This window comes from Macaca nemestrina, chromosome 7 (genome assembly GCF_043159975.1).
Source record: "Macaca nemestrina isolate mMacNem1 chromosome 7, mMacNem.hap1, whole genome shotgun sequence".
NCBI lineage: Eukaryota > Metazoa > Chordata > Mammalia > Primates > Cercopithecidae > Macaca > Macaca nemestrina.
The window spans coordinates 128,962,451-129,093,365 of NC_092131.1; the positions used below are offsets into that span (position 1 = coordinate 128,962,451).

The 130,915-nt window shown below is 44.9% G+C and overlaps 2 protein-coding genes and 2 pseudogenes across 16 annotated transcripts; 2 read left to right on the plus strand and 2 right to left on the minus strand.

Moving 5' to 3' along the window:
* Positions 1–7,811: 7,811 nt before the first annotated feature.
* LOC105463789 (Bardet-Biedl syndrome 4) lies at positions 7,812–68,165 on the minus strand. Of its 3 annotated transcripts, none has more exons than XM_011711094.3 (16): positions 68,040–68,165; positions 59,327–59,378; positions 43,829–43,908; positions 38,588–38,651; positions 35,528–35,639; positions 34,077–34,149; positions 22,586–22,639; positions 20,796–20,923; positions 17,376–17,430; positions 15,695–15,763; positions 14,247–14,399; positions 13,979–14,150; positions 11,076–11,145; positions 10,298–10,439; positions 9,304–9,505; positions 7,812–8,790 (listed from the first exon to the last, which is right to left on the minus strand). In XM_011711094.3, exons 1-16 carry the CDS (start codon positions 68,163–68,165, stop codon positions 8,681–8,683), a joined length of 1,662 nt encoding a protein of 553 aa, XP_011709396.2. In that variant the 3' UTR covers positions 7,812–8,680. The 3 variants fall into 3 exon arrangements, with proteins under 3 accessions (XP_011709396.2, XP_070957208.1, XP_070957207.1); XM_071101107.1 differs by lacking the exon at positions 68,040–68,165 and adding an exon at positions 67,558–67,712; XM_071101106.1 differs by lacking the exon at positions 68,040–68,165 and adding an exon at positions 67,247–67,602.
* Positions 39,025–40,504, plus strand: LOC105463788 (histone-binding protein RBBP4 pseudogene; annotated as a pseudogene).
* Positions 68,166–77,836: 9,671 nt separating the features above from the next.
* LOC139355323 (putative HIG1 domain family member 2B) lies at positions 77,837–78,154 on the plus strand (annotated as a pseudogene).
* Positions 78,155–80,171: 2,017 nt separating this feature from the next.
* Positions 80,172–117,538, minus strand: LOC139355399 (golgin subfamily A member 6C-like). 13 transcript variants are annotated; one of them, XM_071101084.1, is made up of 24 exons: positions 108,337–109,494; positions 107,781–107,895; positions 107,361–107,428; positions 102,281–107,258; positions 99,717–99,887; positions 99,100–99,200; positions 97,914–98,084; positions 91,243–91,362; positions 89,241–89,321; positions 88,038–88,076; positions 87,722–87,772; positions 87,540–87,621; positions 87,337–87,443; positions 86,199–86,285; positions 85,984–86,091; positions 85,704–85,791; positions 84,763–85,295; positions 84,408–84,488; positions 83,019–83,094; positions 82,497–82,588; positions 82,156–82,258; positions 81,973–82,073; positions 81,728–81,881; positions 80,172–81,641 (listed from the first exon to the last, which is right to left on the minus strand). In XM_071101084.1, the coding sequence occupies exons 5-24, from the start codon at positions 99,763–99,765 to the stop codon at positions 81,427–81,429; spliced, it is 2,439 nt and encodes an 812-aa protein (XP_070957185.1). In that variant the 5' UTR covers positions 99,766–99,887; positions 102,281–107,258; positions 107,361–107,428; positions 107,781–107,895; positions 108,337–109,494; the 3' UTR covers positions 80,172–81,426. The 13 variants fall into 13 exon arrangements, with proteins under 13 accessions (XP_070957185.1, XP_070957186.1, XP_070957184.1 ...); XM_071101085.1 differs by lacking the exons at positions 107,781–107,895; positions 108,337–109,494 and having other exon boundaries at positions 99,100–99,197; positions 107,361–107,609; XM_071101083.1 differs by lacking the exons at positions 107,781–107,895; positions 108,337–109,494 and having other exon boundaries at positions 107,361–107,609.
* Between the last annotated feature and the right edge of the window lie 13,377 nt (positions 117,539–130,915).

Here is a 130,915-nt window from a genome sequence, read left to right on the forward strand (position 1 = left end):
CCAGCTTTGCTGCCTCCTTGCAGTTAGATCTCAGACTGCTGTGCTAGCAATGAGGGAGGCTCTGTGGGTGTGGGACCCTTCAGGCCAGGTGTGGGATATAATCTCCTGGTGTGCTGTTTGCTAAGACCCTTGGTAGAGCACAGTATTAGGGTGGGAGTTACCTGATTTTCCAGGTGTTGTGTGTCTCAGTTTCCCTTGGCTAGGAAAAGGAATTGCCTTCCCCCTCATGCTTCCCAGGTGAGGCGATGCCTCACCCTGCTTCAGCTCTTGCTGGTCGGGCTGCACCCGCTGACCAGCACCAACTGTCCGACATGCCCCAGTAAGATGAACCTGGTACCTCAGTTGAAAATGCAGAAATCACCCATCTTCTGTGTCACTCATGCTGGGAGCTGGATGCTGGAGCTGTTCCTATTCGGCCATCTTGGGTGCCCCCCCATCTTGTTTCTTTTTAGAATTGAGTAGTAGTCTTTTGTCTGGATGTACCACAGTTTATTCATTTATTCACCTTGAAGGACATTTTGGTTGCCTCCAGGTTTTGGCAACTGTGAATAAAGCTGCTGTCAACATCCATGTGCAGGTTTTTGTGTGTACATACATTTCTAACTCCTTTGGGTAAATAGGAGTGTGACTGCTGAGTTCTAACATTAAAAGTATGTTTAGTTTTGTAAGAAGCTGCCAAACTGTCTTCCAAAGTGGTTTTACTATTTTGCATTCACAACATCAATGAATAACAGTTCATTGCTCAATATCCTCACCAGCATCTGGTGGTGTCAGTGTTCTGGATTTGGACATTCTAATAGGTATGTAGTGGTATCTCTTTTTAATTTGCATTTCTCTGATGACATATGGAGCACTTTAAAATATGTTTATTTGCCATCTGTGTGTATTTTTGGTGAGGTGAGGGGTTTTGGCCCATTTTCTAATCAGGTGGTTGTTTTGCTTTTGAGTCAGTTTTGCTGTTGCCCAGACTAGAGTGTAGTGGTGCGATCTCCGCTCACTGCAACCTCTGCCTCCCAGGTTCCAGCGATTCTTCTGCCTCAGCCTCCCAAGTAGCTGGGATTACAGGCACACACCACCATGCCTGGCTAGTTTTTGTATTTTTAGTAGAGATGTGGTTTCACCATGTTGGCCAGGCTGGTCTCCAACTCCTGACCTCAAGTGATCCGCCCGCCTCAGCCTCCCAAAGTGCTGGACTGCAGATGTGAGCCATTGCATCCAGCCTCAGGTTGTATTCTTAATGTAGAGTTTTTGAAGTTATTTGTATATTTTATGTAACAGTCCTTTATCAGTTAAGTCACATGATGGGTTTTGTATGTGTGTGTTTTAAGACAGGCTCTTGTTCCATCATCCAGGCTAAAGTGCAGTGACATGATCACAGATCATGACTCAGTGCAGCCTCAAATTCTTAGGCTCAAGTGATCATCCTGCCTTAGCCTCTCAAGTAACTAGGACCACAGGATGCACCACCACACCCAGCTAATTTTTCTTTTAAAGTTTTTTTGTAGGGATGGGGTCTCACCATGTTGCCTGGGCTGGTTTTGAACTCCTGGCTTCAAGTGATTCTTCTGCCTCCACCCCTCAAAGTGCTGGGAATACAGGTGTGAGCCACCAGGCCTGGCTATGCTGGCTTTTTAAAAATTTATTTTTTCCTAGCTTGAGCAACAAAGTGAGACCCTCATCTCTTAAACAGAATTAGCTGGGTATGGTGGCACATGCCTGTGGTCCCAGCTACTTGGGAGTCTGAGGCAGGAGGAACACTTGAGCCCAGGAGTTCGAGGGTGCAGTGAGCTGTTTGAACCACTGCACTCCAGCCTGGGCAATAGTGAGACCTTATCTAAAAAAAGAAAAATAAAAAAAAATGCTTATCAGCTGTGGTGGCTCATGCCTGTAATCCCAGCACTTTGGGAGGCCAAGGTGGGTGGATCACTTGAAGCCAGGAATTCGAGACCAGCCTAGCAAACATGGCAAACATGGCAACCATCCCCCCACCCCCGCCTTCCCAGAAAAAATACAGAAATTAGCTAGGCCTGGTGGCTCACACCTGTAGTCCCAGCTACTCAGGACGCTGAGGTGGGAGACTCACTTGAACCCAGAAGGCAAAACAAAGGTTGCAGTGAGCTGAGGTTGTGCCACTGCACCCTGGCCTGGGCAACAGAGCAAGATTCTATCTCAAAAAAAAATTTTGCTTTTTTTCTGTATCTACTAAAATCATATGACTTTTTCTCTTTTGTTAATGCATGTGAGTACTTTGGTTTTCAATAGTGAACCAAGCTTAGGGTCCTGGGATAACTCCAACTTGGTCATGATTTACATATTCGCCTTTTTATGTATTGCTGGATTGCTTTCCTAATATTTTGTTGAGGATTTTTGTACCTATGTTCATACAGGGTAATAGTCTATAGTTTTGTTGTTCTGTAATGTCTTTGGTCCAGTTTTGACATCATACAAACAAGTTCTTACTCCTATTTTCTGAAAATTTTTGTAAGATTGAATTTATTTTGCCCCATAAATGTTTGACAGAATTTACCAGTATAATCATCTGAGCCAGGAGTTTGCTTTCAAGGATAACTTTTGAGTTACAAAATCGGTTTCTTTAGTAGGACTTAAGATTTTACATTGCATCTTGTTTCATGTCTGCAGAATCTGTAATGTTATACCCGCTTTCATTCCTGATACTGGTAATTTGTCTTTTTCTTGATCAATTTAGCTGGGGATTTTTTTTTCTTTTTTTTTTTTTTTTTCCAAGAGAGAGGGTCTCGCTCCATCACCCAGGCTGGAGTGCAATAGCACAATCGTGGCTCATTGCAGCCTCAATCTCCAGGGCTCAAGCAATCCTCCCACCTCAGTCTCCCAACTAGCTGGGACCACAGGTATGTGACACTGTGCCCTGCTAATTTATTCTTTATTTTTTAAATTATTTTGTAGAGATGTAGGTCTCACTATGTTACCCAGGCTGGTCTCAAACTCTTGGGCTCAAGCAGTACTCCCCTTCTCAAAGTGCTGGGATTACAGGCATGAGCTACCCACTGCACTCAGCCCTTGGTGGGTATTTATCATACATTTTTTTCCCATAGAATTTGGGGCTTCTCAAATTTTTAATACTTGTTTGTTTGTTCCTTCTACTTACTTTGGGTTTTTCTCTGCTTTTTCTAGCTTAAGGTGGAAACTGATTTTCTCCTGTCTTCTGATAGAAGCATTTACAATTCTAAGTTTTCCTCTAAGCATTGCTTTTAGCTGAATCCTACACATTTTGTTTTCATTATCATTTAGTTCAAAGTATTTTTTCTTTTTTTCCCTTGATTTATGAGCTGCTGTGTGTATGTGTGTTATGTGTGTAAGAGACAAGGCCTCCCTCTGTTGTTCAGGTTGGAGTGCAGTAGTACCATCATATCTCACTGCAGCCTCAAACTCCTGGGCTCAAGCAATCCTGTTGCCTCAGCCTCCTGACTTGCTGGGGCTACAGGCATGTGTCTGGCTAATTTTTGTATTTTTAGTAGAGATAGGGTTTCACCATGTTTGCCAGGGTGGTCTCAAACTCCTGGCCTCAAGTGATCTGCCTGTCTTGGCCTCCCAAAGTGCTGGGACTGCAGGAATGAGCCACAATTTCTTTACCCACTCGTCAATTGATGGGCACTTGGGATGGTTCCATATTTTTGCAATTGCAAATTGTGCTGCTATAAACAAGTATGTGCAAGTATCTTTTTCGTATAATGACTTCTTTTCCTCTGGGTAAGATATCCAGGAGTGGTATCGCTGAATCAAGTGATAGAACTACTTTTAGTTCTTTAAGGAATCTCCACACTGTTTTCCATAGTGGTTATACTAGTTTACTTTCCCACCAACAGTATAAAAGTGTTTTCTTTTCACCACATCCATGCCAACATCTATATTTTGATTTTTTGACTATGGCCACTCTTGTGGCAGTAAGGTAGTATCACACTGTGGTTATGATTTGCATTTCCCTGATCTTTAAGCAATGTTGAACATTTTTTCACATTTGCTGGCCATTTGTATATCTTGTTTTGAGAACTGTCTGTTCATGTCCTTAGCCCGCTTTCTGATGGGATTTTTTTTTTCTTGCTGATTTGAGTTCCTTGTAGATTCTGGATATTAGTCCTTCATCAGATGTATGGATTGCAAAAATTTTCTCCTACTCTGTGGGTTGTCTGTTTACTCTGCTGATTATTTCTTTTGTTGTACAGAAGCTTTTTAGTTTAAGTCCCACCTATTTGTTTCATTTCCTTTTGGGTTGTTTAGTCATGAAGTCTTTTCCTAAGCCAATGTCGAGAAGTATTTTTTTCAATGTTCTAGAATTTTATGGCTTCAGGTCTTAGATTTAAGTCTTTGATCCATCTTGAGTTGATTTTTGTATAAGATGAGAGATGAGGATCCAGTTTCATTCTTCTACTTGTGGCTTGCCAATTATCCCAGCACCACTTGTTGAATAGGGTGTCTTTTCCCCACTTTTTTGTTTGCTTGCCGAAGATCAGTTGACTGTAAGTATTGGTTTTATTTATGGGTTCTCTCTTCTGTTCCATTGGTCTGTATGCCTGATTTTATACCAGCACCACACTGTTTTGGTGACTATGGCCTTGTAGTATAGTTCAAAGTCAGATAATGTGATGCCTCCAGATTTGTTCTTTTTACTTAGTCTTGCTTTGGCTATGTGAGTCCTTTTTTGGTTTCATATGAATTTTAAGATTGTTTTTTCTAATTCTGTGAAGAATGATTTTGGTATTTTGATGGGAACTGCACTGAATCTGTAGATTGCTTTTGGCAGTATGGTCATTTTCACAATATTGATTTTACCCATACGTGAGCATGGGATGTATTTTCCATTTGTTTGTGTCATCTACGATTTCTTTAGGCAATGTTTTGTAGTTTTCCTTGTAGAGCTCTTTTACCTCCTTGGTTCAGTATATTCCTAAGTTTTTGTTTTTGTTTTGTTTTTTTGCAGCTATTGTAAAAGGGGTTAGGTTCTTGATTTCTCAGCTTGGTTGCTGTTGGTATATAGCAGGGCTACTGATTTATGTACTTTAATTTTGTATCCTGAAACTTTGCTGAATTGATTTACCATTCTAGGAGCTTTTTGGATGAGTCTTTAAGGTTTTCTAGGTATACGATCATGTCATCAGCAAACAATGACAGTTTGACTTCCTTTTTACCGATCTGGATGCCCTTTATTTCTCTCTCTTGTCTGACTGCTCTGGCAAGGACCATGTTCAACTTTTCACAAACTATTTAGGATTCATTTTGTGTCCCACTACATAAAATATTAAAACCTTGCAACCATATATGCTTTATAGTTGTCATGTTATTTATGTATGTGCAGCCTCAGAATACACTGTAATATTTTTTCTTTGAACAGTCATATGTATTTTTTAAAAGTTAAACCAAGAGAATATATTTACCCACTTGTTTACATTTGTTGTTTGTGGAAGGACTGGTCCAACATGAGGTACTCAGCCATTATAATAATGATTTTTCCTTGAAAACAAAATAATCATTGTAGTGACACACTCCAAAGTTGTTTGCTGTCTTTGGAATGCACAGTTTTGCCCAATATTATTCAGTAAGAAGGGTACTTTTTTCTCATTGCTAGTTCATACTTCTGCTTTCTTGCCTCTCTTTTTCAGTTATCTAAAACCACATCCGTAGCTGTGATTATGTTCTTGGTTTCATTTTCCTAATTCTGTTAAAAATTCTGATGACATGAGCACCCAACCCCCATACTAGAAGTTAGAATAGTTCCTATCTCACCAGTGAATGAAAAATTGCACATTCACATGCCCAAAAGACTGACCCTGCACACCCTAGTAGAGTTTATTTTTAAAAGAAAATCTAAGCCAAATTAATGTGGAAAGCATTGCTTCTTAACTGCTATCCCTGGAAGCAAAGCACCATCTTGCCTCCAAAGAATATGGAAAAACTCAAAAGCCCTGCTCTTGCATTCTGTTTCCACCATGCTATACTTTACTTTAAAAAGACCACCTTTTTACCCTTCTCTCCCCAAATATTAAAAGTTTCTCAGATCAGAGTAATGAATACAGTTCTGTCCTCTGAAAACCTCTTCCCTCTACATCAAAGCTTTCTGAAATAAAAGTAGTCCAATATCTACTCATTCAGTCTTCGAGTCCTTAAGTTTCTATTGCCACTACTGCTTCATCAAAGATACATCACTGCTTGATTACTGATGATTAAGAGCAAGAGCTCTGCATCGAGTCCTGGATTTAAATCCTGGTCCTGCCACTTAGCTTGGAAAATTTGGTTTGTCTCTCCCAACCTCAGCTTTCTCTTCTGTAAAATGGGGATAACAGTACCTCTCTGTTGGAAGGGTTCAATGAGGCTGACCATTCCCTTCCCAAACCTTTCTTTGTTGGCTTCCCATAATACCACTACTCTCCTGGGTTTTCTCTTGTATCATATGCTGCTTTTTTGTGGGCTCTTCTGCTTCGCCCTTTAAATACTTATTTTCCTTCTTTGGTTGCCTGTCATCTTATTTATTCCTAGCTTTCCGTGGATGACTCCTTTCAAATCTATGGTTTTGATGATCCCCCAAATCTAAATTACTCCTGAATCTTAAAGAAATATTTTTCTTTTTTTGAGATGGGGTCTTGCTTTGTTTCTCAGGCTAGAGGGCAGTGGCATGATCATAGCTTACTGCCACCTCAAATTCCTAGGCTCAAGTGATCCTCTTGCCTCAGTCTCCCAAATAGCTGAAACTACAGGTGCGCACCACCATGCCTGGCTAACTTTTTAATTTTTTGTAGATATGAGATCTGAGCCATCTTGCCCAGGCTGGTCTCCAACTCCTGGGTTCAAGTGATCCTCTGGCTTTGGACTCCCAAAGTGCTAGGATTACATGTATGTGCCACCATACCTGGCCTACTCCTGAATCTTTATCTTCAAACCAGGTTTCATTCCTGAAATCCAGCTATTCAGGTGTCTGATGGATATCATCATTTGGATATCTTAAACATCTAAAACTAGGCCGGGCACGGTGGCTCACGCCTGTAATCCCAGCACTTTGGGAGGCTGAGGTGGATGGATCACGAGGTCAGGAGATCGAGACCATCCTGGCTAACACAGTGAAACCCTGTCTCCACTGAAAATACAAAAAAGCTGAGATCGCGCCACTGCACTCCAACCTGGGCGACAGAGCGAGACTCAGTCTCAAAACAAACAAAAAATCTAAAACTAGATTCCACAACCAACCCTTGACCCTAGTCCAGTATTCCTTTAGTCTCCCTGGTTATCTAAGCCCCGAAATGGGTACCCAATTCTTAACCTGCCACATCCAATCAATCCCTAATTTCTGTTGATATTAGCTCCTAAATCTCTCATATTTCTCTCCTCCTCTCCATCTCATTTTTCACTAAGACCTTTCCAGTTTCAGAAAGTAACTAGACCATTTCATTCTAATATACTAGACTCCATGCTGATGTAGAAGTGTTCTCAATTGTTCAGGGTACAAATTCAGCTTTGCCACATACTACCAGCTGAATGACAAGGGCATCACTTCTGATACTTTTTGAGATACAAGAAATGAAGGGGCTCTGGCTCAGTTAGCTGTTGCTTCAATGTCAAAACAGACCCTGTAATAAAATAACTCCAGACAGTTTGGTTTGGTAGTAGGTAAGTTTTCTATCTTTAAATTATGGTGATTAAAGGGTACTTTCAGTGCAAAATGGGGACTGGCCCTCAGTAAGCAAATTGCTGGCTTACCATGCCCGTACCAAGCAGGAACTTGGCCTTGAGGTTCCTCCTCCAATTTCAAAATAGGTTTAGACACAGATAAGGGAAGACTGTGATCACAGGTTCAAGTTTTTATTGTGATCTCGTTTTTATACCTGAATAACAATTTTCTCCAAAGGAATGATGATACATAATCTTTATTCTAAAAAGGACACATAGTGTATTGATAGCATGTGGTCAGTGGTTATCACTGACTGTCTTCAGTAACAATTACTCATCTAAGAAACTCTTCCTTTTTAAAAAAAAATCCTTGGTGCTGAGCCAGACAACCCTGGGCTGCTGCTCCTCATACTGATAGGATCTGGCTTCTAGACTGACCCCTCTCAAGAACAAAATACAGGGAGGGACTTGTTCTGGATTCCCTTTGGGCAAATGCAGCTGCAGTACTCACCAGGCTGGGCCTCAACTTACAGGACTTTTATTTTTTTTCTTTTAAATGTATACTATTAAAGTTGGATTATTCATCTAATATTTATGTTTGCCTTGAGGACTAATAAACCTCACAACCTGAGGATCACCCCAGTTAAACCAAGGCTTTGTCATCACAGGGCTACTCAACAGATGTCTTAGTTTCTTGTAAGGAAGAGGTCAGTCAGCTAGGGGAGAAAAGTCCTTTTGAAAGACAGCATCATGTACCTTGCTGACTCTCTGCTGCATACATACAGCCTCCAGCCTTGTTGCCGGTTCTTAAAGGAACTGTGCTGTCTTTTCACTTTTCCTGGTTTGTGGGGCAATAGAGGGTTTCCTACCTCAAATGCCAATACCAGGTAGGTAGAAGGATCTTAGGCTCAACTGCTGGCTCCTCGTAATCATAACACACACTCTGTTCTGTGGTGGGTGCCACTCTGCCTGTGCCATGTCACCTTTCCTAATCCAGCACATCCTCACCCAAGAAAACCCTACTTTGGGGTCATTCATTCTATTCTTATTTCTCTCTTATTTGTTCTGATGTTTCAGTTGGACTTGATTCCATGGCAGGCTCTGGCTCCAGAGGAAGAGATGGGGGCTTTGTGAACTGGGATGTTCCTCCAGCACCTAGTAACAAAATAAAAACTTGAATCCTTATGTTCCACAATTTCAGAAGAAATCATTCTTTTTTGCTATTAGAGTTCAAGAGGAAACCCCATATTTTCTGGAACCAGTGGGACTGACCCATTAGCTATGAGGGAAGACTATAACTGAGAAAGCAACAGTCAAGTTTGCCTTCAATGAGTCACTGAAAAATATTTAATTACATGTCAACTTCTGATAAAGCAGTAAAACTTAAACATTGCATAACAGGATATACTTAATAACGTATTGCTAAAATTGGAAAGACCAGTGTATTGACCATCCAACTAACTCTGAGTAGCTGTTACCTACTACATGGCTTGCCTTAGGGAAACAAGTGCCAATTTAGCCACCCTGTGGTTTTTTTCTCCCCTTGTGGCCAATACTACATTGGACATGTTATGAGTCTGAAGAGAACCTCACTGAAAGCTATAATCTCTTTGCTGACACATGTGGCTTGTACCTGCTAGGTCTTCGTAGAGCTCTGTATGGTCCTACCTGAGGGGAGTGTCCTGTATGCAGCTGCTGAAGACATTGCCTGTCCTAGAGCTTGATTAGAGCCCAGAGGCTGCTGGAAACTGGCAGGTTTGCTGGTTGAAGTGGTCCGGTGCTTTGATTTGGGATCTTTAACTGGTTTAGTCCAGACCAGTGCCTCCCCAACCTGGAGAGCAGCTCCCAACTTCTGAGCCATCTCCACCATCTTGTGTCCACAAAGGAAGTAAAAGAACGAAAAGCATGACTGTCAGAGACAACCCAACCCACTTCTTTGGTCTTCCAGCTGGGGTTTTAGCTGAAATAGTGTCTAGTTGTACTAGCAGCTGAGGCAGGAAGTACTTACAAAACAGCAAAGAATACAGATTGCCTTTAATGGATGGCACAGTGGTTCACACAGGATCTCAAAACCCAAAAATTCAAGCCTAGTGCATTACTGGCTAAACTGTGCATTTCCTACAAGAAGCGAAATAGGGCTGGGCACATGGATCACAAGGTCAAGAGATTGAGACCATCCTGGCCAACATGGTAAAACCCCGTCTCTACTAAAAATAGAAAAATTAGCTGGGCCTGGTGGCACACGCCTGTAGTCCCAGCTACATGGGAGGCTGAGGCAGAAGAATTGCTTGAACCCGGGAGACGGAGGTTGTAGTGAACAGAGATTGCGCCACTGCACTCCAGCCTGGGCAACAGAGCAAGATTCCATCTCAAAAAAAAAAAAAAAAAAGGTGAAATAGAAGGAAGCTACAGACAGACACAGACCTCAACTTTGATGAGCTGAATTAGCAATAACAACTCAGTAAGCCTGAATTTCCTTTTATTATTATTCTAGGAAAGTTCTTCTCAGGCTGTTATTAATTGATGAACTCATGCTGCTGGGAACATCAAAGCCAGAAGAGCCATGAATGTGTAATACCTTGGATTTGGATTATTTGGGCTTGATTTTTGAAAGTCTCCTGAGAGCTTACTTATGACTCTTGGGAGCTAATAAAAGACATACCTCAGAGTCAAATTCCACAGAGCTATTGTCCTTGAGTAGGTTGACTTTCTTCTCCATCTCCTGATATTGGGCCAGGGCGTTCTTCTTCTCGCCCTGGTTGTACAGCAGCACAGCATAGTTCAGGTTTACTAAAGGGTTACACCTATGGCAGACAGACAGGGATTCGATGGAGCTGGGGGCTCTGCAACCAATGGTCATTTAGAGATCCTTCTCATTACACAAAAACAAAACAAAACTGGTTAAGTAGAGATTTCTCCATTATGCAGCAAGATAGGAACATATATGCTAAGCAGACCTGTTGAGAAGAATCAAGAAATCAATCAATGGCCTAACGAGCAAAGCTGGTATTGGGACCAAGTCTGGCATGTCAGCCCTCAACAGCGACTACCTAGGCCAGGGTTGAAAAAGGGATCTCTACCCTGCTGTCTGGAAGATGCCAGTGGAGTAAATCCTGGAAGAGTCAAGTTTATCTTCAATTAAACAGCCCAGAGTCCCATCTGATATTCCAGCTAGCCCAAAGCTATCAGCAACCCAAGCCCACGGCTGGTTCGGACTTTCTCTAGCCTCCTGATTACTCAGTTTGGGACTGGAAACAATTTCTCAATTCCTGCTGAGCCAATACATACTTAGGAGACACATCCCTCCACACTAAGGTCTGCTGTGTACTAATGCCATAGAGGAACAGCTGGGCTGACTCAGGCAGCACCGATGCTATGGTACCACCTCATGGCTTTGGAGAGTCCGACACCCCCAGTACCATTCTCAACAAAGCGCATACTTATCCAGGTGGACTGCTTCTGCGTAGGCTCTCTTGGCATTCTCTATATCTTCCAGATTGGTCAGAGCCACTGCAACAAAGAAAGCATTGCAGCTGGAGAGCTCAGCTTAGAAGACAACAGGAGTATTAAAGACTGCCCCCAAATTAAACTTCACCCACTCAGCTCACGGCACCGGAGTTTACTAAGTCAGCTTCGATACCTGGTGCTATCTTCAACAATCCCTTCTACAGTCAATCGGTTGCCAGGTTCTGTGCATCCTTTTTTGCAGTTTCTTTTCTGACACTGCCCTTATTCAGGCCCAAGTAGTTTCAGGCTTTCCATTTATCCCCCAGTGTCAATGTCCCCACCTGCCTCCATTCCACTTTCCACAGTTCTGCCAGGTATCTCACTGACTTATAAATCTGACCACATTACCATCCTACTTAGGAATCCTCACTGGCTCCCTACATCTACAACTATGATCTTTACCCTTTCATTTAGCAATAAAACACTCCTCCGACTTTTTAAAATCAGTATTTCCTTGACACCTCATATGTAAAACAAAAACAGCTGCTCTGGAAGCCCTGCCCATTCCACCTCCCCACCAGCTATGCATTCACTCCTACCAAGCACCTAAAAGGAGATCTAGGAATACAGCTGGACAAACATGGCCTCTAAGATAAAGTCCTTGCACTGTATGCATGACTTCCATAATCTGACCCCAGAATATCTTTCCTGACTCATCTCCTATCATATTCTCTAACACGACCACCCACTAACAGCAAGGGACACTGCCATGGCTGCATGCCTTTGTTCACGTGGCTCCTCAGCCATTCTGTGCTATTCCATTCTAGCTTGTTGTTCAGGATCCAGTTTGAATGCCATCTCTACTTTGTAAAGTTAGCATTGCTGCTGTGCCTTACATCATGGCTGTTTACATTTCTATGTCCCATTAGAACCCAGCTATCTAAAAGAAACTATCAACACAGTAAACAGACAACCTACAAAGTGGGAGAAAATATTTGCAAACCATGCAGGCCTGATATCCAGGATCTATAAGGAACTTAAGCAAATTTACAAGAAAAACACAATCCCATTAAAGTGGGCAAAGGACATAAACAGACACTGTTCAAAAGAAGACATACATGCAGCCAACAAGCATATGAAAAAAAGCTCAGTATCACTGATTAGAGAAATGCAAATCAAAACCACAATGAGATAACCATTTCACACCAGTCAGAATGGCTATTATTAAAAACTCAAAAGGTAACATCCTGGTGAGGCTGCAGAGAAAAGGGAATGCTTATACACTGTTGATGGGAGTGTAATTAGTTCAACCATTGTGGAAAGCAGTGTGGCAATTCCCCCAAGAGCTAAAAACAGATCTACCATTCAACCCAGCAATCCCATTACTGGGTATATGCCCAAAGAAATATAAATCATTCTGCTGTAAAGACACATGCATTTGTGTGTTCAATGCAGCACTATTCACAATAGCAAAGATGTAAAATCAACCTAAATGCCCATTCTGGATAAACAAAATGTAAATGTACACCATGGAATACTACACAGTCATACAAAAGAACAAGATCATGTCCTTTGCAGCAACATAGATGGAGCTGGAGGCCATCATCCTTAGCTTAACTAATGCAGGACAGAAAACCAAATCCTGTTCTCACTGTAAGAGCTAAATGATGAGAACACATGGAAACAGAGAGGGAAACAGACACCGGAGCTTATTGGAGGAGCAGGGAGGGCCAGAAAAAAAATAACTATTGGGTATGGGGATTTCTACCCATGAAAACTATAATAAAGAATCGTGCCCACATTTACCCCTTGCTCCCTCCACCTTCTGATTGACCTGGTGCTTCCCCATGTGGCCCTGCATGGTGTGGCATGCCCTCCTTCTCAGGAATTGTAACAGACTATCTTTCCAGTGGCAGATGTCTTCTGTTGCCCATACCATATCTGAATAATAATAATAATAAAACCTATGTTGTTGTTTTTTTAAAGCAGTTATCTTTGTATTCAGGCAACCCTCAAATAACCATGACTCAATTGCTTTTGCAAGCTTTCTGAGTAAGAACCCCACAATAATAAACAAAAAGCCACTGGAAGACCACTGCCAAATGAGGACATAGAAATCTGCTTTGGGTCTTATATTTAGTAAGTAAATGTATATGGAGAAAAAATTTCCTAGGAAGACTATTTAGTCAGTACTTTAAAATTAAAATGGTTGTGCATAATTTTTAGTGTTTGATTAATTTTAACTTATTTTTATGATAATTTTAGTATTTGCATGGCATAAAATGAGTTTCAGGAAGAGAACAGCATTCTATATAACATGCTTAGAAGAGATAAGGGTTTAAACATAAGGTAGCTTGACTTAGAAGTACCACCTAGGGGCCAATTATAGTAACAACAATATTGATAATAATAGACCAATTATATAACCACAGTAAAACCAAGTTTTCAAAAATCAGTATTTCAACAAAACCAGTATTATTAATTGAGTGCTTAATCATGCAATCCTCACATCAGCCCTAGGTACATATAATAAGTAGTAGAGGCAGGACCCCACCTAGACCCCAAGCTCTTAACACTTCCTATCTGGAACTTAGTTGGACTCAATATATATAAAAATGAATTGTCAAGGCAAGAGGAAAAAATTGGTAAAAGGTGAACTAGGGATGATCTTTATTTAACCTGTTGGTCTCTGAGTGAAACTCCCCCAAGTGAGAAACAACCAAGTTCTTTTGTCATCTTTTATCTATTTCTTCAAGCTCCAGGACAGTAATCCAGATTCCTATAGGATCTCTAAGGGAATGGCTCCTATGAGACAGCCACTGATCTTCCATGATTCTAATCCATTTTTCCCTCATTACAGATGGCAGAGAGAGTTTTCCACATAAATGTTTCTTACCTGCCAAGAGCATGTAGAGCTCCCCCATCTTTGGCTGGAAGTTGATGGCTGCACTGAGAAAATGAAAAGCTGATGCATACTGCTGCATAGTCAGATGGACAAGGCCCAAATTATACAGAATCTTCCAATCGAAGGGTGCCAAGTAGTTGGCTCGTTTCAGGCAGCTGATGGCCTATGAGAGAGAAGGGGCACTCAATGAGTGGGGCAAGCTAAACAGACCAATAACCACATATATGAATGCGAACAAAGAACATGAGGGGACACTCACCGCCACATATTTCTTCTTGCCAAAGAAACACATTCCAATGTTATTCCAGAGTGGAGGACTTTCTGGAACAGCACAAGCCACAACTCTGTATTTGGTGAGGGCAACATCAAAGTCCCCGTGGGTCTGCATCATGCTGCCTGCTGCCAAGATGGCCTGAAAACATGGCACATAGAAAGTAATTCAGTCATTCCCAAAAGGCTGTAGCAGTGAGGCAGCCTTCCTGAGTCTATACTCAGCAGGCCCATCAGCACAGATGGGACTGAAAAATTTCTTCCAGGGACATAAATAATATATCCAAGCTATTGGGACAAATGTTCCTGAGGAATGCCCTTGCACCCTACACTGTGGCTCTCTCTGGCACAGCACAAAAAAAAAAAAAAAAGATAAAAGATAAAATTTTACTTGCTTTACCCATCTGTTTCCTATTTCTAGCCAGGAAAGTCAGTATTTCAGAATGAATACCAGAACCCTTTGATTAATTTTAACTTCCTTTAATCTGTTCTCTGCAGCCCGGTACACCAAGTGTTCTAGACACCTGAAATACACCTGTACGTGGCTACTTAAGGTATATTTCTTTCTACCATAGAACAGAGGGTGAGTCAGCTTTAGGCTTCGTCGGCCCAGCCCTTTCATTTCTCTAAGGAAAGGTATCAAGGTGGGAGCTGAGAGGCTAATATTACTTCCTAAATCAGAACTCTGTTTGTATCCTTCTATAAACAGCTTGTCTTGCTGCATCTCCTCAATGATACTCATCCATTTGATGCTATTCCTTCTCATTCCCCAAGTCACATCTAGACAAAAGTTGTAATATCAAATCATTAAGATTCTAGAAGTCATTTCAACATGATTATTGTTGCCTTTTAGAGACAGGGTCTCACTCTGTCACGCAGGCTGGAGTACAGTGGTGCCATCATAGCCTACTGTAGCCTCAAACTCCTGGGCTCAAGTGATCTTCCCTCTTCCAACTTCTGAGTATCTAGGACTACAGGTGTGTGCCACCATGCCTGAATAATAATTTTTTTTTGTAGAGATGGGGGTCTCACTACGTTGCCCAGCCTGGTCTTGAACTCCTGGCCTCAAGCGATCCTCCTGCCTCAGCATTCCAAAGTGCTGGGATTACAGGCATAAGCCACCATGCCCAGCAGATTTATTTTTGACAATAGTTGTGGAGGCATTGCTAATTTCCTAACACACAAGCTTTACTAGCACTATGATTCTGCTTTCTGCAGGGGTTACACGTCTATTGTAACAAATGTGCACTTTTAGAAGATAAGTAGAGCATACTTGACAATACTTTCAAATAAGAAGAACCACCTTATATTTATATTTTTTCTATTTCTCAGGTATCCAAATTTAAGAAGCTATTCCTTTGCTTTCCAGGGTCAGATCACCTCTAGGAGCAGTGGGACCATCTATCTGAAGGCCAGAGCCTTCACAGTCTGTAGTACCTTGTAGTTGGTAGGGTCATAAGTCAGTGCATTGCCAAGATGTTCAAATGCCTTCTGGTAAATGCCGAGCTTGGAAAAAAAAGCAAACAAGACAATTTACATCAGCAAGGAGATGGCAGTTAAGAGTCTGGCCAGACCAGGCGTGGTGGCTCAAGCCTATAATCCCAGCACTTTGGGAGGCTGAGGTGGGTGGATCACTTGAGGTCAGGAGTTCGAGACCAGCCTGACCAACGTGGAGAAACCCCATCTCTATTAAAAATACAAAATTACCCGGGCATGGTGACACATGCCTGTAATCCCAGCTACTCAGGAGGCTGAGGCAGGAGAATCGCTTGAACCCAGGAGGCAGAGGTTGCAGTGAGCTGAAATCATGCCATTGTACTCCAGCCTAGGCAAAAAGAGTGAAACTCCATCTCAAAAAAAAAACAAAAAACAAAAAACAAAACAAAACCCGGTGGCCAACCTCACCCAGAACAGAAATGCTCTGGCTTCTTTTTTGAGTTCTCCTGACAAAAAAGAAGAAGAAAAAAAAAAAGCAGCTACAGTTACCAGATAATAAAGAAAGAAAACTAAAATCCCCACAGTCTTGGTTTTCCTTCTATTTGTGTTCATCTGTCCCCTGATAAGGTCAAAGTATCTACTTGATAAGAACCATTTCTGCCACACTAGTACTGTTCCACATTAATGCCTCTTGGTAGGAGATGAGCTGGGTATCCTCATCTCCTGTGGAGCCTACCTCCCAAGCCAAAGCCCAGGAAGACCCAGGGTTAAGCTCCTGATTCCTTTTAGAGAAAAATGAAATAGACATAAAGGCCACCATAGAGGCAGGGCTGGAGGTAGAATCAGCTGAACAAAGAACTTGGCAAATGTGTGTATTGGGGAAGGGGGAAAAGCCCTTTGGATACCTGGGCCCTGGGTCCTCAGTCAGAGAATCAATGGAGCTAAAAGAATCCCATTCACATTCAGGAATGTGGAGGGGACAGAAAACTTCTTATTCTAGATAAAGTATACTTTGCCTTCTCTCTTTCCAGTAAGACCCTGGCTGGGAAGAAAGATCAAAAGAAATGGCTTTGCCCCAGAGCCCTAAGAAGTGCTCACTTGTATCCGTTTCTCTCCTCACAACAAAATAACAGCCTCCAAGACCAGAGTTATTTCTCATATATGCTCTTTCCTGGATGGCATAAGAATTTGAGACAGGATCTGGCTCTGTCACCCAGGCTGGAGTGCAGTGGCTCAATCTCAGCTCACTGCAACCTCTGCCTTCTGAGTTCAAGCAATCTTTCCATCGCAGCCTCCCAAGTAGCTGGGACTAGAGACGCATGCCACCATGCCTGGCTAATTTTTGTATTTTTTGTAGAGACAGGGTCTCACTGGCTGGTCTCCAACTCCTGGGCTCAATTGATCCACCAGCCTCAGCCTCCCAAAGTGCTGGTATTACAGGCATGAGACCACACCCAGCCTATATAAGAATTGTAATTGAACTAGGCTAAAATAGAATTGCTTCCAATTTAAATGCAGAAAATTAATTCCTTTAGCAAAGAGTACCAAATAGAGAGTGTGGTTCATGAACTTTATATGACCTTTAGTAAAATAAATATCAGAATGCAGGAAAACCACCATACAAACAAACCCAAAAGCATTTCTAATATCAATGCATGAATGAGTAAAGAGTTTTCATTACCTGTAAGTAGAGTAATCCTAAAGTTGTAAGAAGCTCTGTATTTTCTGGTGAGAACCTGCAACATAGAGATGCTCAGAGGGAAACAAGATGTAGATGAGAAACATGGAGACACATGCATGGTAATATGCCCTCGTGCAATACTTAACAGACCCCACTGAGCTTCTTCCTCCCCAAGGAAATACCTGAAGGCAGTTTGGGAACTGCCATCAAAAGTAGGTCATCTCAACCCTGGTGATAGGGAGAACTGCTCAGCAAGAAAAATGGGGCTTAGAATTCAGATTCCTTTCTTAGGGTAAAAGTCCTAAGAAAGAACCTATGGAATGTTCTGCATGACTGTCTCGGTCACACTGATAAAATTAAAGAACAATGCTTTATAAACCAAGTCAGTCTAGAACACACATAGTTTCACCAGTCCTTTCTTGTGGGATTTTTTTTTTCTATTCTCATTGTGCTCACAATGCCAGGCAGCATACTTTTCTATGTAATTTAGGATCCCAAGGCCCCTAATGCTGTTCTCTCCACTTAAACAAAGAGATATACCAAGTAGCCAAACTAAACCAAAGAAGGACGATACATACCAATCCTAGGAAAGAAGGTGCTACTGACCTTTGGGAGTAAACACTGATGTACGTAAAGTATTATCTGTCTGCTCAATCCCTCACTAATATTTGTCTCTGTCACAAAACCAAGGCAACACTGAGTTGAGATGATCTGACTAAAGGATCATCAGACAGTTTCAAGAGTAAAACACCAAAGGGCTATGAACAATGTCTTCTGCTTCTAAGGAATGACATAGGGCACTGGTTACCTATAGGAAGACCTGAACCAGAAGATGCAAAGCCCCAGCCAGGAGAGGCCTGAGCTGACCAAACAGAGCTTTCTCAATTCAACTGGGAATCTGCCTTTCACTTTCTGCCATAATAAACATTCGTTTTGATCACTTCCCTCCCCAAAGCCAGGTAGCTTCTGTAATTTTAGCAATATCGGCTTTCCCACTACAACATGACTACTCTCTCTTCAAAGCTGTAGGTCATGAACTATGGTCTCTATCTTCTCAGTAAGGCTTCAAATTTTAGCTGTCCATATTTCTCCCTTGGGAAATTTAGTGACTGAAGTCCTTGATCGGTTACTGGAAGAACGTTCCCCTTGGGATTTATGTATGCTAATCTCAAAGAGCCAACCCCTATAAGGCAGGAGTCAGGGATCAGTGCTACTACCTAGCACCACAGAGGCACTTAACATGTTACATGGCTCCTTACTACTTGCCCATATATATAACCTCTTGATGACAAAAGTCTCTTCTGTAGCTTAACAAACCAAGTGATTTTTCTGTTTTAGACACAAAATATGGTCAAAGAAAATTCAGAAAGCAGTGTTGTGACTCACATAATCAGGAAATTTACTACCATGGTAGAAGATAAAGATGATTAATAAATTAACAGAAATCTAAGTTTAGTTCAGAATCTAATTATTAGGAATAATAAGCCTTGAACCACAGACCAGACATTCTATTAAGTGACCAAACAAATGAGACAAAGCATTTTGCTACAGCTATTCCATTTAAAGAAACAACACAAGGCCGGGCACAGTGGCTCATGCCTGCAATCCCAGCACTATGGGAGGCCAAGGTAGGCAAATCACTTGAGGCCAGGAGTTCAAGACCAGCCCAACCAACATGGTGAAACCCTGTCTCTGCTAAAAATGCAAAAATTAGCTGGGTGTGGTGATGCGCTCCTGTAGTCCCAGCTACTCAGGAGGCTGAGGCATGAGAATCGCTTGAACCCAGGAGGCAGAGGTTGCAGTGAGCCAAGATCGCACCATTGCACTCAAGCCTGGGTGACAGAGTGAAACTGTGTTGAAATAGAGAGGAGGGCAGGGGAGGAGAGAGGAGGGAAGGGGAGGGGAGGGGAGGAGAGAGGAGGGGAGGGGAGGAGAGAGGAGAGAGGAGGGGAGGGGAGGAGAGAGGAGAGAGGAGGGGAGGGGAGGGGAGGGGAGGAGAGGGGAGGGGAGGGGAGGAGAGAGGAGGGGAGGGGAGGGGAGAGGAGGGGAGGGGAGGGGAGGGAAGGGGGAAAGAAAAAGAAAAAAGAAAGAAACAAAGAAAGAAGAGGAAAGGGAAGGAGGGAAAGGAAGAAAAGAAAAAAGAAAAGAAAAGAGAAAAGTAGGGAGGGAGGGAGAAAAAGGGGGAAGGGAAAAGGGAGAAGAGAAAAAAGGGGGAAGGGAAAAAAGGGGGAAGGGAAAAAAGGGAGAAGGGGAAGGGAAAAGGGGGAAGGGAAAAGGGGGAAGGGGAAGAGAAAAGGGGGAAGGGGAAGAGAAAAGGGGGAAGGGGAAGGGAAAAGGGCGAAGGGGAAGGGAAAAGGGGAAAGGGAAAAGGGGAAAGGGGAAAGGGGGAAGGGGGAAGGGGGAAGGGGGAAGGGAACAGGGGGAAGGGAACAGGGGGAAGGGGGGAAAAGATACCGGTCTCATGCTAATAAGGCTAAATGTTTCTTTTCTTCTTTTTTTTTTTAAATCAATCAGGAGATTTCTGTCCCTAATAATATCTCTGAAAACAGAAGACCTGTTGTTAACATATGATACCAAAATGGCAGACTGTCAGCCAACTCCTAAATCTGTTATTTCCTTCTTCTTGAGTGCATGTCTGCCCACTTCCCTTGCAAATATCTCCTAGTTTTGAACCATGGAATGTAAGCAGGAACGATGTGTGCAATTTCTGGGTCATTTAAAACTTATTACCAAGGACAGGTGCAGTGGCTCACACCTGTAATCCCAGCACTTTGGAAAAGGCTGAGGCAAGAGGAGCGCTCGATCCCAGAAGTTTAAGACCAGCCTGGGCAACTTAGCGAGGCCTTGTCAACACAAAAAAAGTTTTTTAAAAATTAGCTGGGCATGGTGGCACATGCCTGTAGTCCCAACTACTTGGGAGGCTGAGGTAGGAAGATCACTTGAGCCCAAGAGGTTGAGGCTGCAGTGAGCTGTATTCTCCACTGCACTCCAGCCTGAGTGACGGAGTAAGATCCTGTCTCAAAATATATATATATTGCCAGATGCTTATTCCATACTTAGCTTCCCATACCATCTCCTTCCACCACGGCCTGGATGTGGATGTTACATTCAGCAACAACCATGCAGGTAAAGACAACAATCTAAGGAATGGTGAGTTAATAAGGAAGAAACCTGGATCCCTGGCTGACCTTATAGAACAGAGCTGCCCAGCTAACCTAAAGCAGCAGCCATCCTTAAAGGTAAGAAAGAAACAGTCTACCTTATTGAAGCCATTGGGAGCTCTTAAACTTCAGCTTAACCTTTAACTCATACAGTAAGTAAGTAATCAAACACATTCACTCTTTTAGGCTTGGGAGTTCACATATCCACTCAATTTTTTTTTTTTAGCTTCTCATTTCTAAAGGAAACAGATACACTTACTCCACTGCTTTCTTGTAGATTTCAATGGCCTTGTCCAAGTCTCCCTCCAGCAAGTGGATCTTCCCCAGCATTATATAAGTCAGATCATGCCTATTAAGATTCAGGGCATTGTGCAACTGGTCTTGTGCCTGACAAGTTTGACAAAGTAAAGAAACCAAATCACTACCACTGAATGAACTCTACCTTTATATGGTTAATGTAAAGATAGTTTCTGCTGCATTGACATAGGAACATCACATTTCAGCAAACAGCCCCCACTACCCAAAGACCAAAACATACCGAAACTGTCCTTATTGAAAAGACAGCTGGCAACATGGGATATCTGCTTCTGGAGCCACTTGGAAGAATTTATACAAGATGATTAACCTTTCTGAATGTTTTCTGCCTGATATTCACACCTATGACTCATACTTCATAAGTCAAAAGGGCCATCATAGTACAGTGTAGAGTACTACACTAAACTAAATCCCAGCTGTAACACTGACCAAGTGCACAACCTTCCCTATGGTGGGCCCCGATTTCCCCACTAATGTGATGATAAGTGAATAAATAGATTGTTCTCATTTATTCACCCAACTGCTTGCTGTTCTAGATACTAGATATATTTGAGTTAATAAAACCAACTCCTTGCTCTGGAAGAGCTTACCTTCTCCTAGTAAACAAAAGGGCTTTGTTTAGTCATTCACTGATTCAACAAGTATTTATATAAATGCCAGGTACTGTATTTGCCTAGCCTGTTAGCTGTACAGTAAAATCTAAATATATTTCTTCTCAGCACAGATCCAACGAAAGACTAATCCTTCTTCTCCCCTGACTCAGAATAATCCTGTGAATAGAAATGTGCCTGTTTGAAATCGTCTCTGAAGAGAAAAATCTCCTAACCAAGTATATAAAACTATAGATCCATCTACAAAACCTAAGGGCCCACTAAATGTATTTTATGTACATATATTATCATCTCAGGAGAAAAGTTACAAATGCTAATATGCATATTTTTTTTCACACCAGTGTGGGATACAGGTTACACCAGTCTGCAAATTGACACAAACTAAACATTGTCAAATGGGTACTAACCAATTCAGATTCTCAGTCGTGGTGGCATTGAAGAAAGGAGAATAAAACTTCACAATCACTAACTGTGAGCTCTATGAAGGAAACTACCCAAAGCTCTCATCACTAAGTTTTAGAGCTCTCAATAGTTTTGTCTACTCCTAATGATATATACTTGTTCTTACCTGAGTATCAAATTTGAGGTAAGCTCAAATTGTCTTCTCTGATATAGGAGCCTATAGCTTAATCACAGTGAAATATAAATTCTCATCATGGAAAATAACTAAAAAAACCCTGAAAACTCAGAAATCAGATCCACTTAAAATTTAAAATTTATTTTCAATGACCCTAAAAACTAAGTTGCTGTCAGGGCATGGAGATAGCTCACATGGTCATGATTACACCTTTAAGACTTAAGGGTCCATTTTTTGATATTTATGTTTTATTAAGCATCTGTTTCTAAACTGGGAAATTTAACTGGAGGTAGAGAAAAAGAAGAAAGGAGAAAAACTGTCTTTCCCTCACATTTCTAGAACTTTCCATGTTCTTATTAAAAGCAGAAAACAACAGATGAATAAGGACAAGTGAGAAAACAGAAAAAAATGTATAAAGGTACTTTCAATTTTCAGTTCCAAAAACCTCTGCAAGCACTAGGGATAATACAAATGAGCAAGGTAACAACTTAGGGTGCAACAACAAGTGCACCCTCAGTGAAATCCATCACCACTTCTGTAAATTACCTTGTTGAACTGCTTCAGGTAAATGTAGCAAACTCCTAGGTTATGGCTGATCTCCTAGGCACATTAAAAAAAAGGAAAACAACTCAGGTGCAATTCCACAGTAAGTATTAGAGTGAAACAACAGACATCTAGAGATTGTTATTGCTCGACAAGGTTTAAACTTTAAACCATGCATTACAGTCAGCTTTTTATTAGAGTTCATACTCAAATATATTGTCAAAAATGAGTTCCTTAATATAAAAAATATAGATTATAAGAAATAAAAGCAGAATAAACAGGTGATCTTCCTGGATCTATGGGGCACCCTGGGGCACATACCGAGGCCATCCCCATACCTTTTATCTCTAAGAGTTGCCCATCACCCATACCCTTGGCTCCTCCTTCTCCGAAGAGACTACCCACAGCCCCTGCTGAGAGGGCTGCTAGCCACACATTTCCACCCTTAAGTCAGCACCGGTGGATAGTGACACCTGACTCAATTGAAGTCCTTTCCCCTAGGAATCTGAAATTGGAAGAGAGCTAGTTAGTTACAAGTACTAAATTTACCAGGTGATGTGGACTTGAGGACTGAGCGCCACCTGGAGTCTGCTATAATGGAATACATGTAATTGGAGCCATCTGCAGAAGTCTAGAGCTGACATGGGAAAACTATGGTCCATGGGCCAAATGCATTCCCTGCCCTTTCTTATAAAGTACAGATTCATTGGAACACAGTCACAACTATTGTTTTTGTATGTCTCTTTTGCATTAGAACTGCAGAGTTAAGTCATTGCAACAGAGTCTGTATGAAGCTATACAAATTAAAATATTTATTAGCTGGCCCTTTACAAAAGTTTGCCAACCTTTGATCTACAGAAAGAGAAGATGAAGCAGAAAAGGCAGAGTAGCCACCTTGGTTGTTGAAGCATTCCAGTTCTGCTTCACTAAAAGACCAACCTACATCTCTTGATACTGTTTTATGGACTCTCAAATTCCTTTATAATAAATCTCCCCTTATTTAAGGTAGCTTTGGAGAAGGAGAAAGCAAGGGTAAGGAAAATGCTCTTGGGAAACATAGTAAGAACTACCCTATTAGTAGTGGAGATGTGTCCCTGTCTGAGGAAACATGGACCCCAGGCTCAGAGATAACAACTGACTTAATGTTTTCCAAGTCTCCTAAAACAGTAACAGCAACAAAACAGCAACCATTGGTTGAGCACCTACTAAAGTCAGGCTTTATGCCAGATATTTTCATATATGTTACTTTAATTTTCAGCAAGCCTGCAACATAGTTATAATTTTTCCAATTTTACAGATAAGGAAATTGAAGCTCAGAAAGGTTGAGTAGATTACCTAACAACACAGAGAGTACCAACAGTGGGATTTTTTTCTTGTTTAGTTCTATATACTAGGGAGAATTTCAATCATATATAAGTGCAGACAGAATCACATACTCATCATCCTGTCCCAACAACCACCCAATCCACACTCCATCTACTCCCACAACTTTTGTAAGCAAATAACACATAGCCCAACGTTTTATCCACAAATGTTTCCGTATGTATTTCTAAAAGATAAGGCCTTTTTATAAACCTACCCACATCATCATACTCAAAAAAAATTACTGACTGCTTGATATTAGATATTCAATTAGGTTAAAATTTCAAATTATCTCACAAACGCCTCACATTTAAAAAAATTTTTTTATTCAATCACAAATCATGTCCATATTATAGAACATTAGGATTTGAACTCAGGCCTGCCTCCAAAACTTGTATACTTCCATCTTTGTCATGCTATAAGAATGCATACATGGAGAGAGACAAGGCAGAAATAAAGCCTTTCTTGTCCTTTAAATGTCCTGCTCTGCAGTAGGAATTGTCAAGGCAAGTAAGTAAATAAGTAGATGTCCTGAAGGCTAACCTCTGACCTTTTAAAATCTTTGACATAGATAGTTGAGAAGGCAGCAATATACTTTTAACAAACTGCAAAAGAAATTTGGAAAGGGCAACAGAACAAATCAGAGTCAAATCCTATCTTTCAGGAGGTGAGGGAATCCAGCAGACATCCTGCAAAGGCAGTTGGTACACTGGAAAGATCACAGTCTTAAGACGAAGAATCTTACATCATCCTAGATACAGGTCTGAATTCCAGTTCTGGCTTAGCAACTACCTCACTGTAGCAACTTCCTACCCTTCAGCAAGACATTCCATCTTCCAAAGCCTTAGCTTCCTCACTTGTCAATGGGGGAAATTCTCCCTACTTAACAGAGCTGTTCCAAAAGTCAAATAAGATAATGGCAGAAAGAATTACTGTTCCCCTGTTGCAGCAAGACTGTGGAACACCCTGATGAGTCCAAGAAAGCAGGGCTACAAGGTTTTTTTGTTTTGTTTTGTTTTTTGAGACAGGGTCTTGCTCTGCTTCCCATGCTGAAGTGCAGTGATACAATCACAGTTCACTGCATCACTGCAGCCTCAATCTCCTGGGCTAACGTGATCCTACTACCTCAGCCTCTAGAATAGCCAGGACTACAGGTGCACACGACCACTCATTTTTATTTTATTTTATTATTATTTTTTTCTAGAGACTGGGTCTTTATGTTGCCCAGACTGGTCTCAGACTCCTGGGCTCAAGTGATCCTCCCCGCTCAGCATCCCAAAGTGCTGTTATTACAGGTATGAGCCACCATGTTCCAGCTACTATAAGGTTTTCTACAGGTATTTATGAAATATGTAGGGTAGAGAAGGGCTGTTAATAAAAATAAAATTAAAAATCATTAAAATATTCTAAAAAGAAAAGAAAAAGGCCATGATGGGGAAAATTTTAAACAAAAATTTAAAATTGTCAAAAAAAAAAAAAAAAAAAAAAAAGAGGCAGTGGCTCACACCTGTAATCCCAGCATTTAGGGAGGCTGAGGTGGGCAGATCATGATGTCAGGAGTTCAAGACCAGCCTGACCAACATGGTGAAACCCCATCTCTACTAAAAATCCAAAATTAGCTGGACATGGTGGCGGGTGCCTATAAATCCCAGCTACTCAGGAGGCTGAGGGAAGAGAATCACTTGAACCCAGGGGGCAGTGGTTGCAATGAGCCAAGATTGAGCCACTGCACTCTAGTCTGGGTGACAGAATGAGACTCCATCTCAAAAAAAAAAAAAAAAAAAAAAAAAAGATAGCTAAACAGAAAGCAGCAGAAAACTTGGCAGAGGTAAATGCCCCCATCTGACAGCTTTGAAGAGAGCAGTGGATCTCCAGGCACAGAGGTTGAGATCTGAGAATGGACAGACTGCCTGCTCAAGTGGGTCACTGACCCCTGAGTAGCCTAACTGGGAGACATCCCCCACTAGGTGCAGACTGACACCTCACACCTCACAAGGCAGGGTACACCCCTGTGACGAACTTCCAGAGCAAGAATCAGACAGCAACACTCGATGTTCAGCAATATTCTATCTTCTGCAGCCTCCGCTGCTGATACCCAGGCAAACAGGGTCTGGAGTGGACCTCAAGCAAACTCCAACAGACCTGCAGCTGAGGATCCTGACTGTTAGCAGGAAAACTAACAAACAGAAAGGACACCCACACCAAAACCCCATCAGTATGTCACCATCATCAAAGACCAAAGGCAGATAAAACCACAAAGATGGAGAAAAGCAGTGCAGAAAAGCTGGAAATTCAAAACATCAGAGCGCATCTCCGCCTCCAAAGGAACGCAGCTCATCGCCAGCAACGGAACAAAGCTGGACAGAGAATGACTTTGACATGTTGAGAGAAGAAGGCTTCAGTCGATCAAACTTCTCAGAGATAAAGGAGGAACTACGAACCCAGTGCAAAGAAACTAAAAACCTTGAAAAAAGATTTGATGAATGGCTAACTAGAATAACCAATGTAGAGAAGTCCTTAAAAGAACTGATAAAGATGAAAACCGTAACACGAGAACTACATGACAAATGCATAAGCTTCAGTAACTGACTCGATCAACTGGAAGAAAGAGTAACAGCGATTGAAGATCAAATGAATGAAACGAAGCAAGAAGAGAAGTGTAGAGAAAAAAGACTAAAAAGAAATGAACAAAGCCTCCAAGAAATATGGGATTATGTGAAAAGATCAAATCTATGTCTGATTGGTGTGCCTGAAAGTGACAGGGAAAATGGAACCAACTTGGAAAACACTTTGCAGGATATCATCCAGGAGAACTTCTCAACCTAGTAAGGCAGGCCAACATTCAAATTCAGGAAATACAAGAATGCCACAAAGATACTCCTCAAGAAGAGCAACTCCAAGACACATAATTGTCAGATTCACCAAAGTTGAAATGAAGGAAAAAATGTTAAGGGCAGCCAGAGAGAAAGGTCGGGTTACCCACAAAGGGAAGCCCATCAGACTAACAGATCTCTTGGCAGAAACTCTACAAGCCAGAAGAGAGTGGGGGCCAATATTCAACATTCTTAAAGAAGAGAATTTTAAACCCAGAATTTCATATCCAGCTTAACTAAGTTTCATAAGTGAAGGAGAAATAAAATCCTTTACAGACAAGCAAATGCTCAGAGATCTTCTCACCACTGGGCCTGCCCTTCAAGAGATCCTGAAGGAAGCACTGAACATGGAAAGGAACAACCGGTACCAGCCATTGCAAAAACAGGCCAAAATGTAAAGTCCATCGATGCTAGGAAGAAACTGCATCAACTAACGAGCAAAATAACCAACTAATATCATAATGACAAGATCAAGTTCACACATAACAATATTACCCTTAAATGTAAATGGACTAAATGGTCCAATTAAAAGACACAGACTGGCAAATTGGATAAAGAGTCAAGACCCATCAGTTTGCTGTATTCAGGAGACCCACCTCACATGCAGAGACATACATAGGCTCAAAATAAAGGGATGGAGGAAGATCTACCAAGCAAATGGAAAACAAAAAAAAGCAGGGGTTGCAATCCCACTCTCTGATAAAACAGACTTTAAACCATCAAAGATCAAAAAAGACAAAGAAGGCCATTACGTAATGGTAAAGGGATCAATTCATCAGGAAGAGCTAACTATCCTAAATATATATGCACCCAATACAGAAGCACCCAGATTCATAAAGCAAGTCCTTAGAGACTTACAAAGAGACTTAGACTCCCATACAATAATAATGGGAGACTTTAACACCCCACTGTCAACATTAGACAGATCAACAAGACAGAAAGTTAACAAGGATATCCAGGAATTGAACTCAACTCTGCACCAAGCAGACCTGATAGACATCTACAGAACTCTCCACCCCAAATCAACAGAATATACATTCTTCTCAGCACCACATCGCACTTATTTCAAAACTGACCACATAGTTGGAAGTAAAGCACTCCTCAGCAAATGTAAAAGAACAGAAATTATAACAAACTGTCTCTCAGACCACAGTGCAATCAAACTAGAACTCAGGACTAAGAAACTCAGTCAAAATCGTTCAACTACATGGAAACTGAACAACCTGCTCCTGAATGACTACTGGGTACATAACAAAATGAAGGCAGAAATAAAGATGTTCTTTGAAACCAATGAGAACAAAGATACAACATACCAGAATCTCTGGGACACATTTAAAGAGTGTGTAGAGGGAAATTTATAGCACTAAATGCCTACAAGAGAAAGCAGGAAAGATCTAAAATTGAAGCCCTAACATTACAATTAAAAGAACTAGAGAAGCAAGAGCAAACACATTCAAAAACTAGCAGAAGGCAAGAAATAACTAAGATCAGAGCAGAACTGAAGGAGATACAGACACAAAAAACCCTCCAAAAAATCAATGAATACAGGAGCTAGTTTTTTGAAAAGATCAACAAAATTGATAGACTGCTAGCAAGACTAATAAAGAAGAAAAGAGAGAAGAATCAAATAGACACAATAAAAAATGATAAAGGGGACATCACCACCAACCCCACAGAAACACAAACTACCATCAGAGAATACTATAAACACCTCTACACAAATAAACTAGAAAACCTAGAAGAAATGGATACTTTCCTGGACACTTACACTCTCCCAAGACTAAAACAGGAAGAAGCTGAATCCTTGAATAGACCAATAGCAGGCTCTGAAATTAAGGCAATAATTAATAGCCTACCAACCAAAAAAAGTCCAGGACCAGACGGATTCACAGCCGAATTCTACCAGAGGTACAAGGAGGAGTTGGTACCATTCCTTCTGAAACTATTCCAATCAATAGAAAAAGAGGGAATCCTTCCTAACTCATTTTACGAGGCCAACATCATCCTGATACCAAAGCTTGACACAGACACAACAAAAAAAGAGAATTTTAGACCAATATCCCTGATGAACATCGATGCAAAAATCCTCAATAAAATACTGGCAAACCGAATCCAGCAGCAGGTCAAAAAGCTTATCCACCATGATCAAGTGAGCTTCATCCCTGGGATGCAAGGCTGGTTCAACATAGGCAAATCAATAAACATAATCCAGCATATAAACAGAACCAAAGACAAAAACCACATGATTATCTCAATAGATGCAGAAGAGGACTTTGACAAAATTCAACAGCCCTTCATGCTAAAAACTCTCAATAAATTCGGTATTGATGGAATGTACCTCAAAATAATAAGAGCTATTTATGACAAACCCACAGTCAATATCATACTGAATGGGCAAAACCTGAAAGCATTCCCTTTGAAATGTGGCACAAGACAGGGATGCCCTCTCTCACCACTCCTATTCAACATAGTGTTGGAAGTTCTGGCTGGGGCAATCAGGCAAGAGAAAGAAATAAAGGGTATTCAGTTAGGAAAAGAAGAAGTCAAAGTGTCCCTGTTTGCAGATGACATGATTGTATATATAGAAAACCCCACTGTCTCAGCCCAAAATCTCCTTAAGCTGATAAGCAACTTCAGCAAAGTCTCAGGATACAAAATCAACGTGCAAAAATCACAAGCATTCTTATACACCAGTAACAGACAAACAGAGAGCCAAATCATGAATGAACTCCCATTCACAATAGCTTCAAAGAGAATAAAATACCTAGGAATCCAACTTACAAGGGATGTAAAGGACCTCTTCAAGGAGAACTACAAACCACTGCTCAGTGAAATAAAAGAGGACACAAACAAATGGAAGAACATATCATGCTCATGGATAGGAAGAATCAATATCGTGAAAATGGCCATACTGCCCAAGGTAATTTATAGATTCAATGCCATCCCCATTAAGCTACCAATGACTTTCTTCATAGAATTGGAAAAAACTGCTTTAAAGTTCATATGGAACCAAAAAAGATCCCACATTGCCAAGACAATCCTAAGCCAAAAGAACAAAGCTGGAGGCATCACGCTACCTGACTTCAAACTATACTACAAGGCTACAGTAACCAAAACAGCATGGTACTGGTACCAAAACAGAGATACAGACCAATGGAACAGAACAGAGCCCTCAGAAATAATACCACACATCTACAGCCATCTGATCTTTGACAAACCTGACAAAAACAAGAAATGGGGAAAGGATTCCCTATTTAATAAATGGTGCTGGGAAAATTGGCTAGCCATGAGTAGAAAGCTGAAACTGGATCCTTTCCTTACTCCTTATATGAAAATTAATTCAAGATGGATTAGAGACTTAAATGTTAGACGTAAAACCATAAAAACCCTAGAAGAAAACCTAGGTAATACCATTCAAGACACAGGCATGGGCAAGGACTTCATGTCTAAAACATCAAAAGCAACAGCAACAAAAGCCAAAATTGACAAATGGGATATAATTAAACTAAAGAGCTTCTGCACAGCAAAAGAAACTACCATCAGAGTGAACAGGCAACCTTCAGAATGGGAGAAAATTTTTGCAAACTACTCATCTGACAAAGGGCTAATATCCAGAACCTATAAAGAACTCAATCAAATTTACAAGAAAAAAACAACCCCATCAAAAAGTGGGCAAAGGATATGAACAGACACTTCTCAAAAGAAGACATTCATAGAGCCAACAGACACATGAAAACAACGCTCATCATCACTCGCCATCAGAGAAATGCAAATCAAAACCACAATGAGATACCATCTCACACCAGTTAGAATGGCAATCATTAAAAAATCAGGAAACAACAGGTGCTGGAGAGGATGTGGAGAAATAGGAACACTTTTATGCTGTTGGTGGGACTGTAAACTAGTTCAACTATTGAGGAAAACAGTGTGGCAATTCCTCAAGGATCTAGAACTAGAAATACCATTCGACCCAGCCATCCCATTACTGGGGATATACCCAAAGGATTATAAATCATGCTGCTATAAAGTCACATGCACACGTATGTTTATTGCGGCACTATTCACAATGGCAAAGACTTGGAATCAACCCAAATGTCCAACAGTGACAGACTGGATTAAGAAAATGTGGCACATATACACCATGGAATACTATGCAGCCATAAAAAACGATGAGTTCATGTCCTTTGTAGGGACATGGATGCAGCTGGAAACCATCATTCTCAGCAAACTATCACAAGAATAGAAAACCAAACACCGCATGTTCTCACTCATAGGTGGGAATTGAACAATGAGATCACTTGGACACAGGAAAGGGAACATCACACACCGGGGCCTATTGTGGGGAGGGGGGAGAGGAGAAGGATAGCATTAGGAGATATACCTAATGTAAATGACAAGTTAATGGGTGCAGCACACCAACATGGCACATGTATACATATGTAAGAAAACTGCACGTTGTGCACATGTACCCTAGAACTCAAAGTATAATTTAAAAAATTAAAAAAAGAATGGCTGTTTTGTGAACAACCACATCTACTAGTAACAATAGTATGGTTATCCCAAGTGAGTCAGTAATACCAAATGAGCTCTTTCAACCAACTGGACAGATTAAGAAACACAGTCCATTCCCCCTGTGACCCTGAGCTCTCCTGTTTTACCTCTTCCGTATCTCCCTCTATGGGTTCTCTTCTTCTGCTCAGTCCTTCAAAATTGCTTTTTCATGGCTCACACCTGTAATCCCAGCACTCTGGGAAGCTGAAGCAGGAGGGTCACTTGAGGCCAGGAGCTTGAGACCACCCTGGGCAACATAATGAGACTTAATTTCCACAAAATAAATTTAGCCAGGCATGGTGGCATGCACCTGTAGTCCCAGCTACTCAGGAGGCAGAGGCAGGAGGATCACTTGAGTCCAGAAGTTGGAGGTTACAGTAAGATATGATCACCCCACTGTACTCCAGCCTAGGCAACCTTGTCTCTTTAAAAAAAAAAAAAAAAAAGTAAAAAACTCTTTTTTCCAGGATTCCATCCCCAGCTCATTGCAGGGTAATGTCAACCAATCTAATGGCTTCAATTACCACCTTTATGTTGTTGACGCCAGAATGTACATCTCTACTCCAAAACACTTGAGTTTCAGATTTCTATATCCAACCACACTGGACACATCTCAATTTAGATATCCCCTCAGAACGTAAAACTTATCATATCCAAAATCCTCTGAAAGACAGGATTTAACTCTGATTTCTCACCATCACCTTCTTCCAAAACTTGCTCCTCTTCCTTCCTGTATTTCCTATTCTAGTTGATTATCTTATAATCCACCAGTCCATTGTTGCATCTCCAGGGCATAGACCAGTGCTTGGCATATAGCAGATATATTCATTTTTTGAAAAACCAACTGAATGAAAAAGTACATGAATTTTTCTTTATCTGCAGCTTCACTCTGGCTGTTAGCTATTACAAACTCCACAGCATAAAGACTCAACTCAATTCTCTGACGTACAGAAGAAAAGCGACTGACAAATTGAACACACTTCAAAAATAATAGTGCCCCGTAACAACTGCAAAGGAAATCCATGCTAATTCTCTGTACTAATAAATCTAGTCCTTCACTCATAGATATGAACGTCTCCCCGAGAATCATCAAATACTTGAAAAATACCAACAGCATAAAATAGAAGAACCAAAATGCAGAGAGTTAGAAAAATATAATTCTGAGAAGCAGAACAGAAGTTTAAGAATCAGAGACACTGAAGACAAGATTTATGGAAATTAAAAATACAATAAAAGGAAATGAAATAAAAAATATTAGATGGATATGGTATATAACAGAATACAAATAGCTAAAAACAAAAATGATGATACAGAAGATAAGACTGAATACGTGTCCTGAACATACAATAAAAGGACAAGGAGGGTCAGGTGTTGTGGCTCACACCTATAATCCCAACACTTTGGGAGGCCAAGGCAGGTGAATCACCTGAGGTCAGGAGCTGCAGACCAGACTGGCCAACACGGTAAAACCCCGTCTCTACTAAAAATACAAAAATTAGCCGGGCATAGTGGCAGGCGCTTGTAATCCCAGCTACTCGGGAGGCTGAGGCAGGAGAATCACTAGAACCTGGGAGAGAGAGGTTGCAGTGAGCCAAGATCACGCCACTGCACTCCAGCCTGGGCGACACAGTAAGCCTCTGTCCCCCAAAAAAAAAAAAAGGACACGGAGGTAGAAAATGAGAGGCAAGTTAAGAGTTGTTGTAGAGAATAGATAGAGAACATGTCTCATAGAGAATGGAAAACAGTGTGGCAGATGCTGCTAGTTATCTGTCTGCCAACCTGCTACCTACTCTTCTCTTTTTCCTTACTAATAGAACCCTATTTTTGTTTAGAGTGGCAATGTGACCAGATTAAAAACTACATTTAGCCAGCCTTCCTTCTAGAAGGAGAGCTGACATGACGTAAGTGGAAGTCTGTGGGGGCTTTTGGGAAAGTTGTGCTTTCCCAATATAGGCTCTGTCCTTTTCTCCTTGTTGCTTTCTCTTTCTCCCTCCCTAGAATGCAGATGTGATGTCAGATGCAGCAGTCTTCTTGTAACCATGAGGAAAAACTCTCGGCCTTGACATCCGAGGACTGCCAAATCAATGCCAGCAACTACTTACGTGATTTCTTTTGGGAAAACATAAAGCTGCCATTGAAGTATATAATGAAGCAGCTAAACTCAACCAGAAAGATTGGGTGGACATCTTGTTTCAAGAGAATTAAAAAAATAACCCCCTAATTTGTAAAGCCAATATTTAGTTGCATTTACACACAATCCCCAATTGACACAAAGAGAAGGGGAGGAGAAAAATAAAGAACTACTCCAAGGCCCTGAGCCAAAGAAAGGCAAGGGTCTTCAGAATGAGTTAACTGAGTGTCACACCGATAGGGATGGGAAAAAGACATGAAACACAACTAGATGCCTATTGCTGATATTGTGGAATTCCAATGATGAAAAAAATACCCAAAGCTTCTAGGGGTCATCAACAAAAATCATACTGGTAAGAGATTGCTGGTCAGCAAACTGTTAGAAAATCATGCAGCAACGCCTGCAAAGTTATGAGGAAACATGGGTTTTTGATCCTATACTTAGACAAATCATGAATTCAGTATAAGGATAAAATCAAGATATTTTTGGAATGTAAGAATTCATAAATAAGACAGCCATATGATAAATGGAACCATTAGCATGTTTACTAATAAGGAACTGAAAGTTCTCTACTTACCCAATCTTTCTGGTTGAGTTTAGCTGCTTCATTATATACTTCAATGGCAGCTTTATGTTTTCCCAAAAGAAATCTGTAAAAGATACATTTTCCATAATTATTACCTGAAAATTCTTAGAAGACTAACCCTACTAGTCCCACATTTTACTCATATTTCATCCAGCAGAGAATTCTAGAAGCCTTTTCTCCATGAGCTGGTTGTGCTGGTTTGGTCAGTGAAGCTGCTATACACTAACAGCAGAAGGTCTCTTAGTAGGGATTGCATTGGCAGCTGTTCCAAGGCCTTGGTCTCATTCTATACCAATTTTAGTGAGAGTCTTGTGGAATTTTTCTCCTACAATGTACTATAAATGCAGACCAAAAAAGAAATAAGCCAAATGATATGCCATGTTAAGCAGTAACTATCATTATTTATCATCACCCATTAGGGACATGTCCTTTCCTTCCAAGACTAAGTCTCTTTCCTTGATATTGGATCCTGAGTTTAGAGAGAAACAGGGAAAACCAAGCTTTATGCAAAAACAATGCAGGTATGAATGGCAACGTGGCTAAGAAAGGGGAGATGGGAACTCCATGGAACAAAGGACTGAAAAGGGAATACCTAGTAGTTTATAAAGACCTTTGAGATTCTTTCCATCTAGGAATCTTTAGGACATTCACTCAACAAATACAGATGCTCCTCAACTTATGATGGGGTTACATCCCAATAAACCCACTGTAAATTGAAAATACTGTAATTCAAAAATGCACATAATACATCTACTCTACCAAACATCATAGACAGCCTAGCCTATCTTAAGCATGCTCAGAACACTTACTCTGTTCCACGGAGTTCCTATCTCCACTTTCTTAACTACCTTTGCTGACAGTTGGGCAAAATCATCTAACACAATGCCACTTTTATAATAAAATGCTGAATATCTCATGTAATTTACTGAATACTATACTGAAAATGAAAAACTGAATGGCTGTATGGATACTTGAAGTACAGTTTCTACTGAATACATAACAATTTTACATCATTATAAAGTTGAAAAATTATGTAAGTTGAACCATCAGAAGTCAGGAACTCTCTGTCCTTACTCAAAACTTACTGTGTGATAGATATTAAGTGTTAGAAGAGTAGATGAGAAAAATTCCAAGGATTGCCAATAAGTTTAGAAGACTTTAGGGTACAAGGTGTCTCTATTTACATGATAAACAATATCAGTTCCCCCATCAAACTAGAATGCACAGTGTTTAAAACACTTAGTTCCTTAACACTAGTTATCTCATTTTCTCAAATTTCAAACTTAATCCATGCTCTTTAGAGTGAATCCCATTATACCTATTAAACCATTCCCCACTTGTGTATCAGGCTAATGTGGCTGCCAGCAGCAAGCTGTACCTAAGAATGCATTTTACACTGTTCTCTGTGAGTGCCCTAGGGCCTCCAGGTTGCCAATACTCACAAAGATCTCGCCACCTGCTTGAGGTTATCAGCACTCTGAGGGCTTAGAACTGCACATGTCTGGAAGAGTTCTAGGGATTCTTGGATATTTCCTTCCAGGCGAAATATCAATGCTGCCAAGAAACAGAAAATACAAAAAAAAGTAAAACCATGTTCTGGGAAGAATGGAGCCTGGGGTCAGAAAAATTGGAGAAAAGAAAACTGGGAAACCACATCAAGTAAATCCTTTGGACAACTGTATCCTTAATACAATCAGATATGACTTCAGACAGGCTGAAACAATGACCAAAACTGTTGACAAGCTAAACTCTCTTTTAATAAGGTAATTTAACCCTACCTACTTCTCTCTCTACTCCCACGATCCATCACACAGATAATCAGTTCCTCTGCAAATTATCACACAAATTCTTCACATTAAGAGCATTTTGGGGCTTCCCCATCAGATGCTTCATTTTTCATAATTGACTTCCAACTGACAGTTTTCAGACTGAACCCCCAAATGGGGCAAATGGAATCAATACCTCAAATTCAGCACGGAGATTCTGACAAAGAATACAGTAACACTTCAGACTTCGGTTGTCAGTATAACAACCAGTTAGAACCAGAGGTTTTTCCTAGGCCTATGTTTTCAGAAGAATTTATCAGACACTGAAAGTCTGATACTTGTGACACTGGGAATAAGAGCATTTTTTGCCATGATGTCCTAAATTTGTTAATATCTTACCAATTATGTCAGAAAATTATAGGTTAATCTGAAGACTACAAATGCAATGAATGGTAAACAAAACCATTCATTCACACCCAAGAGCCAAAAAGAAAGTTCCTGGAAAAACTAAGAATGCTACTTATGCCACTAAAGAGGAAAATTTAAGTCAGTGGGATGGGTGCAGTGGTTTATGCCTGTAATCCCAGCACTTCGGGAGGCCAAGGCAGGCAGATCACCTGAGGTCAGGCATTTGAGACCAGCTTGGCCAACATGGCAAAATCTTGTCTCTACTAAAAATGCAAAAACTAGCCAGACGTGGTGGCATGTGCCTGTAATCCTAGCTACTAGTAGGGCTGAGACAGGAGGATTGCTTGAACCTGGGAGGCAGAGGTTGCAGTGAGCTGAGATCATGCCACTGCACTCCAGCCTGGGCAACAGAGCAAGACTCCGTCTTTAAAAAAAAAAAAAAAAAAGTTAAGTGAGTGGTCCTTAGGTTTCTGATGAGCTGAATTTACACTCTGCTTTATCTTGTTTATTTCTAGGCTTCTTCCCCTCATCCTGATTAACCTTACAAAAATCCTCAAGCTCTTCTTCATCTCTTTTAGCATGATTACAAGGAATCCTTCCAAAAGCATCTTCTGGCCCTGAAATCACTGTATCAGGCAGGAATCCTAAGCATCCATTCCAAAAAACACTAGCCAGAAACTAAAACATGGGTAACGATAGCAATTTTTTAACATTACTAGTCATTTCCAAAGTCAAATCCAACACAGTAATTATATTCAGATTCCATAAAAAGATTAATATGGAATAAAACCTTTCTGGAACATTTACGCTCATGCACCTGTAATGACATTTTGGTCGACAGCTGTATAAATGACGATGATCCCTTAAGATTATCTTGAAGAGGAAAAATTCCTATTGCCCAGTGATGTCATAGCAATCAAAACAGTGCAATGCATTACTCACCTACCTGTAGTGATGCTGGTATAAGCAAACCTACTGTGCTGCCAGTCACATAAAAGTACAGCACATACAATTATGTATATATAGAACTTAATACTTTATGATAATAAATGACTACATTACTGGTTTATGTATTTACTACGCCATACATTTTAACCTTTATATTAGAGTGTACTCCTTCCACTTACTAAAAAAAAAAAGTCTAACTGCCTCAGGCAGGTCCTTCAGGAGGTATTCCAGAAGGTATTCCTATTGCTATAGGAGATGATAGCTCCATGCATGTTACTGCCACTGAAGACCTTCCATAAGGAGGTGGAAGACAGTGATGTTTATAATCTTGACTCTGTGTAGGCCTAGATAAGTGTGTGCGCGCACTGGCACGCGTCTGTGGGTGTGTTGCAAAGACCTTAGATGGGTCACAAAGCACTGAATGCCAAAAAAGACAACAAGGATACATTCTGCATGTTAGTACTACCATTATAGTAGTGTGTGTGTCTTAGTTTTTAACAAAAAAGTTTAAAAGTAAAAAAAATAAAAATACAAAGTTTTAAGAATAGCATAAAGAGCCGGGTGTCGTGGCTCATGCCTACAATCCCAGCACTTTGAGAGGCTGAGGCAGGAGGACTGCTTGAGCCCAGGAGTTCAAGACCAGCTTGGGCAACATAGTGAGACTCTGTCTCTACCAAAAAAAAAAAAAGAAAAAAAGAAAAATTAAAAACCTTATAGAATAAGGACATAAAGAAACTACTTTTGTACAGATCTACAATGTTGTTGTGTATTTTAAGTATCACCCCAAAAGAGCCAAAAAGTTTTAAAGTTTATAAAGTAAAAAGTTACAGCAAGTGAGTTTATCATTGTAGAAAAAATATTTTTAAATAAATTTAGTGTAAGCTAAGTGTACAGTGTTTATGAAGTCTATAGTAGTATATAATAATGTCCTAGGCATTCACATTCACTCACCACTAACTCACCCAGAGCAACTTCCAGTCCATCCACAGTAAGTACTCTATACAGGTGTACTAGCACTATTTTTTATCTTTTATACCGTATTTTTACAGTACCTTTTCTATGTTTAGATATACTTACTACTGTTTTACAACTGCCTACAGTATTCAGTGCACCTGCTCATACAGGTTTGTAGCCTGGGAGCAACAGACTACATCATATAGCCTATGTGTGTAGTATACTATATCATCCATCTATGTTTGTGTAAGTACACTCTGTGTAATGGTCACACAATGACAAAACTGCCTAACAACACATTTCTTAGAACATATCTCCATTGTTAAGCGGTGCATGACTGTACTTGAACTTGTTTCTTAAACTGCCTGCTCTTTTTCAAGAACCTAGGAAAAGTGTATTTCTCTAGCAAGAAGACAAGTGTCTTACCTTGGACATAGATAGCATATTCACACAATCCCTGAGTCTCCTGAAGCTGTTCTTTGATAATAGCCTGAAAGAGGAAGAAAAATGCTTCTGAGCAGTGGTTAAGTTTCTTCAGGTGTCTTTAAGAAAAAGTAGACATGGACAGGCCAGGTGCAGTGGCTCATGCCTGTAATCCCAGAACTTTGGGAGACCAAGGAGGGCAGATTACAAGGTCAGGAGTTCAAGATCAGCCTAACCAATATGGTGAAACCCCGTCTCTACTAAAAATACAAAAGGTCAGGCGCAGTGGCTCACGCCTGTAATCCCAGCACTTTGGGAGGCTGAGACGGGCGGATCATGAGGTCAGGAGATTGAGACCATCCTGGCTAACATGGTGAAACCCCGTCTCTACTAAAAATACAAAAATTGCTCCCGCAACGCTCGACCCCAGGATTCCCCCGGCTTGTCTGCCCACCATGGCCGACAAGGAAGCAGCATTCGACAACGCAGTGGAAGAATGAGTGATCGACGAGGAATACAAAATATGGAAAAAGAACACCCGTTTTCTTTATGATTTGGTGAATGACCCATGCTCTGGAGTGGCCCAGCCTAACTGCCCAGTGGCTTCCAGATGTAACCAGACCAGAAGGGAAAGATTTCAGCATTCATCGACTTGTCCTGGGGATACACACATCGGATGAACAAAACCATCTTGTTATAGCCAGTGTGCAACTCCCTAGTGATGATGCTCAGTTTGATGCGTCACACAACGACAGTGAGAAAGGAGAATTTGGAGGTTTTGGTTCGGTTAGTGGAAAAATTGAAATAGAAATCAAGATCAACCGTGAAGGAGAAGTAAACAGGGCCCGTTATATGCCCCAGAACCCTTGTATCATCGCAACAAAGACTGCTTCCAGTGATGTTCTTGTCTTCAACTATACAAAACATCCTTCTAAACCAGATCCTTCTGGAGAGTGCAACCCAGACTTGCATCTCCGTGGACATCAAAAGGAGGCTATGGACTTTCTTGGAACCCAAATCTCAGTGGGCACTTACTTAGTGCTTCAGATGACCACACCATCTGCCTGTGGGACATCAGTGCCGTTCCAAAGGAGGGAAAAGTGGTGGATGCGAAGACCGTCTTTACAGGGCATATGGCAGTAGTAGATGTTTCCTGGCATCTGCTCCATGAGTCTCTGTTTGAGTCAGTTGCTGATGATCAGAAACTTATGATTTGGGATACTCATTCAAACAATACTTCCAAACCAAGCCACTCAGTTGACGCTCACACTGCTGAAGTGAACTGCCTTTCTTTCAATCCTTACAGTGAGTTCATTCTTGCCACAGGATCAGCTGACAAGACTGCTGCCTTGTGGGATCTGAGAAATCTGAAACTTAAGTTGCATTCCTTTGAGTCACATAAGGATGAAATATTCCAGGTTCAGTGGTCACTTCACAATGAGACTATTTTGGCTTCCAGTGGTACTGATCGCAGACTGAATATCTGGGATTTAAGTAAAATTGGAGAGGAACAATCCCCAGAAGACGCAGAAGATGGGCCACCAGAGCTGCTGTTTATTCATGGTGGTCACACTGCCAAGATATCTGATTTCTCCTGGAATCCCAATGAACCTTGGGTGATTTGTTCTGTATCAGAAGACAATATCATGCAAGTGTGGCAAATGGCAGAGAACATTTATAATGATGAAGACCCTGAAGGAAGCGTGGATCCAGAAGGACAAGGGTCCTAGATATGTCTTTACTTCTTGTGATTTTAGACTCCCCTTTTTTCTTCTCAACCCTGAGAGTGATTTAACACTGGTTTTGAGACAGACTTTGTTCAGCTATCCCTCTATATAATAGGTACCACCAATAATGCTATTAGCCCAAACAGTGGGTGTTTTCTAAATAATAATGGGGGGCTTGATTCAGCAAAGCCACAGACTTACGTTGAAATTTTCTTCAGGAATTTTCTAGTAACCCAGGTCTAAAGTAGCTACAGAAGGGGGAATATTACGTGTGATTATTTTTCTTCTTATGCTATATATCCCCAGGTTTTTCAGACTCATTTAAGTAAAGGCTAGAGTGAGTAAGGAAGAGAGCCAAATGAGGTAGGTGTCTGAGCCATGAAGTGTAAATACTAAAAGATGTCACTTTTATTCAGGAAATAGGGGAGATTCAAATCATATAGATTCCTACTCCAAAATCTTGACACTTGACTTTCCAGGATGCACATTTTCATATGTAGACCAGTTTCCTCTTAGTTTCCTCAGTTAAGTCAAAAGTACATGTTCCTGTTTCCCCATATATTCATATATTTTTGCTCGTTAAGTGTATTTCTTTTTTTTTTTTTTTTTTTTTTTTTTTTTTGAGACAGAGTCTCGCTTAGTCGCCCAGGCTGGAGTGCAGTGGCGCGATCTCGGCTCACTGCAAGCTCCGCCTCCCGGGTTCACGCCATTCTCCTGCCTCAGCCTCCTGAGTAGCTGGGACTACAGGCGCCCGCCGCCTCGCCCAGCTAATTTTTTGCATTTTTAGTAGAGACGGGGTTTCACAGTGTTAGCCAGGATGGTCTCGATCTCCTGACCTTGTGATCCGCCCGCCTCGGCCTCCCAAAGTGCTGGGATTACAGGCGTGAGCCACCGCGCCCGGCCGTTAAGTGTATGTCTTGAGCTGTTTTCATGTTGTTTCTTTCCTGTCTGTGAAATGGTGTGTTTTTTTTGTTGTTGTTGTTGTTTTTAACTTGGGACCACCAAGTTGTAAAGATGTATGTTTTTACCTGACAGTTACATCACAGGCAGACTGTCAAGTTGAGAAGAGTGAATCAATAACTTGTATTTGTTTTAAAAATTAAATTAATCCTTGATAAGAGTTGCTTTTTTTTTTTTTTTTTTAGGAGTTAGTCCTTGACCACTAGTTTGATGCCATTTCCATTTTGGGTGACCTGTTTCACCAGCAGGCCTATTACTCTCCATGACTAACTGTGTAAGTGCTTAAAATGGAATAAATTGCTTTTCTACATTAAAAAAAAAAAAAGATACAAAAATTAGCCAGGTGCGGTGGCGGGCACCTGTACATGGGAGACTGAGGCAGGAGAATGGCGTGAACCTGGGAGGCGGAGCTTGCAGTGAGTGGAGATTGCGCCACTGCGCTCCAGCCTGGGCAACAGAGCAAGACTCCGTCTCAAAAAAAAAAAAAATTAGCAGAGCAGTAGTGGTGCATGCCTGTAATCCCAGCTACTCAGGAGGCTGAGGCAGGAGAATCACTTGAACCCAGGAGGCTTCAATAAGTATGATTACTTATTCTAGAACAGGGATTTGCAAACTATGGGGCTTACAGGCCCTGTATATTTTTGTACAGCTCTCAAGCTAAGAGTGGTTTTTATATTTCTAAAGGGTTATAAAAAATAAGATAACAAACATGATGTAGAGACTGTATGTGACCTACAAACCCTAAAATATTGTTGGCCCATTACAGAAAGTTTACCAACCCCTGCCTAAAATCTAACTAGGCAAGCTAAGAAAAGTATGAAAAAATTTCCAAGTATTATCACAGATGAAAAAGAAAGAGAACATTTCAAGATTCATACTGGTGGCCAGGTGCAGTGGCTCATGCATGTAATCCCAGCACTTTGGGTGGCCAAGGCGGGCAGATCACCTGAGGTCAGGAGTTCGAGACCAGCCTGACCAACATGGAAAAACCCCATCTCTACTAAAAACACAAAAAATTAGCCAGGTGTGGTGGCACATGCCTGTAATCCCAGCTACTCAGGAGGCTGAGGCAGGAGAATCGCTTGAACCCAGGAGGCGGAGGTTGTGGTGAGCCGAGGTCACGGCATTGCACTCTAGCCTAGGTGACAAGAGCAAAACTTCACCTCAAAAAAAAAAAAAAGATTCATACTAGTATCTGCCTTCGGGTCAGTGGTGTCAAAAAATACTGGTATGGGCCAGGTGTGGTGGCTCACGCCTGTAATCCCAGCACTTTGGGAGGCCAAGGCGGGTGGATCATGAGGTCAGCAGTTCCAGACCAGCCTGACCAATATGGTGAAACCCCATCTCTACTGAAAATACAGAAAAAAAATTAGCTGGGCGTGGTGGTGGGCGCCTGTCATCCCAGCGACTTGAGAGGCTGAGGCAGGAGAATTGCTTGAAACCAGAAGGCGGAAGTTGCAGTGAGCCAAGATTGCACCACTGTGCTCTAGCCTGGGCAATAAGAGCACAACTCCATCTAAAAAAAAAAAACAAAAAACTAAAAAAAATGGTATGAATCTTTGTCATACCAGTATGAATTAGTTCTGTGCATTGCCATAGGTATAAACGCCATAGGTATAAACCGAAAACCTTAGATGGATTACAAACCTCTGGATGCCAAAAAAGATGACACCAAGGATACACTCTGCATGTCAGTACTACCACTGTCTGCCTGCAAGTTTGTAACACATATGGTATGTCACCAAAGATATAGAGAAAGAGAAATACAAATGGTTTTTAAATATACACATGATGATCAACCTTGCAATAAGAGGAAAATTAAAAAATAAAACTCAGGGCCAGATGCGGTGGCTCACGCCTGTAATCCCAGCACTGTGGGAGGCCAAGGCGGACAGATCACGAGGTCAAGAGTTCGAGTCCAGCCTGGCAATATGGTGAAACCCCATCTCTACTAAAAATACAAAAAATTAGTCAGGCGTGGTGACGCTCATCTGTAGTCCCACCTACTCGGGAGGCTGAGGCAGAAGAATCGCTTGAACCCGGGAGGCAGAGGCTGCAATGAGCCAAGATCATGCCACTGCACTCCAGCCTAGGTGACAGAGTGAGACTCCACCTCAAAAAAAAAAAAAAAAAAAGAACTCGACAAAATACCATTTTTCATCTATCCAAAGATTAAAAAGTTAATATGTTGAGTTGAACACCTGCCTCCACCAGAAGACCAACATGTCCCCAGAGACTTGCTCTTGACATGAGAAGACACATGGAACACACCTGAACCTGACCCACAGCCTGCAGTCAAACCCAGCCACCCATAGCTGATCTGAAAGCCCATGAGCACTTAATAAATATCTGTTTGTTGGGGGCCACTGAAATTTTGAGGTTGTATGTTAAACATCACTATCATAGCAAAAGATAACCAGTGTATGAAGTGTGGGGAAAAAGGAATTCATATTTTATCACTGAGATATAAACTGCCACACTTTGTTTAGTAGGCACTGTTAGTTGCCTACCCAACATCCCCCTGCCTCTCATTTTTATTATCATGGCAATCTCTTACCTTGCAGGCTTCATAATCTTTCCGGATATAATGAAGATGAATCAACCAGTTCTGCTTCTCCAAAATAGGAAACTCTGGAGCTAGGTAGCATATTTTGACAAAACAAACAACACAGTCATTAGATTTTCTCCTTTAGCACTGTCCTCATGTCTAACCATAAATGTACTGCAATATCTCATTAAAATTTTCATGCTACTGTCTACAAGAATATATTATAATGCATCAAAAACGTATAGACTATTAAACTGAGAGATACTTGTCCTACTACATGTTGAATACATATCTTGAGTTTTTGAAGCTTGTATATCAGTTTCTCATCAAATAATGACTTGGACTGAAAAACATAAAATCATCCTTTGTCTCTTCTCCTCAATCTCTCCTTCCCTGGTTATAGAAAGTGAATAGAAAGACTTTCTAAAGGAGATTGCAGGAATATCACTAAGGAAATATATCAGGGGAACTCACCCCCAATATTTCAACATAGGTTCTATTTTCCATAAGTGTCAGCCAGTTGAGAAATAAAGAGAGAGTACAAAGAGAGGAATTTTACAGCTGGGCCTCTGGGGGTGACATCACATATCGGTAGGACTGTGATGCCCACCTGAGCTGCAAAACCAGCAAGTTTGTATTAAGGATTTCAAAAGGGGAGGGGGTGTAAGAACAGGGAGTAGGTCATAAAGATCACATGCTTCAAAGGGCAAAAAGGAGAACAAAGATCACATGCTTCTGAGGAAAGAGGACAAGGGCAGAAAGAGGACAAAATCAGAACTTTTGATAAGGGTCCAACAAAGATCACAAGGCAAAGGGCAAAAGCAAAATTACTGATAAGGGTCTATGATCAGTGGTTCAGGTACTGTCTTGATAAACATCTTAAACAACAGAAAACAGGGTTTGAGAGCAGAGAACTGGTCTGACCTCAAATTTACCAGGGTGGGGTTTTTTCCCCACCCAAATAAGCCTGAGGGTACAGCACGAGACCAGGGCATATTTCAGTCCTTATCTCAGCCGCCTAAGACAGACACTTCAAGAGCAGCCGTTTATAGACCTCCCTCCAGGAATGCATTCCTTCCCCAGGGTATTAATTATTAATATTCCTTGCTAGGAAAAGAATTTAGCAATATCTTCCCTACTTGCACATCTGTTTATAGGCTCTCTGCAAGAGAAAAATATGGCTCTATTTTGCCTGACCCCACAGGCAGTCAAACCTTATGGCTGTCTTCCCTTGCTCCCTAAAATCGCTGTTACTCTGTTCTTTTTCAAGGTGCACTGATTTCATATTGTTCAAACACACATGTTTTACAATCAATTTGTACAGTTAACACAATTATCATAGTGGCCTTGAGGTGATGTACATCCTCAGCTTACAAAGATAACCAGATTAAGAGATTAAAGTAAGAGAGGCGTAAGAAATTATAAGAGTATTATTTGGGAACTGATAAATGTCCAAGAAAACTTCACAATTTATGTTCCTCTGCCGCAGCTCCAGCCATCCCTCTGTTTAGGGTCCCTGACTTCCTGCAACAGAAATATATATATAAGATACTGAATATCATATCTGGCCAGGTACAGTGGTTCACACCTGTAATCTCAGCACTTTGGGAGGCCAAGGTGGGTGGATCACAAAGTCAGGAGATAGAGACCATCCTGGCTAACATGGTGAAACCCCGTCTCTACTAAAAATACAAAAAATTAGCTGGGCATGGTGGCACACATCTGTAGTCCCAGCTACTCAGGTGGCTGAGGCAGGAGAATTGATTGAAACTGGGAGAAGGAGGTTACAGTGAGCCGAGGTCACACTGCACTCCAGCCTGGTGACAGAGTGAGACTCCATTTCAAAAAAAAAAAAAAAAAAAATCACATCTGATGATGAGACTACCAAAAATATTTTAAATAGTTAAACACAATCTTCAGAAATGGCTCAAACGAGAACATTATGCTGTTGCCCAGAAATGAGGAGTCAACAATGAAAACAATCTAGTTGAGCCATTGAAAATTGCTCACGATACAGAAACTATAAAATGAGTTACCTGCCCACTGAAATCAGAAGTTTAAAATATGGTCAAATTCATTAAGAAATTACTCTTCTGTGGTAACAAGGAGTAGAAAGATCCAAATTAACCTCAGAATAGTGAAGATCTCAAGGAAGGAAGAGGGAAGAAGAGAATTATGAAAAGATAGAAAGGAGACTTCAATCTTTAATGCTTATTTCTCAAAAAAAAAAAAAAAAAGCTTTAAAGTAAACATGACTAAATGTTTCTTATTAAGTCTAGCCAGTGAGTACATGTGTGTTTATATTATTTTTTGTTAACTTTAATATGTTGGAGACAGTCCTTGATTTTTAAAAATGGAAAAGAGGCCTGACATGGTGGCTCACGCCTATAATCCCAGCACTTTGGGAGACGATGAGGGGTAGATCATTTGAGTCCAGGAGTTTGAGGTCAGCCTGGGCAACATGGTAAAACCCCATCTCTACAAAAAAATACAAAAATTATCAGGGTGTGGTGGCGCATGCCTGTCATCCCAGCTACTAGGGAGGCTGAGGCACCAGAGTCACGTGAACCTGGGGGGTGGAGGTTGCAGTGAGCTGAGATCATGACACTGTACTCCAGCCTGGGCCACGGAGCAACGTTCTGTCTCCAAAAAAAAAAAAAAGAAAAGAAAAGGCCGGGCGCGGTGGCTCACGCCTGTAATCCCAGCACTTTGGGAGGCCGAGACGGGCGGATCACGAGGTCAGGAGATCCAGACCATCCTGGCTAACACGGTGAAATCCCGTCTCTACTAAAAATACGAAAATTAACCGGGCGCGGTGGCGGGCGCCTGTAGTCCCAGCTACATGGGAGGCTGAGGCAGGAGAATGGCGTGAACCCGGGAGGCGGAGCTTGCAGTGAGTGGAGATCGCACCACTGCACTCCAGCCTGGGCGACAGAGAGAGACTTCGTCTAAAAAAAAAAAAAAGGAGGCCAAGGCGGGTGGATCACGAGGTCAGGAGATCGAGACCATACTGGCTAACATGGTGAAACCCCGTCTCTACTAAAAATACAAAAAAAATTAGCCCGGCGTGGTGGCAGGCGCCTGTAGTCCCAGCTACTCGGGAGGCTGAGGCAGGAGAATGGTGTGAACCCGGGAGGGAGAGCTTGCAGTGAGCTGAGATGCGCCACTGCACTCCAGTCTGGGCAACAGAGTGAGACTCCATCTCAAAATAAATAAATAAATAAAATAAAATAAAATAAAGGAAAAGAAAGGGAAGAGCATGGGGAAGACAGGAAAATGACTGTAACCCATTTCTTCATGTTCTGGAACCTAAGGAGAAACAACCTAAAGAAAAATCAAAAAACTTCTACGTCCATAATATGACAGGCAGGGAAAAAAAGCTTACTGTGACTCAGAGTTAATGTTGACTGAACACAAAAATTAAAAGGTATAACCAGGCACGTTGGCTCACAACTGTAATCCCAGCACTTTGGGAGGCTGAGGCAGGAGGGTCAGTTGAGCCCAGAAATTTGATACCAGCCTGGGCTATATAATATAGCAGGACCCCCATTTCAATAAAAAATTTAAATTAAAAAAAAATAAAAAAGAAGTAATGCTGCTCATTGCTATCCAAGAATAGGGATTATCAATGGAATTTGTAAGAAGAAATTATAACACAAAGTATGGATATGACCTTACAGGCCAGGAACAAGAAAAAAAGTAAAATTTTAAGCAACTGACTCTTCACTTTCTGACTACACACATTCTCTTAGTAGAACCGTCCTTCTAGTCATCAGGGCCTATTTGAAATTCTAAGACTTTTGTTTCCTTTCTTCTCTTCCCCTAGGCCTCACCAATAACCAGACCTCGGCCATTCACATTCTACTTAACCACTTCCAGAATCAAATTTACTTTGAAAAAGCCACACGAGTCGCCAAGCTTAAAGATGTGTGAGTGTGTTAAGTGCATAAAGCGTACTGTCATAAACAGTTCTAGGGTCCAGGCGCGGTGACTCACGCCTGTAATCCTAGCGTTTTGGGAGGTCCAGGAAGGTGGATCATGAGGTCAGGAAATCGAGACAATCCTGGCTAACACAATGAAACCAAGTCTCTACTAAAAATACAAAAAATTAGCCAGGCGTGGTGGCATGCACCTATAATCCCAGCTACTCGACAGGCTAAGGCAGGAGAATCGCTTGAACCCAGGAGGCGGGGGTTGCAGTGAGCCGAGATCATGCCACTGCACTCCAACCTGGGCGACAAAGCAAGACTCCTTCTCAAAAATAAGTAAATAAATAAATATTCTGGGACAAGTGGTTTACTGAGTAATCTTGGACCAAGTCTCAACTGCATGACCTAGTCCTCTGTCACCTACCTACTAAAGGGAAAGAGTAAAAGAGAATGAGGCACTGAACCCTCATTCTCTTATACTAAGTATTGCAAACCTCAGATACTTAGTATAATATCACTTAGTAGTCTAAAAGAAAATTTATAAAATGTTAATTTTCAAGTCTTAGCTGTTATTAAAATTTCACAATAAAAGACAAGTCAGGGCTAGCCACAGTGGCTCATGCCTGTAACTCCAGCACATTGGGAGGCCCGGGTAGACGGATCACTTGAGTCCAGGAGTTCGAGGCCAGCCTGGACAAACCCCATTTCTACAAAAAATACAAAAAAATTAGCCAGGAGTAGTGGCACAACCTTGTATTCCCAGCTACTCGGGAGGCCGAGTTGGGAGGATTGCTTGAGCCTAGAAGGCAGAGGTTGCAATGAACCATGATCGTACACTTGCACTCCAACCTGGGTGACAGAGTGAGACCCAGTCTCAAAAAAACAAACAACAAAAAAGGACAAGCCACATTTTGTGTTTCCTGAATGAAAGCTGGAGAAAAAAGTGTTCAATTTGGAAGGCAGCTCAAGAGCCCAAAGGCTCATTAAATGGAACTCTAGGGATTAGAAAAAGGAAAATCCACCAAATCCAGTGCTGAAGGTCATTTCACGCTCCTGGAGATGTAGCTGTCCAAAAGCTAAAAGAATTTTAGTCCCATCAAAGATTTTAGAGAACATTTCAGTGTATATAACTGTCCTATTACCAAATGTATGACCTGGGAAATTTATAGTTTCCTCATCTGTAAAACCAAGATGCATTCATTCAACCAATATTCACTAGGTACCTACCACATTCCAGGCACTGTTCTAGGCACTGGGAATACAGCAGTGAACAAAACTGACTCCCTGATTTCATGGAGCTTATAATTGAGAGAAGGGGCTGCTACCACACAGGATAGATAATAAAGTATGTTATACTTATGAGTGATATTTTTCTATAAAGAAACATAAAGGAGGAAAGAGAAACAGTGCCGGGTGGGGGGGTTTTACTTTTAAATACAAGGGTCAGGAAATAAAATACTGATCTTATAGAGTTGTGAGGATCGAATTATCTAATATATAAAGAAGTTCAAATACTGCCTGGTACATAGTAAGCCTTAAAGAAATGTTACCTATTATTGTTGCTGGTTTTTTTGCGTGTTTTTTTGTTTTTTTGTGTGTTTTTTTTTTTTTTTTTAGATGCAGTTCTGTCATAAAGGTCAGAGTGCAGGGGCGCGATCTTAGCTCACTGCAATCCCCACCTCCCAGATTCAAATGATTCTTATGATTCAGCCTACTGAGTAGCTGGGATTACAGGCACACGCCACAGTACTCAGCTAATTTTTGTATTTTTTATAGAAATGGGGTTTTCCCATGTTGGCCAGCCTGGTCTTGAACTCCTGACCTCAAGTGATCCACCTGCCTCAGTCTCCCAAAGTGCTGGGATTACAGGTGTGGGCCACTGTGCTGGGCCTGTTGCTGTTATTTTTATTACCATTATTATCTACTTATTGTCAAAGATGAAGGAATTCTGGATACCTCAGAAATTCCTAGAGTCTATGAATCCTGAATTTACAATTAGAATTTTACCTGCAAATGTATAAGTTGAATTTCTGGTATTCCAAATCATTGCTCACTCCAACTCCCCCTAAAAATGGGAATACTGGTTCTTATATGCTTTTGCAGGTATTATAAGAACTACTAGTTGAAAGATCCTCCAAAAAATATAAGTATGTAAATGCAGAGCAGAATCTCCCCTATTTTGCAATAAAGCAGAGTGATCATCTCCAATGCTACATTTCAGGAGCCTATGTTACCACAAGGTCAGGTAACAGCTGACAGGTGCCAGCTGATGAGATGAAGACAAGGTAATGGCTTTTAGTGAGTTATAAAAAAGACCTCATTCATATCCCAGCTCCCACACTACCCCTCCACCATCACCAAGACAGTGGGGGCAGAAGGCTGGCAACCTAGCAACAATACTTTCTTTCCACTTCTCTTGCCCCATTCTACTCTTTTGTAACATCTCTTCCCCTTCTTTCTCCCTTTAAGGATGCACCTGACATATTTTAAACAATTCCAGAAGTGAATAAACATGACACCTAAAGAATTCTCCCCTATAATTTGCCCTAGGTGCTAAATTCTCTTTGAAGAATTTCAAATTCTGCTTAGGCTCAAAAATCAAACCTTTACATGACACTTTGATTAACGCTAGGGGTAGTATGCTAGCTATATAAGTGCTAAGCAGAAAACTATTATGGTTCAGACTTTTAGTTGAAAAATTTACTAAATAACTAAGGCTTTTGTAAATACATTGTAAGTAACGCCTTCTTTAAAGAATAATACTCATCAAAGAAAGGATTTCTTCCAGGACTAGCAGACATGTAGCACATAAAAGTTTTCACATGTAGAATTTCAATCTCGATTCAATACCAGCCTTCTATGGGACCTAGGGCAAGTTATTTCACTTCTCTGGGCCTCCATTTATCCCCGCTATAATTTTCACCCAAAAATCCAAAGAATCTGAAAATGGTCATTCAATAAATGTTCATTTCCTCATGCCAAACAGGAATTATAACACTTTTCTACCTCAATAGGATATCTGGGGCATCAAAAGAGAGAACAAATCTTGAAAAGAATATAAATGTAAGACATTTTCATTACTATCATTTTGAGCCCTGTATCAGTCAGAGCCTAAGAAAAAAACACTTGAGGACTTGAAACACAAGGACTTTAATGCAGAGAACAGGCAATGGAAGAAACGAGAGGCCCAACAGGGAATGGTGAGACAAATCAGAAGTCTGCATGAGCAAAAAGCCACTACTACTCTGAGGCCTGAAGGTCAGGGAGGGAAGCCCTGGCTTCTCCTTCCTCTTGCCTTCTAATCTCCTGCCAGTTCCTCCACTTGCTAATCCTGCCAGAAACTGCTGACACAGAAGCCTAGGAAGAAAAGGAGCCTGCAAGAGTCAGTTCCTCACTATACCAAAAAGAGAAGAGAAGGCAAGGAATGCATCTGAGGGCAAACAGGACCAGGATCAAGAGGAACATCTACTCTGTTCAGGGACATAAATGATTAAGGAAGAGGAAGAGACTGGGCTGAATCAGTATTGACTCAACAGTATATGCTAGAAGCTGCCCTTTAAGTTTTAAATTTTATTGCTGCTATCCAGTTTGTTTGCTTCTCATTAGCTTAACAGGAAATGAGGAAGAAAAAAAGTCATATAAAAGATTAGCTAATTCTGGTTTTATGTTATAGCTTAGATTATTTAAAATTATTTTACTTCCTCAAAACTTAACAATTATTTCCTTGTTAAGGGGGTGTGTGTGCGTATATGTATCTCAAAGTGTTTTCTCTCCTATTATTCCAATGAATATTCATATAAGGCCAGTGAGTTATGCAATTCAGAGAATATTCCCACCTTACAAAAGAGGAAATTAAGGCCCTAAAGGTTAAGTAAATTGTCCACATTCAACAAGTAGTTAAGGGAAGAGGCAGGACTATAACCCAGGTCTCCAAGGTTACCCATTAAACTACAACAAGTTTCTGCCCAATCATAAAGGATTTTCTAATATTAAAATGTAAATGTTTGGGCTGTCAATTAGACATAACTGAGCAACACAACATTAATGATTTTAAAGCGGCCAGACGCGGTGGCTCATGCCTGTCATCCCAGCACTTTGGGAGGCCTAGGCGGGCAGATCACGAGGTCAGGAGATCGAGACCATCCTAGCCAACATGGTGAAACCCCATCTCTACTAAAAATACAAAAAAAAAAAAAAAAAAAAAAATTAGCTGGGCCTGGCAGCACACACCTGTAGTCCCAGCTACCTGGGAGGCTGAGACAGGTGAATTGCTTGAATCCAGGAGGCAGACGTTGAGATGAGCGGAGATTGTGCCACTGGGCTCCAGCCTGGTGACAGAGCAAGACTCCATCTCAGAAAAATAACAATGATTTAAAAATGATTTTAAAGCTTTTCTATTTTTTTTTTTTAAAGCAGTGCTTCAATTTTTTTTTTTTTTTTTTTTTGAGAGGGAGTCTCGCTGTGACGCCCAGGCTGGACTGCTGTGGCCCAATCTCCGCTCACTGCAAGCTCCGCCTCCCGGGTTCACGCCATTTCTTGACTCAGCCTCCTGAGTAGCTGGACTACAGGCGCCCGCCACCACGCCCAGCTAATTTTTTGTATTTTTAGTGGAGACGGGGTTTCACTGTTAGCCAGGATGGTTCCGATCTCCTGACCTCATGATCCACCCGCCTCGGCCTCCCAAAGTGCTGGGATTACAGGCGTGAGCCACCGCGCACGGCCAGTAGTACTTTCAATATACCAAAGTAGGAAGACTTTCAAATGATTTTTAAAAATAACTAGTTGGTCGGCGGGGCGCGGTGGCTCACGCTTGTAATCCTGGCACTTTGGGAGGCCAAGGTGGGCGGATCACGAGGTCAGGAGATCGAGACCATCCTGGCTAACACGGAGAAACCCCATCTCTACTAAAAATACAAAAAAAAAAAATTAGCTGGTCGTGGTGGCAGGGGCCTGTAGTCCCAGCTATACTCGGGAGGCTGAGGCAGGAGAATGGCGTGAACCCAGGAGGCGGAGCTTGCAGTGAGCCGAGATCGCGCCACAGCACTCCAGCCTGGGCGACAGAGCGAGACTCTGCCTCAAAAAAATAAAAATTTTAAAAAAAATTAAAATAAACTAGATGGTTTTCTTATAAATACATACTTACAGGAAAACAAAATTCAAAGGGCACATAGGATACTAAACAAAAGACCCACTCCATTCCTATCCCTCACCAGAGGGGAAGAATTTCTTGAGTATTTTCAAGGAATTTCTATGCGCATATAAGCATACGAGCAAGTGTGTGTGTGTGTTCGTACACCTTTATTTTACACATGGGGATTCTATTAACCACATTTCGAAAACTGCTTGCTAATATTTACTGAACCTAAATATATCCTTGGTGACCCTGAAAATCCTACTCCTAAGTATGTATGTGTACACGACTCTTCATGGTGGCATTATTCATAATACATCAAAATAAAAATATCTCAAATGTTCATCAAGTATAAAATGAATAGACTTAGGTAGAGCCCCATAATGGAATATACACAACAAGGAAGAAAACAACCAACCACTACCACATGCAACAACATAGATGAATCTCACAAACGTAATTCTGAACAAAGAAGCCAGACATTAAAAAGTACATACTGCATGATTCCATTTACATTAAATTCAAAAGCAGGCAAAACTGATCTAGAAGACAGAAGTTAAATACAAGTTACTACCTTTGGGAGGGGTGGTTAATGACTGGTAGGGAATAAGGAGGCAGCCTGGAGGGCACTGATAATATTCTATACCTTAATCTAGATGGAGATTACATGCGTATGTTTACTTTGTAAAAATTCACTGCACAGTACAATTATGATTTATGTATGTACTTTTCTGCATATGTATTTCAATAGAAAGGTATCCAAAATTACTGATTGAGCCAAATTAGACATTTTCTAAAACCAAAAAATTAGTTTCTGTGATATTAATGCAGAAGAGGGAGGGGACACACAACTCAGCCTGGGGTAAGGATCAAGATTTCCCAGACAAGACACAGAAGGCATTCATCACAAAAGAAAAATAATAGTAAATCGGCCTTCATCAAAATTAAAACTTCTGATCATCGAAAGACACCTTAACAAAATGAAGGTAGGCTGGGGGGAAATATTGACCACACATATAACAGACAAAGGACTTACATTCAGCGTATATAAAGAAGTCTCACAAATCAATAAGGAAAAAAGAAATTTAAAAATAGGCAAAAAACTTGAGCAGGCACTACACAAAAGATATGACCAATAAGTATATGAAAAGGTGTTCAACATCACTAGTCATTAGGGTAATGCAAATTAATATCACAATAAAACACAATACAAACCACCAGCAAGTCTAATATGAAAAAGACTGATAGTAATAAACGTTGGCAAGAAAGTAGGCAAATAGAATCCTCACACATTGCTGGTGGTACGATAAAATTGTACAACCACTTTGAAAAATACTTTGGCAATTTATTAACTTAAAACGAACAGTTCACATATGACCCAGCAATTCCACTCCCTAGGCACTTATTCAAGTGAAAACACATGCCACATACACATACAAAAAAAGACCAGTAAATAAATGTTCAGGCCGGGCGCGGTGGCTCATGCCTGTAATCCCAGCACTTTGGGAGGCCGAGGCGGGCGGATCATGAGGTCAGGAATTCGAGAACAGCCTGGCCAATGTGGTGAAACCCTGTCTCTACGAAAAATACAAAAATTAGCCGGGCATGGTGGCACATGCCTGTAGTCGCAGCTACTCAGGAGGTTGAAGCTGAAGAATCGATTGAACCCAGGAGACGGAGGTTGCAGTGAGCTAAGATTGCACCACTGCACTCCAGCCTGGGCAACAAAGCAAGACTCCATCAATCAATCAATCAATCAATAAATAAATAAATACTCATAGGAACTTTCACAGTACTCAAAAACTAGAAACGCTGCAAATGTTCATTAACAGGAGAATGGACAAACAGTGGTATATGCATGCAACTGAATATTAGACAGCATTTTTAAATAAAAGAACTACTGATACATATAACAACATGGATGAGTCTCCAAAACAACATGTTGTATAAAAGTTGCCAAAAGCTAAACAGTAGATACTGTATGGCTCCCTTTGTGTGAAGTTCAAGCACAACTTATAGGACAGTTCAAAATCAATTTATAGGGGCAGAAATCAGAATGATGGTTGCATCTGGGGAAGTGAAGCAGAAGACTTACTGGAAAAAGCCATGAGGAAACTTTCCAGGTGATAAAAATGTTTCATTTGATCTCATGATTACAGGAATATAAATATGTACATGAGTATACATATCTGTCAAAATCCAAGTGTGTACTTCAGATTTAAAGATTTACTAGCATTGAAATAGGGAAAAATTAGATATATACTACCTTCCATTTAAATTAGAAGTTAACATTGTTCCTCAAAAATTAAACAGAATTGGGCTAGGCGAGGTGGCTCACACCTGTTATCCCAGCACTTTGGGAGGCTGAGGCAAGTGGATCATGAGGTCAGGAGTTCGAGACCAGTCTGACCAACACTGTGAGACGCCGTCTCTACTAAAAATGCAAAAAATTAGCCAGGTGTGGTGGTGAGCGCCTGTAATACCAGCTACTCGGGAAGCTGAGGCAAGAGAATCACTTGAACCCGGGAGGCAGAGGTTGCAGTGAGAAAAAAAAAAAACAATGCCTAGCTCATCAATTTAATCAGTAGAGTGGTAGAGCAAAAGCCAGATTACAATAGACAAATAGACTCAGAGGTGAGGATACCAAGACAAGTAAGATAAACTATTCTTTCAGAAAGCTAATCAATGAAAGTCATTCACTATCACAGTAGAAATAGTGAGATTCGGTAACTACTTATCAAAGACTCTGTGACAGTGGTTTCATGTAGACTTCAGGGTAAATTAGATAACAACTAAATTACCTTGTAACTCTACAATTCTGTATACACAAGGACCAAAATTAGCAAAAGGAAAAGATTAATGAACTCAAGAGCATGTATAGCATCTACAAAATCACTTATGAGAACCAAATATATACACAGTAATTAGTCTGTAGAATACATTATTATATACAGTACAGGAAATGACATATTTCTAGAACATCTACAAAGTTCCTACTTTCTACAACCTTTAAATTTGTTAGGAATTACTGACATATAAAGACTCTAAGGAAAACAATCCCAATGCCCATCAACAGACAGATAAACAAAATGGGATATATACATACACTAGAATATTATTCAGCCTTAAAAAGGAATGAAATTCTGATACATGCTACAACATGAATGAACCCTGAAAATGCTGAGTCAAATTAGCCAGACAGAAAAGGGCAAATATTGTATGATTCATCTTATATGAAAAACCTAGAATAGTCAAATTCATAGATACAGAAAATAGAATGGAGATTACCAGGATCTGGGGAGGCAAGAGGATGTGGAGATTTATTGCTTACTGGGTACAGTGCTTCTCTTTGGAATGATGAAACACTTCTAGAAATGGACAGTGGTGACGGTTACACAACTTTGTAAATGTACTTAATGCCACTGACTTACACACTTAAAAATGGTAAATTTCATGTATATTTTACCATAATAAATTATTCTATTAAAAATTACTCTAAAACCAGATATCAAACTGAGATCAAGCTTCTCACATAGTGAGTATATCATCTCAGGTTGTTGACAAAACTCATCCTCAGCTATGGCCACCCCAAAATGGGTAGAGTTTTCAATGAAGACTCCTTTAAGGAAGGAAATAGACTTAAGCAGTAAATCAGTTCACTCATCTCAGTGATGGCTAAGATCTTCAACTGAAAGCCAGAAAAAAGTCACCTAAGGTCACATCATGGAGCAAAAGGAAGAGGACTTCAGTAGCCTCATGTAGGATATTATTATCTCAGACCATCAAGTCGTTCTGATCAACAATTTCATTGCCTGTTCTTGAAAAAGTCCTGATATATTTGGACAAAAATACCAAATAGAAATCTGTTTACCCCTTCCACAGTTGGCAGTCATCACCCTCAAAACTAAAGAGTCAAACTAGGATATGGACCTCTCAAGCTGAGGAGGAAAGGGGGAGGGGGAGGGACAACATCCATTCTCAGTCGAAATGCCTCCACTTGCTACTTGTTCAAATCAAGTCTCTCAGCTTGCTAACCCAACTGCTGTGTGAATTCTTTACACACTTACCAACTACCTGCCTTCTATTTCCAAGTATTATACTACTCAACCAGAGCAGTGGTTCTCAAGTGGAAACAATTTTGCCCCAGAAGGAATAACTGGCAACATCTGGAGACACTTTTGGTTGTTACAATTAACTGCTACTGTCATCCACTAGGTAGAAGCCAGGGATGTTGTTAACCATCCTACAATATACAGGACAACTCTCCCAACAAAGATTGATCTTGCTCAAAATATCATTCATGCCAAAGCTGAAAAAACCTGAACTAGAGGTTTAAAAAAATCTAAGGATTTCACAGTAAAATGTGACAGCTTTTTATTCAAAGTATTACTTTGATTTTTAATTTGTTAATTAAAGTCCATTAATCCTTAAGGATGACATTTCTCCTGTTTTTGTAATACTTCCCTATATTGTGCTGGATGCAGTGGCTTACGCCTGTAATCCCAGTACTTTGGGGGGCCAAAACAGGTGGATCACTTGAGGTCAGGAGTTCAAGACCAGCCTGGCCAACATGGTGAAACCCCATCTATACTACAAATTTAAAAATGAGCCAGACATGGTAGTGCATGCTTGTAATCCCAGCTACTTGGGAGGCTGAGACAGTAGAATCGCTTGAACCTAGGAGGTAGAGGTTGCAGTGAGCCGAGATCGCACCACCGCACTCCAGCCTGGGCAACACAGCAAGTCTCCGTCTCAAAAACAAACAAACAAACATTGTATGAGGTTTAAAAAGCCACTGAAAAGTTTACATAACCCAGGTGCAATAGCTCATGCCTGTAATTCCAGTACCTCAGGAGGCAGAAGATGCACTATCACTTGAAGCCAGGAGTTCAAAACCAGCCTGGGCAACAGGGCCAAGCCCCTGTGTTTCTAGAAAACATTTTAAAAATTAGCCAGGCATGGTGGCATGCACCTATAGACCCAGGTACCAGGGAAGACCGCTTGAACCCAGGAGTTTGAGGCTGCAGTGAGCTATAATCACACCACTGTACTCTAGCTTGGGTGACAGAGCAAGATCCTCTCTCTCAAAATAATAATGTATGAGTCCATTTATTTGGCATTCTGAGAAAGGCAAAACTAGGAAGAAAGAAACAGATCAATGGCTCCCAGCAATTGGGAATGGAAGAAGTGGTTTACTACAAAGTAAAGGTGAATTTTGGGGGAGTAATTAAACTTTTATAACTTGATTATGGTGCCAGTAGTGATAACACGGCTAGTTTCATTTGTCGAAACTCAGAATTTGTACTAAAAAAAGGGAATTTTACTCTACGAAAATTATACGTTGATACCATTCAAAGACTGGCCACAACAAAACTAAAATAGCTAAATAAATAACTAAAACTAAATTATTATCAAAGTAGACTTCAAACAAGGAATATTATCAGAAATTGAAGAGGAATATTACATAATGACAAATGCGTCAATTTACCAAGAAATCAGACAATCCTAAATGTATATGCATCCAACAACAGATCTTCAAAATACACAAATCAAAAATTGATAGAACTGAAAGTAGAAACAAATCCACAAGTACATTTGCACACTTCAACACTCTTCTATCACCCTTCCAATCAGTAACTACATCAGTAGGAATATGAATATCTGTAAGTGTATACAGAACACTATCAACCACCTTGACCTAATGACATTTACAGAATGCTACCTCCAACAAGAGCAGAATACATATTCTTTCCAAGTGCACGTGGAACATTCACCAACAAAGGCCACGCTGTGGGCCATAAAACAAATCATATAAAGAATGGTCTCTATCCACAATAAAATTAAACTAGAAACCGATAAAACAAAAAGATATCTGGAACTTCACAGAGTGGTTTTTCCAGAAGCAGAAAATTAGTACACACTTACTTAATAATCAAACCCCATTTAAATAATTTCCAAGTCAAACCAACCTCCTAATATCTAATAACTCTATTAAATAAAAGCTAGATGTGACAGAACATTTAGACTATTACTTCTTTTCCCAACACTCATTTTGAAATCATATAGAATAGAAAAGAGAATCAACAAGAGAGAGAAACCTGGCCGGGCACGGTGGCTCACACCTGTAATCCCAACGCTTTGGGAGCCGAGGTGGGTGGATTACCTGAGGTCAGGAGTTCAAGACTGGCCTGGCAAACACGGTGAAACCTCATCTCTACTAAAACACAAAAGTTAGCCAGGTGTGGTGGCGTATGCCTGCAATCCCAGCTACTCGAGAGGCTGAGGCAGGAGAACTGCTTGAGCCCCAGAGGCAAAGGTTGTAGTGAGTTGAGACTGTGCCACTGCACTCCAGCCTGGGCGACAGTGAGACTCTGTCTCCACAAAAAAGATAGAAAGAGAGACAGAAACCTGTGCAAATATACACATACAATGAAATTGCATACAGACCTTTTTTCTGCTGGGGTTTTTGAGACTCAGTAGATGCAGGAAATTGAGTTCTCTGAAATGAAATAAGTAGTCTATATTGAAGGACCACAATATAAAGTTGCTAACATAAAGAAGCATCCAAATAACAAGAATAATCAGTAGCTCACCAATGATGCAATTTAATACATTAAATCCATATTCTGATACAAAGAGTTATTTTGAATATGGTTTAAAAAACAAATGTCAAGTCATACTTTTGGTATCCAAACAATTAACAATGTATTATGCATATTTATATTTACAATGTGTATTTTTAATGTATAATTATAGTATATAGTAAAATGTGCATAAGAAATATACTAAGTTCTTAAACACCTCATATTAGTATTATACTTGACGCCATACTTCTCAGCAGCCAAACCAAAAAAGTGATCACTGTTTGATAAAAGGAAGCTTATGAGGTCATCTACACAGAAACTGTCTAGCACTCAATTCTAAAACGGAGATAGTTATTTTACACTATAACCTCGTAGAAAACCATCAAATTAATTTTTCTTTTATCATCTTCCTATGACATACCACAATATAAGCAAAAATAATGGCTGAAATTTTTCCAGATGTAATGAGAAACACCAATCCTTAGTTTCTGGATACTCAACAAATCCTGACCAGGTTAAATGAAAATAAATACATACTTAGATACATCATAATGAACAGCACCAGAGACAAGACGCAGCTCTTAAAAGCAGCCAAACAATAAAATATATCACCAGATTACCAACAAAGAAAGGACAGTTATTTGGGAGGCCGAGGGGAGAGGATCACTTGAGGTCAGGAGTTCAAGACCAGCCTGGCCAACATGGTGAAACCCCATCTCTACTAAAAATACAAAAATTAGCCAGGCATGGTGGCACGTGCCTATAGTCCCAGCTACTTGGAAGGCTGAGGCAGGAGAATGGCTTGAACTTGGGGGCAGAGGTTACAGTGAGCCAAGATCATGCCATTGCCCCCAAGTCTGGGGGACAGAGGGAGACTCTGTCTTAAAAAAAATAATAAAGGCCAGACGCCGTGCCTCGCACCTGTAACCGCAGCACTTTGGGAGGCCGAGGCAGGTGGATCACCTGAGGTCAGGAGTTTAACACCAGCCTGGCCAATATGGTGAAACCCCATCTCTACTAAAAATACAAAAATTATCTGGGTATGGTGGCGGGCACCTGTAATCCCAGCTACTTGGGAGGCCAAGGCAGGAAAATCACTTGAACCCAGGAGACAGAGGCTGCAGTGGGCCAAGATCACGCTACTGCACTCAGCCTGGGTGATAAGAGCAAATCTCCATTTCAAAAAAAAAGAGAGGAAAAGAAAAACAAAAAAGACAGACTGACAGTTGGCTCTTCAACAATTAAAAATGGAAGACAATATCACAAGAAGACATCATCAGAAGAATTACTCCAGTGTCAGGTACTAAGTAAAATGGATGTTAATTTAGACCAGAGGTCAGCTAAGTATGGCCCACAGGTCAAATCCATCCTGTTTTTTATTTGGTCCACAAGCTAAGAATGATTTTTACATTTTTAAATGGTTGAAAAAATTCAAAAAATATTTTAACACATGAAAATTCTGAGTCAAATTTCAGTGTCTATAAACAAAATTTTGTTGGAACATACCCACACTCATGTTTATAGAATGTCTATGGTCCCTTTTGTCCTACAACACCATTGTTGAGTAGTTATCACAGAGACTACATGGCCCACAAAGCCCACAATATTTACTATCTGGCTCTTTACCAAAAAAAAGTTTGCCAACACCTGATCTAGATTCTCACATCCATCAAAACTAATTTTCAACAACAAAGGCAAATTTTTAAAACTTTCAGAATTTGAGAGTTTTTAGATTCTCACCAAATAAACTTTTAATGAAAATATATTAGGAAAAAGAAAAATAATCCTAGGATGAAGGAGTTGAATGAGCAAAGGAATTGGTAAGATAAGTCAGTATTCTAAGCATCTACTGACTGAATAAAACCAAAAAAAAAAAGCATAATTTGTGGTGTTTAATTAAAATACATTAGGAATTACAAAACTAAACAACAATGGCATACATTTGCAGATGGCAATAGATGGTAGTAAAGCATTTGATAGTCCCTGTGTTAGCAACATTTAAGCTTGGACTTACAGTAAACACATATTTTTTAATTTCTTTGGTACTCATTAAAGGAAGGCAAAATATAACTTCCAAGGAATGAAGAGGAGCAGAAAGGGAGGGGGAACAGATGGAAATTCAGTTTTTTAAAAAAAAAGCAAGAAAGGAGGTAGAAAAAAATGAAATTCTCTAGTTTAAGACAGGTAGATCAGCCAGGTGTGGTGGCTCAGGCCTATAATTCCAGCACTTTGGGAGGCTGAGGCAGGAGGATCACATGAGCCTAGAAATTTGAGACCAGCCTGGGCAAAATAGCGAGACCCTGCCTCTATTAAAAAAACTTTAGGAATTAGTCAGGCATAGTGGCACGTGCCCGTAGTCCTAGCTACTCAGGAGGCTGAGGTGGGAGGATCTCTTAAGCCCAGGAGGCCAAGTTGCAGCAAGCCATGATCGAACCACTGCACTCCAGCCTGAGGAACAGGCTCAAAACAAACAGCCAGGTGTGGTGGCTCACGCCTGTAATCCCAGTACTTCGGTATGCCAAGGCAGGCTGTTGAGTTCAGGACTTTAAGACCAGCCTGGGCAACATGGCAAAACTCTGTCTCTACAAAATATACAAAAATTAGCCAAGCGTGGCCTGCACCTGTGGTCCCAGCTACTCGGGAGGCTGAGATGGAAGGATAACTTGAGCCCAGGAGGCAGAGGTTGCAGTGAGCCAAGATCACGCCACTGCACTCCAGCCTGGGTGATAGAGCAAGACTCTGTCTCAAAAAAACAAAAAACAGGGCAATGTAAATTATCACATTAAGACATAATTTCATATCCACCATAATGACTGATGGTAGAAGCATAAATTGTTACAATCACCATATAGTTTCCTGTAAGTAATACTCTATTACCTAGCAATCTATTTCTAGGTATACCTTAGAGAAACTTAGATATTACATCAGAAGACCTACATAATAATGCTCAGGGCTAGGACGAAAGTGAGGCCTGTGAGGTACCCAGGGTACAAACCTTGAGGGGGTACTTACTCCATAAAATGTGAACCCTAAGCACCTCACTTACCTTTCCTTAGTCCTGGCCCTATTTTTAACAGCTTTTTTTTTTTTTTTTTTCCGAGACGAAGTCTCGCTCTGCCAAGCTGAAGTGCAGCAGCACGATCTCAGCTCACTGCAACCTCCGCCTCCTGGGTTCAAGCAATTCTCCTGCCTCAGCCTCCCAAGTAGCAGGGACTACAGACGCGCACCACCATATCCAGCTAATTCTTGTATCTTTAGTAGAGACGGGGTTTCACCAAGTTGGCCAGGATGGTCTCCATCTCTTGACCTCGTGATCCACTGCCTTGGCCTCCCAAAGTGCTGGCATTACAGGTGTGAGCCACCGCACCCAGCAGCAGCATTGTTTTTAATAACTAAAAACCAGAAATAATCCCAATCTCCATCTAGAGGAATGGATAAGTTAACTGACATACTTTACTACAATAGGATACTACACAGTGTTGAAAAAATGAATAAACTGAAGGTTAATAACAAATTTTTAAAACTAATATATTGTTTAAGGATATATATAAAATATATATGGTAAAACTATAAAAATACAAAACATTAATAGAAAATTGAAGAAACACTACATCTGATGTGGAGGAAGGAAAACGCAGGAGAGAGGCATTTAGGAGGTTTCAAAGTTATTAATGACCCATTTCCTAACCCATGCAGTAGCAACACAAGTTTCCACTATATTATCCTTTAAAGCATACATACAACATTTTAACCACTCTTTTACAGGTATATTAGGTGTATATTTCACAACAACAAAAATTAATCCTCAAAATAAAAGAGAATACTTATTTGTTGTTTTGGTTAATGATCTTGATTTTAAAATGCACAAAAATGTATAGAGACATTTCACCAAAGAGATATGCGTGGAAAATAAACATATACAAATTCTTCAATATCATTATTCATGAAGGAAATACAAATTAAAACCACCATATGCCATCACTACCCATCCACTAGAATGGCTACATAAAAACAAACTGACAAACCAAGTGTTGACAGGGATGGGGAAAAATCACAACCCTCATGCATTGTTCATGGAAATGTTAACTGGTACATAGTCTGCAGAAGTTAGGCAGATTTGTTTCTCTTTTTTTAAACAAATACTTAAACAATACAACCCAGCAATTCCACTGACACAAGGAACCCTGTTGGAATGACGGACATGTTCTAAAAGTAGCCTCTGATGACAGCTGTGCAACTATATAAATTTACTAAAACTGATCAAACGATGTACTTAAATTGGGTAAATTTTATGGTATGTGTACTATACCTCAACAAAACTGTTTTTTCAATGTTAAAGAACTATTTTTTAAAATCTAACTAGAATTTTTTAACTTTGGGGAATACATTAGTAAAGAATGTTAAAGACTCAAAAAGCACCTTCAAAAGTCAGCAATCCTTCTTTCGGCACAAAGTAGAATTATTTTAAGTCTTTTACTCAAGACTTTCCAGAACATTCTGAGATGGAAAGGATTCTATTAACCCACTCAATCTCATTCATGGGATGTATATAGAACAAATTATTTTTTTTCTGTTATTTCGTCATTTTTATATAGTTTTATGATCATTTATTCATCCAACAAATATTCATGGAGCACCTGATACACAGGCACTATATCTCAGCTAGATCAACTAGTGTGCTAATTTCTGTTTTCTGCTCTTATCAGTTTAATCCTTTAATTTACAGGATGACAGGTATTTATCCAAATACATCATATAATGGGAATCAGGGCATTATAAAAAAATTTATAAGCACAAATCATGAAAGCCAGAGCTAGTTGCTCATTCAATTTTAGTTTTTGTACTTTTCAGACAAGGTCTCATTCTGTCCCTGCTGGAGTACAGAGGCAGGATCATGGCTCACTGGAGCCTCAACTTCCCCCGGGCTCAGATGATCCACCCCAGCAGCTGGGACTACAGGTACATGCCGCCACGTCTGGATAATTTTTGTGTTTTTTGTAGAAATGCGGCTCCAACATGTTGCCAAGGCTGGTCTCCAATCTCTGGACTCAAGCTATCCTCCCACCTCGGTTTCCCCAAGTGCTAGCATTACAGGCATAAGCCACCAAGTACAGCCCATCTGTTCATTTTTTAACAATTCTAAACTATTATATACACTGAAAATGCAAATATCAGTCCTCCGTTTTCCCTTCTAGGAACTGGTAGCAATCCATAAGTAATTTGGGTAGCATATTAGAATTTCTGTGTCCCACACTGAGCTAGTTTTACTCAGATTTGATGGGATGTCTTCTGGCCTCAAGTCCTTGACTGTAGCCTTCTTAGATTTTTACCTATACATTTCCTCAAAAATTCTCTGTGAGTTTTGAGTCTTTTCCTTTTCTCTACTCCATATCCATATATCCTTATCTACAGATCTATACATGTTTTCCTTTGTGTTATGAAATTAAGATCACATAATATATCCCACTTCAAAACTACCTTTTATTGAAATGTACACCATGGAAGTTCCTCCAAGTCAAGAGTGTAACATTCTTTCTTTATTTATTTTTTCTGAGTTTAGGAGCTGAGGTTTAATAGGCAGAAGAAAGGAAAGAGAACAGCTTTCTCTAGTAAGAGAGAGGGGCTTCTGAGAGGAAAAGCAATTAGTTATAACATTCTTTTTAATGACTGCATAATATTCCACAGTATGGAAATATCTGAAGTCATCAATTACCCTATTAATGGGCATTTAATTTGCTTCCAGCTTTTTGACACTACAGACAGTACTACAGTGAATGCCCTAGTACTACACGCTCATGTTTAACTTTTTTTCCTATGGGACACAGGTCTAGGAGTAGGATTACTGGGTTCTTTTAATTGTATTAAAAGATAAGGCCGGGGGCAATGGCTCACGCCTGGAATCCCAACACTTTGGGAGGCCGAGGCGGGCAGATCACGAGGTCGGGAGTTCCAGACCAGCCTGGCCAACATGGTGAAACCCCGTCTCTGCACAAATACAAAAATTAGCTGGGCGTGCTGGTGAGGGCCTGTAATCCCAGCTACTCGGGAGGCTGAGGCAGAAAAATCGCTTGAACCCCGGAGGCGGAGGTTCCACTGAGCCGAGATCGCACGACTGCACTCCAGCCAGGGCGACAGATTGAGACTCCGTCTCCAAAAAAAATAAATAAATAAAAATATAAATAAAAGACCACTTTTCCAAAAAGGGCAGAAATTCAAATTTCCATGCATTGCTAACTTGAAAAGATGAAAATTACTATAAACATAACACTAGCAATAAATCTGACAACAATGAAAATAGTTAACTTCAGGCTTCATTGCTAAAGTCACATCAAAACAAAAACTATTCTCTTTAAAACAGTATTAGACATTCAAATGTACAGGACAATTCTGCCCTCACAGACTAAAGTTCATATTCTGTTACACAAACACCTGTGATGAGCACTAAAGGATAAGCTGTACTTGTAGCAATGTTATGTTACCCGTTATCTTTTACACTTTAAGATTGTGGAGAAGTATTTTCTTTCCTATGTTTTTAATATTTAAAACCCGGTAACATTAACCATGCTATTTTTTATTTTTTTTGAGACGGAGTCTCGCTCTTGTTGCCCAGGCTGCAGTGAAATGGCACGATCTCGGCTCACTGCAACCTCTGCCTCCTGGGTTCAAGCGATTCTCCTGCCTCAGCCTCCCTACCAGCTGGGATTACGAGCGCCTGCCACCATTTCCAGCTAATTTTTTGTATTTTTTTAGTAGAGACTACGTTGCCCAGGTGGGTCTCCAACTCCTGACCTCAGGCGATCCACCCACCTCAGCCTCCCAAGGTGCTGGAATTGCAGGCGTGAGCCACCAAGCCTGGTCTATTTAATTATTTTAAAATCTTTGGGTTTTTTGGGGTGGGGGGGGACGGAGTCTGTCTGTGTCGCCCAGGCTAGAGTGCAGTGGCGTGGTCTCGGCTCACTGCAACCTCCGCCTCCGGGGTTCAAGTGATCCTCCTGCCTCAGCCTTCCGGGTACCTGGGATTACAGGCGTGATGCACCGCGTCCGGCCCAGTTATTTTTAATTTCTTAGCTTAATAAAAATGTTTCGGCCGAGCGTGGTGGCAGGCGCCTGTATTCTCAGCTAATCGGGAGGCGGAGGTTGCAGTGAGCCGAGATAGCGCCATTGCACTCCAGCCCGGGACCACAACAGCGACACTCCGTCTCAAAAAAAAAAAAAAAGTTTGTCTTCAGAGTTTTCTAATTAGACTAGAATAATATGACAACTCTGCAAATGAGAGTAGAAAACAAACAAAAGGCCCTCTAGCAATAACACTAAGCTTGCTGCTTAGCCAAAACTAAGTTGTAAAACAGTCAAAGGCTGCTATCGTACTGTTTTCCAAGGCGTTTTTCGACAGACAATAAATTCCGAATACCTAAAATCATTCTAACAAATGCACAGAACAGGCTTTCAAACCCAACACTAAAGCAAGGTAAACAAATCTTCATACTTGGCACTTCACCGAAATTAGATCCAATTATGGATATATGCCTCAAAAAAACAGCGACTAGCTCATCCTGAATTCATCGGGTTCCTCTCTATTAGCAGTTCTGTGGAGTTAACGCCCAACTCAGCCTTCAGCTGAATTCCAAAACCGTACTTTCCTAAACTTAATCACCACAGAAAAAACATAGCCCTGCTCCACTGGCAGGAGGCAGTGACGCTGCAAGCTTCCAGGCTGTCGTTCATGTTAAATTCCCAATTCACGGGATTAACAGAAACTGTCTACACAAGTGCTAGTTATTACCTTCCAAACCCCGAGAGAAAAAAAAGATGGGACTAGGGTAAGAGCCATTACAGGTGAGAAGTCTCCCTTCTCCGTCCAGGGCACCCCAAGAGGGACCACAGTCCTAGAACAGGACCTGTGCTGCTAAGTATCCAGACTTGCCCCAGGCGACCAGTTCCCGGGACAGTAGGAAGGGAACCGTGTCGTCCCGCCCACCCTGAGCCGCTCGGCACCCAGCTCCGCCTCTCTCCAGGAACCGCTGCATGGGACAGAGGCCACCCGCCAGCCTGCCTTGCCCTGGCCGGGCAACTAAAGAGAATCTCGGCGCTCACCGTCGCAACTCTCTCCTCAGCCATCTTGGCTCAGCCCGCCACTGCGCGACCGGAAGTCGGCGGTTTCCCAGACAACGAGGCAAGCGGAAGTTGTAGGACTGTGGAGGACGCTGAGGAGCCGGGGAAGGAAGTAAATAGCCGAGTGACCTAAGGAATCGGGGGAGAGTTAGGGTCTGCTCCACAGAAGGCTTACCGCTGAAAGAGTAGGGGAGGGAATGCGCAGCCACTCGCTGCCTTTATCCCGAGAAGCCCCTAACCCCTCTCGTCGTGGTCTCTACATGGTGTGTACCTCCGGCCGCGCTGGCTGGATAGGCCAGCCACCTGGGATGTCAGCCTGTTTCCCCGCCACCTGGCCGTGCCCTGACTCTAATCTGCATTTAATTCAGTCCTCCTTCCGGGACCCTAGGGCGGAGAATCTCATTCTTGCCTTTGGTACGAAACTCCCCGTTTCTTGGCTATCCCTATGGAATTGAGGTACTCACCTTATCAGCTTCCCGCTCTTGTTTACTCCAGAATTTGCAAACACGCTCCCGGTGGGCTCCGTTTGAGCAGCAGTCTTTTGATCGGAAATATTTAAAAGTTAGGAGATTTCGCAAGAAATCGGCCATGGGATAAAGAGACGACAGTCGGCCTGCTTTTCTGCAAGGCAGTGAAATCGATCTGAATGGCGGCTGCGACTGTAAATAAACATTTCTTGGCCTTTTTACCACAGTCTTCCCTTCCTAGCATACTTCAGGCGTTTTCCAGTGCCTGTCTGGCCCCAGGTGCGGTGAATTAAATGTTTAGTGTTTCTAAACCAGGAAAACGTGTGGGCTTTGGAATCAAACATGAGTTCTGGATTTGATTACTGCATGACCTAAGCCCGTCGTTTCTTTGAGCCTCATTTATTAAAGTGCCGGGAGCTGTGTGATGAACAAAACAGAGGATCGCTGCACCTGAGCACTGACTTTAGTCCCAATTCATACTTTTAAGTCTCGCTCTTGTAATGTAGACATAAAATCTGCGTCTCCCAATTCGTGAATTGGGAAAGCATTTAAGACAAGTTTCTCCAGGCCTTTAAGAGAAGGAGAACCCCACTGACTAATAATTACAGTTACGTAGAAGAAACAAGTACGGTAATCTATCCAAACACAAGGGGAAAAGACAGCAATAAAATGACAGCTCTTCTAAGTATTTCAGTAACACTCTCTTAATCTTTATAACAATCCCATGAGACTCTTAGTCTCCCACTTTTTTCAGATAAATACTCTGCTTTTCATTTATTAAAAAAATTTTTTTTGCAGTTTGGCCAGCATGGCGAAACCCCGTCTCTACTAAAAATACAAAAAATTAGTCGGGCATGGTAGTGGGCACCTGTAATCGCAGCTACTCGGGAGGAGGCTGAGTCAGGAGAATCACTTGAACCCAGGAGGCAGAGGTTGCAGTGAGCCGAGATCGCACTACAGCTCTCCAGCCTGAGCTATAGAAGGAGACTACGTCTAAAAAATAAAAAAATAAAAAAAAAAAATTGCTGGGCTCAGTGGCTCACGCCTGTAATGCCAGGACTTTGTGAGGCTGAGGTGAGCACATCACCTGAGGTCAGGAGTTCGAGACCAGCCTGGCCAACATGGTGTAACCCCGTCTGTACTAAAAATACAAAAAATTAGCCAGGCGTGGTGGCTGGCTCCTGTAATCCCAGCTACTCAGGAGGCTGAGGCAGGAGAAGTGCTTGAATCCAAGAGGCAGAGGTTGCGGTGAGCCGAGATCGTGCCATTGTACTCCAGCCTGGGCAACAAGAGAAAAACTCTGTCTCAAAAATTTTTTTTCAGAGACAGGGTTCTCACTATGATGTCCAGACTGGACTTGAACTCCTAGGCTCAAGCAATCCTCCTGAGGCAGAAAAATAGGGTCTGGAGGCAGGGAACATAAGGCTGATTCACACTTCAGCTGTTACAGGAAATATTGTGTCCATAGGGCATAGGTCGTAAATGTCTTTGTAACTTTGCTTCATCTCCATTTACATAAGGCATACCCGAAGTAACCGTGGAATCCTCTGGGGGTATTTAAACTCCCCAAAATTCTGTAACAGAGCCCTTGAACTTCCAAGCTCAGGCCCACTGCCACACTGTGGAGTGTACTTTCTTTCTTTTTTTTTTTTTTTTCTTTTTTTTTGAGACGGAGTCTGGCTGTGTCACCCAGGCTGGAGTGCAGTGGCCCGATCTCGGCTCACTGCAAGCTCGGCCTCCCGGGTTTACGCCATTCTCCTGCCTCAGCCTCCGAGTAGCTGGGACTACAGGCGCCCCCCACCACGCCGGCTAGTTTTTTGTATTTTTAGTAGAGACGGGGTTTCACCATGTTAGCCAGGATGGTCTCAATCTCCTGACTTCGTGATCCACCCGCCTCGGCCTCCCAAAGTACTGGGATTACAGGCTTGAGCCACCGCGCCCGGCCTAGTACTTTCATGTTTAATAAATTCCTTTGTCCCTTCCTTGCTTTGTTTGTGCATTTTGTCCAACTCTTTTTTCAAGACACCAATAATCTGGACACTCTCCACCTTTAACACTTCCATCTCATCCTCTCAAGTAGCTAGGATTACAGGCACCAGTCACCATGCCTGGTGCTAAATTCTCCACTTTTCAGAGATTAAACACTTTGCCTAAGTGAGCGGAGATCTTGACACTGCACTCCAGCCTGGGAGACAGAGCAAGACTCTGTCTCTAAATAAATAAATAAATAAATAAATATTCATTTCTAATCCCCAGTGCTTAGTTTTTTTGTTTTTGGGACAGGATCTTGCTCTGTTGCCCAGGCGGAAGTTCAGTGGGACAATCACGGCTCACTGCAGTCTCTACCTCCCAGGCTCAAGTGATCCTCCCACCTCAGCCTCCCAAGTAGCTGGGACTACAACTTCATGCCACCACACCCAGCTAATTTTTGTATCTTTTGTACAGATAGGGTTTCATCTTGTTACCTAGGCTAGTCTCAAGCTCCTAAGCTCAAGCAATCCAGCCACCTTGGCCTCCCAAAGTGCTGGAATTACAGGCGTGAGCCACCCTGCCCAACCCACAGTGCTTAGTTTCATGCAGTTTTTCAGTATTGCAGTCCTCTTCATGGGTGGGGTTACTATACAACACTGGCAGTCTAGGAAGAAATCATTCCCAAGGAATCAAAAAAATAAAAAGAGGAATTGAATCTAATGTCTTCTACCCTATTCTTTTTATCTTCTACCCTATTCTTTTTACACATAGTCTTTTGCCACTTTCAAAAGACTGATTCTCAATCTGACATGTCACTCCCTGTTCTCTTCAGTTACCTGTTAGTTCTACCGATTTGGGGAATTCCCAGCACTCCTCTACAGAGAATACACAACATCTAGAACAAAATTTTCCAAAGGCCTCTTCACTAAAGTGTAAGAAACTACTTTCACCTTTTCCTTCAAAGATGCAACCATTTATTTCAGGGCCTAAATATCCAAGGTCCCTTTAACCACCAGATCCAAAACCATTCTAGAAAAACTTCTCTATTATTTCCACAAAACGAGAAATAGAAAGCAGAAGCCATTATGTCTCTTTTTTCAGAGCAAAGAACTACAGACTCAGGCCTAGTCCATTTGCATGACTGTCTGGGGGTACCTGCTACAGTCAGGAGGACCGGGGGCAGTTTAGTCATCGGTGAATAGTGAATAGACTGCAGCATTCTCCTTATAAAGGATTTACCTCTCAATTCCAAACCTTTCCTCAAGGGATTCACTGAAAAGCCAGTAAACGGTGAAACTTAAGTGGGGAATGGATTACAAAGGTTAACTGGTATCTGTACATGGCTATATGAACATGTAACTTGCAAATACAGAAGAATACATAAAGTGTTGTCTAGATGTCTGGATGAAGTTTTCATTTTGTTTCATTTTATCTCATTTTGAGACAGAGTCTGGCTCTATCACCCAGGCTGGAGTGCAGTGGTGCGATCTCGGCTCACTGCAGCCTACGGGTTCAAGCGATTCTCATACCTCGGCCTCCAGAGTAGCTGGGATTACAAGCGCCAGCCGCCACGCCTGGCTAATTGTTGTGTCTTTAGTAGAGATTTCACCATGTTGGCCAGGCTGGTCTCAAACTCCTGACCTCAAGTGATCTGCCTGCCTTGGCCTCCCAAAATGCCAGGATTATAGACGTGAGCCACCACGCCCAATGTGGATGAAGTTTTAATAAGACATAATAATGTCCTTTATATCACAGGTGTGGAACAAGGGGAAGAGGATGGGGAAATGAGAGAAGAGCATCTTTTCTGGGGGATTTTTAAAATATATATTTCTACACAATAAAGATTTGTTTTTCAAATAAATAAATTACTTTATAACACCCTTATATACTGTCAGTTCAATAAGTTGTTAACATCTTTTGGAAGGCATCTGGCATTATAAATCCTTAAAAATGTGCATACCCTTTGATCGGTTCTATTTCTGAAATTATATGCTAAGGAAGCAATCAAGAAAACAAAGATTTATAAAAAGAGTATTTACTACACATTTATTTTGGATAATTAAAAATAATACTTTGAAACTGGAAAAAAAAGCTGGGCCCAGTGACTCGCATCTATAATCCCAAGGCCCAGTGACTTACGTCTATAATCAAGGTGGTGCCACTACACTCCTGCCTGGGCAACAGAGGGAAACTCTGTCTCAATAATAATAATAATAATAATAATAATTTTAAAGGAGGCCAAGCGCGGTGGATCATGCCTGTAATCCCAGCACTTTAGGAGGCCGAGGCAGATGGATGGATCTCTTGAGGTCCAGAGTTTGAGACCAGCCTGGCCAACATGGCAAAACCTCATCTCTACTAAAAATACAAAAATTGGCGAGGCGTGGTGGCAGGCGCCTGTAATCCCAGCTACTCAGGAGACTGAGGCAGGAGAATCACTTGAACCCGGGAGGTGGAGGTTGCAGCGAGATGAGATTGTGCCACTACACTCCAGCCTGGGTGACAGAGCAAGACTCTGTCTTAAAAAGAAAAAAAAAAAAACCATTTTGGTTCAATGTAACACAGGAAAACAAGATTTTCTATTCACTGGGGAGAATGTTTTACTTGGAGAAAAAAGTTCACATTTATTTAGCTTATATGCTCCCTCTGGATAATAAGGAGTCACTGAGGGGTTTAGGAAAGGAACAAATATCATAAAACCTAAGTTTTAATTATGTTTAGCTGTGCGGTCATCTTGTGGGATCTAATACTCACTGAAGAAAGCAAGATGTGGCCACCTCCATGGATCCTACCATGCCTACAAGAGAGTTCTGACTCTAAGCCTCCAAAGGAGGAAGACCAATACTGGATTTTCTGGAAAAGCAGCCTCTTATTTATTCTCCTGAGCTATAGAATTTATAAGCAGCCATATACTGGAAATTATACCTGAAGGCCAGTCACAGGGAAGAAGAGCTAAGAAGTCTACACTTCTGCTTGGAGGGTACAGGGCCACTGAGACTACTGGTCCGCACTCCCTGGCAACTTCTCCTTTTCAGAAGAATGCTGTCTGTGTGGTTTAGGTGTATCTCCCCCTGAGCATCAACAGCAGAAGCTAAGTACTATCAAAGTCACATAAACAAGGCGGTAACAAGTGAACCAGACAGCCACCCCCACCTCAGACAGTCCCTTAGCTCTTCCCATCCTGTCAGTCCACAGTGTGACTCAAGTTGTACATCGCTGTCTCTCACTATCTCAGGTCTCAGTCCTCAATATAGCACTTTTTTTTCTTTTTTTTCTTTTTCTTTTTTTTTTTTTTGAGACAGAGTTTCACTCTGTCATCCAGGCTGGAGTGCACGATCTCACTGCAGCCTCCACCACCTGAGTTCAAGTGAGTCTCGTGCCTCAGGCTCACCCTCCTGAGTAGCTGGAATTACAGGCACCCGCAACCACACCCAGCTAAGTTTTCGTATTTTTAGTAGAGATGGGTTTTCATCATGTTTGCCTGCCTGATCTTGAACTCCTGAGCTCAGGTGATCTGCCCGCCTCAGCCTACCCTTCCTGCTGGAATTACAGGCGTGAGCCACCGTGCCCAGCCCTGCATCTTTATATCTTGTGTGCATCCGGGTATCTCCTTTTTTTTTGACCTCATTTGTCATAGTGCACATCAGATTATATTTATTGATTGGTAAATACATAGACGAATTAGTACATGAAAAAATAAAGGATTATACATACACAGATATTAGATTGAATGAAAAGTTATGAAAGATAAATTTTTTTAATGTTCAGTTTATTCATGATCTCATTTTTCCTTCGAGTTTAATAGCAGAACTTTTCTAAGAGGCATATATGTATGCTGATGTGTGATATGTGTAGGATATCTGTTGAGATGAGAAGTCAGAATAATTTTCAATCCATAAAGCTTACTGTAGACAAGAACTTAAGTGTGTTATTTTTAAAGGTAAATCAGCTTCTAACTTCTTTGTTTAACCATTTCTAACTTCTTTATTTTGTTTCACCACGTTTCCTCTAGCTACTGAGGTCAAAGCTGAATTAGGCTGTAGACTCCCCCGGCTGGGTAAGAATGGGAAGAAGAGCAGAAAACCTAAACTTTGGTTGATGGACTATTTTGCCCAGGCAAAAGCAGGGAATCTATGAGGCATATGAAGACATTCGCCGGGAGAACTCTGTTGGCACTTTCCACTGTTCCATGTAAGCAGGAAAGGTGTGGGCCAGCAGCTGCTTACCCGGATGCTTCTGGCGGGCTCTGGCAACAGCTCCTTCCACCCTTCACTTGCTTAACAGAGACCCTTCCTTGTGTTAGCCAACATCACTCCCACGTAAATGATGGTTTCTCTCATGCAGAAGGAGGTGCTTTCTGCTTTGGTGCTTCTTACCAACATCCTATGTTCTGAAATTTCTGAAGATCTTTGGTACCAACAGGATAACCCTGTTGGACATGTTTTTTGATATTTTCCCAAAATGCAAGTGTTTTTTTAAAAGGTAGGCTCAAAATAGTCTACTCCCTATTCCTGTTCTCAGTGTGAGCGCTGGTCTGTTCATTTGGGCAGTTTCTCCCCATAGCATTTATGGTATAACATTACATCCTGAGGAGGGGTATCGGGTGCATTTAAAATAATCCATAGTTAGTAAGAGAGAAGAGTTGCCTCTTAGGAATTTAACCTCTTGAGATTTTCATTCTACCCAAATTCCATCACAAAACCATCTGGCTAGTTTATAACTCTGGCTCATAATTACTTAATAACTATATCTTTCCCTCCCTTCCTTCTTTCCTCTTCCTCCCTCCCTCTTTCCTTCTTCTTTCTCCCTCTCTCTCTCTCTTTTTTTTTTTTTTTGAGATGGAGTTTTGCTCTTGTTGCCCAGGCTGGAATGCAATGGCATAATCTCAGCTCACTGCAACCTCTGCCTCCTTGGTTCAAATGATTCTCCTGCCTGAGCCTCCCTAGTAGCTGGGACTACAGGCGTGTGCCACCACGCCCGGTTAATTTTCTGTATTTTTAGTAAACACGAGGTTTCACCGTGTTAGCGAGGCTGCTCTCAAACTCCTGATCTTAGGTGATCTGCCCTCCTCGGCTTCCCAAAGTGCTGGGATTACAGGCATGAGCCACTGAGCCCGGCTCCCCTCTTTCTTTCCTTCTCTTTTCTTTTTCTTTTTTTTCTCTTCCTTTCTTTCTTTTCTTTTCCTTTTTCTTTCTTTTCTTTCTGTTTTTGAGACAGAGTCTCTTGCTCTGTCACCCAGGCTGAAATGCAGTGGCACAATCATGGCTCATTGCAGCCTCAAATTCCTAGGCTCAAGAGAGCCTCCTACTTCAGCCTCCTGAGTAGCTGGGACTACAGGCATGCACCACCATGCTCAGCTAATTTTTTATTTTTTGTAGAGATGGAGTTTTGCCATATTGCCCAGGCTGGTCTCAAACTCCGAGGCTCAAGTGATCCTCCTGCCTTGACCTCCCCAAGTGTTAGGATTACAGGCGCAAACCACCGCACCTGGTTAGATTATTTCTCTTACCATGTTGCTCTAATTTCTCTATGTTTTAATTGATTGCCCCCAGGAACCTCTTTCTCTCCAACTAGTGAGCTCCGTCTGCTGAAAATTACAGAAACTAGGGCTAGGCGCAATGGCTCACACCTCTAATCCCAGCACTTTGGGAGCACAAGGTAGGAGGACCACTTGAGTCCAGGAGTTTGAGACCAGATGGGGAACATATCCAGACCCCATCTCTACAAAATGAAAATACAAAAAAAATTAGCCAGGCATGGTGGCACACTCCTGCAGTCTTAGCTACGTGGGAGGCTAGGGCAGGAGGATCACTTGAGCCTGGGACGTCAAGACCACAGTGAGTTTTGATCATGCCACCAAACTCCAGCCTGGGTGACGAGTGAGAACCTTCTAAAAAAAAAAAAAAAAATTTTGGGAAGCTGTCCTAGCGGGTCCCAGGTTCATATTCCAACTTTACCAAAAATTCCCTCTGTGAGTGACACAAGTATTTCCCTTCTCAACACTTCGGTTTTCCTCTGTATAATATGTGACTATTGGACTCTGATATTCACCTACGTTTGTAGCTTAAGTGTTTCAGAAATCCAGGATTCTGTGAGTACCTCTTCCCCCTTGTAAATCCTGTCCAGTGTAGTCAGTGTGCTCTGAATAAGATGCAGGGATAGAGTCTTTTAGCAAAGCAAAGAGGGAAAATCATGAGACAGGGAAAGTCAGAGAGAAGAGGTACTTGAGAAGGAAGTCAATCACAGAGCAAGAATGCAAATGAAAATAAGAGGAGAAAAGGGGGACACAGACCACATATCAACAAGGGAAAGTATTCTCCCATACAGCTCTGTTTCTTCCCTACCAGCTCCAGACCCCTATTTTTAATTTTCATTTACTTTTATATATTCTATTTTTTCTTTTCTTTTCTTTTTTTAATTTTTAGTGACACAGTCTTGCCTTATTGCCCAGGCTGGAGTGCAGTGGCATGATTATGGCTCGCTGTAGCCTCAACTTCTGGATGCTCAATTGATCCTCTTGCCTCAGCCTCTTGAGTACTTGAGACCGCAGGCATGCATTACCGTGCCCAGCTAATTTTTTTCATTTTTTATAGATACAGAATCTCGCTATATTGCCCAAGCTGGTCTCGAACTCCTAGGTTCAAGTGATCCTCTTGCCTCAGTTTTCCAAGGTGTTGGGATTATAGGTGTGAGCTACCACGCCCAGCTACCAGAGCCCCTATTTACATCCAATCTCTTTCCCAAACAGAACATTATTCCCTTGCAGTCTTGTTGTTGTTGTTGAGACAGAGTCTCACTCCATCACCCAGGCTGGAGTGCAGTGGTGTGATCTTGGCTCACTGCAACCTCCGCCTCCTGGGTTCAAGCGATTCTCTTGCCTCAGCCTCCTGAGTAGTTCCTGAGTAGTGTGCCACCACACCTGGCTAATTTTTGTATTTTTAGTAGAGATGGGCTTTCACCATGTTGGCCAGGCTGGTCTCAAACTCCTGGCCTCAAGTGATCTGCTTGCCTTGGCCTCCTAAAGTGCTGGGTATACAGGTGTGAGCCACCACGCCCTTTATCTTATGAGATAATTGTAGATTCACCTGCAGTCGTAAGAAATAATAGATAGATCACATGTACCCTTTCTACAGTTATCCCATGGTAACATCTTCCAAAACTATTGTGTAATAGCACAGCCAGAATGTTAACATTGATACAGTCAACCAATCTGATTTAGACTTCCCCACTTGTCCTTCATTTGTGTGTATTTAGTTCTGTGCAGTTTTGTCACACGGGTAGGTTTTGTGTATCTGTCACCATAGTCAAGATATAAAGAGTTCCATCACCACAAGCCTCCCTCTCGTTACCCTTTAATAAACATATACCTCCTTCCCACCACCTCCCCATTCCTAACCCCTGCAGGCACTAATCTATTCTCCATTTCTATAATTTTGTCCTTTCCCAGTTGTTACATCAAATAACATTATATAAAACATGTAGGCTGGGCGCGGTAGCTCACGCTTGTAATCCCAGCACTTTGGCAGGCCGAGGTGGGCGGATCATCAGGTCAGGAGTTCGAGACCAGCCTGGCCAACATGGTGAAACCCCGTCTCTAGTAAAAATACAAATACAAAAATTAGCCTGGCATGGTGGCACGTTCCTATAATCCCAGCTACTCAGGAGGCTGAAGCAGGAGAGTTGCTTGAACTGGGACCAGGGAGGCAGAGGTTTCAGTAAGCTAAGGTTGCACCACTGCACTCCAGCCTGGGCTACAGAGCGAGACTCCGTCTCAAAAAAGAAAAAAAAAAAAAAGGATTTTCTCCTGCAGCTGTGGCCCGGGTATGGCGACTCCAGGCTCTGTGACTCTGGAGGCCCCCTCTGAATCATCAAAGCCTCTCGTCATTGAGGGGTTAGCCCACTGTTTACAGCAATCCAGAGGGTTTCAAGAAAAGGTTCCTTCGCAAGGCGCGCGAGAACACGGTGGTACCCATAGGTTGCCTGGGCACGGCGGCCGCCCTCACCAAAGGCCTCTACTGCTTCCACCAGGGCAACAGCCAGTGCTCACAGCTCAAGATGCGTGCCCGGATCACCGCCCAGGGCTTCACTGTCGCAGCCATCTTGCTGGGTCTAGCTACCCCACTATGAAGTCTCGACCCTGAGCCCAGGGTCTTGAAACCTCTGCAGAAATCATTCCGAAATCCAGGAGCAACCAGTGGCCCTACCATGGGACTTACTCCCTCCTCTCCTTTGAGAGGTCCCTGTGTCGTTGGGGGAGGAAGTGACCCTTTGTGTAACCGTAACTGAAAGATTTTTTCAAAAATCCCAGATTTTGTTGTTTGAATGTTACATACTTCTATTTGTGCCACATCTCCCCTCCGCTCCCTTGCTTAATAAACTCTAAAAAAAAAAAAAAAAAGGAAAAAATTACATACATACTGTATGTAATCTTTTAGGATTGCTTTTATTAACTAGGCATATTCGTATGGGAAGGGGGAATTTTTTTTTCTTTTTTGAGATGGAGTCTCCCCCTGTCGCCCAGGCTGAAGTGCAATGGCAAAATGTAGGCTCACTGCAACCTCTGCCTCCCGGATTCAAGCAATTCTCCTGCCTCAGTCTCCCAAGAAGCTGGGATTACAGACACGCAGCATCACCCCCGGCTAATTTTTTGTATCTTTAGTAGAGATGGGGTTTCACCACGTTGGCCAGGCTGGTCTCGAACTCCTGACCTCATGATCCACCCACCTCGGCCTGCCAAAGTGCTGGGATTACAGGCATGAGCCACCGCGCCTGGCCAGGAAGGTTTTTAAGATACAGAAAAGTACAGAGCATGATATTGCAAACAAATATGTTCCTACCACAGAATCAACACTGACTGTTGTTAATATTTTGTTATATTTGCTTCACTTTTTTTTTAAAGAGCGACAAGGTCTCACTCTGTCACCCAGGCTGGAGTGCAGGTGCAGTGGCACTGTCATAGCTCACTGCAGCCTCGACCTCCTGGGCTCACATGATTTTCTTGCCTTAGCCTCCCTAGTAACTGGGACTAGAGGCACAGGCTACCATACCTGGCTAATTATTTTAAAGATTTTGTAGAGATGGAGTCTTGCTCTGTGGCGCAGGCTGGTCTCGAATTCCTGGGCTCAAATGATCCTCCCACCTCAGCCTCCCAAAGCACTAGGTTTACAGGCATGAGATACTGTGCCTGGCTGTCTTTATTATTATTATTATTATATAAAAGAAAGAATGTATTATAAAGTGGGAATCCCTTCTAATCCTCATCCTTGTATTAGTCATAAGCAGCTACTAGTATGAATATGATCTCCCTTCCTTCCTTCCCTCTTTCTTTCTCTTCCTACCTTCCTTCCCTCCCTCCCTCTTTCTTTTCCTTCCTTCCTTCCTTCCTTCCTTCCTTCCTTCCTCTTTTCTTTTTTTCACAGAGTTTTGTTCTTGTCCCCCAGGCTGGAGTGCAATGGCATGATCTCAGCTCACTGCAATCTCCACCTCCCAGGTTCAAGCTATTCTCCTGCCTCAGCCTCCCAAGTAGCTGGGATTACAGTCACCCACCAGCATGCCCAGCTAATTTTTGTATTTTTAGTAGAGACAGGGTTTCACCATGTTGACCAGACTGATCTCGAACTCCTGACCTCAGGTGATCCACCTGCCTCGGCCTCCCAAAGTGCTGGGATTACAGGCATGAGCCACTGGGTCCCGCCTGTCTGTGGTATATTATAATCTATACACTTTGATTTCTATTATTATTATAGGGGTTTTTTTTTGTTTTTTGAGATGGAGTTTACTTTTTTTGCCCAGCCTGGAGTGCAGTGGTATGATCTCGGCTCATCGCAACCTCTAAGTTATGATTTAGGCAATGTATGACTGAAAGAATTCATTCATCATGTACGACACATTAACATAAATAGGGCACAAAATATGCCTCTAACTGAAACCGAGAGGTATAAAAACATATTTCACTCTTCGTAAAGAACTTTGTGAGGAGACATAACTCTGTGATGGTATAGACACTTTTCCTCATAATACTTTGAGCTTCACAAACAGTAGATTGCACAGCAGCTTGTAAACATTTTAAGTTGCATAAACTTCCCCTTGATTTTCAAATGTAGTGTAATACTGTCTACTAAATCTCCTTTTTGTTTCAACTAAGTACTCTCATATATATTGGTTTTAATAATGGTTGTTATTGTTTTTACAATGTTTTCCATTCAAGGAAAATAAGTAAATTCCTATGTCAGAGTAATCAATAAAGAATAGGTGTTAGCCAGAGAGGTCTAGATGGTAAAATCAATCTTCTAGCCTCAAAGAAGCTCCATGAACATAGAGGAATGCCAGGTGTCACACAGCTTTCCTTCACTCGAATTCATTCTTGACTAGAGCCTGTATGCCTGTTCCAGGGACATTTAAACTCTGAAAGGATTTCTTATGATCTTTACTAAATACATTAAGAAGAATGCCAACCAGTGCCCTTTTGCATACTGGGACTTATAGTCCTGTGATTAAAACAGGTAATATGAACTCTGACTTTAAAGTATTGTAGATATAAAGGCTCTAAGCTAGAAAAGATTTTCCACATCCATAGTCAATGATGGGAGCCTGTCATTCCTCAGAAATAATCCCTTTTAGGTCACTGAGAAAGAGTCCAAGCGTTGCAGCTCATGCTGCGATATCTTCATGAGCCCAGAGCACGAACAAATCCTAAGGGAACTACCATAGAACCGCGCTCATTCCTGGCACCAGAACAAATGAAACACACTCTATCCTTCACACACCTGCCAGAGCAGGCCACTTTCCTCTTCTGTGAGATTTAAAAAGCTCCCCAAAATGTTATTCCTCCCATCCCCAATACACAGAAAATAGGGGAAAGGCTGTTTCCAGTTCTCGGCCTTTAAACAACTCTAAATGTCAGTACTCACAGGGGCATATTACAAAGTAAGAAACAGTGCGCACTTGAGGGCAAACCACATATTGAGCTAATTAAGAGCTCACTGTGATTAGGATTCCATCAAACATAATAGCAGAACACAAGCGAATTTTATCTGAATTCTGTAATGAATATACATGCTGCAATAACATTAAAAAAAAGCATGGCAGCCTATTCCAAACCAGCAAGAATAGTTTTGTGCAAACAGTGGGTCTTTGTGTGTTTGAACTCCCACTACCTGAGGGCAAACTCGATATGCACGCTCAAGACCTACAATTATCAAAGTAAAAACAAAAATGCTAAAGGATGCCACAGTGAACATTAGGGAAAGAGCCACTCTCCCTTAACTTTTTATAAAAAATTTAAACTGTAAATTAGAAACACAAATAAACATGAGGGGCTGTAACATTCAAATGAAGTAAATGAATTGTGCAGGGGATTAACCCCATAACTTTTCGTTGTTGTTGTTGTTGTTTTCAATTTCTTGACTAGCTCTCAGATGATGACGATGTTGATCTCCCTGTTCGCCGCCGCCCGGTAAAAGAAAGGGACGCAGGGTTTGCTGGCCAAGCCTGGGTGCTCCTGGGTGTCCTGCATTACAGGAAGCAGCTGCACGATCTTCTCTGCGGTGGGGTTGCCAAGGGGAGGACCCTCCCTGGCCTCTCCCGCTGCAGGCTCCACGCTGTGGGCCAGGCTCACCTCACAAAGATCTTCGGAGAGAGGGAGGCGGGGGTCTGAGCACAGTGCGAGCCTCCCCTGCTCCTGCCTGCCCACCCCGCCTGAGGGCGCTACTCACCACCCTGCTCCTCCGCAGCCCCAAGCTCCTGGGGGGCTGGGGCCCCTGGAGCGGGCTCATCACCACGGTTCTGGGCAGCGGGGGGCAATTTGTCATGCCCCTCGTGGTTGCACACGAGCGGCAACACCAGCTTCTGCAGCTCCAGCAGCTTCACCTGCAAGGAGGGGTGCTCAGCTGCCACGCCTGAGCTGGCTTCACATCCCACGCCCACCCCCACCCCTGCAGAGACGTTGCACGCCCTCTACCTTCATCTCCTCGTTCTGAGCCAGACCCATGACGTCCTCCTTCTCCTGGTGCCGAGTGTTTGGCACTGCCCCCTGGCTCTCATATTCGCTGATGTAGTCTCCTGCGAGAGGACAGGGCTCAGACACTGGGGCCCCTCCGACGGCCCTGCAGCTCCCCCTGCCATGCCCTGGCCTCCTGCTCACTCATGCCCTCTGTCGCTCCAGAGAGCTGGATGAATCCAAGCTCTAGTCTTTCCACCTGCTCCTTCCTGTCCGCCTTCTCCTTTGGGAGGTCCATAAAGCTGCTCTGGAGCCAAAATAATGGGGTCACACCTCGGGAGTGACCTATCCTGCCCCGCCCCCACTTTTCTTGGCCCACGCCAGGAGGCACTCATCTTCAGCTTCTCCATGGCCCCCTGCAGGGCCCGGTAGCTCTCCCCACACACAGACTCATCCCCAGTCCCTGGGGCGGGGCCCATGCCTCTGGCTCCTTCCAGGGACCACAGAGGAAGGTGACAAAGTGGAGCAGGGACAGTCAGACTCACCATGGCCTCCTGGCACTCCAGGTCCTCTGGGATGTGTGGCATGGGCCGAGGTGCCTCCTCCTCCTCGCTGTCTAGATGTCCTCCTTCATCTCCTGTGGGGAGGTGGCCAGAGGGGTCCTCAGACAACCCAACAAGGGAGGTACTGTGGGCCCACCTCTCCCCACCCTCACTGTGTAACCCTGAGACAGCCCCTCCCCAGAGGGGAAGGAGCTGCTCTTCTTTATTTTTCCTTTTAAGAACCAAGATCTTGCTATATTGCCCAGGCACAGTCCTGCTACCAGTCGGTGCCGGAGTTCTGAACTGCTCCCTTTCTGATCTGGGCCAGTTCACTCATCCTTAGGCAACCTGGTGGCCCCCTGCTCCCAGGAGGTCACCATATTCATGCCGAGCTTAGTGCAGACACCCGGTCGGCATAATGACCAGCTCTTCTAAAGGTCTCTTCCAACCCCTCAATCCTGTGCTGCTGACAGTGCCCCCTTCCTCCTGGGGCTCTCTCCTCTTCCCCTGAGTGGTCTCCTGTACCTTCTCCAGGGAGAGCCATGAGGCTCAAGTGGGCCTCTAGCTGTTGGTTCCACTGGCTGGCAGCTTCTAGGTGCTCCTAAGGGGACGGGAAACAGAGTGAGAAGGCACGGAGGTTGCCAGGTTGTCCCCCTCGGGGCCCTGTCCTCAGCGACTCCCTCCCCTGGGTCTCCTGCAGGTTTGGCAGGCCATCTCAGCCACCGCTTTGCCCCGAGCTTCCTGCTGCCGCAGCTGGTCCATGAGCTGGGTCTGCAGCAGTAACTCCCTGTGCAGCGCCTCCTTCTCGGAGGTCAGCTGCTGATAGGTGGCCACGTACTGCTGCGGGTGACCCAGGTATTAGTCTCGCTGCTGCTGCAGACTCTGAGACTCTTGGCTCTTCAGCTCCAGCTGCAGGAAGACCCTGGGCATGAGGGCACGTGGTGGCTGGCTTCCAGATTCTGGGACCATTAATAGGGTAGTGAGAGCACTGTGGGGCTCTGTCACCTGCCTGGGCCCCTGGCCCCTGGCTCCAGGCCTAAGAAACTTCCTCCCTTGCCTAGAACCCCATGCCTCCTTCCCCAGTCTCAAATCACATGTCCTCCTTCCCACCATTTAAACTGCAGGCCACAGACTGGTGGAAAAGCAGAGGGAGCCAACCACCATCTGCTAAGTGTGCTACAAGCCTAATGCTTTCCATGTATTCTCTCATTTAATCCTCAGCACCTCTGCAAGCAAAATGCTAACTTCCTTTTCAAGTTAAACAAACAGAGACTCAGAGATGAAAAATAGCTGAACGGTGACCAGTGGAACTGAGGCCAGAATCCAGGTTGAATCTAAGGAGGCTTTTTTTGTTTTGTTTTGGGACAGAGTGTCATTCTGTGGCCAAGGCTGGAGTGCAGTGGTGCAATTTCAGCTCACTGCAACCTCCACCTCCCGTGCTCAAGTGATTCTCATGCCTCAGCCTCCTGAGTAGCTGGGATTACAAGCATGCGCCACCATGCGTAGCTAACTTTTTTTGTTGTAATTTTAGTAGAGATGAGGTTTCGCCATGTTGGCCAGGCTGGTCTCAAACTCCTGACCTCAAGCGTTTCTCCTGCCTCAGCCTCCCAAAGTGCTGGGATTACAGGCGTGAGCTACTGCCCCTGGCATAAGGAACCTCTTATACCAGTCTCTTCCCCTATGATTGGGGGACTCCATGCCTCTAGCTGGGATTATAATGTCCAGACCTGGGAGGAGCCCAGGGCTACCCACCTCTAAAAGTCAGAGGGCAGGAAGCAAGAAACAGTTATAGGGCTGCTCTGGAGGGGGCTGGGGTCACCTTCCCTCCAGCTAGAGCTGCCTTTGGCCTGGCACCTCCCCTCCCCAGAGGCTGGTGCCCGCCTCCCAGCCCTTCTTGGATGGGGCAAAGGTTACCATCTCCTTCACCTCACTCAGCTTCTCCTGCAGCTCCTTTACTCGCTGCTCCAACTGCAGAGCGCTCTTGTCCTGGTTGTTCTGGACAGAGAGAAGCAATCAGTGGCCATCCACTGCAGCTGGAGAACCCTGAACTTGGTGTCTGTCTCCCATGTCACGGGGAAGGGTGGAGGCAGGTTAGAAAAATCATCCCCTCCCCCACAGCCATCAGAGCAGGGCCTGATGAGCTCTGGCTCACAGGTGCCTTTAGAAGTACCATCTCATGTGAGGGCTACACTGCCCCATTTTACAGGTGGGGAAACAAAGGCCTGGAGGGCTAGGGATGAGGGCAGCCTCCCCAGGTGGAGCAACCCACCAGATCCTCGAAGCTGCACTGTGGCTCGGCCAGCTGCTTGTCGAGCTTGTGGTTCTGGGAAAGCGTGAGCCTCTCCTCCTGCTTTCGTAGCCTCTCCTCCTGCTTTCGCAGCCTCTCTTCCTGCTTTTGAAGCCTCTCCTCCTGCTTTCGCAGTCTCTCTTCCTGCTTTCCCAGTCTCCCTTCCTGCTTTCGCAGTCTCTCTTCCTGCTTTCGCAGCCTCTCACCCTGATCCCTAAGCCTCTCCTTTTGCTCACGCAGACTCTCCTGCTCCTGCAGCGTCCACTCCTCCTGCTCCCGAAGCCTCTCATTTTGCTCCCACAGCCTCCTCTCCTCCTGCTGCCGGAGCCTCTCCTCCTGCTCCTGAAGCCTCTCCTTTTGCTCCTTGCTCAGGAGACTCAAGGCCTGGTTGTTTTCCACCTGGAATTGCAGTTTTTCCACCAAACTCTCCACCTCCTTCCTCAGGTGTTTGGCCTCATCTTGTAGCTGCTCCACCTCAGAGGGCCCTGCTGGGGGCGCCGAGGATGAGGGCTCAGCTGAGAAAGGAAGCAGACAATAAGGGCCTCTGGATTCCTCTTCCCACCCCCTCCCCCCTGAAAAAAAAAAAAGAAAAAAAAAGAAACAACCCTCCTCTTGATTCACAGCTCCTCTCAGGCTTCCCAAGCTTGGCCTCACTGCTAATGATTCCTCGCACCCGATGGTGCCCATTTCCAAGCCACTTTCAGATAGAGAGCACTGTGGGTGGCTGACAATGGGCAGTCCTCCCTCTTTGCTGATGGGGACCCTGAGCTCATGGAGATGACAAGACTTGCTGACTCCTGGCACAGACCACTTTCCCACTGCCTCAAAGCCCTTCCATTCACCCACCTCCCTGGGGCATCCTAAGCCACCCCACAGCCCTCTGATGCCAGTCCTGCTCCCAGGTCACACCAGCCCCACCTTACCTATCTGGTGTTTGAGTTCGGACAAGGTCCTCTCCAGCTCCTGTATCCGATATGTGTCACGCATCTTCTCCTCCTTCAACGTGCGAGCCTGCCCAAAGCACAGGGGGAAAGGGCCCTGGAGAGGGGGCTGGTGGCTGGACAGGCTACCATCTTCCTCTCTGCCCCCACCTCCACAAAGCCCAGACCCATGACCACCTCTGGCTGTACTAGTCCCATTTTACAGATGCCCAGAAAGACCCAGTGACCCATCTAAGGTGGGGGCTGAAGGGTCAGGTCTCACCTCCACCGACATTTTCCGCATCCTCTCCTGCCACCGGGCCCTCTCTCCTTTTATATGTTGGGCATATTCGTCTCTCTGCAGCTGGACTTGTTTCATTGACTCTGTCACCTGCAAGAATGGGCACAGAAGTGAGGAAGGGCTGTCACTGGTCCTCACCTGCTCCTGGTCCCCTGGGGTCATCTTCCTTCCACATCTCTCCCTCTGCAAAGCCTCACCTGTGTCACGTGTGCGTTCAGCAGCGCCCGCTCCTTTATGGTCTGCCGTAACTGCCGCTGGAGGACTGCTTCACTGCGGCTCGAGGACTGGATGGTGAAGAGTGAGAAGTTTTCATCTGGGGAGCCTGGGCAGTGCCCCTCAAAAGGGTTATCGCTAGGCTCAATATACAACTCAGTCAGTAAAGATCAAGGCATTTCCAAGCCCGTGGTCTGGTTTTTAGAAGAACTCAGTAAAGTTGGAAGGGACAGGGAAAGAGATCGAATTTACTGCTGGCTAACGGAGGCCCAGAGAGATCAGATCATATTACAATTGTTATTACTGTTATTACTACCACTCTTTGAACCTGAATGGAGTGCTTCACCAGGTACCATGCTAACAATCCCATTTAATCCTCACAACCACCATATGAGACATTTACTAGGGTAACCTCTATTGCGTAGATGAAAAACATGGAGTATTCGAGGTTAAGTGCTTGCCTAAGATCACTTAGACAGAGCTGGGATTTGAACACCCAGGTCTATCCGATTCTCTAAGCCCATTTTTTCTTGCTAGGTGTGGGGGCACAGATAGAGGGGGGAAAATTAATCTTTTGTTCACTTTTTGAAAGGATGATACATTTGCATCGTCCAAAACTCAGAAGGTACAGAAGGGAAGTGTCTCCCAGCCACCCTGTTACTCTCTCCTGAGTTTTTTATGAACACTTGCAGACATGTTTTATGTATAATAGTACGTACACACACACACACACACACACACACACACACACACACACACACACACACATCTTTCCTCTCTCTACAGAAATGGTGACATAGTAAAGGTACTCTTCTGTACCTTCACAGTACAAGTATCCGATACCCCACCTGGGACTTGGCCAAGGCCACAGCCAGGTAAGGGCAGGGCAGGCACTTGGCCTCTGAGCTCTGTGTCCAGTGTTTGCACCCCACAGTGCCCCCAACTCACCCACAGCAGCTGACTCAGCCCCAGGCTGCCTCTAACAACCACACACAAAAGCAGCAAGAAATGAGCACGCTGCCTTCTGGGCAGGACACTGCATCCTGCAGAAGGGACCTTTAGGCTCACTCCTGCATCTGGGAAGCCAGGCTGCCAGGGGACGGGGCAGCTGGTTGGACTCACCCTGTCCTCTTCCCACTGCTGTGTACACACAGCAGAGAGAGCCCGCTCCAATTCTTGAATACGCTGTAAGGAGGATTGCAGGCGGCCGGCCAGATCCTTGGACTCTTCTGTAATGACAGAGGTTGAGATGGGGCCCAAAGGACTCCCCCTAAAGACCTGTCAAAGTGCCAGGGTGAAGGATGATGGGGTGCCCACGTTCTCACCTTCGAAGTGTCTGGCGGCACGTTTAGTATGGTAAAGGGTGGTCTTCAAGTCTGCCTTTTCCAATGTGAGGATGTTGATTGTCTGGAATTGAATGTTTGGGAGAAAAGCCAAGCAAGTGCTGAAAGAGACGGAAAGAAACATTCTCCGGAGGACAGGAGAAAACTCCCCACCCTCCACTCACCTCTAGCTGCTCCGTCTGTGCTTTGTGTATGTCATTGTTTGCTTTCTTTTCCTGTAGGAAGAGGAAGACAGAGCTCTTACCCGGGGGAGGCAGAGATGGCACAGCAAGAGACATGCCCCCAGCATGCCACCAATGCCCCAGGACAGGCACACCCATGGGACCAGGTTTTCAGGGACCCTGTGGGTATGGGGTGGAATCTGAGGGGTGAGTCTTCTTCCCCAGGCTGGGAGTGGGTGAGACGAGACTGGCGCCTCTACATCTGAGTGCCCCTCAAACCCAGCAGTCATGTTGTGTGCAAACAAAGAAATCGCGTTACTTCTTCCAGCTGATGTTCCACTTGTTCCTTCTGTTGTTTCCGTGGGAAGAGTCAAATTCAGGTGACTGAGGGGGGGGCCCCTCAACTCTATTCCCCAGACCAGGAAGCGGTAGGCAGGGGCCAGGAATGGATTTTAAAGGCAAAGTTCTCAGACCCAGTGGCAACATGAACTGGTCAACTCTCCTCAAGCTCCCAAAGACAGAGGATTTGGGTCTTTGTTGGTTTTTGCCCACAGCCACAGAACTCAAAGTCTGAATCTGGATTCTCTCAAAAGGACAGTAACATAAACCTCTAGAGTCGGAGTCTGAGAAAGGCCCACCGTTCTGCCAGTTTGTGATTTAGAAAGATGCGTTCATTCAACGAACGTTTACTGAGCACATACAGACCAGGCACGGGTCTTCACAGCACAGATACAGGACAGAAAAGGACAGACGGGAGCCGTTGGCCCTGAGGTTTCCATTCTAGGGGCTTTTTTTTTTTTTTTTTTTTGAGACGGAGTCTCGCTCTGTCGCCCAGGCTGGAGTGCAGTGGTGCTATCTCTGCTCACTGCAAGGTCCGCCTCCTGGGTGTACGCCATTTTCCTGTGTCAGCCTCCCCAGTAGCTGGGACTACAGACACCCGCCAACTCGCCCGGCTAGTTTTTTGTATTTTTTAGTAGAGACGGGGTTTCACCGTGTTAGCCAGGATGGTCTCGATCTCCTGACCTCGTGATCCACCCATCTCGGCCTCCCAAAGTGCTGGGATTACAGGCTTGAGCCACCGCACCTGGCCCATTCTAGGGGCCTTTAACTCTCGGACTCTCAGAGCTAACAGAGACCTTTGATACTCTACCTCCTCTGGAAACACAAGCCCAAGGAGGAGAGCTGGCTAGTCCAGACTCAAAGAACAAATTAGGGACTGAGTCAGGGCAGACATAGGGAGCCCCTAACAACCCTCACTTCTCTGAGAGGCGAGAACCCCAGGGTGTGTGTGGCAAGGACTGGAGCAGAGGTGTCTGAAGAAGAGAGCCAGCAAACAGGACAGTGACAGAAGAGCCATGCTGCATGCTCCTTGCTCTGGGGTCCCCCCAGGTGAAGCCCAGGCACTCCAGCTCCCCATTAACCCTTGGCACCAGGGGCCCTAGCCCCTTTCTTCAGGGCCCCAAGGGGAAACTGGAGTCCAGGATTGGCAGCATGGAATCAGGAGACCCCACTGGACTCTTACCAATGATTCTATGTTTTCATTGAGTTGATTGATTGTTGCGGAGCTTGAGTCCAGGGCTACTTCCAGTTCTTGGTACCGGCTCTGAGGCGCACGCAGAGAGGAGGAGTTGGAGGAGGTTTGCGGGGAGAGGTAGAGAGAACAATCATTAGGGCTGGGGTGTGTGTGGGCTGTCTCAGCTGGTAGAGGGGCACCCAGCTCCCACTGTGAGAGGAGGTTGGAGGGCTGGCATGAAAGGTCACTGCACTTCGGCCCAGGGCCTCTTACCTCTAGATCCTTCAGGGTGGCAGATGATGCAGACGTAATAAAAATGAGAAATGAAAAAAAAAATGCTTTCATGGGAAACAGTTATGGATATAAAGTATAAAAACAGTAAGGGACAGGGCACAGTGGCTCACGCATGTAATCCCAGAAATTTGGGAGGCTGAGGCGGGTGGATCACGTGAGGTCAGGAGTTTGAGACCAGCCTGGCCAACATGGTGAAACCCTGTCTCTACTAAAAATACAAAGATTAGCCGGGCACCCTGGCAGGTGCCTGTAATCCCAGCTACTCAGGAGGCTAAGGCAAGAGAATCGCTTGAACCCAGGAGGCAGAGGTTGTAGTGAGCCGAGATCGCACCACTGCACTCCAGTCTGGGTGACAGAGACACTCTGTCTCAAAAAAAAAAAAAAAAAAAAAAAAAAGCCCCAAATCCCACATGCCTGCTCTGTACATTATTCCCAAATTACTTTTAAACTTTAAGATATGTCTCACCGTTTCCAAGATTATAAAAGATGTGGGGAAGGAAAAAACCCAATCAATCAAGCAGGTGAAGAAGAAGACATAAACAGGCTGAAGGTTAATGGCAGCAACATAAAAATAAGCCAGAGGCAAAGTATCCCCCAAATGAGAGAAGCCTCAGGGGCATGCACAGCTGCAGACAAAAAGCCAGAGAGGGGTCCTGGCACTGCCTCGCCTTCCACTTTTTCAATGGGGTAGCACTACCCCATTGGAGTGGTTAAGGTTGGACGCCAGCACCTTCAGAATGTCCTGAATCTACAGGAGGTGACAAGGGAAAAAACAAGGCAGGGGGAGAAAGACAGAAGTGGTTTAGAGAGAAGCAAGAAAGTCAGGGTAGGAGGAAGACGTGGGTTCAGGAAAACGAAATGCTGACGAAGAGCAGAGGAGATTAAAACCATGGCCTATGCCGTTCTTCCAAATGGCCACCTGCGGCCTTGCCGGGGCAGGAACAAATAGATGGAAATGTTCCCTGAGCGATGCAGTCACAGGGTAGAGTCACCTGACCAATGCAGCTCTTAATATGCTCACTGGACCCCTCTCCTCAGGCCCAGGATGTGGGCGATGAATCTGGTAATGCTCCAGACCTCCACCTCCATTAATAAAACCAGACTTCTGAGTAAGGGTTCACTTGAACTAAGGGGGCTCCAGCTAAAAAACAAGTTTCAAAGACACTGATCTTGTCCAGTATCATCTTACAGAGGAGGAAACTGAGGCCCAGGAGAAGAAGTGATTTTTCTGTGGTCACCCAGCAAGCTGGTGGCAAGTTAGATCTTCTCTTACTCCTAGTGCCTGGGGCTTTCCTCACCACACGCTGGAGCCCCCTTCGGTGACTCCTAAAGGGACAGCCTGATGGCAAGTGACTGTACTCATTAGCCCAGGTTCCCCTTGAGACTGGGGATGAGGAAAATCAAACAGCAATGACCATTTCCTGGGTGTCCTGGGTGTTTACAGCAGGCCATGTACTAGGGATTAACATAAAAACAACAACAATATGAAATCTCATTTAAACTTCACAAATGGAAGTCAAACCACACTACCCCTATTTTACAGATGTGAAAAGAGAGGCCCAAGGAGCTCAAGCAACTGACACAAATCAGATCCCTAGCAGATGGAGAGGCAGGATTCAAACTGAGAATTCTTAACAAGTACCCAGCAATCTCAACAATTACCCTCTACTGCCCCTTGGGCCCCCTGTCCCCAGGAGACTGGCCAGCCAAGACTCACATCCCCAGGTGAGTGGCAACCACCAGAAGTGGTTGTCTCAGAGCTACTGCCAGTAGTTTTCTTTTTCATCTTCGCTCTTGCCGGAACACCAGGGCTGCTCCTCTGCTGATATTCTTTTAGCTGTGGGAAAGAAGAGCAGTAATACTCATAACTACCAGCCCCTACAGCCACATCCTCCTTTACAGTTTTTGCAAAATACTCTTATACACCATCTGATTTAATGCCACCAAGAACTGTACATGATGTTGCCACAATCACTTAGTGACCGAGAGGGATTGATATTATGGCTAAAAATGAAAGGCGGGGGGGCAATAATGGAACTTAAACTCAGTCTTCTGACTCCAAGCTCTGGGATTTTACCATGAATCAGCAGCTGCCAGGGACCAAAACCAGAGGCAGTGGTAGAAAAGTCAGCATTAAGTAGGCAGGAACTGTACGCTGTGTGGTTTAGAGTCATACATCCTCACACGTCTGTAAGTGTGAAGAAGTGCACCAGGACCTCTCAAACTTTTATATCAATGTGTCCTCATGGCAGAAGGCAGCTTTTTTGGTAAATCTGGGAATTTATCAGAAAGAGGACAACCAAGTCTCATTTCAGAGAGAAGTCTGGTATACTCTTAGAAACCTGTGTGACTGTCATCCCTAAGTACATTAATGTTTTTCCTCTCTCAAGAGAATCAAGGGAAACTGATGCTTTAGAAAGATCTCCCGCATTTATCCTGTGGCACTCAAAGTGCCCCAGGTTGAGATGATAGGAGGAAGATTCAAGGTGTCAAGTTCAGTTTCCGAAGATCTATTCCACAGAGGATGAGCAAATCTCACTTCAGAGACCAGTGATTGAAGCTCTGTCTGGTCCCAGAACCGTGGAGAATTAGAATGTGAGGTGGAGAACTCAGAAAAAAATGTTAAATTCTCTTTGGAGAGTAGAAGGCTGGGAGAAAACCAAACCAAACTCGTTCTCCCATTGCCACCCAGAGATACTGTCAACATTTTGAGCTCACGGGTGAAGTGTAGGCTTTTCACACTGCCAATGTCTATGTGAAGGGAGTGAGGCAGCCTGAAACCTCTTGCCCCTAGGTCCCATAGTCCCCATTCCCCTTCCAGCTGGAAATTTGTGCTGTGACCCAAGGAACCAGAAATGGGGTGAGAATGCTTAGGGGACTGGGTCATAAGATCAATGGCTGGTCTTGCAGCAGTAATGACAGTTCGTAGGGGGACTGTGACATCACTACATTCCACTCCTCCTGGGGGTGGGGGAAACCACATCAGTGCGATGGCTGAGTCACCCATCCACGATGGTGGAGGGGGACATAGAGCTGGGATTCGGGTCCTTGGAGACACCAGTCCAAAGAGCCCAGGGAGGTCGGGCTTGGGTCAGCAGGAGGGGAGAGTCGAATCTGCAGCAGGGAACCCCAGGAATCACCAGTTCAAAGTCACCCAGGGATGAATGGCAATGGGGGGGACTGGGGCTGGGAGACCCAGGTCCTTGGAGAGGTGAGCCCCGAGAACCCAGGGAGGTTGGGCTTGGGGTGGCAGGATGTGAGGGCTGAGTATGGAGTGGGGAGCCCCAGGAGTCACCCACCCAAAGTCACCCTGGAGTGATTGGTGAGGGCAGGGGCTGGGCTTCTTGCTGAAGGAGTGGGACTGACTGCCAGGACTTTGGTGGGGGGAGCCCAGAGGTGCCAGGGTTGGGGGCCCCAGCCCGGTGTGCCTCAGGAGTGGTATAGACTCTGGCAGTGGTCTTGCCATTGGAGGGGATCTCTGGCTGGATTGGGGGGCCACGACCTGGTGCTTTTTACCTTTTTCTTGGCTGCTGCCAATTTGCGCTCTCGAGTTTCTTCTAACATCGCGGGGTGGGGAGGGAGGCAGGGTTGGGGCCACATCAGGGAACACCTCCAGTCACCTACCAGTCAGCTGTGTGACTGAGCCAGAGGAGGCGTAACCAGGGCGCCAATAGAACACAGAAAAGGGGTGTGGCCTTAATGCTCCAAGCCCATTGGTCAGTGAGAAAGATGAAAGGGAAAGGAGGCGTGGCCAGGCAGCAGTGTGTCCAGAGGAACCTGTGGCATCACAAAGGAAGCTGCCCATGCAACTGCTGTCCCCGCCCACTTGGGGTGAGGGGCGGGGCCTGCTTACTCCGGGAGAGGGGAGGGGCCGGCTTTTGCTTTAAAACTTTAAAAATAAACTTTAAAATATATATGTGTTTATACTTTATATATATGTGTGTCAGTGTGTGTGTGTGTCTACATGTTCCTCCAGAGCTATCTTCATAATCCAGCTTCAATGTACGGTCTATGATTTTGGCCTACATTTTTCATCTTCAGATGGAGTACAAGAATTACCAGTATTACCTCAATTGAGACACAAATCCTATAAAAATGGAAAATCCATAGCATGTTTGATGATTAATGAAGCAGACTATATTATCCAACATTCCAATAAGGTAAAATAATCACAAGGATTTCTCTTGGAAAAACATTTCTCTTATTCTCCGACATTATTAAGACTTTTTAAAAACAAGAAACATGTCTAATATCTTTAAAAACACAAAGCTTTTGGGCCGGGTGCGGTGGCTCCCCTTAGGTCAGGAGTTCAAGACCAGCCTGGCCAACATGATGAAACCCCGTCTCTGCTAAAAATACAAAAACTATCCAGGTGTGGTGGTGGGTACCTGTAATCCCAGTTATTCAGGAGGCTGAGGCGGGAGAATAACTTGAACCCAGGAGGCAGAAGTTGCAGTGAGCCAAGATCACATCACTGCACTCCAGCTTGGGCGACAGAGCGAGATTCCATCTCAAAAAATAAAATAAAATAAAATAAAGAAAACCACAAAACTTTCCATTTAATAAGCACTCAAACCTCTTTACTGGTTTAAAGCAATTACAAGGCCTATTTTTCTAGAATCATCTGGCCTCTCTAAGCCTTGCAAATGAAACTGAATTTCTCACTTGATACTTGGCTATCACTTGCAATCATGAAAATCAAGAATTGTGTTATGTCACTGAGTATTGCTTGTTACCTGCATTAGACACTAGACTGGGATCAAGAGTTGAATCTTTCATGATTTACTCCATAACCTGTGAGATTCTTATCCCACACCAAACTAAGCTTTTTTCTAGAGTTCCACAATTTACGGTTAGTAGACAAGAGGGTTCTCAGCAATGTAGTCTCTGGACTAGCAGCACCAGCAGAACCTGAGAACTTTTTATAAATGCAAATTCTCAGGCCCCACCCTGGACCTGGTGAATCAGAAACTCTGGAGTAAGGTTCAGAAATCTGTGCTGCAGTAACCCCTCCAGGTGTTCAAGAACCTCTGGCATACAACAGGTAGAAAAATGTGTTTCCTTCTGTAGGCCCAAAGCCAAGGACACCATATGTTCTTGATATAAAACAATGACATGCAATTAAAAGTCATAAATCTCCTTCCTCCTCCCACCCTTCATCCAACGTGTTCTATTTTTATGAGTTAAATAAGAAAACAAGTGGCAAACAGAGGTTCAGTCTAAAAAGTATATTTACAAGTGTCAGTTCTCATCCAGCCTGATCTCATACAACACCATTTACACCCTCTTACCTCTCAAGTTTTAAAAACATATCTTCACAATGTAAGTCGCAGGCACACTAGCAGTTCTATCATAAAACACCAAGTAGATGGGAATGTCCAAACTTACTAAAGAAAAGTGGAATCATTGGCTATATTTTCAAATTGCATTCAACAGGAAATGTAAGTTTTGAATTCTTTTCACTTTCACACTTCCAAGTCAATAGAATTAAACCAGAAGACTCCATTCTTTCAAAGCCTCTACCCAGGCAAAGTTTTACTGTATTATTTCTTGCTTTCAATGGATATAAAGCAGAGTCCTGGTAGGCACATTCAGTATGCCTGCAAAGATGCAGAACTCAACAGTTCTATCTGTTCAATATCAAAACAAAAGTCCTGTAAACCCCGGATGGTGAATGTAATACTTCAGCGCTAGCACCAAAGCCTCAAATATGAAAAGATACCAACAAACAAAATGAGCTCTTGGCCGGGAGCAGAAGTTCACGCCTATAATCCCAGCACTTTGGCAAGTCAAGGTGGGACGATTACTTGAAGTCAGGTGTTCAAGACCAGCCTGGGCAGCATAGCGAATTCACATCTCTCTAAAAATTTTAAAAAATTAGTGGGCATGGTGGCACACACCTGTAGTCCTAGCTACTTGGGAGGCTGAGGTAGGAAAATTGCTTCAGCTCAGGAGTATGAGGCTGCCGTAGCTATGATCATGCCACTGCACTCCAGCCTGGGTGACAGGGCAAGACCTAGATAATTACAGTCTGTCCTGCTCCTATGAACATTAAAATCACTAAGTTAAATTGCTTTCAATCAGCAGGATAAAAATTAAGTGAAATGTGACTTTGGAGGTTGGCCAGAAAATAGGCAATGGAGAAACAGGCACTTCCCACGAGAATTACAATCACCAATAAACATATAAAAAGGATTCAAGGCAGGTCCGGTGGCTCACACCTGTAATCCCAGCAATTTAGGAGGCCGAGGCAGGTGGATCACCTGAGGTCAGGAGTTTGAGACCGGCCTGACCAACATGGTGAAACTCCGTCTCTACTAAAAAATACAAAAATTAGCCAGGCATGGAGGTGGACACCTGTAATTTCACCTACTCAGGAGGCGGAGGCAGGAGAATTGCTTGAACCCAGGAGGCGGAGGTTGCAGTGAGCCGAGATTGCACTGTTGCACACCAGCCTGGGTGATGGAGCAAAAAAATAACACTCAAAAGCACTAGAAACCAAAGAAATGTAATGAAAACAATGAGATTTTCTGCTTAAATACCAGCAAAGAGGGCAAATGGAAGGGGGAAACCGGAGCTCTGCCCCTGTTGGTGGGAATATAAACTGAACCAATTTTTCTGCAGAATAATTTGAAAATTTCTATTAAATATCCTCAAATTGTTTTATGCTATTGTCCTCCAGAAATTCTGCTTCTATGAATTCAGTCCAAAAATGCTTGCTTGAGTCCATTAAAAAAAATATATAAGAACATTTACTTCAGGGGTGGGAATGATTAGCTTAATACACATCAAGCTTTTAAAAATGACGATGCCAAGGATATGTTTACTGCCATAGAAATATGCCCAAAACACAGTGACAAAAGACTATGTATTATGATTCTACGTTTTAAAATATTTATATGCATACAAAAGTATAAAAAGCAGCAAACCAGAATGTTTTGAGTGGCAAAATTAAAGACTTCTTCATATTTTGTCTTCCGAATTATTACAAGAAGAATGTGATTTCCTGTATAACAAGGGAGAAGCATTATTTTCATTTATTTATATTTAAGTTTCTTTTCTTTTCCTTATTTTTTCTCATGGATGTATCACCTGTCGTCTAGAGAGCTTGAGTCGCTGCCTCTTGAGGTAAATCAGCCCACTTCTGTGTCTATCAGTTTGCCTTTTTTGGACATTTCAAATCAATGGAATTATACAATATGTGGTCTCGTGTCTGGCTTTTTTACTTAGCTAGTATTTTTGAGGTAGGTCCATGACATATAACAGGTCCCACAGCACCTTCTGGGCCCAGATTATGCTATCTCAGAAGTCTGGGAGGCAGGGACCCACCTGGCCATAGCCTTCTTACTCTGCTCTAGGCACTCCTAGCCCCAAAGCCCCCAGCCCGCTGGACACCTCCATCCCCGGCTATGCCATGGCTCTCTTCATTCTAGGCCTCCTGCTCGTCACATTCACCCTTGTCCTGGTGAGTATCTGGCTGGGTCCAGGCTCCTTTCTGAGGGGCAGGCTGAGCCTTTGACACCTTGAGACTTTGAGCCAAGCTGAGGGGTGAGCAGGCCCCTTTACACCCCTGATTCCCCAACCCAAGCCCAGCACCTCCTCACCCTCCAGCTGGGGTTGCAGGTTTGGGGCCAGGGGGCTGGGCCTGATCCCGGTGTCCCTGCCCTTCTTGTCAAGGTGCTAAAGTGGAGGGCCTCCCTCAGTGTGTTCAGCCTCGGAGCTTAGACACGCACAGTGTGGTACAGAGGACCCTCCAGACAGGTAAGTGGAGGGCTGTTCTCCCTGACGCCAGCCCAGGTGTTTGTTCTGGGTGGGGTCCACCCCCACCGCCCACCAAGGCCTTCTGCAAACACTCCCTGGGGGCTGTTACTGGCAGCGCCTGGGTGGTGCAGTCAGTGTGCCAGAAAAGCTCCCCACTACTGTGGGCAGTGGCCCAAGCAGTCAAGCAGACTCCCCCAAACAGGCCCCACCTACCCCTAAACTGTTCCCAGCTGCCTCCCACCAACCCTAGAAATGATGCTGGGGGCCGACAGAGACTGAACTTAGGTGCACAGGGGTCCAGGAGACCTGGGACAGAGAACAGGTGGCGTGGGGAGGGAATCTCCCTTCCCCCACTTCCCACTGCCTGAGGGCCAGACAGTGGCACCTCCAGGTCCTGGAAGGACATGTATGGACCCAACTCAGTTTCCCCTTTGTCTCATGGCCTTTCTTCTCCCTTCCCTGGGGCCAGGTGGATGTGGGAGGAGATGCAGCACCATCCTGGGTGCACTCAGACTCATTCCTCACTCCTGGCCTTCACTCCCTTTCCTCTACACACAGGCGACCCCTCACGCTGCTGATCCCTCTGCTGAAACCCAAACTCCAAGCCTCTCCTCTCCCCGCCTTCACCTTGTCCCACGGTTTCCACAGACAGTGCCTCAACGCTGAGGAATGAATCCAGAGTTCCAACACCACTGACTTTCCCAGGAACTCAGAACCAGAGAGGGCCAGGGTCCATCTCGAGGACTCACAGCCAGGGGCTTCTTTCCTCCTACACCCCCAAGGACCGGACTTGCAGGTCTGGGACAGAGGTGGGGTGGGGAAAAGCAATGCCTTGTCAACCCACGCAGAGAGCCCCACTCCCATCCCCAAGGTGCATAAATTCGAGGAACACCCCTGCTCCCACGTCCATGCTCACTCAGGGCCCTGCTCCAAGTGGTTGGCACTCACACCAGCCTCCCGCCCTCCATGCCACAGGTATGGGTCTCATTTACAGAGGAGGAAATGGTGGCCAAGACCCCCCTCAGCACACACAGCTAGACCACACAGAGGACTTAGGCACAGCTGGGGCTGCCCCTCCTGCCACCGAAGCGTGGTCCTGCTGCCAGGTCACAGGAAGGTGATGGAAGCCCTCCTCAAAGAGGGCTGGGAAAGGGACACCCTCACGCCTGCCTCATCCGGCCTAGTAGGGCTGGAGAGACTGTCAGTCCTAAGAGAAACGCTGGCCCTTTGGGGGTATGGAAAAGTCAGGAAGCAATCCAAAGTTGGTATTTAAAATATTGATTTCTAGATATTTAGACCGTCATCTGGTGTGAGGAGCTGGGAGGGTCCCAGGGTAGAGCCCAAAAGAGGAGGAAGACTGAAAAGGGGTCAGAGTGGGAATGGGGGCTGCTGAGAGCAAGGCCCACCCCCCTCCCTGACTCCCTGAACCCAGCCACAGAGCCAGTCATCCTCAGGCCAGAGGGTGTGAGCAACGGGGGCCCTGGCTGCTCTACAGTGGATCAGAGCCACTGGGTGTGGGGCAGTCAGGGCAAGGTAAGGCAGGCTTCCAGGGCAGAGACTGAGGCCGACTTCTGCAGACCCACTGTAACGGGGAACACAGAGATAGGCAAGGGTCTTAGTCTAGAAAGCCCCAGCAGCTCCTGCGCCCATCAGGACACCATTGAGGCCTGGTGGTGGTGGAACCCAGGAATGGACTTTGAACCCATGACCTGGAAGGGGGAGCCAAGGATAGTCCCAGCCCAAAGGCTCCCCTACCTGCAAGGAGTGGGCAGGCCCAGTGAGGGGACCCCAGGAGCCCAGACCATGAGCTTACCTGGCCAAAGACAGCGGCCAGCTCCGAGACATCAAAGAGGGTGGGCAGAAAGATCATCACATCGGGGTTGACTGCGGCTGGCACCAGGTTCCTTTGCACTTCTGGAACACACAGGCCTCTCCTTCCTATCCCTGAAGCACCCCTGCCCCCACCCCAGCACCCCAAAGGCCAGCCTAAAATAGGCATTCGTCCTGGGTCAGTCCCACTCTCCAAGCAACTGCAATTTCTGACTAGAGAGCCAGGGCAGGGCAGGGTGTAGGAGGGGTCCCTGGAAGATGCCCCCCACAATGCCCTGTGCCTAAAACGCTCCCCATTGGGCCTTCTCAGGGAGGGAGGGTTATGGCAGCCTTGTTCTGTCCAGCCACCTCCATGACCACAGGAGCCCTTACAGGCATCTCAGGAAACAACTGGCTCACTGGAGCCAGGACCAGCATGGACACAGTCCTGGGGCTGAGGCTGACCGAGTGGGCTCTGGGAGACCGTCACTCTCTCTTCAAGCTTTGGTCTCCTGGCCCTCTACGAGCCAGGCTGCTTCAGGCTTTGCATGAGGCCTTGCACAGAGACAGAGTTCAAACACAGTTGGTGAACACAGCGGGCTTTAGGGAGGTGGCACATACCTGGGGTTGGGGGATGAGTAGTAGGGAAGGGAGGCCCTGGGGCTAGCATGGCCTGTCTGGAGGTGGTGCAATGGGACCTGAACCACGTGAGGAGAGAGGGTCCACCTGGAAGAGTGGATCAGCCAGATGGCCACCAAGCTGGATGGGAGAGGGGTTCAGCCTCCGATGCACCTGCAGCAAGGTGAGACAGGCACAGGTGGGCACCCTGCTTCCAACCAGCCTCAGGTTGGCAGGAAGCAGATCTCCTGCCTGATCTTCCTCTCCTGCCTCCCCCATGCAGAGAAGGGGCAGCCGCCCATCAGGCCATTGCCCAGATTGAAGCCGCTGAAGCTAGGTCACAACAGGTAAGTGTGATCCCTGACTATCCCAGGCCCAGCCCAAGGCAGTCCTGTCTCTGGTGAGGACCTGGTAGACAGGAGATGTGACGTCCCCACGTGGCTCTATAAACCTCTAATTGAGGATAATCAAGGAAACGGGCAACACCATCACGCTCAGCCAAGAACACGAGAAGGACCAGGGGCAGACAAAAGTCAGTTTGGGCCCAGGCCTGGCCCCTGGAAGGATGGTGGACGAGGGGCCAGCCACAGTGAAGGGGAATGGATGGCCAAGGGCTGGGTGGTCAGGGCTGTCAGCTCCTGCAGCCCCTGTGGAACATCTGCCCAGGCCTGGCTCTGCACTCAGCCTTCTGCCTGGAGCCACAGGTGCCTGGACACCAGCCTCCAGTAGGGATGAGGTAGGAAAGGCACTTGTGGCCACATGTGGGCGCCTAAGCATGGGACAGAGGGGTATCATGCCCCAAAGAGACCACAGAGGCCAAGAACTTAAGCAGATGTGACACCATCAATAAACCCCCTTGTCCTGGGTCATATCAATTAAGTCAGAGCCTACTCTGACCCTGAAGCTGCGGCTCAGTCTGGTTGAGACTCACAAAGAGATGTTAGTGCTGGGCAGGGGGCCTGGCCCAGCCTGTGATGTCCAGCAAAGCTGTGGGCTGGACAAGAATCTCTGAAGATTAGTCCAGGACAAGGACGGCTGTGTCTGCGCAAGGAGTGGGGGCAATGCCCAGGGGGCAGGAGGCCTGAAGACTTTTAACTAGGTAGGGTGCCAGGTCAGGACGTGCAGAAGAAAAGGTGACATGGCAGCATCCTGCCCGAGACCAGACTATAAACCTAGGGGCCGCCTGGTCTATCCTAAACCATGCTGCCGCCCAGATACTATCCTTCAAATGTGAGGCAGGGCTGGGAGAGTCCCCAGACCTCTCATCCCTCCCTCCCCAGCTGGTTCCCATCCCTCACCAGAAGGAAATGGAACTCTTCTATGGGGCACAGCCTGCCAGGTTCTCTATCACCTGGTGGAAGGGACAACAGGGAGGGGGAGCTGCAGCTGGGTGAGAAAGACCGCAGGTCCCACTCTGTCCCTACCAGACAGGTGACCTCAGGCAAGCTGCTTTCTTTGCCTAGGGCCAAGGATAGTCACAGGGGAAGGTCCACATTAAGACGGCTCCACCCTGGAGCCCAGAGCTACCCAGAGAGAAAACCCCCATCCTCCCGATTCTGCTCCCAGCTCATGCTGCTGGGATATCATCCTCCCCATCAGAGAGGCTGTGGGAGGCAGAGGCTGACCCTTGCTCCAGGCACCTCAGCGGGTTTCAGTCCGCCTTCATCATGATCAGGGAGTGGGTCCCTGGGATCACAAATGTGAGGGGCACCTTCTTGGGCTCCAGGTGCTCCAAGATAGACCCCGCAGGGCTCCAGAGCTAGAAGAGTGTTGGGGAGGCCAGGCACGGTGGCTCACACCTGTAATCTCAATATTTTGAAGGGCTGAGGTGGGCGGATCACGAGGTCAGATTGAGACCATCCTGGTTAACACGGTGAAACCCCAGCTCTACTAAAACTGCAAAAAATTACCTGGGCGTGGTGGCATGCACCTGTAGTCCCAGCTACTCAGGAGGCTGAGGCAGGAGAATCACTTGAACCTGGGAGGTGGAGGTTGAACAGGGCCAGGACCTGAGCTCTGCCTAGCCATGGTGACTCTGAGCCAGGTAACCCTACGTTAGTCTCAGTATGTAACTTTGTCTCATGGGGAATGTCAGCATTACTTCTGGAGCCAAAAGTAGGTAAGCCAGGGTAACCAGAGTTCCCAGTAGGGACCAAGATCAAAGGATGCAGGGGTCGGACCTGTACCAGACAGTCAGGCTGGATGAGGGGCTCTGGGAAGCTGGGGCAGCCGAGGGCCTACCCTTCAGGTTACAGGCATGTGGGTCCTGGTCTAGACCCTCATATGCCATCCAGAGACCCAATCCTAGGGACATTTCCTCCCAGGCTGGTAGCAGAGTTGATCCTTGTACTCATGCCACCAAAAGCTCTGAAATGAGCGGGCCTGTGGGTGGGGGGAAAGACTCTTCAGGAAAAGGTTCTCAGGGCCAGGGAAGGTTTGAGCTGGGCCTTAGGGCAGCCAGAGAGGTAGGTGAGAGACCCCCTCACAAAGCCTGCCAGAGAATGCAGGAGGGTCACAGGTATAGTGGTGGGAATGCTCTGGAAGACAATAGGCAGTCTCCTACTCACCGATGGGGCCAACTGAGGTCAGGTCCACACACCAGGAGAAGCTGGTATCCACACGCTGGTGCACTTTGTTTCTTGTTTTAGAGACAGGGTCTTGCTCTGTTGCTCAGGCTGTAGTACGGTGGCACAATCATAGCTCACTGCAGCCTTGACCTCCTGGATTCATGCGATCTTCCCACCTCAGCCTCCTGAGTAGCTGGGACTACAGGTGCATGCCACCATGCCTAATTTTATTGTTTGTAGAGGCAGGGTCTGGCTATGTTGCCCAGGCTGGTCTCAAGCGATCTTTCTACCTCAGTCTCCCAAAACACTGGGATTACAGGGACAAGACAGCACTCCTGGCCATGCTGGTGCAATTTGGCTGCCATGGTACACAGGAGGTATGAGCTGGGGGGCAGAATCTGATCCTGGACCTCTACCCAGGCCTGCACCCAGACTGACCCCTGGGCTGCAGGGAGCAGGTGTAAAGAGAATGCAGTGAGCAGAGCCGGCTAGCCAGTGATGGAGACCCAGGCTGGGACTACGAGAGACAGGGTTCCAAACCTCGGCCTAGTGGCCCTGCCCAACCCCTTGGGGCCAAGATGACCTCCCAGGAAGCCAAGCATGGAGGACAGCATACACCTGAACTGAGGACAGAAGACTCTGATGAGAGGGACGGGGAGGCCTCTGACATACTTTGGATACTTGTCCCATCCACCTCTCATGTTGAAATGTGATCCCCAATGCTGGAGGTGGGGCCTACAGTGTGAGGTGTTTGGGTCATGGTGGGGGATCCCTCATGAATGGATTAGTGCCCTCCCCATGGTAATGAGTGGATTTTCTTTCTTTCTTTTTTTTTTTTTTTTTTTTTTTGAGACAGTCTTGCTCACAGCCCAGGCTGGAGTGCAGTTGCGCGATCTTGGCTCACTACAACCTCCACCTCCTGGGTTCAGGTGACTCAGTGAGTGAGTTTTCTGTTGCTCACAGGAGAGCTGGCTGTTTAAAAGAGCCTGATGCCTCCCGTCTCTTGCTTCCTCTCTCACCATGCAACACGTCTGCTCCCTCTTTGCCTCCCGCCAGGAGTAAAAGCTTCCTGAGGCTTCACCAGAAGCCTAGCAGATGCTTGTACAGCCTGCAGAACTGTGAGGCAAAGAAACCTCTTTTATAAGTTAACCAGTCTCAGCGCCGGGAGCAGTGGCTCATGCCTGTAATCACAGCACTTTGGGAGGCTGAGGTGGGTGAATCACTTGAGGTCAGCAGTTTGAGACTAGCCTGGCCAACATGGTGAAACCCTGTCTCTACTAAAAATACAAAATTAGCCACGCGTGGTGGTGCATGCCTGTAATTCCAGCTACTTGGGAGGCTCAGGCATGAAAATTGCTTGAACCTGGGAGGCAGAGGTTGCAGTGAGCCCAGATCATGCCATTACACTCTAGTCTGGGCCACAAGAGCGAAACTCAACCATCTTAAAACCCTATCTCTACTAAAGACACAAAAAATCAGTCAGACACGGTGGTGTATGGCTGTATTTGCAGCTACTCGGGAGGCTGAGGCAGGAGAATAGCCTGAATCCAGGAGGCAGAGGTTGCAGCGACCTGAGATCGTGTCACTGTACTCCAGCCTGGGCGACAGAGCTACACTTCATCTCAAAAATAAATGAATAACCCAGTCTCGGGTAATTCTCTAGAGCAACGCAAAACAGACTAATACAGCCTCCATGCTTGGTGTCTACTGGACCTGACACTCAGGGAAGGGCTGGTCTTGACTCTGCCATTAACGGGCAGACTATGACAGAGTTGTTCCCCTGCTCTGCCTCAGTTTGTTCTCTCAGCTGAGCAGAGCAGGGATAATTGCTTCTCATGTGGGCCACAGGACAAAACAAAGTCCTGAGTCCCACAGGAAGGTAGGTGGGCTATGTCCAAGGAAAGACAGACCTGGGGCAGTATTTTATGTCCCCGGGGTGCCAGAGGTACATGGAGAAGATGCCTCCTTTGTGGGCAAGGGAGAAGGGAAGATAAGCAGAGAGGCGCCAGACACCTGCCTCACCCCCACCTCCCCCACCCCACACCAGGCCCGTTCCCACTTAGCCCCCAACTCAGGCTGCACCGTTCTCCTTATGGTCAGCATGACTTCCCGGCCAAGCTGACGGAAGCTGACAGCTTGGATTCATTAGGGACAGCACGTAGTGTAGGTGATGTGCAGGATGGAAGTGGGAGAGGACACGGGAACCGTGGTGTCAGGTCTGGGCCTGCCCTGGCTGTGGGCAGACCATGCTGCTCCACCTTGCCAGATGTGGCCTCTAATTCTAAGGTCTCTGAGTTCCAGGCCAGGACTGGAGCCAGACTCCCCTTGGGGACAGGGGACACAGTCCACATAGACGTCACTTGTGCTTTGGGCAAAGCCAGCTGGACAAATGAATGGGAGGGGCCCTGCTGGAGGGTAAAACTGGGCCTGGACTACTCAGACCTGCCTCTGTGACAGGACGGTCCCGTCCTTCCAGTCAGACTCCTGAGCTGGAAGCCCACCCAGCCAGGGAATGGGGAAGGGGTGGCCTGCAGTCTCCCTTGAGTCTATAGCCCTTCCCACCAAAAGAAGCTCCATAAAAAAAGATGCAGAAACACCAAGTGCTCCTCCCAGCTGCTGGCTGCTTCCTGGCGTGGCCTCCAGGACCCTGGATGAGTCAAGATGGGGCTGCCAGCAGCTGGGGGCGGGGGAAAGCTGGGTCCCCAGGGTGGATGCCTAGCAGGAACATGCAGGCGTGGCGAGTGATGGGCCCTCAGGGCCAAGCCCCTTCTGCCCAGGGGGCCTTGGTCACACACCTGCTGCTGAGCTCAGCCCAAGGAGTCAGGGCCTGGTGCCAAGCACCCTCTCTGCTTGCAAACACAGTCCTGGGATCATTATCCCTCTGCCCAGGGCTCAAGTATACAGGCTGTGAAAGGGCCAGCAGTCAGAAAGAAGGAGGCCATGGGTGTGGGTCTCTGAGCCGTCAGGGGCCTTGGTGGACAAAACCCCTATGAGGCAGATGACAGGTAAGGGAGACTGAGCTGTACCCCCCCCCCCACCGTGAGATCTGTGGTAACAGGTTCCAGAAGGGGCCCTGGAGGAGACCAGCATGACAGGAACCGCTACAGATGCCTTTGGGCTCCTACTCTGCAGGGCTGGGCCAGCCGGAGGTTTGGGGCCCACATCAGGGAGGTGGGCCGGGTGCCACAAAGAATGAGGCTTCCTTTGGTAGAGCTGTGACCCTCTTCATCATCTCCTGACCCCCCCACTGACCCTTGTCCTCACACCTCTGTAGAACTTTGACTAAGTGGTGGTAGAGGAAGTCCAGCACGTCCAGGGTGGCCCTGGGTGACCCAGGGCTCAGATCACAGTTCTGGGGTTAGGGCAGGAGGCTGGAAAAGATGACCTACCCTAGTCCCCAAACGCTGCCCAGGCCCCTGAAATCTGTGATGAACCTCCCACCAGACCACACCCACTGACCACCAGAATGGGTGCCACCTTCTTCAGGGCAGCACCAGCCCAGGCCCTCATGTGGGACAGTGCGCACCAGGGTCTGCACACCCTGGGTGAGGCAGAGGGCCTCTTGGTAGACACAGTCATCCCAGACCTTGGTCAGTACCTCCTTCCCTCTGTAGGCCCCCTTCCTCTGTCCATCTGCTTCCTCCTTTGGGCTTGCTGCCTTCCCTCCTCGTGGAGCTCTCCAAGGTGCTCCTAGCCCCAGCTCTTTGTTTCCGCAGCACCTTCTGGGTGCAGATTCTGCCTTCTGAGAAGTCTGAGGAAGGGCCTTGCCTGGTCATAGCCTTCTTGCTCTGCTCTAGGCTCTCCTAGCCCCAAAGCCTCCAGCCCGCTGGATGCCTTCATCTCCAGCTATGCCATGGCTCTCCACATCCTGGGCCTCCTGCTCCTCACAGTCGCCCTTGTGCTGGTGAGTGTCTGGCTGGGCCCAGGCTCCTTCCTGAGGGGCAGGCTGAGCCTTTGATGCCTTGAGCCTTTAAGCCAAGCTGGGGGTGAGCAGGCCCCTTTACATTCCTGATTCCCCCACCCAAGCCCAGCATCTCCTCATCCTCCAGCTGGGGCCGTGGGGTTTGGACCAGAGGGGTGGGCCTGATCCCAGTGTCCCCACCCTTCTTGTCAAGGTGCTAAACTGGAGGGCATGTGTTGAGTGCTGACTTTCCCAGGAACTCAGAGCCAGAGAGGGCCAGGCACCAGCCCAAGGTCACACAGCCAGGCGCTACTTCCCTCCTAGACCCCCAAGGACTGACTTGCAGGGCTGGGACAGAGGTGGGGTGGGGAAAAGCAATGCCTTGTCAACCCACGCAGGGAGCCCCACTCCCATCCCCAAGGTGCATAAAGTCGAGGAACACCCCTGCTCCCACGTCCATGCTCATTCAGGGCCCTGCTCCAAGTGCATGGAACTCACACTGGCCTCCCACCCTCCATGCCACATATATCGGTCTCATTTACAAAGGGGGAAATGGTGGCCAAAAGCCTCCCCCAGCACACACAGCTACACCACACAGAGGTCTTAGGTGCAGCTGAGGGGTCCACAGTCTCTGCTGCCCCTTCGGCCACTCGTGCTGCAAGAGACCACACTTTGGAGAGGGAGGAACGAGAGTGAGCTAGGTGCTCACACATGGGACATGGGGGGCTAGGAAAGGCTCAGCTAGGAGGAAAGGGCAAGGTCTGATCCTGTACGTACATACCACAGAGTCTGTGGATTCAGGAGACCCAGGGCCAGGTCCCAGCTCTGCAGCTGCTCAGTATGTGACTGTGGTTAAGTCGTCTCCCTGGACTCTCCATGCACTTTGCATGCTGCGTGAAACTTCTAGAATGAGCCTGGACCCTGGCTGGCCTCATACTTGCTGCGTAGGTTGCAGACCCCAAGTGCTTCTACAAGGTGCTTTGTTTCTTCTCATAACAGGGGCACAGGCTGGCCACATGCTCTGGGGGTAGAATGGAGTAGCTCTGGAGGTAGCAGTTGGGAGCTGGCCTTGGGTTCCTGGTCGACAGGGCAGGGTACACCATAGGGTCACAGGGCCTGGCCCCTTCTCTAGCAGCCATTGGCCCACAGGCTGCCCAGCTGCCCACCCACAACCCGTACCTTTGGGTAGCCCCAGCTGCTGCAGTTCACTGGACAAGCATCCGCCATCGACACTGTGCTTGGCCACACTGGAGAGGACGAAACTCAGCACTGCCACTGTGGCCTTCACATCGCCTAACTCTGAAGGACCCGTGGGTGGGACAGGGGGTGTCACTGTGGGCGCAGCCACCTCCCTGTTGCCCTCTTAACTTCAGCTCAAAGCTCCCATGCACCCTGGAGACACAGGCACTGCTACTGCTACACCAGGAGCTGGCAGAGAACAGGAAGGTGGGACTGTCAATGTCTTTCTTTCCCTCATGCTTCTCCACTAGGGAAGGTAAGTTAAGGATGCTGCTGGGAGCGGTGGGGGGGCCTCTGTACCAGGCACCAGGCCGAGGTCCCAGGGTTGCCTGGGGCCTGTGGACTCAGCAGAGTACTCACCAAACTTGGCATCAGCCGTGAGCTTCAGAATCTTTTCTTTTCACACTGTAGAGGAAGGAGACCTTTAGGGGGTGTCAGGCCCCTGTTCACCAGCCACTCATCCACAGCCTGGATCCTGTGATAAGGAACAGACAGGCTGGAAAGAAGTATGGGAGGTGCCCAGAGAGGTTGAGAGGCTGATTCACCCATCTCCCTGAGCCTAGTGCAGAGTTTCAGGGCACTGGGGGTCATAAGGTCATGGGACAATGGAGTGCTGGGTCTTGTACTCATATCAATCCCCCATTACAGCAGCTCCTTTAGTTCCTGGCTGCAGAGCAGCCACAACTTCACAGAGGACTGCAAGGGAAGTCCTTACATCAGCCAGGCTGCTGACCCTCACGCCTCCTTCCTGGGGACTGGCTCAGAGCAGGCCAGCCACTGATCAAGGTCACAAAGCATGGTAGCACAGGCTGAGAGCACTGAGGCCCTAACCCCAGAGAAACCTCACCATCATCTAAACCCACAATCCCCAGCCCAGCGCCCCTCCTCCACCCAGAGTAGACCCTGTGCACTCAACCATCTTGGCCAGCGTGCTGATCTCAGCCAGGACCCAGTCGCGATGGTCCAGATCACCACAGAGCTGGAACCTCTGCAAGGGAGGGAGGCAGGTAATGAGGTTGGAGGGAGGGCTGAGGTGTGGCCAGGATCCGTGTGTCTCCCACACTGCTGCCCAGCAGGGACCCCTGGTCCCCGTCATAGATGGATATCCTCTGGCCTCTTGTTCTCCCCTATCACCAGGCTGTTGAGTGAACTCTCTCCTGACCCACCCTGCCACCAAACCCTGCTCTGAGGTCTACTCCAGGCATTCGTCTGCTCAGCAAACATCAATTGAGTGCCTTCTCTGTGCTAGTTCCCACTCTAAGTGCTGGGGGTACAGCAGGGGACAAAACAAAAGTCCTGGGCCTCACAGAGATAAGTGACCTCTCACCTCTTCCCCATACTCACACAACTCCAGCCACTCTGGCTTCCTTGCTGCTGCCCAAAGATGCCAGCCTTGCTCCTGCCTCCATGCCTGCTGCACTCTGTGTGGCTTGCTATCCTTTATTTCATTCCACTCTCTGCTCAAGTGACACCTCATCAGACCAGTCCCCACCCCCCACACTTTTTGTTTTTAAAGACAGAGTCTCCCTCTGTTGCACAGGCTGGAGTGCAATGGTGCAATCTTGACTCACTTCAACCTCCGCCTCCCAGGTTCAAGCAATTCTCCTGCCTCAGTCTCCCAAGTAGCTGGGACTACAGGCATGTGCCATCATTCCTGGCTTTTTTTATTTTTAGTACAGACACGGTTTCACCACGTTGGCCATGCTGATCTTGAACTCCTGACCTCAGGTCATCTGCACACCTCTGCCTCCCAAAGTGCTGGGATTACGGGCGTGAGCCTTTGCACCCTGGAAGGCCGGCCCTTCTTGATCATACTTCCTAAAATAGCCCCTCACACAAGAAAGTTTTGGGGGCCAGTGGAATGCTCATTATCTTGATTGTGGTGATTCAAGAGCCAGGAAGATTTGGTCTTTACTTGTGCAGCTTCATCTTTCTCTAACCTCCAGATGATACTCTCCCAGCTATGGGAAATGCATTCATTCCTGGGGAGCCATGCTCTCTCTCACCTGAATTCTCTGCACATGCTGTTCCCTGTCTGAAGACACATGTCTCCCACCCTTGCCTCCCAACCCCCGGTACACAAACCGTACTTCAGCCAGCCAGCTTCTCCATCCGTCTTTAAGGTTGATGGCATCCTCAGGAAACCCCCTTAGCACTACACGCAAGGCGCAATTAGGTCTCTGCCCCCGGAGCCTTAACTATGACTGCCAATTCAGGCCTCCGATTTCCCCTTCCCTAGGCAGCTCAAGTCCTCCCAGTGCCTAGCACACTACATGGTATAGACTTGGCGCTTACAACGTAAGGATGGATGGATTTGATGAATGGATAGGTAAGTCTCAACCCCAAAACTACTACTTTCTGGGTCTGGAAAAAGCGGAGGGTCTTCCTAACAGTGTGGAAGAGGGAGCCTGATGGTAAGCACGTTCTTGTACAAGCCCCACAGCAGGGCTGGGGAAGAGGGTGTCCTTGGGAGGTCCTCTTGGGGCTGGGGAAGCCCTGAAAGAACTCCCAGCTCCAGACAAGCCCCATTTCCTGCCCCGGGAGGCAGGGGCCCTTCCTTCCGCCAGGGAAGCACGGGGACTCTAAGCCGGCCGGCCTGCTCTGTCTTACTTGCCACCCACCCCCGCCTCCACCTCGGGGGCCGGGGGCCGGGTGGCAGTGGACTTTTCTCTACCAGACCCACAGCCCTCACGCCGGCACACACTGTGTTTGCGGAGAGGCCAGTGCAGACAACCTCCCCACCGTTTGCCGAGCCACTGGCCCCCTCTCATTGCCGCTCCAGCATCCCCCGCCTCGCTTCACTCGGGTGCCTCAACCTCGCGCTGGGGAGCCAGGGCCCGGGAATTTCTTTTTCCCGTTCGGCAGGGTCAGCTGAGTCCAGGATCAGGTGACTGGGACTAACGGCCTCTGGGAGGGCGGGGCCTGCTCGAGTGAGGCTGGGAGCGACCGCAGCCCACGGGAAGTGCCGGGAAGGATATGCTGGCGTCCCCTCCTCCGTCTCCCAGAATCCGTCCCTGGAGAAAAACCAGCGCCAACCGCCCGTTTAACTGACAGTGGAAGTTACTTCATTTGTTTAAGCGGGTAGGATCCCGGGAGCCAGGGACATTCAGGTCATTGCCATGTTTTCCACTGTTAAGCGAATAGCATTATACACAGCTGCGGACTGTGGCAAAAGACGTTTTTCAAACTATTGAACTATACTACACATGCAGAAAATTGTACCTATTAGAAATATACAGCTTAATAAGCTTTCATCAACTGTGGACCTCACATAAGCAGCACCCAGATAAGGAAATAAACCAGATAACTTCTTTAAGTGCGTGGGGATTTCATTTCATTTTGATGAATCATCTAGGTGCCTAGCAAAAAGGGCTGTCATAATTAACATGCTCAGGAAAACTCCCTACAGCTGTAACATCCATAGAGGCTTATCTTAATTCTTGCCAATCTGATGGGGGAAAAAAAAAATCGGTTGCTTAGATTGCAGTGGTAGTCTGCTTACTGGTAGCTTTGAGCTAATGGGTAGTTTAGAACAACTAAGTTTCCGACATTGATTTGAAGAGGCAAAAACAAAAAGACAAATCAACAACAAAAATACATTAGAGAATAGACTAATAACCAAAGAAGAGCTTGAATACAGTCGTCCCCTAGTAACCTCAGGATATTGGTTCCAGGACCCCAGAGATACCAAAATTCACAGACGCTCAAATCGCTGATAATAATATAGCATAGTATTTGCATATAACCTATGCACATCCTTCCCTATACTTTAAATCATCTCTAGATTACTATAACCTAATACAACGTAAATGCTTTGTAAATACCTGTTACAAAGTATTTGTAAATTTTTGTTTTTTATTGTTTTACTTTTTCCAAATACTTTTGATGCACAGTTGGTTAAATCCAAGGATCCAGAACCCGAGGATACAGAGGGCTGACCGTAGTTTGAGCTCTCTCCTCAATTCCATGCCCATCCCATGCACCTGGTGCAGATGGTTTGACTGTTGCAGGCTTTCAAGTTTTCAAAAGACAGAGCTCATGACCAGTAAACTGCTCTATAGAATAGAAAGAGATGGAAAGTGTCCCAATTCATGGTAAAATTGAGCTCATTTCTGAAGAGTTCTTTTACAAATCATAAGCGCTAGCCTGTTGAAAACAAAAGTATGTTAAGTTACTAGACTATCCTTCATCATATCAAAGAAAAATTTTAAGAACATAAGACTTGTAATCATAGCACTTTGGGAGGCCAAAGCCAGTGGCTCACTTGAGCCCAGCATTTCTGGACCAGCTTGGGCAACATAGGGAGACCCCAGTCTCTACAAAAAATTAGCCACTTGTGGCCGGGTGCGGTGGCTCACGCCTGTAATCCCAGCACTTTGGGAGGCTGAGGCGAGCGGATCACGAAGTCAGGAGATTGAGATCATCCTGGCTAACACAGTGAAACCCCGTCTCCACTAAAAATACAAAAAATTAGCCAGGCATGTGAACCTGGGAGGTGGAGCTTGCAGTGAGCCGAGATAACGAGATAACGCCACTGCAGTCCGGCCTGGGCAAAAGAGTGAGACTCCATCTCGAAAAGAAAAAAAAAAGAAATTAGCCACTTGTGCTGGTGCACACATGTCATCCCAGCTACCTAAGAAGCTGAGGTCAGAGGATCTCTTGAGCCTGGGAGGTGGAAGCTGCAGTGAGCCATGATGGCACCACTATACTCCATCCAGCCTGAGCAACAGAAGGGGAGCATCTCAAAAAAGAAAAAAAAAAGGAAAAAAAAAAATGCTGGGTGCAGTGGCTCAAGCCAGTAATCCCAGCACTTTGTGAGGCCAAGGCAGGCAGATCACCTGAGGTCAGGTGTTGGAGACCAGCATGGCCAACATGGCAAAACCTGTCTCCACTAAAAAATAAAAATAAATAAATAAATAAAAAGTAGCAAGGCGTGGTGCTGGGTACCTGTAATCCCAGCTACTTGGGAGGCTGAGGCACAAGAATCGCTGGAACCTGGGAGGTGGAGGTTGCAGTGAGCCGAGATTCCACCACTGCATTCCAGCCTGGGCGACAGAGTGAGACTCTGTCTCAAAAAAAAAAAAAAAAAAAGACGTAAGAATGGCTCAACTTTTGTTCCATGCTATCAGTAGCTTAAAGAAGAGAAAAATGGATAGATTTGGAAAACCATTTTTTATTTAAAAAGAAAATTAGGAAGATGTATTTGAAGTGTATTTGAAAAACAAAACAGCAAATTTAACATCACACAGACAAAATATTTAAATTCAGAAATGATGTTAAAAGGTGGGTGGCGTGCTGGGCCCCACACCAGAGTTTCTAACTCAATAGGTCTGAGGTGGGGCCTGAGCCTTGCATGTCTGTGTTCCCAGATGATGCTGATGCTTCCAACTTGAGACTATGCTTTCAAAACCACTAATGTACAGAAATATCCAGAGAATATATTATGAATATACTTGAGAATATGTATATATGTTAACTTACAGATTTCTCTCCAGTAGAAAAGATAACTCCCAAAGAGGACAGTTTTATTCCCAGACGACTTTTTTTTTTTTTTTTTCTTTGAGTCAGAATTTTGCTCTGTCACCTAGGCTGGAGTGCAGTGGCATGATCTTGGCTCACTGTAGCCTCTGCCTCCCGGGTTCAAGCGATTCTACTGCCTCAGCCTCTTGAGTAGCTGGGACTACAGGCGCCCACCACCTTGCCTGGATAATTTTTGTATTTTTAGTAGAGACAGGGTTTCACCATATTGGCCAGGCTGATCTTGAACTGACCTCAGGCGATCCACCTGCCTCGGCCTCCCAAAGTTCTGGGATTACAGGTGTGAGCCACCACGCCCAGCCTCCCTTTAGGATATTAACAAGTTTTGTCTCTATCTCAGAACGTATTTTGGAATGCCCTTCCTGGAGCACTACAGACACTGTCTCTCAAAACACTCCTTGAACTAGCTTCACCGTGTTGCTGACTGCCTTGTAAATTAAAGAAAATATCTTATACATATTCCTTCATTATTTGTATGAAAGTCAAGCCTTTCACATTGTGAAAATTATACTTCAGGCTGGGTGCAGTGGCTCATGCATGTAATCCCAGCACTTTGGAAGGCTGAAGTGGTGGGATCACTTGAGGCCAGGAGTTTGACACCAGCCTGGCCAACATGTCGAACCCCATGTGTACTTAAAAAAAAAAAAAAAAAAAAAAATTAAAATTAGCTGGGTGTAGTTCCAGCTACTTGGGAGGCTGAGGCCCAAGAATTCCTTGAACCCAGGAGGTGGAGGTTGCCATGAGCTGAGATCATGCCACTGCACTCCAGCCAGAACCAGAGCAAGACTCTGTCTCAAACAACAACAAAAAAAGAACAAAGAAAATTATGCTTTGATACAGTATGCTAAAATAAAGGGTATGATATGGTTTAGATCCGTCCCCATCCAAATCTCACCTTGAGATGCAATAATCCCCACGTGTCAAGGGCAGGACCAGGTAGAGATAACTGATTCATGGGAGCAGTTTCTCCCATGCTGTTCTCGCGATAGGGAGTGAGTTCTCACAAGACCTGATGGTTTTACAACAGGCTTTCCCCTTTGCTCGGCTCCCCTTCTCTCTTCTGCTGCCCTGTGAAGAGGTGTCTTCTGCTATAATTGTAAGTTTCCTGAGGCATCCCCAACCATACAGAACTGAGTCATCTTAAACATTTTTTCTTTATAAATTACCCAGTTTTGGGTATTTCTTCATAGCAGCATGAGAATGGACTAATACAGTGTGCTGATCACAGCCCAGACAGTAGTATACAGGGACTACTATACTTTGATGCTAGAGGGATTCCCATTAAGCTCAGGAGCAGTATATGTTATCATTACCATGATCTAACATTGTTCCAGAGGTTTTTAGGTCAGCAGTTGTCAACTGGAGGTGACTTTGCCTCCCTGGGGATATTTGACAATATCTGAAATCATTTTGGCTGCCACACTGAGGAGTGCTACTGGCACGTAGCAGGCAGAGTCTGGGGATGCTGCTAAATATCCTGCGAGGCACAAACAGCTCCATAACAAAGAATTATCCAGCCCAAAACACCAATAGTGCCGCTGTTGAGAAACCCTAGTCTAGACAAATAAAACATGGGAAATCCATTAACATAAATGTGGGAAAATAATAAACTAGTATTTGCCAAAGACAGTCTAGCTAGGAGGTCCAAAAGAAGCACCTGAAGAACAGTTAGATTTTGCAGGGGCTGCATGGTGGTTCATGCCTGTAACCCCAGTGCATTGTGAGGTCGCATTGGGAGGATCTCTTGAGGCCAGGAGTTCAAGACCAGCCTGGGCAACGTAGTGAGACCGCATCTCTACCAAAAATTAAAACATTAGCCAGATGTGGTGGTGCACTCTTAGAGTCCCAGCTGCTATGGTGGGAGTATCACTTGAGCCCAGGAGTTGGAGGCCATGGTGAGCTGTGATCATGCCACTATACTCAAAAAAATTATTTTGAGACAGGGTTTTCCTCTGTTGCATATGGGGGTCTTGCTATGTTGCCCAGGCTGGTCTCGAACTCCTAGCCTCAAGCAGTCTTCCTGCCTCAGCCTCTGAAAGTGTTGAGATTACAGGCATGAGCCACTCCCTTGGGCTTAGAAAATAAAAATAAATAAATAAATTACAAGGTGTTATGTGGCCAGTTGAAAGATGTCAGAAAACAGTTGTGCATGTGACTCCACTGTAACCAGTTACAAAAGTATCAGGATTAAGAAATTTACTGTGTCTGACTTTTCCAAGTTTAGGTTCCTGACGAAAGAATGAGATGGACCTTTTCTTCCTCCACTCCTCACCTCATTGCAAGAACCAGGACTGTGCATTTCGATGGGCAGGCTCTTACCTCTGGCAGGCCATGGGGGGCATGCAGAGCCTTTCTGTGTGTGTTTTCTGGGCACTCGGATAAAGACCTCCTTTCCAGGCCTTTGTTTAGGATATTTGGCCCATGGAGGAATGAGGCTGGAATCATTTGGGAGGGATAGAGGCTTCGACTGGAAGGAGGCGTGACCTGAACTGCAGGTTCTGGGCCTGCACTTTGTTTCCATGCAGCACCCCGTTAGTGGTGACTAGGGCCTGAAAGTCAGGGGCCTTTGGTGGCCAAGTGTTGGCTGGACAGGAGGAGCTGAGGGAGGTGAGGGCCATCTCTCCAGCACTGCCCCCAGCTTGTCCCCAAATCAATGCCCTCTGACGGCTCAGACACAGACCCGGCCAGCAGCAGTACGGGTCAGGAAGGACGAATGCACACAGCATGGATCTGCTCCACAGTCTCCTCCTCACTTCATCTCGGGTTGGAGGGAGTGAGTCCCCGCAGCACTGATGATATGCTGTCAGCTGAGAACATTCAGCTTGATTAGAAAGATAAGGTGGGACATCTCTTGGGCATGGCACGTGGAGCAGTGCCATCCCTCTGTGGCAGCGAGCCGAGCAATAAACCAGAATGTGCAAAACCTGCATCCCAGAATCACCATTCCTAGAGAGAAAGCCTGTATTGTCAAGATGCCCACAACTAAATTAACCCAGACATTTCACCCAGCCTCGAAATACCAGTAGAACTTTGACATTAATACACTAACCCTCAGGTCTATATAGAAACGTGTAAGAATAGCCACATACTGTAACGTACGGTCATTGAGAAGGAGGAACCCATCAGAACAAATGGAACCAAGTCCAGAAACATGTCTGTCTGGGCACAAGATGCCAGCCTGTGTGTCAGTCACGGAAGCAGACCAGGGGGAGATATTTATTAAGATTTAAAACCGGGCTCCATAGCTCAGGCCTATAATTTCAGCACTTTGGGAGGCTGAGGTGGGAGGATCACTTGAGCCCAGGAGTTTGAGGCAGCAGTAAGCTATGATTGTGCCACTGCATTCCAGCCTGGATGACAGAGCGAGGCTCCATCTCAAACAGAAAATAATAATAATAATAAAAAGGAACATGCACAACTTGGATGGATCTCAAAGGGCATTTGCTGAGTAGAAAAAAAAAAAAAAAGCCAGTCTCAAAAGGCCACCTACTGTGTGATTCCATTTATTTAATGTTCTTTTTTTCTTTGTTTGGTTTTGTTTTATTTTGTTTTTCAGATGAACTCTCACTCTGTGGCCCAGATTGGAATGCAGTGACATGATCTTGGCTCACTGCAGCCTCCGCCTCCCAGGTTCAAGTGATTCTTGTGCCTCAGTCTCCCAAGTAGCTGGGAGTATAGATGCACACCATCATGCCTGGCTAATTTTTGTATTTTTAGTAGAGACAGGGTTTTGTCATGTTGGCCAGGCTGGTCCCAAACTCCAGGCATCAACAGTTCCAACTGCTTCGGCCTCCCAAAGCACTGGGATTATAGGTGTGAGCCACCGTGCCAGGCCTTCATTCATTCATTCATTCATTCCTTGAGAGTCTCACCCTGTCTCTCAGGCTGGACTGCAATGGCAGGATCATTGTAGCCTCCACCTCCCAGGTTCAAGTGATTCTTCTGCCTTAGCCTCCCACGTAGCTGGAACTACAAGCTGGTGTCACCATGCCTGGATAATTTTTGCATTTTATAATGTTCTTGAAGTGGGAAGATTATAAAGACAGAAAGCAGATTTGTGGTTGCCAGGAGTAGGAATACTGGAGGGAAAGAGCCTGGAATGAGTGTAGAGGAATAGCAGGAGGGGAATTTTTGTGGTGGTGGAACAGTTCTGTATCTTGATTGCAGTGGTGGTTAAAGGAGTCATATGTGATAAAATGGCATAGACCTAGACACACGACATCGTTCGATACTGTCCTACATTTATACAAAATAGAACCTTTGGAGAAAACTGAGTGAGGAGTCCATAAAACCTCTTTGTACCATCTTTGAAATTTCCTCTGAATCTGTATTTCCAAATAAAGGGTTAAAATTTTTAAAGTTGCTTTAGACAAAAATATTGAATAAAAATAATGTTGATTGTATGCAGATCTGGCAAACCTTTGGCACACTGAATGACTGGCATTTCTAACCCATCCAATGCCCAATTGCCCCCGGCAGGCCCTGTCCTAGGCTAGGTTGCCTGCTGGAAGATAGGACTCTGGACTCTCTCCTGTTTGCCTTTGGTATAGAGATGCCAGATAAAACATAGGATGCCCCGTTAAATTTAGATTTCTGATAAAAAATAAACTATTTTTTAGTAAGTATGTACCATGCATATTTAGGACACATTTATACTGAAACTTATTTTCTCGATTCTTTTTTCACCATCTTCACAGGTGTTGATTACTTCTCTAAATTTTTTTTTTTTTTTTTTTTTTTTGAGATGGAGTCTCAGTCTGTCGCCCAGGCTTCAGTACAGTGGCCGGATCTCAGCTCACTGCAAGCTCCGCCTCCCGGGTCTACATCATTCTCCTGCCTCAGCCTCCCGAGTAGCTGGGACTACAGGAGCCCACCACCTCGCCTGACTAGTTTTTTGTATTTCTTTTTTAGTAGAGACGGGGTTTCACCGTGTTAGCCAGGATGGTCTCGATCTCCTGACCTCGTGATCCACCCGACTCAGTCTCCCAAAGTGTTGGGATTACAGGCTTGAGCCACCACGCCCGGCCCTCTCTAAATTCTTAAATGTATGTATGTAGTTACTTTAAAGCTCTTGCCTGCTAATTTCAATATGTGAGCCATTCATGGCTTTTGTGTTTTGTTTTGTTTTGTTTTTTGAGATGGAGTTTCACTCTTGTAGCCCAGGCTGGAGTAAAATGGTGCCATCTTGGCTCACTGCAACCTCCACCTCGTGTGGCTGGTCTTGAATTTCCGACCTCAGGTGATCTGCCTGCCTCAGCCTCCCAAAGTGCTGGGATTACAGGTGTGAGCCACCATGCCCGGCCCTTTTGTTTGTTTCTTTGAGATAAGATCTCACTCTGTTGTCCAGGCTGGAGTGCAGTGGCATGATCTCAACTCACTGCAACCTCCACCTCCCAGGCTCAAGCCATCCTTTCACCTCAGCCTTCCAACTAGCTGGGACCACAGGGACAAGCCACCAGCAGTCCTGACTGGTTTTGTGGAAGACAATTTTTCCACAGACGGGGTTGGGGTTGGTGTTTATGGTATGAAACTGTTCCACTTCAGATCATCAGGCATTAGGTTCTCATAAAGAGTGTGAAACCTAGAGCCCTCGCATGTGCAGTTCACATTAGGGTTCACGCTCCTGTGAGAATCTAATGCCTGCTGATCTGACGGGGGGTGGAGCTCAGGCAGTAACGCTCACTACCCACCACTCACCTCCTGCTGTGCAGCCTGGTTCCTAACAGGTCACCGACTGGTACAGTCCACAGCCTGGGGGTTACGGACCCCTGCACACCCCCACACCCAACTCATTTTTGAAGTTTTAGTAGAGATGGGGTTTTGCCATGTTGCCCAGGCTGGTCTCAAAGTCTTGAGCTCAAGTGATCTACCTGCCTTGGCCTCCCAAAGTGCTGGGATTACAGGCATGAGCCTCCATGCACGGTTGGTCTGTTTGTATTGACTGGTTTTCTCTTAATTTTAGGATACATTTTCTCTCTTTTTCACACATGTAGTCAGTATTTCTTGAGCTGTTGGATGTTGTGAACCTTCATTATAGAGATGTGGATTATGTTATCCTGCTCTAGTGTTGAGTTTTATTTTGGCAGGGAATTAAATTACTGATGGGTTAACTTGATCATGTGTGTCAGACTACATTTTAGGTTTTGTTAGGGTGAGCTGTTGTTCAGTTTTGCCCTTATTCCTGGGGTATCTTCCTTAATCCCAAGGCATGGCCTTCTAGGCCCTCCTGGGAGTATCTGGGATATTCATCGAGGCCTGAGATTCCAAGAGTGGACACTCTGGCTGAACCAGAATTCAGATGTGTCTCCAGCACTCTGTGACCACTGAAATTGCTGTTTAGCTTTCAGCTCCCCATTGGCTGTTCTGTGCTGGGTCTTGCAGAGTCTCAATCCACACATTCATAGTGTGAGATTTGGCCAAGGACTTGCAGCAAACCCTATAAATTTCTGGGGCTCCTTCTCTGCAACTCCATCCTTTCTGATACTCTGCCACATACATTTTAGCAGCCCTGAGCAGCAGTCTCTGTTTCCTCCACCAAACAACACTGATCCTTTCGGGCTGGACTCTGTTTCCTCATGCTATCGTTGAGGGTTTGGAAACTTTCTCCACCAGAAAAATGTAGCAGTCCCTTCATGTGATTCCCTTCTCAGAGATTGTACCTGGAACTGCCTATTGCCCAATACCTGAAGACAATTTCTTCATGCACTTGGCACAGCTTTGTAGTTGTTTATGCTGGGAGACTATCATCAATACAGGTACTCCATCGTGGCCACAATTTGAAGTACTATTAATATCATATTCATTCTATTCTAAAAGTAGAGAAGACAAAGACCAACAATTCTAAGAAAAATGGAAAGTTCAAATGGGAAAAATAAAGTTCAAAGAAAAAGAAATGCAAATACTGCTGACACACAGGATAAAATGTTTAACTTCCCTGTTAATAAGAAAGATACAATTTTAGCCGGGCGCGGTGGCTCAAGCCTGTAATCCCAGCACTTTGGGAGGCCGAGACGGGCGGATCACGAGGTCAGGAGATCGAGACCATGCTGGCTAACGCGGTGAAACCCCATCTCTACTAAAAAAATACAAAAATCTAGCCGGGTGAGGTGGCAGGCGCCTGTAGTCCCAGCTACTCGGGAGGCTGAGGCAGGAGAATGGCGTGAACCTGGGAGGCGGAGCTTGCAGTGAGCCGAGATCCGGCCACTGAACTCCAGCCTGGGTGACAGAGCAAGACTCCGTCTCAAAAAAAAAAAAAAAAAAAAAAAAGAAAGATACAATTTTAGGCTGGGTGCAGCGGCTCACACCTGTAATCCCAGCACTTTGGGAAGCTGAGGTGGAAGGATCTTTTCAGGCAATGAAGTGGAGGTGGCAGTGAGCTCAGATAGTGCCACTTGGGGTTACAGAGCGAGATCCTGTCTCAAAAAAAAAAAAAAAAAAAAGATACAGATGTAAACAACATTCTGCAACCTCTACATGTGGCCCTGATTGTTAACAGGCACCAGATTTGCCTCCCACCTTTAATAACTAGAAAAATGGAACAAAATATATAAAACAATAGTTTTCAGACATTGGAGAACGGTCGAGCAGAAGTATAATCCCTAAAAGAAGGTGAACCCTACAGTGTTCACCCTCGGAAGCAATTACAGGCTCCAGCACAGGGAGGGGAATCCAAAGTCCAGTGGTCATGGTGGATTGAGGAGACAGAGATCAGAGCTTGGGAAGGTCTTCAAGGCCGGTAGAATTTGTGAGGTACAGCACCGGGCAGGAGGTGGGAGAAGAGAACGCGTGTGCTCTGGAGACCTATGGAAGATGCCCTCAAGCCCTTGGCAAAGGGCTGATATGGACATATGTGAGAAGAAAGGACCCAGGGAAAGAACCGCCAGAAAGCAGACCGAAGAATTCCCAGAGCTCACAACAGGCTAGAGATAACTCATATTTTCACTGGTCAGAATGAAAACACCTCATAACACTTAGGAAACGGAAGGGAAGCTTTAGAAAAGTATTGCCTTAATAGTGGGGCTAAATGAGCAATGGAGTAAAGGCTTCTCTGAAACTGTCCGAACAAAGATTGAAAGCAAATCTTGATAGATTCAACTTATTTCAAGTAACTAGTGCTGGAACAGAGTCCCACACTATTTAAAGGAAAATAAAATCCAACAATCACAACACAAAAACACAATGTCTACCAGTCAATAAAAAATCACCAGGCAATGGCCAGGCACAGTGGCTCATGCCTGTAATCCCAGCACTTTAGAGGCCAAGGGGTGCAGATTGCCTGAGGCCAGGAGTTCAAAGCCAGCCTGGCCAACATGGCTAAATCCTGTCTCCACTAACAATACAAAAATTAGCTGGGAGTGGTGGTACCCAACTGTAGTCCCGGCTACTTGGGAGGCTGAGACATGAGAATCATTTGAACCCAAGGATACAGATTGCAGCGAGGTGAGGTCACACTACTGCACTACAGCCGGGTTACAGAGTAAGACCCTATCAAAAAAAAAAAAAAAAAAAAAAAAGGCAAACTAGAGCCTAGAGCCAGGAGAGAAATCAATCAATGGAAATAGGCCCCAGAGATGATGTAATTAGTAGATACGGATGTTAAAAAATATATTATAAATATGTTCCGTATGTTCAAGAAGGCTAGAAAAATCTGAACATGATGAGAAGAGAGAAATGGAAGATATATTAAAAGAAAAAAAAAAAAACTCACGGGCTGGGTGTGGTAGCTCACACATGTAATCCCAGCACTTTGGGAGGCTTAGACATAAGGATTCCTTGAGCCCAGGAGTTCAAGACCAGCCTGTGCATTGTAAGGAGACCTATCTCTATAAGTAATTTAAAAATTAGCCAGGCATGGTGGCATGAACCTGTAGTCCCAGTTACTCAGGAGGCTGAGGCAGGAGGATCACCTGAACACAGGAGGTCGAGCTTTCAGTAAGCTGTGATTGCACCACTGTACTCCAGCCTGGGCAACACGGTGAGACCTTGTCTCAAAATAAAACAAAAAGGTATTACTAGAGATGAAAAAGTCAACTGTGCAGATATGGGATTAAAAGCAGTTAAAGTCAGTGAGGCCAAGTGTGGTGGCTCATGCCTGTAATCACCCCAGCACTTTGGGAGGCCGAGGCAGGAGGATTGTCTGAGGCCAGGAGTTTGAGGCTAGCCTGGGCAATATAGTGAGGCCTCATCTCTAGACAAAAGAAAAGGAAAGAAAAGAAAAGAAAACAAAACAAAGGAAAAGAAAAGAAAAAAAAGTTTTCAAAAACTTTTATGAAGAAAAGATAAAGACTTTTTCACACAAAAGCCAGGCTGATCACCGGCAGGCATACACTCTGAGAAGTGTTAAAAGCAGCTCTTTGGTCAGAAGAAAAAGGACACTAGATAGAAATTTGGATCTACACAAAGGAATGGAGACCACTGACATCATAAATACATGGATACATTGAAAAGATCCTATTTTCTCATTTTTTGATGTCTAGAAATCATTGAGGCAAAACTAGTAACATACTGTGGGGTTTATAACATGTGGAAGTAAAATGATGACAAGAATAGCACAAGGGACAGGTGGGAAAATGTAAGAATACTACCATAAGGTGGCGGTCACAGTTGAGGGAGGTGATAAATCTCTGTGATTCCACCTGGAATACTGCGTTGCTCCTGGAAGTGGGGAGAGGGAGTTTCAGAGACTTCCCCTGGGCTCTCCCTACTATAGGGGCTCATACCCACAGGTCAGGGAGTAAAGTGAGAGCTCTGTTAGCTTCTACGCATACTCACATCAGTTGCATATTTAGTGACAGAGAAATGACAACCGGATGGTTGCGATTTTGTGTTGCAGCCTTCTGCGGGCCAGATCTCGTTGTTGTTGTTTCCTGCCACCACCTGGCATCTGCTGTTCTTGCCTTCCACCATTCCCACTGACACCATGAAGCCTGGTCTCATGGCAGCATCTCCTCTTGTCGATCCTGGCCTACAAAGGATAGTGCCACTGAGTCTCTGAAAGATTCAGGTGCCCTTCTCACTAGTGCCTTCCTTGTTAGCCTAGAGAGGGGAGTTCCTGTGAGGCCTCCAAGGGCACACAGGCAAGTGGTGGATTCTGAATCTGCTGGTATATAACGAACCATTTCAACATTCCTACCTCCCTGTACTTTCCAGCTTCTCTGATGCTTTGCCAATGCATTTCTATAATCTACACCTAATTCACTGCAGCAACTGTTCCATCCACATTTCAAGGAGCCACTCCAGCAGTGTGTTAGAGCCCGAGGTGTCCTTGCCAAGTCATTAAATCCTGAGAGTGCTCCCAGGTCAGTGTATTCTCGTGTATACAGCCTTTAGTCTCCCACCCATGTGGGACAGCCTAGAGTAAAGATCCTGCAAGTAGCAGAACAGCAATTGATCAAGTGAACCCAAGATATGACTAAAACTATCTCTGATGGCAAAGCCTTTGATGACAAGAGTCTGGCTCATAGAAAGATAGCCCCGAGCATGGCACCTCTGACCAAATCCCTCGCTCTGACCTACTGAGCTTTTGAGTCCAGCCTTGCTCACAGTTGGGGTTGGAGGAAGACCTCATGGAGTCCACGCGATAACTGCACTTCCTGGTTGCCTGTCACTGCTGATTCCACCCACACCGTCCTCTGCCCCAGCCAGCCCAGGCCTGCCTTGCCCTGCCATTGCAGTCAGGCCTCTTTGGGGGTGAGTGACAGAAAATTCACTTGAGTTGGCTTAGGCAAGAGGGGAAGCTCATTGGTCAGTAAGTTAGCCATGGGGAGAACAGGGAACAGTTGGGTCTCAGGAATACCTGGACTCAGAGTCACCAGCACTGTTAGGATCTGCAGGCTCCTTCCCTTGTGTCCGTTTCCACCTCAGTCTGCAGATCAGTTTTGTGATCTCAGAGCAACTTTCCCCACAAGGTTGGAGTCAGACTGCTGGCAGTACGAGGCTTCCATCATCCTGGTTTTCCAGCTCGGGGCTATCTTTCTATGAGCCAGACTCTTGTCATCAAAGGCTTTGCCATCAGAGATAGTTTTAGTCATATCTTGGGTTCACTTGATCAATTGCTGTTCTGCTACTTGCAGGATCTTTACTCTAGGCTGTCCCACATGGGTGGGAGACCCCAAGAAAGGATGGGACTCCCCTCCATTAGTTCCGATTCAGAAAATTCCAGAAAAAAGTTTCTGCTTGGTCTGGTCTGGGTTGGCTGGGTAGCTGGGACACAAACTGCCAAGCCCTCTAGTGTCATGTGTTTGAAGTAGGGTGGGGAGATGTGTTACTTCAGTGTGCCATGCCAAAATACCACACACTGGGTGGCTTAAACCACAAACATTTATTTCTCACAGTTCTGGAGGCTGGGGAATCCAAGAACAAACTACCAGCAAGGTAGGTTTCATTCTGAGACCTCTTCTCTTGTCCCGTAGGTGGCTGCCATATTGTGTGCTCACGTGACCTCTTCTTTGTATTTGTGCAGAGAGAGTGAGTGAGGGCACTCTCTGATGTCTCGACTTATAAGGACACTAATTCTACTGAATCAGAGCCCCACCCTTAGGACCTCATTTAACCTTAATGACTTCTTAGAGGCCTCATCTCCAAATACAGCCATGCAGAGGGTTAGGGCTTCAACATAGGAATTTGGAGGAGACAGAGACTTTCAGTCCATGATGGGAAGAAAAACTATTCATGAGAAAAGGGGTGCAGTGCCCAGAAAAGGGGGCAGAAAAAATGTTCTCTCCATTTTCCCAATATGCATCTCACACACACACACACACACACACACACACACACACACACACACACACACAGCCCTACCTTTGCCCCTTCCCCACAAGGCCACTCCACATCCCATGATTATTTATCTACCTCCTATCCTGCTCTCTGGAGCTGCCCCCTCCCCTAAGTTGTCCTGTGGCTCACTGAATGCTGCATACAGGTAGGTGCATGTAAATGTAACCCGGGGCCTCCTGGACCATGTGTGTCTTGAGCCCAACCATGGGACTGGGCAGGAAGTGGGCCTCACCCATGTCTATTGTCCTCAGGCAGAACCTAGCCCTGGGACATGAGCTCAGTGGGTGCTGCAGCTTTGTTGGATTCACCTCAGGCCCCCTTTCCCTACATCCACTTATAAGGTTCCCAGGGCCTTGATACCTCTGTCCTTGGAAGAAAAGAATGCAATTACCCAGCTTACATGAACCTGCTGGTGGCTTCCTGCAACAGAATCACATAATTTTCTAGTTCAAGAGTCTACCAAGTGACTAGCACAGTGAACGAAGAAAGACCTACAACAAGGCATATCATTGGGAAATTCCAAGAACCCAAAGAGAGAAAATCCTAAAATCTTCCAGAGAGAAAAGACACATCATATGTAAAGAGCCAAGACTCTGCATGACACCAACTTCTTCCCAACAACACTGGGAACTAGAAAGTAATAGAGCAATATTTCCCAATGTGAGGAGAAGTTACATTTAAATTACAGCATTACATCCAGTCAAACTACTAATCAGGAGTTGTGGTAGAACAATGACATCCTAAAATTCATGAGGGTCAGAAAGCTTGGCTTCCATTCATTCTTTCTCTGGAAGCCACTGGAAGCTGTGCTGCAACACAACGAGAGGATAAACCAAGGAAAAAGATCTGGGGCCAGGGAACAAGAGATGCACACAGAAGTAAGCAGGTAGAGTTGATCTACTACCTGCTTGAAAAAACTATTTAAAAATCCCTAACCCAAAGAAGGCCAGAGCTCTCATGAATCTCACCCAACAGATATCAAAGTCAAAGCTGAGGGCATTTGAAATCAAAGCCTGGCTAGACAGAGATGAGGCTCCTGGGAGGGAACAGGTGCAGTCCTGCTCAGGCTGCAATGTCCTTGGGCTGCAGCTGGATAAGGGCTCCCTGTGGGCCACAGCTTCTAGGGACAGAGTTTGGGATAGTTTGACTGTCTGATTTGTAGGACTCTGGTGATGAGCTCAGCTGGGAAATTTTGTGGTAATGGGAAAGGAATGGTTTTGCTTTTCCAAATCATCTACCCACTGCATGCTTGGATCCACACTGGAACTCAGTGTGGAAACTGCCTTTGAACAGCCTACACCTCAACTCTGGGCCATATGTCCAGGTTCCCGGCCTCCAGCTTTGTTTATTCTTTACCCCCAGCCATCACTGATGCCAGATCCATCCTCCCAAATATCCTTTCATCGTGTTACCCTCCCCACCACCTCATGGCACCTTCTACACAACAGGAAATGCCTTCCACCTCAGCCTGGCATTCAAGGTTCTTTTGATGTGGCTCACCTCTCACCAGCCCACCTCTCACTACTCCACCACATCTCCCTGTGGGCCCTGCTAAATTGGATCAATTTTTTCTATCCATGAGCTGAACTTTCCCACCTCCATACTGTTGCTTATACTGTGAACTTCCTGTTAATGTTCCCTCTCTCTCCCCCACCAAGTCCAAATGCTATAAACTAAATTGTGTCTCCCCAAAATTCATACTTGGTGCCCTAACACCCTATGTGATTGTATTTGGAAACAGGCTCTTAGGAAGTAAAGTTAAGTGAGGGAAGAGGGGCAGAGTAAGATGGCTCATAGTTGTCTCTACCAATCCTTCCCCCTGCAAGGAAATCAAATGTAACAACTGTCTCCACCAGAAAACCATCTTCATAAGAACCAAAAATCAGGCAAGGACTCACAGTACGTGGGTGGTTTAACTTCATGTCGCTGAAGGAGGCACTGAGGAGGGTAGGAGAGACAGTCTTGAAACACCAATGTCACCCCTGCCCTTTCCCCTCCCCCAGCAGTCACAGCTGTGGGGCTGAGAGAGAATCTGTGCATCTAGGGGAGGGAGAATGCAGCAACTGTGGGACTTTGCCTTGGACTCAGTGCTGCCCTGTCACAGCAGAAAACAAAACCAGGTGGAACTCACGTGACACCTGCCCATGGAGGGAGCATTTAGGCCAGTCCTACCCAGAGGGCTTCACCCATCCCAGTAGTTACAAGGCTTGAGGCTTGGGTTTTCACAAGCCTTGGCATGGCAGGCTATTATGCTCTGGGGCCCTAAATAAACTTGAAAGGCAGTCTAGACCATAAGGACTTCAACTCCTAGGGAAGTCCTAATGCCATGCTGGGCTCAGAGCCAGTGGACTCAGGGGACACAAGACCTAGAGAGACACCAGCCAGGGCAGCCAAGGGAGTGTTTGCACAACCCCTCCGCCAACCCCAGGCAACGCAGCTTGCACTAACTCAAGTGACTCCCTTTTGCTTGAGGACAGGAAGGGGTAGAGTAAAGAGGACGTTATCTCACATCTTGGACAGCAGCTCAGCCACAGTAGGACAGAGCACCTGTCAGAGTTGAGAGGCCCCCATTCCAGGACCTAGCTCCTGAATTACCTTTCTAGATACACCCTGGGCCAGAAGGGTGAATCTTTTGCCTTAAAGGAAAGATTCTAGACCTGGCAGGATTTATCACCTGCTGACTCAAGAGCCCTTGGGCCCTAAATAGCCAACAGTGATACCCAGGTAGTATGCGATGGGCCTGGAGTAAGGCTCTGAGACATGCTGGCTTCAGGGGAGACCCAGCACATTCCCAGCTATGGTGGCTGTGGTGAGAGACTTCTTCTACTTAAGAAAAGTAGAGGGAAAGGTAAAAGGGACTTTGTCTTGCAACTTAGGTGCCTGCCTGGCCACAATGGGGTAGAGAGCACCAAATGGCCTCTTATGGTCACTGATTTTAGGCCTTGGCTCTTAAACAGCATTTCTGGGCCTGCCCTAGGCCAGAGGGGAGCCCACTGCACTGAAGGGTGAGGCCCAGGCCTGGAAGCATTCACCACAAGTGACTTGGGAGCCCTTGGGCCTAAGTAAACATCAACAGTAGCCTGGCAGCACTCCCTGTGGGCCTGTGGTGGTGGCCACAGGGTGAGGCTCCTCTGCCTGTGGAAAGGGAAAGGCAGAGTGGGAAGGACTTTGTCTCACAGTTTCGGTGTCAGCTCAGCTGCCTTAGAATAAAGCACCAGGTAAATTTCTAAGGTTTTTTACTCCAGTCTCTGGCTCTCAGACAGCATCTCCGGACCCAGCAGGGCCTGAGGGAACTTGTTGCCCTGAAGGGAAAGACACCAGCCTGGCTGGCTTTGCCATCTGCTGACTGGAGGGCCCCAGGGCCTCGAGTGAACATAGGCAATAGCCAGGTAGTGTTGACAGGGCTTTGAGTGAGACCCAGTGCTTTGCTGGCTTTAGGTCTGACCCAGTGCAGTCCCAGTGGTGGTGGCCATAGGGATGTTGTGTCAGTCCACCCCCAGCTCCAAGTGGCTCAGCAGAGAGAGAGAGAGAGACTGTTTTTTTGGAGAGAAATTACAGTTATGGGTAGAGAATAAGGATCTCTACTGTCTGGTAGCCCAGAGAATTCTTCCAGATCTTATCTGAGACCACCAAGGCAGTTCCTCTATCAGTCTGCAAGAACTATAGCATAATTGGGCTTGGAGTATATCTAATAAAGATACACTTTAGATCACAACACCCACATCCTTTCAAATACTTGGATAGCCTTCCCAAGGGTAGGTACAAACAAGCCCAGGCTGAGAAGATGGTGGCAGCTTGAAATCAGCCATGGAACATCTGCACCACCAAAAATGGCAAACACTACAGAACAGACTCTGTTCCCTCCCCGACAGAGAGCCCCTTGTGGAACAACAGCACACCACTGCCCCATCCCTGAGCGGAGCGCTGTGTGTTGCAGCAGAGTGGGGACGGGTGTCTTCTTCCTTGGGCTACAGAATACATATTTCTTTCCTCAGCATATGGATCATTCTCAAGGACAGACCATATCTTAGGTCAAACGACAAGTCTTCAAACATTTTTAAAAATTGAAATAATATCAAACATCTTCTCTGATCACAATGGAATAAAACTAGAAGTTAGTAACAAGACAAATGTTGGAAACTATACAAACACATGGAGATTAAATAATATGCTCTGGAATGACCAGTGGGGTCAATGAAGAGATTAAGAAGGAAACTGAAATCTTTCTTAGATGATAATGGAAACACAACATGTCAGAACCTACGGGATACGACAAAAGCAGTACTACGAGGAATTTTATGGCTATAAACACCCACTTTTAAAAAGTAGAAAAGCATCAAATAAACAACATAACAATGCACCTTAAAGAAATAGAAAAGCAAGAGCAAAGCAAACCCAAAATTATTAGAAGAAAAGAAATAATATAGATCAGAACAGAAATAAATGAAATTGAAATGAAAAAAACAAAGCATCCATGAAAAGAATAGTTGGTTTTTGGAAAAGATAAACAACATTGACAAACTTTTAGCCTAACTAAGACTAAGACAAAAAGAAGACCCACATGAATAAAATCAAAGATGAAAAAGGAAACATTACAACTGATACCGCAAAAATTCACAGGATCACTAGTGGCTATTATAAGCAACTATATACAAAGAAATAAGAAAACCAACTAAAAATGGATCAATTTCTAGACACATCCAGCCTATCAAGATTGAACCATGATGAAATCCAAAACTTGAACAGTAACAAATAATGAGATCGAAATGGTAATAAAAAGTCTCCCAGCAAAGAAAATCTGGGACCTAGTGCTTCACTGCTGAATTTTACCAAACATTTAAAGAAAAACTCACACCAACCTTACCCAAACTATTCCAAAACTAGAGAACTTACCCAACTATTCCAAACTCATTCTACAAGGCTAGCATTACTCTGATACCAAAACCAAAGATACATCCAAAACAGAGAACTACAGGTTAATATCACTGATGAATACTGATGCAAAAATCCTCCACTAAATATTAGCAAATTGAATTCAAAAATACACTAAAGTTGGGGTGCAGTGTCCCAGGTTCACTCAACCCTTCCCCTTTTCCTGTGTGTGTCTACTTTGGCTGTGCTCCTCGGGGACAGCAGTGGTGGCAATGTTGGTGTGTGGGCCTCCCAGGACAAGGGGAAAGCGAGTGTGCCCTTCTCGCCTCCTTCCAGGTGTCTGTAGCCTGGCACCAGCTCTGGCCAGGTCTTCAAGCAAGGGACCTGGAGATGTTCTTTTCCAATTTCTGGACCGGGAAATAGAGGTAAATTCTGGGTACTAGAGTCAGAACTAAGACGAGGCTGAATCGGGGGAGTCTGGGGTCCTGAGAGGCAGAGACCAGAAACCTTCTAGAGCGTGTGGGGAGCTGGGTGTGTGTTCTGGCCAGTTGCTTTTCCCTCTGCCCCAATGTTCCAGGTACCCTTGGAGGGGCTGAGATCCTGGGGATGTCTGGAACCTGGCTGCATGGACTGGCCACCCTGATCCCCTTCTTGTAGGGACATTCACAGAACAAACGGGGCAGGGAGGTGGAGCGCAGCCCCTTCCCTTGGGACCTCAGAGAGTGTACCTCTTGGTCAGAGGTGAAATGGTGTCTGACCACTGGCTCCTGGAAGGGGTAAGAAATCAGAAGGTGGGGAAACCAAGAGCATAAAGGAGTCTGGGAGGGACCACAGAGGAAGGTGGCAAAGGATGTGCAGGGGGAGTCAGCTCACCATGGCCTCCCGGCTCTCCAGGTCCTCCAGGATGCGTGACATGGGCTGAGGCACCTCCTCCTCCTCAGTGTCCAGATGTCCTCCTTCATCTCCTGTGGGGAGGTGGCCAGAGGGGTCCTCAGACAACCCAACTAGGGAGGTACTGTGGGCCCACCTCTCCCCACCCTCACTGTGTAACCCTGACCCAGCCCTTCCCCAGAGGGGAATGAGCTGCTGTTCTTTATTTTTCCTTTTAAGCACCAAGATCTTGCTATATTTCCCAGGCACAGTCCTGCTACCACTTGGTGTGGGAGTTCTGACCTGTTCCCTTTCTGATCTGGGCCAGTCCACCCATCCTTAGGCAACCTGGTGGCCCCTCAATCCCAGGAGGTCACCATATTCATGCCGAGCTTAGTGCAGACACCCGGTCGGCATAATGACCAGCTGTTCTAAAGGTC

What these genes read in the sequence shown, in the direction of transcription:
- LOC105463789 (XM_011711094.3), bottom strand. Translation starts at nt 68,165, where the DNA reads ATGGCCGATTTCTTGCGAAATCTCCTAACTTTTAAATATTTCCGATCA. An exon ending in AAGATTATGAAGCCTGCAAG is followed by an intron (nt 38,652 to 43,828) that starts GTAAGAGATTGC and finishes TTCCTCTTTCAG; the next exon opens with GCTATTATCAAAGAACAGCT. An exon ending in ATACAGGACACTCCCCTCAG is followed by an intron (nt 8,791 to 9,303) that starts GTAGGACCATAC and finishes TTTTGTTACTAG; the next exon opens with GTGCTGGAGGAACATCCCAG.
- LOC139355399 (XM_071101084.1), bottom strand. Translation starts at nt 99,765, where the DNA reads ATGCTAGCCCCAGGGCCTCCCTTCCCTACTACTCATCCCCCAACCCCA. An exon ending in ATGAAAACATAGAATCATTG is followed by an intron (nt 88,077 to 89,240) that starts GTAAGAGTCCAG and finishes CTCTTCCCACGG; the next exon opens with AAACAACAGAAGGAACAAGT. An exon ending in CTCAGAACGAGGAGATGAAG is followed by an intron (nt 81,882 to 81,972) that starts GTAGAGGGCGTG and finishes CCCTCCTTGCAG; the next exon opens with GTGAAGCTGCTGGAGCTGCA.